General features: G+C 36.8%; 21 protein-coding genes and 1 non-coding gene across 34 annotated transcripts in view; 5 read left to right on the forward strand and 17 right to left on the reverse strand.

Annotated features, from left to right (window-relative positions):
• Nucleotides 1-4,650: 4,650 nt before the first annotated feature.
• On the reverse strand, nt 4,651-5,733 carry LOC9314252 (zinc finger protein GIS). The gene has a single exon (XM_021025695.1). The coding sequence runs from the start codon at nt 5,705-5,707 to the stop codon at nt 4,949-4,951; it is 759 nt and encodes a 252-aa protein (XP_020881354.1). The 5' UTR covers nt 5,708-5,733; the 3' UTR covers nt 4,651-4,948.
• Nucleotides 5,734-15,041: 9,308 nt separating this feature from the next.
• LOC9314255 (dirigent protein 17) lies at nt 15,042-18,532 on the reverse strand. Its single transcript, XM_021024495.1, is given in 7 exon segments — nt 15,042-15,582; nt 15,691-15,743; nt 16,858-16,897; nt 17,469-17,502; nt 17,504-17,536; nt 17,627-17,976; nt 18,382-18,532. Coding segments are annotated over 6 exon segments (822 nt in total). The 5' UTR covers nt 17,963-17,976; nt 18,382-18,532; the 3' UTR covers nt 15,042-15,256.
• A 460-nt stretch (nt 18,533-18,992) lies between these two features.
• On the reverse strand, nt 18,993-20,420 carry LOC9314256 (PLASMODESMATA CALLOSE-BINDING PROTEIN 5). The gene is made up of 3 exons (XM_002878142.2): nt 19,927-20,420; nt 19,739-19,766; nt 18,993-19,438 (listed from the first exon to the last, which is right to left on the reverse strand). Exons 1-3 carry the CDS (start codon nt 20,258-20,260, stop codon nt 19,279-19,281), a joined length of 522 nt encoding a protein of 173 aa, XP_002878188.1. The 5' UTR covers nt 20,261-20,420; the 3' UTR covers nt 18,993-19,278.
• A 146-nt stretch (nt 20,421-20,566) lies between these two features.
• Nucleotides 20,567-23,634, forward strand: LOC9314257. The gene is made up of 2 exons (XM_002876410.2): nt 20,567-23,073; nt 23,451-23,634. The coding sequence occupies exon 1, from the start codon at nt 20,704-20,706 to the stop codon at nt 23,059-23,061; it is 2,358 nt and encodes a 785-aa protein (XP_002876456.1). The 5' UTR covers nt 20,567-20,703; the 3' UTR covers nt 23,062-23,073; nt 23,451-23,634.
• A 1,265-nt stretch (nt 23,635-24,899) lies between these two features.
• On the reverse strand, nt 24,900-27,430 carry LOC9312525 (basic leucine zipper 61). The gene is made up of 4 exons (XM_021024494.1): nt 26,366-27,430; nt 26,108-26,198; nt 25,873-25,999; nt 24,900-25,361 (listed from the first exon to the last, which is right to left on the reverse strand). The coding sequence occupies exons 1-4, from the start codon at nt 26,998-27,000 to the stop codon at nt 25,213-25,215; spliced, it is 1,002 nt and encodes a 333-aa protein (XP_020880153.1). The 5' UTR covers nt 27,001-27,430; the 3' UTR covers nt 24,900-25,212.
• Nucleotides 27,431-31,918: 4,488 nt separating this feature from the next.
• On the forward strand, nt 31,919-34,389 carry LOC9314258 (probable N-acetylglucosaminyl-phosphatidylinositol de-N-acetylase). Of its 4 annotated transcripts, none has more exons than XM_021024504.1 (11): nt 31,919-32,162; nt 32,349-32,507; nt 32,602-32,662; nt 32,770-32,840; nt 33,092-33,156; nt 33,256-33,300; nt 33,395-33,475; nt 33,569-33,636; nt 33,711-33,759; nt 33,840-33,994; nt 34,121-34,389. In XM_021024504.1, the coding sequence occupies exons 2-11, from the start codon at nt 32,396-32,398 to the stop codon at nt 34,188-34,190; spliced, it is 777 nt and encodes a 258-aa protein (XP_020880163.1). In that variant the 5' UTR covers nt 31,919-32,162; nt 32,349-32,395; the 3' UTR covers nt 34,191-34,389. The 4 variants fall into 4 exon arrangements, with proteins under 4 accessions (XP_020880163.1, XP_020880164.1, XP_020880162.1 ...); XM_021024505.1 differs by having other exon boundaries at nt 31,919-32,132; nt 32,394-32,507; XM_021024503.1 differs by having other exon boundaries at nt 31,920-32,162; nt 32,396-32,507.
• Nucleotides 34,317-37,070, reverse strand: LOC9312526 (phenylalanine--tRNA ligase, chloroplastic/mitochondrial). The gene is made up of 10 exons (XM_002878144.2): nt 36,700-37,070; nt 36,426-36,619; nt 36,133-36,339; nt 35,915-36,032; nt 35,674-35,750; nt 35,298-35,477; nt 35,153-35,197; nt 34,942-35,046; nt 34,682-34,795; nt 34,317-34,544 (listed from the first exon to the last, which is right to left on the reverse strand). Exons 1-10 carry the CDS (start codon nt 36,899-36,901, stop codon nt 34,494-34,496), a joined length of 1,293 nt encoding a protein of 430 aa, XP_002878190.1. The 5' UTR covers nt 36,902-37,070; the 3' UTR covers nt 34,317-34,493.
• A 528-nt stretch (nt 37,071-37,598) lies between these two features.
• Nucleotides 37,599-39,056, reverse strand: LOC9314259 (OPA3-like protein). Its single transcript, XM_002878145.2, has 4 exons — nt 38,842-39,056; nt 38,525-38,659; nt 38,194-38,280; nt 37,599-38,070 (listed from the first exon to the last, which is right to left on the reverse strand). Exons 1-4 carry the CDS (start codon nt 39,001-39,003, stop codon nt 37,867-37,869), a joined length of 588 nt encoding a protein of 195 aa, XP_002878191.1. The 5' UTR covers nt 39,004-39,056; the 3' UTR covers nt 37,599-37,866.
• On the forward strand, nt 38,995-47,094 carry LOC9312527 (myosin-16). Of its 7 annotated transcripts, none has more exons than XM_021024498.1 (26): nt 38,995-39,526; nt 39,723-39,862; nt 39,979-40,122; nt 40,239-40,384; nt 40,471-40,627; nt 40,927-40,985; nt 41,122-41,281; nt 41,354-41,503; nt 41,575-41,711; nt 41,788-41,934; nt 42,026-42,127; nt 42,444-42,501; nt 42,583-42,684; nt 43,075-43,112; nt 43,223-43,349; nt 43,439-43,606; nt 43,745-43,876; nt 43,953-44,062; nt 44,171-44,231; nt 44,386-44,563; nt 44,657-44,862; nt 44,959-45,078; nt 45,183-45,854; nt 46,046-46,185; nt 46,327-46,583; nt 46,763-47,094. In XM_021024498.1, exons 2-26 carry the CDS (start codon nt 39,737-39,739, stop codon nt 46,768-46,770), a joined length of 3,705 nt encoding a protein of 1,234 aa, XP_020880157.1. In that variant the 5' UTR covers nt 38,995-39,526; nt 39,723-39,736; the 3' UTR covers nt 46,771-47,094. The 7 variants fall into 7 exon arrangements, with proteins under 7 accessions (XP_020880157.1, XP_002876459.1, XP_020880159.1 ...); XM_002876413.2 differs by having other exon boundaries at nt 39,171-39,526; nt 46,779-47,094; XM_021024497.1 differs by having other exon boundaries at nt 39,228-39,526; nt 46,327-46,590; nt 46,779-47,094.
• Nucleotides 47,095-47,279: 185 nt separating this feature from the next.
• TRNAG-GCC lies at nt 47,280-47,350 on the forward strand. Its single transcript has one exon. It is a non-coding gene; the product is annotated as a tRNA-Gly (tRNA).
• Nucleotides 47,351-47,434: 84 nt separating this feature from the next.
• Nucleotides 47,435-48,965, reverse strand: LOC9312528 (bet1-like SNARE 1-1). The gene is made up of 5 exons (XM_021024507.1): nt 48,788-48,965; nt 48,314-48,461; nt 48,005-48,061; nt 47,857-47,916; nt 47,435-47,755 (listed from the first exon to the last, which is right to left on the reverse strand). The coding sequence occupies exons 1-5, from the start codon at nt 48,799-48,801 to the stop codon at nt 47,666-47,668; spliced, it is 369 nt and encodes a 122-aa protein (XP_020880166.1). The 5' UTR covers nt 48,802-48,965; the 3' UTR covers nt 47,435-47,665.
• Nucleotides 48,966-48,988: 23 nt separating this feature from the next.
• On the forward strand, nt 48,989-51,158 carry LOC9314261 (deoxyhypusine hydroxylase). The gene is made up of 7 exons (XM_021024502.1): nt 48,989-49,380; nt 49,612-49,745; nt 49,837-50,072; nt 50,160-50,298; nt 50,494-50,620; nt 50,710-50,828; nt 50,897-51,158. Exons 1-7 carry the CDS (start codon nt 49,011-49,013, stop codon nt 50,927-50,929), a joined length of 1,158 nt encoding a protein of 385 aa, XP_020880161.1. The 5' UTR covers nt 48,989-49,010; the 3' UTR covers nt 50,930-51,158.
• Nucleotides 51,159-52,225: 1,067 nt separating this feature from the next.
• LOC9312530 (LOB domain-containing protein 29) lies at nt 52,226-54,472 on the reverse strand. Its single transcript, XM_021026354.1, has 2 exons — nt 53,831-54,472; nt 52,226-53,690 (listed from the first exon to the last, which is right to left on the reverse strand). The coding sequence occupies exons 1-2, from the start codon at nt 54,119-54,121 to the stop codon at nt 53,325-53,327; spliced, it is 657 nt and encodes a 218-aa protein (XP_020882013.1). The 5' UTR covers nt 54,122-54,472; the 3' UTR covers nt 52,226-53,324.
• A 12,051-nt stretch (nt 54,473-66,523) lies between these two features.
• On the reverse strand, nt 66,524-68,352 carry LOC9314262 (MATH domain and coiled-coil domain-containing protein At3g58200). Its single transcript, XM_002878148.2, has 4 exons — nt 67,881-68,352; nt 67,630-67,790; nt 67,286-67,506; nt 66,524-67,187 (listed from the first exon to the last, which is right to left on the reverse strand). Exons 1-4 carry the CDS (start codon nt 67,985-67,987, stop codon nt 66,783-66,785), a joined length of 894 nt encoding a protein of 297 aa, XP_002878194.1. The 5' UTR covers nt 67,988-68,352; the 3' UTR covers nt 66,524-66,782.
• Nucleotides 68,353-68,823: 471 nt separating this feature from the next.
• On the reverse strand, nt 68,824-70,970 carry LOC9314263 (MATH domain and coiled-coil domain-containing protein At3g58210). The gene is made up of 4 exons (XM_021024922.1): nt 70,807-70,970; nt 70,543-70,706; nt 70,010-70,293; nt 68,824-69,874 (listed from the first exon to the last, which is right to left on the reverse strand). The coding sequence occupies exons 1-4, from the start codon at nt 70,911-70,913 to the stop codon at nt 69,470-69,472; spliced, it is 960 nt and encodes a 319-aa protein (XP_020880581.1). The 5' UTR covers nt 70,914-70,970; the 3' UTR covers nt 68,824-69,469.
• A 429-nt stretch (nt 70,971-71,399) lies between these two features.
• Nucleotides 71,400-73,544, reverse strand: LOC9314264 (MATH domain and coiled-coil domain-containing protein At3g58220). Of its 2 annotated transcripts, XM_021024861.1 has the most exons (5): nt 73,382-73,544; nt 73,133-73,293; nt 72,654-73,019; nt 72,205-72,419; nt 71,400-72,014 (listed from the first exon to the last, which is right to left on the reverse strand). In XM_021024861.1, exons 1-5 carry the CDS (start codon nt 73,498-73,500, stop codon nt 71,610-71,612), a joined length of 1,266 nt encoding a protein of 421 aa, XP_020880520.1. In that variant the 5' UTR covers nt 73,501-73,544; the 3' UTR covers nt 71,400-71,609. The 2 variants fall into 2 exon arrangements, with proteins under 2 accessions (XP_020880520.1, XP_020880519.1); XM_021024860.1 differs by having other exon boundaries at nt 72,205-73,019.
• A 247-nt stretch (nt 73,545-73,791) lies between these two features.
• On the reverse strand, nt 73,792-74,833 carry LOC9314265 (MATH domain and coiled-coil domain-containing protein At2g42465). The gene is made up of 2 exons (XM_002878151.2): nt 74,432-74,833; nt 73,792-74,341 (listed from the first exon to the last, which is right to left on the reverse strand). Exons 1-2 carry the CDS (start codon nt 74,486-74,488, stop codon nt 73,937-73,939), a joined length of 462 nt encoding a protein of 153 aa, XP_002878197.1. The 5' UTR covers nt 74,489-74,833; the 3' UTR covers nt 73,792-73,936.
• Nucleotides 74,834-74,939: 106 nt separating this feature from the next.
• LOC9314266 (MATH domain and coiled-coil domain-containing protein At3g58210) lies at nt 74,940-78,672 on the reverse strand. Of its 2 annotated transcripts, none has more exons than XM_021024907.1 (8): nt 78,355-78,672; nt 77,994-78,119; nt 77,718-77,912; nt 77,304-77,414; nt 76,332-76,465; nt 76,082-76,239; nt 75,674-75,972; nt 74,940-75,500 (listed from the first exon to the last, which is right to left on the reverse strand). In XM_021024907.1, exons 3-8 carry the CDS (start codon nt 77,736-77,738, stop codon nt 75,105-75,107), a joined length of 1,119 nt encoding a protein of 372 aa, XP_020880566.1. In that variant the 5' UTR covers nt 77,739-77,912; nt 77,994-78,119; nt 78,355-78,672; the 3' UTR covers nt 74,940-75,104. The 2 variants fall into 2 exon arrangements, with proteins under 2 accessions (XP_020880566.1, XP_020880565.1); XM_021024906.1 differs by having other exon boundaries at nt 77,994-78,112; nt 78,355-78,666.
• A 120-nt stretch (nt 78,673-78,792) lies between these two features.
• LOC9314268 (MATH domain and coiled-coil domain-containing protein At3g58240) lies at nt 78,793-80,595 on the reverse strand. Its single transcript, XM_002878154.2, has 4 exons — nt 80,105-80,595; nt 79,853-80,013; nt 79,474-79,763; nt 78,793-79,316 (listed from the first exon to the last, which is right to left on the reverse strand). The coding sequence occupies exons 1-4, from the start codon at nt 80,209-80,211 to the stop codon at nt 78,921-78,923; spliced, it is 954 nt and encodes a 317-aa protein (XP_002878200.1). The 5' UTR covers nt 80,212-80,595; the 3' UTR covers nt 78,793-78,920.
• Nucleotides 80,596-93,092: 12,497 nt separating this feature from the next.
• LOC9314269 (MATH domain and coiled-coil domain-containing protein At3g58250) lies at nt 93,093-94,540 on the reverse strand. Its single transcript, XM_002878155.2, has 4 exons — nt 94,410-94,540; nt 94,151-94,314; nt 93,823-94,037; nt 93,093-93,653 (listed from the first exon to the last, which is right to left on the reverse strand). The coding sequence occupies exons 1-4, from the start codon at nt 94,532-94,534 to the stop codon at nt 93,189-93,191; spliced, it is 969 nt and encodes a 322-aa protein (XP_002878201.2). The 5' UTR covers nt 94,535-94,540; the 3' UTR covers nt 93,093-93,188.
• A 9,082-nt stretch (nt 94,541-103,622) lies between these two features.
• Nucleotides 103,623-104,448, reverse strand: LOC110228564 (MATH domain and coiled-coil domain-containing protein At3g58400-like). The gene is made up of 2 exons (XM_021026248.1): nt 103,839-104,448; nt 103,623-103,670 (listed from the first exon to the last, which is right to left on the reverse strand). The coding sequence occupies exons 1-2, from the start codon at nt 104,133-104,135 to the stop codon at nt 103,623-103,625; spliced, it is 345 nt and encodes a 114-aa protein (XP_020881907.1). The 5' UTR covers nt 104,136-104,448.
• Nucleotides 104,449-105,090: 642 nt separating this feature from the next.
• The window catches only part of LOC9314271 (MATH domain and coiled-coil domain-containing protein At3g58270), a 13,043-nt gene continuing 5,934 nt past the window's right edge, over nt 105,091-112,199 (reverse strand). The window contains exons 2-6 of one of the 2 annotated variants that reach the window (XM_021024919.1): nt 106,874-106,891; nt 106,601-106,724; nt 106,352-106,509; nt 105,908-106,212; nt 105,091-105,751 (exon numbers count right to left, since the gene is read on the reverse strand). In XM_021024919.1, the coding sequence (XP_020880578.1) occupies nt 105,347-105,751; nt 105,908-106,212; nt 106,352-106,509; nt 106,601-106,707 (975 nt within the window). In that variant the 5' untranslated portion in view covers nt 106,708-106,724; nt 106,874-106,891 and the 3' untranslated portion in view covers nt 105,091-105,346. The remainder of the gene's footprint in view (nt 105,752-105,907; nt 106,213-106,351; nt 106,510-106,600; nt 106,725-106,873; nt 106,892-112,199) is intronic. The other variant, XM_002878157.2, reaches the window with a different exon arrangement.

Genomic DNA, 112,199 nt, shown 5'->3' on the forward strand with positions numbered 1-112,199 from the left:
AAAAGTTGAGTATTTTAAAACTTGGAACAAATGATCTGATAATGAATACGATATAAAGTTAACTAAAGTTGTTGTGTATTCTTGTATCTTCACCTAAGGTGTTGTAAATGAAAATTTAGAAACTGATGCTCGCCACAAATTCGAAAATTTTAAATTATACTAAAGTAGCAGAATTCTATTCATACAAACTTAACCATTTTTTTTTTGTGGCAAAAATTTAGTATAAATCCATTATACTGCAATCCATTAATTTGTAGTCTCTAGAGTTAGTCAAAAGTAAGGAAAAAAAAAAAAAAGAGTTAGTCAAAAGTATGGGTGTTAGTTTCATATAGTTTACAAAGTTTAAGGAGTTTTGTGAAATTTCCGCAAAATATCAGAGAGAAGAGACAAAGGATAGAAAACGTTATTTTGTAATAAATAGCAAGAGACAAAATTAGAAGATACGGTTCGATTTCGAAACGATCCAACTTGGTGCAATAGATGCCTTCATCATTGTTGTTGCAGAAGCCAAAGCCATTCCCTTCGATCATGAATTATGGCCTTACATTCTTGAAATTAGCTTCAAAATTCCTAAGAAAATCGTGAACCGGTATTATTTTGTGTGAACTTCCGGAGTTAGGTGGCCCAAATAGGAAAACAGAACTATTTTAATTGGGCTTTATGGGCCTACATGGGCTTTTTACTATTAAACCAGTAAGCACGACGATTTCAGAATTTGGCAAGGAACGGCGAACGGGTCAATTTGACCGGTTGAATTTTAATTCGGTCCGGGTTTGAAATTCAAGAAACTAGCCTTCTAGATTGAACCGGCCGGTTCGTGGGTTTGAAATTCATGATTGGATTTGGCTGCCGCCTCTTGGAATTTTTAATGTTTTGTGTGATGGTTTATAGCCGCTATAAGGATGTTTTGAGGTAGTTTTTTTAGGTATAGAGTTCTTGGCGCGTGATGCAAGTTATAACATTGTTGTGCTATTGGAAGGTCACATTATATTGTCTTGAAGAGAGATTATTGCCTAAGGTTTCTTTTTTAGTTTCATGTAATCATGTGTTCTCATTCAGATAGTCTTGAGTTGTTTTTGCATTCTCTGCTTGACATTCTTGGTCTCAAAGCATCTCATCTTCTTCATAAGATCCGATATTCTCATACACAATACAAGATGAGCCATTTGAGCAAGTAAAGGATGTTGCTGCAAGAAGGTAACAAAATTATTTTCGTTCGTGGAATCCCTCTGTTTTCAGAAATTATTGAGTGGAAAATGCTGAATCTAACTTTGTTGATGATAGTACAGTGGTCCTTGAAACGACCAAAACTGACCCTAGTGAGTCACTTGCAGCCACAACCAAAATTTAGCCTAAACCTCACAGGATTGTCTCGTTGTCAAGTGTTACATTATCTTCATGTGATTCATTCTTATCCACCTTTTACCTTAGGGACCTGCATCGGCAAAATGTCAAAAGTAGACATCTGTTCTTCTAGGGAACTGCCTCTTCCTTAGTTCGGAGCATGTAATTTTGGTTATCATAATTCTGCTGTTTCTCCTTTTTTGTTGACGGTGTCTTGCATTGAGTTTCTTCTTAGTTCCATCCACGTTTTCTTGTGTAAGAAACATTTACGATGGATATGATCATGCTTTAATAAGTAAAACGTCCGGAAGCTTCAGATTTATGATTATTTGTCATGGTCTGGTAAATAGTAAGGCCCTCTGATAGAGAAACTTACTTCTTTCATTGAATTTTCTACTCATGCTAGTAACAAAATTGAAGAGCCACGTTCTTTTTTCACCATCTTACTGTTAATACAAATTAAGGTCTGCCATATATACTGTAGAATTACTACACCTGTAAATTAGTCACATTAATATCACATTTTCCCACCGGATTCATTAAATTCTTGTCTCTGTTTATACAGAATGCAAAACCTTCCTTTTGATAGTGGTTTCTTGGTATTAGCTCGTAGCCTTACAAGTGTTCTTTCGTTAACTGTAGACATCTGCAATTTTTCAATTCCAAATCTTTCCCAACTAACAATCAGCTCATAGCAATACCTCTTCAAGTGCTTCATAACAATGGACCTTTTTGCTGCCTAGTAATGTCAAAGAGGCACACACCTTTTTTGAACTTAGAAAGATTAGCGTAAGTAAAGTCATGCAGTTGCCAATAATATGTACCTACATTCCTTCTGTGCAGCATAATTGCAATGATTTTCAAGATCTTGAGATCTCTTTTTCTATTTGTATAGATCAAGTTGCATCATGTGAGAACCAGATCCATATATACAATAACTCCATTGTCTCTAACACTGTGTCTTTACCCTGTCTAGGTCTTAATGCTGCAATTGTTTGATACACTATAGTTATCTTCATAGGCCAAGTTAAAATCAGTCATGGAACTAAATGAGACTCAGTAGCTACCTTTACCTATATATTCATTCAGTTTCGGCTATTATGGTTGCTAATCTCTTTAGTCTATGGTTCTGATATAACCTTTTACGAATTATGATGTAACATCACCAAAAGATGAGCACATATAAAAAGAAAGTATACAAAGCATAAAGATGTTGAAACTTAGGAATCAGAAGGAAACAGTCATATCTCAATTATCCAACCACATGGTCTTTGCTTTAACCTTTAACTTTACTACCCAAAACGGTCAGTTAGTGCTCTGAGATATGTACTGTTCGAACTATCATCCTCAGTTTTGCAACTTTTTTTTCCTAAGGGTATGGGCCACTGTTCCTCAGATTCTACCAAGTTCTTTGCATATCTTAAAAAAACAACTGAGCACAAAAGTGGCCCTCTAAGATTTAGGCAATGTCTTTACTTGTGTCTCTTTTTTATCACCTTGTACACTCATCACATGCTTCCTTCTAATTTGCAGTAACTGGTGGGTCACCTTTTAGCTGCTAGTCTGCTACTGATGTTAACTCTTTTGACAGTATTTCCTAAAACCTCCTATTATCTGACAAAAATACTCGTGTAATTCTCAACTAGTATTGTTTGTTTGTAACTGAGGAACTGTTCCGGGAGGGCAGATACGTCTTTTAATTCTCTCTGTATTTTTGTTTTGTTACTACCTACGTACTCTTGGTGACAATTGAAACATCCTTATTGCAAAATTTATGTTGAAACGTGTCCACAAAATTTATCTGGAAAACCTTATCACTTCCCTTTTGATCTACAGGCTAAAGTTGCACCATCTGTTCCCTTCCCTGTTTAACTGATGGACACTGTTCCGCTACTAAAGTCTTCAAGCTGGAAAATCGCAATGTCGCTTTCTGCTGCCTCTCAAACTTATCTATAGCTTTAGGTTGGTTTCACTGATATTGCATTGGTATTGCTAATGTTAGTTATATCTTAGCCATCATGCTACAGTGTTTAAAGACAATTATTTTGTTAGAGAAAAAGTACAAGCAAGAGTTTTTGCGATGTTGCATCTACCTGCATTTTCCCAATAGAGTGTCCAATATGTCGTTTTGGCATATCATTTTCCATTTCCTTTCATAGGAGACTTGATTAAATCAGATTAGCTTACTTCTATATAAGAAAGCATATATGTAACCATCACAAGTTGTTGCATAGTGCATTATATTGGTGGAAGTTGTGCATTAATGCTTCTGATATTCTTTGATTAAAGTCTTGCCAAATGTGGAAACTCGTATGCTCTTTTGGATCATTGGCCTAAACAAAATCCTAGCTACGTTGTTATCTATATTTATGTTTTGATTTGATAGTTTAACATAAAAAAAATAATATACATGGTTGATTAGGTACAAGGATTTTCCCATATTTTGTCGAAAACCATTTTGGGTCATTGCCATTCTCCGATATCATTACTAGTTTTGTATCTGTCCTTTTAAATGTAACAGGACCAACCCGTCATACTGAATCTCTTTGGCATCTGTTAAGTGGAGTTTACTGTATGTGAATCACAACTTTTTCAAGTCATTGATTGCGATATATATAGAGGTTAGTTGTTGATTCTTTGGATTGTCTCTAAAAGAAAAGTTAAGAAATAAACACAAAAGTAGAAAAGCTTGAGGAATTTTGCTTTGCTTTAGCTTCTAGCTTCCTTATGTTTTTTACTCGAAGTTGCAAGTTAAGAGAATAGTAACATTTAAGGACAGATGAGAAAGCTCTATCGCAAACTCTACATTTGTGTACTTATGGACCACTTCAGTCACTTTGTCGTCTCTCTCTCTACCCTTTTGTCTTGGGCCATTGTCTTCGCTTACCCACACGCACACCAATTACCAAATTATCATCATCATCATCATCGTCTAAGCTTATTATTACCCATCCTGAGTTTTATTTGTTTCCAGGACATGGCGATGAGTCCAGTGTCCATTAGATTCGTTTCAAACCCTTGTAAAAGATTTGTACTCAAGAGGTTCAATTTTTGTATTTAATTTGTATTTGTTACTTGTTAGTTTAGTACAGTAAAGATTCCAATCATTCTATGATTTTTTTCTTTGAAATTCAATCTGAGTTTTGACAAAAATAAAATAATAGTAATAATAAATAATCTCAGTCATTGTGGTTATAACTAAATGCTCAGTAGTAACTATGAAGTACTACTATGTCTAATGACTGACAATTTCACTGAACCCAAAACAGAATTGTTCGAAGCTACAATAAATGTGGATACGTAAAATGGTAAATTCCTTTCCTTCATCTAAGCACGTGTGGAAAAACAAAACAAAAAGAACGATGAACATTAAAGTATTAAACAAAATAAAATACGTGAATCTTACACATCGTGCCGTTTCTTATTCAGAAGCATAAACACGGCGTGAATTTTTTCCTTCACTAAGTTACATAACACTCAACTCAATAAGGGAAATATGTTATAAGAAGTTGAATCGTTAAAGTTACTTAACACTCAATAACTTAGAGTTTTCTCTTTCACTAAGTTACATGAACACTCCGAGTTTTAATTTGTTTTCAAATCTTTAAAGATGAAGATCGAGACTCACATGATCTTGCACGTTAGAGCTCAATCCGTACCGGTACGATGACATTCTGTTCTGAGCAGCGGAGCCACCCACTTGAGATGGTAGTTGGGTTCGAGAACCGGCCAACAACGGTAAACTCGAATTAGAAGAAGAGCCATTACTAGTCAACGCTGCGTTTGAGTTATAAACGCCTTGAACTCGAGGCGGTAGACGCCATAGCCCTAACTGACTCCCATAGCTCGGTCGTGTATAATACGCCGACAGCTGAGGACCAGAAGCATATCCTCCATAGGACCTAGCCGCTGTTAATGGACCACTGGTCCACGACGGGTAATGACGGTAACTGTAAGGGTTATTGTCAGGATGATAAAAGTAGGAGGGAACACCACGTTTGGCGAGCTGGCGTTCGCGTTTGTGAGCGTTTTGGTGTCCACCTAGGGCTTGTGAAGTAGGAAAGTTTCTAAAGCAATAATGACACTCGAATCTCCTGTTGTTGCTGATGCTATTATTGTCCTTACTGTTATCTCCGGTTTGGTCTTCTTCTTCTTCTTCTTCTTCTTTGTCTTTGGTCTGGTAGGGATCGGAGTAGTCTTCTTGACCGGTGGTACTAGAGAAACCTCCGCCGGTGAAATCTTTGCCGAAGACACGAATGGGTTTAGGGTTCTTATCTTTAGGACGGCGAATGAAAGGAAGCTGAGAGAAGGATTCGACGTTCATGAAATCTTGAGTTTCTGTTTCTCTGGCAGCCTCGTCCATAGAGAGAGAGAAATAGAGAGATAGAAACCCTGTTCTAAAAATCCCCGCCTAGCCCCGATTACTCCCCGCTTAATCGCTAGGCCCACCCTATCCGCTTCGATTAATGACTAATCCCCTAAAAAATCAGTAACCCGATTATTCTCCGCCTAATCCGATTACTTTCCGCCTAATTCTATATACCCCGATTATCTTTTAGATTGCAAGTATAAAAAAACTTTTTATTTTTGTTATTCAATCATTTGAATGGAGAGTTTGTGATGTTTTACAATAACTTGTGTTCAAATTTTAATAAAAATCATAAATTTGTAATAAAAATCATAAATTTTTACAATATTGGATTAATATATTTTAAAAATATTAAAATAACCCTAAAACTAATCCCCGATTAATCCCCGATTTTAATCCGATTTTCCGATTAATCGCTAGGCCCATGCCGAGCGCCCGACTAGCGCCTAGCGATTTTTCAAACAAGGGATAGAAATAATGAGTGATATAGAGTTATGAGGCCGACTGCTTTTTAGAGAGATAGGCAACGTTTATATAAAACTGGTTGGTTCCCATATTTTATGGCAATTCATAAATTTTCTATTTGTTGTTTGTCAGAAAGGTTGATTGATAACTTCTAATTATCAAAGCAAAAGAAAGGTTGATAGCTTATCCATGTTCTCTTAAGAGTGATGAATGAATTAATTGTATATATTCAAATGTAAAAGTCGCAATTTTACCACCCACGGTGTGAAATAAAATGTGTTAGATTGTCCGATGAAGAATATGGATCTATAATGCATGATGATCCAGGATCAACTTGGGGTGAATGTGCAATAGCCGGATGTGAAAGCTTGACTTGGACGACAAATATATTCGATAAATTTTTTTTTGGTAATCAATATATTCGATAAATCAGGGGCGGATCTACATGGTGATGGGGTGAGGCACGTGCCCCACACTACTTGTTAAAAATTATTTAATCCATTATTGTATAGTTAGTTTTTAGGGAGACTCACAAAAATGCCCATTTTTCAATATCTCTTTTCAAAAATGCCTTCTTTGGATTTTCATTTTTAAAAATACCCTTTTTATGTACAAAATGACTAAATTACCCTTCTTTTAATAAAAGATATCATAAATATATAAGGAAATATAACAAAATTATGTCCACAAAATACAAAATATTTTTTAGCGGGAAAAGTGATCCCCCAATTTTTTCCGCCAAAACACTTGTAAAAATTTGTAAAACCTTTAAAATACCTTGTAAAATTTTCCCGCCAAAAAATTTTTTTTGCGGGAAAAGTGATTCCGCAAATTTTTTGGCGTTAAATTTTTGGCGGGAAATTTTTTGGCGGGAAAAATTTACAAGGTATTTTAAAGGATTTTTACAGGGTATTTATAAGGTTTTACAATGTATTTTAAAAGGTTTTACAATGTATTTATAAAGTATTTATAAGATATTATAAAATTTTACAAGCTATTTTATAAGGTTTTACAAGTTATAAGGTTTTACAAGTTTTTTATAAGGTTTTACAAGTTATAAATACCTTATAAAACTTTATAAGTACCTTGTAAAACCTTTTAAAATACATTGTAAAACCTTACAAAACACTTGTAAATACTCCGTAAAACCTTTAAAATACCTCGTAAATTTTTCCCGCCAAAAAAATTGCGGAATCACTTTTTCCGCAAAAAAAAATTTTTGGCGGGAAAAATTTTTACGGGAAAATTTTACAAGGTTTTTACAAGTGTTTTGGCGGGAAAATTGCGGGATCACTTTTCCCGCCAAAAAATATTTTGTATTTTGTGGACCTAATTTTGTTTCAAATAAGGGTAAAATGGTCATTAAAAATTAAAAGAGGGCAAACTTAAAAATGAACTCTCAAAAAGGGTATTTTTGAAAAGGGGTATTGAAAAAGGGGCATTTTTAACAATTTCTCTAGTTCTTATAGCTTATTTGGTAGACAAGTGTTCCATGTATCATCATAGGTGAAGGGTTCGATACTCTTTTTGAACTTTTTTGCTGATTTTTTTTTCCACCGAGACACCTACATGACTATATGTTATTTTTAAAACAAAATTGAAATCTTCCTTTTATACTGTAAAGCATATTTACGTTTAAATTTAAAAGATATTGCAAAACTAGTGAATTAGTAAAACATATTATCTTTTTTATTATTTGTTCTAATATGTATAGAGCTTAAATTTGTAGAAATAAGATATGTTTCGATATAGTTTTTATCTTTAATATATGTAATTAAATATATTTAAACCCAAATAAAATTTAAATTTACTAAAGGTGGAATGCTATATTTATCTTACTTTTTCGGGTGTAAATTTAATATTGATAATAATAAGTAATTTTGTGCCCCATACAAATTTTTGTTCTGGATCCGCCCCTGCGATAAATTGCTACTGAAGTATTAGTTTTCTCCGAGAAAATACTACTCTTTTTTTTTTTTTTAAGTAATAGCACTAATAACAATATTTTGTTTTGTTTTTCTAATTTGCAAAGTGGATGGATCGCATTTTCGTAAATATGGTAGTTTGTTTTGCGTAATTTTATCTGATTATACAATACTGTCCGGAAAAAAAAATCACTAATTTACGAAAATGACACTGTGCTTTTTTTATAAATTTGGTTACCTAGGAAATATGTCCTTGAATAAAATACAATATACAGTATTAGCTTCTTTGTGTATTCATTTCCCCAACAAACAACTTTCCTTCAAAACCATTGTTCCGCCTGGTTCCTGTGTTATCTACTTTTGTTTCTTATTAATTCCCCACAAGTGCACTTAAGACTACGAATATTCAATTTCAATTACATTGAGATTTTCACTTTTTCGATTTAAAAAGAAAGCTATAGCTTTTCAACCTAATCTAGTAGACTAGTACATATTAGTTTGGTACAGTTTTCTTTTCGATACTGATCTTAAGTTTTTGATCAAATATTTTTTAGTAATATATGTTTCAGTTTGGATTTTACCTTTTCAGTTCACGTATAATCAATTTTACTTTTTATCTACAGATTTGAAAAGGTATTGGGAGAAACAATATCATGTCACGCACCCCGACCATGTATATATATAGTGTTGCTAAATTTTCAGACGGGGAATCTAACTAAACTCGGTTCTCGACTTTGAAATCGAAATATTGAGGTTGCATTGATGATCTATTCCCGTGTCTTTCCATAAAGGATTCAGATTTTGTTATGATAAATCAAATCCATAATAGTTTTAAAAGTTAATTAAATAATTTATATAATTTTGTTTTTATTTTTTAATAAATCATAAAATAAAATTATCTATCTAGCAACTTAGCAAGTTCTATTATACATGAGTTTATATAATATATTAATTTTATTTTTAATTAATACTATTAACTAAAATTACAATAATACTACATTTGAAATTGATTACTTAAAACGAAATCAGAGATTTGAAAATTTAAATATATATATTAAGATAAAATTAAAAATACATATTAAAGTTAAATTAAATTACAAATATTAAACTACATTAAAAAATATTATATTAGTGAGATATTCAATGAATCTCTCACCAATGCACATGTTCTTAGTCTTATTAAAAACACACAAAATTTGAGTATGTTAATATCCTTGTTTGAAAAAATCGGATTAAAATTGGGGATTATTTTTAGGGTTATTTTAATATTTTAAAAATATATTAATCTAATATTGTTTTCAAAATTGTAGTAAACACATAAAATATATATTTTAAGGCAAATTTTTATGATTTTTTGATTAAAAATTATGACTTGTTAAAAATTTGAACATAAATTATTGTAAAACATCACAAACTTCCAATTCAAATGTTTAAATAAAAAAAAAGTTATTTTATACTTGCAATCAAAAAATAATCGGGATATGTAAGAATAGGCGGAAAATAATCGGATTAGGCGGAGAGTAATAGGGTGACTAATTTTTTTAAGGGATTAGTCATTAATCGAGGCGGACAGAGTGGCCTAGCGATTAAGCGGAGAGTAATCGGGGTAGGCGGAGATTTTTAAAACAGGGGTTAATATTATCATAAAGTAACATTAATCCACAAATGAAACAAATTTTGTGATATCGTCGCTCTTTGAAAACTCCTGGACAACGTTTGTTCTAAAATGAAAGACACGTCTCCTCCTGTTTTAACTTATTTTTCAAGAAAAATAACTTTTTTTATAAAAAACAATATAATTTCAAAAAAATATAATATCCCGAGAATTAATGAAACGGATACAACACTTATGGAGCAGAAAATGGGTCATGGTAAATTTATGATAAGTAACTAAGAAAAAGGAAAAAACAAAAACTAGGTGCAAGTTATCAGGGAAATGGGTTCATTACGAACGTACGTGAAGGTAGGTGTGTACCACTCTCTGAACACATATTTGCTTACATGTACCCGGATGTTACTATTTATAGGTCGTAGAGAATTCTCTTTTAAGAACCAGCTTTTACTTCTTTCATCTCTCTCTCTCTTTTTTGTTAATCAGGAGAATTCCAGACCGAAGTCTAGACTAATTTCTGGAATCGATAAAAATTCGAGTTGTCTACTGTCTAGCCACTAAAAACGTATGTGAAGCACAATTTTTTTTGTGAGACAGTTGAGAGAAGTGGTCCTTACATGCTGTTCAATCAGTGTTGATGTCATCAATAAATTGAAAGTCTTTGTGTGTTGTTATCATCGTCATGTATTAAAATCATCAAACTATATACATAAAACTTCTATAAAAATTTTAAGTTTTAAACTAAACTAACTAGTTTTATCTTTTGCCAAGGAACTAGTAGTGTCTTAGGTAATCAACATGTAAATCCTAACTTTTCATTTATATGATATTTACTCATTTAGCAAAAAAAAAAAAGTTTTAAACTAATCTGAGTTAGTAATTAAGTTTCCGTGAATGATGACATAAAGAAAATAAAGCAACTTTAATTTAAAAAATATTTAATCTGCATATATAAAACAAATTTAAGTCTCGGTTTAGATATCCAATTGAACTATATAAGTTTCCGTCGGTAGTCTATATCATTAAAATACATAATAATAAAATACTGTATATAAAACAAATATAATGCGCCAATTTAGTCTACAGCGAGAGCCCAAGCATGAAGACAAGAGAAGATTGCTAGTAACTCTTAGCAAACCATATCAAAATGTATGCTAAATAAAATTTCAAGAGAACCAAAAAACACAATTTGTTTGCATAGATCTGATGGATTGTGTGATTCATGTATTAGCTGCGCGCATAGAAAGTATCTCGGTGGACTTTAGCTGATGAACAGAATCGTAAATAACAGTGTTCCTTTATATTAATGTGAGGTAGACTAAGATGAGCCATGTCGGTGAAGAGATTGAATAAGGTTTTAGTCTAGAGCTTTTAAAGGTCTAGTCACTTTTATGTACTATGGCATTATAATCAAACTGAATTATCTCTTGAAGCATTATATTAGACATTGTTTTTTTTTTTTTTTTTTAATATCTGGAAGTTCAATTTCGAAGGCCCTACATTTCCTAGAGACGGGATCCACACCAGATTAAATTCATCTCATTTGGAGAAGAAATCCCTCCCAACGCGCATCGAACCCAGTAGCTCCACCTAGGAGATTTACCATTGGGCCAACACAACATTGGTTATATTTGACATTATTACATATATCACGTACTTTTTAGTTTGTTGGGTGATCATCTAAAAGTTTTGTTTAGTTTTTCAGTTTCTAATTTTAATAAACTTTTGGCATTAAATTAATTAGTCTAGCCATTAATATAAACTTAACATTATTTAATTACATAACTGAAAACTTTTAAAGTTAATTAATTGTTTTCTCTTTTGCGACCATCATTTATCTTTCTAGATTGTTTTCTACATCCGTCGGTTTTCTATTCCATCCAAAATATCTTAACGAAAATTTAGATGGAAGAAAAAGACCATCATTTATAGATTAGGCTACTATAAATACTATAGGAATAACACATTTTCAGACAAACCGACGAAAAAAACAACAACATATAAATTTATAAATCAAACAAATCACACAAAGGGGGGCCCCGTGAATGGAGTTGAACCCCACAAGGCCTTAAAAGCCCACAAAGTCTCAGAAACCCTAACAGCAAACACTTGGTTACAAACACCTTGGCTTTGCCATTAAAGTCATAGTCATATATGCTTCAGAGATTAAATGGCTTTTGGTGAAGGGACCATTACCTCTCACTTTCTTTCTTTTTTTTTTTATAATACCTCTCACTTTCTCTGCTTCCTTTCCTCCTTTTCTTAGATGCAACTCCTCCACTTGGACCACTGCTCTTCTTTCATCCATCCATCTATCTATAATCTATTATCTATCTATACCTTTTCATACATTACTCATCTATTTAATTTCTTTCAAAATTAAATTGAAAAGACATGTGCTAATAGAGATGAAATTCTCCATGCAAAAAACTATATATGGTATCAAAATGGTATAATCCTATATATATATATATATTATGGTATACATACAAGATTAATTGTATCTCCAATATCCAAACATTTAAAACATTACTTGATCTCGTAGATCCAATCTAGTCAGAGAAGTAAATTATATGTAATGCAAGCCCGGTCTGCATGACCAGCTATCATGAACGGACCGGACTATGTTAGCTTATAACTGCAATACATTAAATCATTATTAAGTAACAGCTCTGTATTGTACGTACATGCAAGATTTTAGCTAAACATATCGTGTCCCTTTCATAGCATGTAGCCATGAAACCAAGATTACTTTATGGTGCTAAATGCTTTTTAGCAGATTAAAAACAGCAATAAAAACAAAAACAAAATTATACAACAATGTAAGTGATAGGCTTGGGCATATTACCCGAACCCGAAGAACCGAACCGAACCCGACCCGAAAACCCGATCCGAATCCGAACCCGAAGTTTTAAAATACCCGAACGGGTTCTAAACTTCACAACCCAAAAATCCGAACCCGAACCCGACATGAACCCTAACCCGAACAAGTACCCGAACATACCCGAAATATAAGTACATAGTTATAATATATTAGTAATATTTATACTTGTAAAAACTTAAGTGCCTAAATTATTTGGATGTTAAGAATTTTTGGGTGTTTTGTTACTTTTGGCTAGATTCGGTTAAAAAATACTTGGGTTTTATAGATTTTTGAGTATTTTTCAATACTTTGCAAAGAGTCGAATACAAAATTTTTAATATTTTGATACTTCGGGTAAACCCGAATCCGAACCCGAAATATCCGATCCGAACCCGACCCGAACCCGAAGTTTTAAAATACCCGAACGGATCTTAGTTTTCTATACCCGAAAAACCCGAACCCGAAAAACCCGACCCGAATATCCGAACGCCCAGGCCTAGTAAGTGAAGGTAAAGAACATGAGCCCACCAATGTCTTTTCATAGTTAAACTTAAAACACTCTAGATTAATTCTACCTCTATATACAGTTATACACAATCAATGTTAATATACATAATATTATGAAGATACCATTATCGAAACTAGACGAAGATCCTAATATAACGTATACTTTCATCACAATGTTTTACAATTTTAGAAAATGATGCTTATAAAATATTAGCCTTCTTCACTTGAACAAAATCATTCTACTATCATTTTAGTGGGTTGAAAATAAATATTGTTTTTGTCTGGAAGCTAGATGAGTTTTATTTTATGAAAAACATTTTGTATGGACCACGATTTAAAAATAATTATTATAAATGGAGAGAGCAAGGGCGGAGCCACATGATATTATAGAGGGGCAGTTGCCACTGTCAATTTTTCAAAAATTAATGTTATTTTGTAACATTTTTTAATTTTGTCCCTGTTAATATATTACTTAATGCCCCCATAACTTTATTTTTTTCTATACATACGTTTCTATTCTATGTTTTATTTCTCTTTCATTAAATTTTTATTATTTTCTCTTACTCCAATCTCTCTTTTTTTTTTTTTACTTTTAAGTTTAGAACATTGTTTTATGTATTTTTGTATATCAAATCTCTGAGAATTCGGTTTATGTTTAGAAGTAAACCAAAAATGATTTGTCTTACAAATTTACAATTTATAAACATATATAATGTGTAATATAGAATTAAAAATCCAAGACAACCATGATGATCATTATAATTGGATTTAGTGTCTTGGCTTAGAAAGAGCTGAATTGGAAACCAATTTTAAGTGATTGCTTCGTATGTTATGTTGACAAAGATTTATTTGGATTTGTCACTAATGTGAAAAGTGATAAGAAGATTTCGATTTATGAGTGATCGTGGGTTACTTTCGTAAAGTATTATTTTTTGTTCGTATTTTTTATGGGATTTGTAAGAAACGATTTTTTTTAAGGTTAATATTATTGCCACGGGTAAAATTATTTCCTACATCCGCTGGAAGAGAGCATCTTTTCAATATTGCATTAACGATGTTACATGTATGTGGGGGAGCTTTCTCTAGATATTATGATGTCGTACATGTCTCCCGACCTCTTGTCAATTTCATTTGTTTTCTTTATCATTCTCTTGTTGGTTTTAAATTTTGTTAGTAATAGTAGACACTGGACATAAATTACGGTTAACTCCAGTTTTTTCATAACGTCAACGTAAAAATTATTTTAAATCGATTCGATATACTGGTCCCATTCGACGATAACCCAATTTTTTTAATGATCTAGAAATATAAAATAAACAAAAGTAAAAAAAATCTTAAAATTGAAAATAATCCTAGGAAAAAAAAAAGAAGTCCAAATTGAACAATTTGTATCCGTGACTCTTCAGAAGCGCTCCGCAAGACATTAGCGTTTCCTTAGATTTTAGTCAATGGGCTTTTTAATAGATCAGATTTAATGGGCATAAGCCCAATAAAATTAATGACAATCCATCAAATTTTATTACCACAATGCATGCTCTACTCGGCCATAGAAGGTTGATCAATAACGGTCACAAGTCACACAACTCTGAAGTCTGAGGGAGATCCGCAATTGCGTTTTCATAAATCCCAAAACTCGTTGATAAGCAATTTTTTGACGCAACATTGTACTAAAAAAGTAATTATTTTAATATATACTGCTGTCTCTTTGTAATAATTGATGTTTTAGTCTTTTAGAAAAACATTTGTTTGTCGTAATGCAAAATATGCGTAGCATTTTCTTTCTAGCTTCTACCGGTTAGCTGGAGTTAACATATTACATATATAAATGAAACAACTACCACTTATTCATATGATAAAGGTATATTAATTAGGTTTTGTTAAACAAAAAGTTTAATGTGTGGAAAACCTTAAAAGTTAAACTACATGAAACTGGTGAAGTATCATTAGTTGATATCGTTTTGAAACACAATAGATTATAACTTCACAACAATTCGCCACATAAAATACAACTTTTTACCACAGTTTCTTACAATAAAATACATCAAAATCACAATATCAATTCAACAGCAAAAAAACCATTTATTCCACTAACCATTCATTTATTTTTGTATTCAACCAAAACGTTCCTTTTGTCACGTAAAAATGGAAAAGCACTAGGGAGTCAATAATAATTAATGCCAGATATAGACATTATACTCGACCACAGCATTTCCACTGGTAGTATTGAACGTAAAAGTCTTGGCCTGCGCATATCCTCTACCAAACCTAAAAGCTCCCGTACCTCCGATGATCGGCATCTCTCTCACCTTTGACATTATCGGATTCCGGCCATACATCGACCCCGTGCTGCCCGAAAATTCACCCTTGGTGAAAACCAAGTTGAAAGCCATAAGCAGACTAAACTTATTCTGGTCGGTCGCTGCAAAAATTCCTTGGGCTCTCCCAACTTCCTCTGAGCTAATTTCAGGCCCCACCGTCAATATGTCGTCAACCACTGCAACCATACCGAAAGCGGTTGCAGAGGAGTTTGTTGTGGGACTCGTAGCGACTACGACGGAGGTTGGTTTCTTTGCGGAGACAACGTCATGTAAGTAGAAGTGTAGGTGGGTTAGCTTCTCCGGTTTATGTCCTGGATACGGTGCCTTCACTGTTGTTGAGTAAGCTACGGATTCTGTAATGGTGGCCGCAAAAAGAAGAGCTGAGAACAGAGTAAGAAGAAGGCTAGCCATTGGGAAGATGGTTGTTGCTCTACAAAGTCAACTGATTTTTCAGGCTGTGTGAAAAAAATGTGTTTTGCGTTTTTGCGGAAGTGTTTGCATAATTTATACACAAAACAGAATTATTGATTGAAGAACAACTGAATAAATAATAGATTTTTCTTCGTTAATCACAGCTAGCGAGGCGACGTGCTAACAAACGAATCTCCATTCATGTACGTGGATCATAATCTTTGGAATTATTCAAGGAATATGATAGTTTAGTGAAATATAAAAAAATTGAAAAAATTGAAAAGAATTAAGAGAGAGATAATGATTTATAAAATGAGAGGGAAAGTCAGAGACACGTTTGTTGCACATTGAAAAACAAAACGTAGTTCATCTACCAGAATTGGTTTTTATCATTTTGTGATTACCAAGCTATAAGTTATCTGATCTCTAGTGTTTAACTATTCCATGATGTCATCTAATGTACTCAAGTGATGAAATTTTATAACAATACAATAAAAATTACACCAAAATCACAATATCAATTCAACAAAAACAAAAACAAAAAAACATTTTTTCCACCAGTTTTTATTTCTTTTGGTTTTCAACAAAAAGTGATGAAAACCAATAATTAATGCCAGATATAGACATTATACTCGACAACAGCATCTCCACTGGTAATATTGAACACAAAAGTCTTGGCTTGTGCATATCCTCTTGCGAACCTGAATGCTCCCGTACCTCCGATGATTGGAAACTCTCTCAGCTTCGACAATATCGGATTCCGGCCATACATCGACGCGGTGCTGCCGGAAAATTCACCCTTGGTGAAAACCAAGTTAAAAGCCATAAGCAGACCAAAGTTATTCTGGTCGGCCGATGCATACATCCCTTGGGCTCTCCCGATCTCCTCTGAGGTTATTTCAGGCCCAATCGTCAATGGATCGTCAGCGATTGCAACCAAAGCGAAGCTGGTTGCAGAGGAGTTTGTTGCAGGACCCCTAGCAACTGGGACGGCGGTTGGTTTGTTCCCGGAGATAATGTCGTGGAAGTAGAAGTGTAGGTGGGTTAGCTTCTCCGGTTTATATCCTGGATACGGTGCCTTCACTGTTGTTGAGTAAGCTTCGGATTCTGTAATGGTGGCCGCAAAAAGAAGAGCTGAGAACAGAGGAAGAAGAAGGCTAGCCATTGGGAAGATGGTCGTTGCTCTGCGATTGCATTTTTGTGGTTGTGCTTGCATCATTTATACACAAACAGGGTTATAATTTGAGTGTATAAATAATTAATTTGCTTGACGAATCACAGCGAGGAGTCGTGCAACAAGCAACCTCTACATCTGTCTTGGAACGAGTCTATTAAGGTTTGAATTAAGTGAAAGATAATTTGTTTTTTGAATAGAATCAAGTCAGAGACATGTTGTATATAAGAAATAGAAAAAGTTGGAGACACGTATATGTCAAACTCATTTTGAAAATATGACTATTTTAAACGAAACGAAATTTATCTACTAAAATTGGTTTAGCAATTTTGATAATCGTACAAAAAAAGTTTTCATCTATAATGTATCTACTGACTACTATTCCATTATTCCACTAGTCTTCCAATACCGTATACTCAAGCGATGATATTTTCAAAAGACTATTCAAATGTTTCCAATTTGAAGGCATAAGAGTGTAACCTTTCTGTCCTGCTTCACCATATTGACTCTGCGCAATAAGCCGACCCTTTTGTGTTGGAGTTCTTGGTCTAGCGTTGTGGCGTGTATCCATAAGTTTGGGCATGTATTTGTCGATTCTTGATGATCTGCAATGAGATTGACCTCAGTGGCACAGTAACATCCAAAGGAAGAAGCACCTCTTCTAGCTCAGACCAGTCAAGATCTTCAGAATCCCCATCTTCATATTCAACTCTGTACCATCCCGATTGTTTATCGAACTTTGTCACCATACCAGAATAGTAGTGACCCAAAAAAAACTTCCGAACTTCTCTACCCACAAGCCATTCGCCGCTTCCTACAGTGCCACTTGATATTGGTTCATCTTTGGCAATCATACAATCTGTTTGCGGTTCATCAGGCACACCATTGATAACAACCGCAGGCTCCCCCGGTATCTCGAAGATCCCCGGAGGAAGAGACGGTGCTTCTTGCTTAATGCTCCCAGTGTTCTCCATTTTTGAGCTATCTTCTGCAACAACGTGTAGAGAAAGCTTACAGAGTCAACAACAGAAGTCAAGATTCAAAAGTTCAATCACTGAATCTCTTGAACCAAGTGCATCTTTCATAGTTCGATAGATTTTAGAAACGATAAACCTGGTGATCAACCAATAAACTAACAGACACAGAACCAAAATTAAGGAAAATCATTCGCAGCAGATACGATAATCGGATCCAAAATTGAACGAAAAGAAACGATTTATATTGATATGCGATAAGATTCCCAGAATAAAATCCTAAATCTTATACGAGAATGGTGAAATTATCCTCGACATTTTCAGCATTTGGGTAGCAGAAAAAACCCTAATTCCCCGACGTCCGCAAGTCCAGTTCACACATAAACCATACATCAAAAAGAATACGAGAAAAGGCTCACCAATATCAGTCGAATATAGTCGCTCGGCGAATAGGATGGAAGAGATTTGGCAACCGTTATTCGTGTCGAGTGTACGGCGGCGACGGATGCGGGAGGTTTTCACTAGATAAAAGACAGACGCTTTGTTTGGCAACGCCAACAACTTTATTCGGGATCGACTAAATCTTTTGCCAACCAGACCCAATTTTATTTTCTTTTATTCGATTTTTGAACTTTAAATCTATATTTACGGAAAATTTAAAGCTAATAAAAAAGACAAATACAGATTTTCTATAAGAAATTGAAAATGAAATCATCTAACCAACTACTACCGTTTTTGATTTTACTACAAACTTACAATAATGAAAGAAAAGCCAAAGTTTCAAATAAAAAACTTAACTGTAATGTATATACTCTCTAACACCTTTTTATTTTATTTTTTTGATAATTACTCTCTAACACTCTTTCTCTTTTACTATATCTTCTGTATATATCCTTGATCTGAGGTTATATATTGTTTCACTAGAAAAAGCGCATAAGGAGTATCTTGGTACAGCAGCATCCATCTGCGATACGGATGACCTTGTTGAATCTCCCGCAATCGTGGTCAATCACACACCCCCTCAGGTAAATTCCTTTTAAACTACGTAGCACTCTTTCTCATTATATGTCTATTAACCAATTATGGTTGATGACATGACATCATTACATCATTATCCGTTCGTTGAGAGAAAGAAATATCACTACGAATTCCCAGAGAAGCAATCAAAACATGTTCAATCACTCACAGTGGGATGGATTATAAAAAATCAAAATGCCAGACAAAAAAAAATTAGATATTAGGCTTCTCTTCAAAGGTAAACTGGGAGAGATCAAAATAGTATCCTTCTCATCATCAATGAGCCCGTGCGTGTAAGCCTAAAGATGATGAATTATCCGTGTCATCGTCAATAAGCTGCTGAAACCGATGAAGGTCACAATCCAACTGTTGCAAATCGGTCTGCCACCACGGCTCATATCTGCTTGTCCTGCACCCGTTGAAGTGGCATCCGCTACTCGACCATTGTTGACTCCCTTACTGCAGCACATCATGAGCTTTTCAAGAGTATTGTTGAGATAAGTTATAGAGATGTGAATCCTCATCAGTGAACAAAGCAACACAGAGAATCACATAAGTATAACCAAAGGCATCCATTCATGTTCATCATGTATTGAACAATCTAAGAACCAAATCCATTCTCCATGGAAATGAAGTAACTTCCTTCTTACCAATACAAGATTAGCTCTTATTAAGGAAACTGATATTGAAAAAATTCAAATCACAAAACGATCTCTCATATCGATCTAAATTGCTCAAAGATAGTTTGAAATTGATTACCTCGAAGGGTATTTGCAAGTTCCCTGACCTGAAACACACAAAAATTGGGGGGGAAATTACTTCAACAAGATGCACAAATGTATCAAATCTGAATCTAAAAATTGAATTCAAAACAAGAGATCATCATTATAATCCTGATTCCACTACCCTAATTGATATAAGATTTGGATTTCAGAAGAAGGCTATACTGGGATTGAGTGAAGTAAGAGCAGCGTTATTGTTGAAATTGCAAGCCTCGTCCTCCTCGCCGTTCTTCAGATAATAATTGTTGAAAACAAACGACGCCATTTTCTGAACATCCGTCGGGTCGTTACAAGGTCCACCTTGCTGAATCGGACCACAATCAGCGCCGCCTTGACCACAAGCCCACTCAATCGCGGTCTGGAGCGACGAATCTTCCGCGTTGTTCTTCGCCACACACCATAACTCCACTTGCAACACTTGACCTCCGATCTGCGCAGTCGCAACCACCATTAACATCGCCGTCGTCGCAGCGAGAAGAGAGAGACGAGAGAGATACATAATTATTTCCTCAGAGAGAGAAGATCAACCAAAGTAGTGTCGCGAAGAAGGTTTCTAGGGATATTTTTTTTATAACCGCTGATTTGGAACTTGGAAGTGAGCACCAGAAAGTTACCGTTAAAGGTATCGGAGAAAATGGAAGATCTAACAGTGACGAGAGAGAATCTGAAGAGACTCGAGACTATTTTGGACTGTTTTCGTGAAAACAGAGAAATATTCGGGTGTATACTGTAATTTCTTGGATTTAAGCGCCTAATTGGGCCTCTATGTCGGCCCATTAAATAAAGGTGAATGAGTGTTTGGGGCACCGGCCAATATAAACTAAGTACTCGGATTGATGACGTGGCTCTTTGTGATTGGTTAATTTCCTTTCAGAAAGGCTTCTGGTCTCACGACCGATGAATTGACTCAGTTTAGCTTTTCCGAGGAGAAAATCATCAGCCATGGCTTCTTCTCCGCCGTCAGATCCCACCGATCGAGATGCAGAAGCTCTTTCTGGGAACCCTAGTTTAATTGAGAAACCGAGTTTAGTAGAGCAAGGAAGTATTTCATTGGAGAATGCGAATTCCGTCCCTAACAAAGCCCTAAATCTAGAATCAACACAGGACGAAGAAACACAGAATCTGCAGGATCCGGAGGAATCCGACGGTAGAGATCAGCAGTTAGAAGCTTCGATTGAGGAAAGTAGGAACGAAGAGGACGATATGGACGCGACGCAAGCCGTAAGCTCTTCTTATTACCGCCGTGGAGGTGGACCGAAGCGGAAGAAAGGGATTCAGAAGAAACGAAAGCAGCAAGAGAAGTCAAAAGAGAAGCTTGAGGTACTTTTGAAAACTTTGAAGCCCATTGCTTTCGTTCCATGTAAAACCCTAGATTTTGCTCGGCATGAGAAGCTCTTGAAGACGTTAGGTCTGTGGGATTTTGTGCATTTGGAGTTTGATCAAAATATCCGTCAGGATCTAGTAGCGAACCTTGTTGCGTATTACAATTCTGAGGGTCGATGCAGCTATGTTAATGGGGCTAGGATCAACGTCAGCCGTGCTGATTTGGCTCGAGCGTTGAAGTTGCCTAAGAAGAAAGACTTTGTTGTTACAGAGGAGGAGAGAGAACTTCTGGAAAACGATGAATCTGTTCGGTTTATTGATGAGATTCTTTCAACTTGGGTTCTACTGCAGAGAGATGATATGTGGATTATGCCTGTAGAGATTGTTGAATGGACAAGGGATATAAAGCAAAAGCATTTGGAAAAGTTAGACTGGCCTAAATTGCTCTGGTTCATGGTTGAGAAAGAACTGAAAGCGGAGCCTTTGCTTGGTGATTGTTTTTTTGCTTCTCATCTGCAGCTGTTGATCAAAACACAGAAAGAAGATTTACTAAAGGAAAAATGTAAAGCGGATGATGAGGGGGATGATGATGATGACGACGACGATGTAAAGGAGGTTGATTTTATGGTAAAATCTCCGAAAGAAGATTGTTTGGAGGTTAAGGAAGAAGATGTTGGTGCTGCAGATTCAGGAAAGGATGATGGTGCCATCGACTCGAAAGAAGACAAGTATGTGGAAGAACATATGATCGAATTGAATCTCGGGCAAGAGACTGTGTCAGAAATGGTCTCTGGGGAAGAGCGAGGTCCTGTTGAGGGACAGCCAATGGATGTTGAGGAAAATAAGAAAGAAGAGGATGAAAGGTGGGCATGGAATGAAGACACTCATGCTGGTTCTCATTTCCTTCGCCGTTGCAATCTTAGTAGTGCTAGGGAGGGGGACGAAGATAATCATATTGAAGGATCCATGGAAATGGGAGAAGATGAGCCAATTGATGATGTCGGGGAAGAGGATGAGGAAGATACAGAAAAGCATGAAGAGGGGTTTCCTTTTTTTCCAAATGGCGATTCCCTTCAGGGAGTTGGCCAAGAGAATCTCATGTTGGGGGATGCATCTCCGTTAGGTTATAACTCTGGGTTACAAATTCATGGCAATTCAATTGGTGGTGATTTCCTTGCTTCTAGGGTTGACATGCATATGACTATGGGTTCAGGTAGTTCTTCTCTGTTCGGGAATGGCAATAACAAGAGGGAGATTGAACACGAGAATCATATTTCTTATCATTCTCATAACCCCGGCAATAAGAGGTTGAGGACCGCAGAACCTTCTTGGGATGAAAAACCACCCCCAGTTGACATGTGTTTGGATCAGATGGTGTACTGGGTTGAAAAAACTAGATTATCAAATGCTGAAAAAGACCGAGAGCGTGAACAATCTGTTATGAACCAGCAGTATCTGATGAACGAACTTCAAAGCAAGGCAGCAATGATTCAGGAATTGGAAAGAACCAAGTTTGAGGAGCAACAGAGAAAAGATATGATGATCTATAAGCTTGAAAGTGAGCTTCGTATGATGACAAGTGTAGTAGAGGGTTATAGGAAGGCTTTGAAAGAAACACAAAAGGCATCAAGAGAGCACAGAAAACGTTGCCCTTTGCGTGATGAGAAACCGGTCTACAAGGATGTCAAAGGTTCTGGAGGTTTAGTCCTGTGCACTACTGAAATTGAAAAGCTGAGATTGAAGCAAGAAGAGGAAGATAGAATGACACGAACTCTAGTAGAAAGACAGATTGAGGACTTTGAAAGTCAGTGGCTTAATAAATTTGGAGAACACATGGAGACAGTAGAATTGCTAAACGAGAGATTCATCGAGAATGAAAATGAAGTGAAGATATTGAGAGAAACACTTTCGGAAAGCAAGAATCATGAGACATCTGAAGTTGCTGCTGCTATAGAAGAAACTACAGAAGAAACTTGAGATGCTCTAAAGGTACTTCACTCTCCTTTATTGAAAATTACAGCATAACTTTACCCTGGTTCGTTGAATTGGGGACTAGAACGTTTTATTCGCTCCCTACATTCATTATAGAGGAATCTTGAATCTACTCTTTACGTGTTCAAAAATCAATATTATGGTGATGTCCGAGTACATCATATGAGTAGTGAGAGTGAGGTACACAAGCGAGAAAATCGATTTTAATAGATGAGTAGACATTTTGTAATGACTCGGAATGTTTCAACTAATAAGATTCTAATACTTGGTAATCTTATAATTTCCCCGCTACGGCTTATTAGTTTTGTTTTCTTTTTGTTTCATTACTATATTGCTGATTTGTCTCGATTTTTTTTTGTCCCTGTGGCTTGTAGGTTTCTGCAGATCGGTGAAGCTTATGAAGCTCATTTGAACAAGCATCAATTTAGCATCCTCATTTTGTATGATAGACAATGATGATCGAATCAAATCTCTTCTTTTTATCTCTTTCTAGGAAATGTAACCAACGGTTGTGATGTGATCAATGCCAAGTCTTAATTAGCACTAAACATTTAATCATCTCTGAGATTCGTTAACATACTCTGATGAACAGCTCCAAACTCAGTTAATCTAGACTTATAACGATTGTGACGAATGGTCGAGTGTACCATTTTTTGGAAGGAAAATATAAGAATAAATAATGAGGAGAAAATTGAAGGAAAAGGTAAATTTATTTTCTTTATAGTATTACAGTATACTTGGTATAAAAATTGTATATCAATGAGAGGAGTGAAATGGTATTGGCACTGACATAAGTTATAAAACACTGAAACTGACAACATCTCGCTTTCCTACATATCCCAACAGGTCCAACACAAGACCACTAACCTCTGGTCTTTTAAAAACTTTATCCTCTTCAAATTTTCTTTTTATAATCCTCTTAAATTTTCTTAAAACTTCCTACTTTGTAGCTTTCCTTGTAACTTTATTCTTTCCTTCATATTAACTTTGACTGTCTCATTCAACTTTGAAAACAAATTAAAAGATAAACTGTCTTGATTAAACATTATTTACACTTTGTTAAGAAAATTAAAATAAAAAAAGAAAAGAAGAGGAAACAAAGCCAATCATGTAGCAACGAGACCGTAGTGGTCCAGGCCAAGGAACATAGCACGTGAACTTACTTACAGCTTAGCCTTCAGATGTCTCCACGTTCTCCCTTTTCTTTCCCTTTTTTCACCCCACATTTTCATATTTTGACCCACTTTGACCCTAATTTCTCATAAAGGTTTTTGATTCATATAAATTTAAACTCATTAATCCTTTTTCTTTTGTCTGTAATTCCACCATTTATGATATTCGCGATGTGTTTGTATTAATTGTGTATATATGGATATATCATCTAGATTCTGTATGACATCATCTACATGTTCAGGCCCTACGTAAGGAAATGGCTACATTGGCTACTAATATGACATCTTACATTTTCACTTGTTTTTTTAAAAAATTTTTGAAAGAAACCTGATTGAACATATTACGAAATCCTTTTAACAAAAAATATATTAATAAATCATTATAACTAATTGGCTTTTTCTTAGTAATTTCGTACGAGTTTTTAAGGAATGAGCGAGAAATCGCTTTCAGTCACTTCAAAAATTAATCTTGAAACTATATGTGTTAATTCATTGTTCACAAATATTTGTTCTTTTTGTCACTAGAAACAAGTATAAATTATTGTTATACTTTCTTATTATATTAGATGAATGGCAAACATCAAAATTTGAACCATGTGAAAAGAAGGAATCTTTAACTATTCGATTACCCTAAATATGACAATAATATGATGGAAAATAAAAACATTCGAGAAAAATATCAATTAGTACACAATGCTTAGACACTCCAACAAAAAATTGAATAAACAACAAATCAGCTAAGTTCTTTTTACATATCATTCCAACTTTTCCCCCTCCCACTCGAAGAAAAAAACAAAAAATCAGATACATCAAAAGCAAATTCATCACAACTTAAAAAAATGTGATTAGATCAAATAAATAAAAAGGGTTTCTTCTTTGATAAATTAATTTCCTGACACAAAGAGGTTTTATAGTCAAGAATCTTTTCGCCATGAAGAAATAAGATCTTAATGAACGAACAGCTTTAGACATTGAGGAGCTGCTCCTTCTCAACAGACGGTTTGATATCGGCCGGAGATTGATCGGAGACATTATTCTCCATTTTCTTGAGGCTTTGTTGATGATATACTTGTCGAAGTCTCTCTATTTCTCTCTTCAATGCTTCTTGATGAGCTGAAAATATTAAATTTACAATAATTAGTGTTGTCAATAAGTACTCACATGTTTCATGTATATACTTATCTCATATGTTCACACATGGACAGTTGTTCTAACTTATTAATCATACTAAACTCTTTATTGATCTTGTGATTCATGATCACTAGCTAGCTATATCCATATAATAAAATAATTAGCTATAGATGTATATCCTTAATAAAACTATTCAAGCAGACAATATATATTTCATGTAAATTTTGTAATTATATGAATCATGAAGCATCATGCATTGCCGCAAGTACTTCCTTGTATAGTTTATATTCCTAAAGAAAACTTATTGGCCGAGCCTATATATTGTCAGTGATTATGAAATTCATGAAGTGAAAAACTATGACAATAATAGTATAAAAAAAAAGAAGAAGAAAAAAATTCTATAATTTGATAATATCACTGACAAAAATATTCAGAAGAATTTAATAGAATTATGGAAAAAATGAAGTAAAAAAAGTTCAAAATAGAAAATTACCGTCTTTGAAAATCTTATCTTGGGCCAAAGCTGCGATTCGTTGCTTGATAGCACTATTGTCGACGTTGAGAAGCAATCGCTGATGATCCAAAAACGCAACTCTTGGCGATAACACTGACACTTCAGTCTTTATTCCACAATTTAAAAATGATTTGTTGATTCAGTATTTAATTTTTGATCAAAAAAGATTATTATACATTAACAAATATATAACTTTAATTTGTGTGTAAATTACCTGCAATGAAGTAACGCTCCGTTCAAGCTCTGATATGTACTGCAGTTTCCTGACCCTTGATCTCTGTGCTGATTGCCTATTTGCTAAAATTCTGTAGAAAATTTCAGCAAAAACAGAAATTAGATTTTATCGATGTGACACTAATTTAACTATTTAAAAAAAAACGGTATATACGAATTATCAGATATTATAAACTGTACGTGCATGCATGACCTTCCTTGGGGTTTTTGGAAATAGTAAATTAAAAGATTGGATTACCTTTTTACCCTTTTGGGATCGTGAATCCGGTTACCGGAGCTTCCACCGGAGTTTTGATTCGCTGACGGACCATCCTGTGGCTCCGTCTTGCACTGGCTTTGGACCTCATCCGGTTCGTTGTAATTGTTACCGGCGGCGTTGTTTTGATTGGCTACGTTATTTTCCATGTGATGATCTTGATCGGACGGTGGTTGTTCTTTGTTATTTTCGTCGTCGCTAAGGCTATTGTGATCGGACGGCGTGGAGGTGTTGGAGGAAGAACGCGTGGGACCCACATTGCCGTTGATGTTGTTGCCGTGATGATGGTGATGATGATGATGATGATTGTTGTTGTGTACGTCGTCGTTGAACATGGACATGAATTGCTCATCGTCAAACCTATCGAAGTGGTGGTTTCCAACGCCAGAGGAAGGTGGTTCAAGAAAAGCAATGGAGTCGCTTATTGAACGACGGTGAGTCCCACGGCGAGTCGCCGAGAAGTCGAGAAACTCATCCATCCATGAAGGGTTTTGTTGTTGAGGTCCGGCGGTTGCTGCGGCCGCGGCCGTTGCGGCGATGGAAGGGAGTTTCTGGGAGGAGAAGTCAGGCCAATTTGGCGTCGTCATGGTTGGGATTTTCGGAGGGAGTTGTGCCATTAATAAGATTTAATGGCACACTAGATTTTTTTTAAAAAAAAGGCAGATGAAAAACAAAGGAAATGATCAAGATTTGAAAGAAACAAAAAGATTCAAGTGAGGATCAAGAGAAATTAAAAATTTTAGATGATCAAAATCCTAAAACAGAGGAAGAACCATTAGAGAGAAAGAGAGAGAGAGAATGGGATGAGAAACAAACCAGAGTAACTAAAATGGCTATGTATAACAAAGAGTAGTTATACAAAACAGAAGTAAGAGATAGAGAGAGGGATGAATGAGATAAGATAATTTTTATAATAGAAAAAGCTAAATAAATTATATAATGGATTCGATCTCAAAGGGTTTATATCTCTGAGTGGGGTCACATGGGGGGCGAGAGAGATCGGACAGCTATGAAACAGCTGTTTCGGAAGAAAAATAAAAACAAGCTTTGAGGTCTCTCTTACGAGCAAATGGAGAATCAGGCAGCACGTGCTCTTAGTGAACCTCTTCTCCCTTAATTTTGTTTTGCTAAACTAATATTATTAGAGAGACTTTTTCTTTTTAAAACAGTGTATGATACTATTATTTTATTTATCCTTTGGAAACATTCTTATGTTTCTCTCTTCCACATGCTCCCGCTTTTCTCTCTTCCTTTCTCCGCCGTTTGATCATTTCATCCGCCTTGTTTTCTGGCCGTCCGACGAGTTGACACTTGGCCTAATGCTACCGGATGCTCCCTCTCATTTGCTCTCTTTCAATATATGGAAATCATATGAATTTTCTATGTGAACGCTATGTATACCACTAATCGATTCATGAAACACTTGTAAGTCTAGTTTCTAACTTTTAAAGATTTAACCTATATAAGTTTTGTCGAAACATTCGACTTGTTATGGAGGTGAGCAAATGTTTGGTTATAAAATGTTTTCATTTGAGTCGTTGTCTAGTAAACACAACTTTTATTGTTGTTTAACTAGTTTAACGCAGAATTATACATGTAAATGGAAAGATCATCATACGTAATGGACATTAATGAGTAGATAGCATAAGAGTGGCCACTTTATCAAATGACAAAGAAGAATAGTCCAATACAATTAATACACTTCTCTTTCTGTCCTTCACATGTACAATTTAGTTATAGAGAAGCCTGTCTATATGTACACATATATAAGCTCTCCCTCTATATATACTATAAACAATCAAATAGCAAGAAAATCAATTATCAGTTGTAATATATACATAGGAATTTATGACAGTGCAATGCTAATATAAGGGAAAAAGCATTTTAAAATGCAATGGAAAGAGAAGAATGAATGTAGTGGGAGGCTGAGAGTAGTGGAAGAGTGGAGAGAGATAGAGAGAAATGAGCTGTTAATTAGAAAGAAAAGGAGAAGTGAAGAAGGAACCATGTTCATGTGTCAGAACATGTGCTTTGTTTTTATTTTTTTGTATAAATATTTTGTGACTTGTGAGACCTTTCCCTCTCTATTTTTTTTTTCTCTGTCCCCAAACCAAAGCTTCATGTAGGCCAATCCATTTGATTCATTTGTTTTTAAAACAGAAGATCATTTATTGGATTAAATTCACTTTGTATATTGATAAAAAAAAGTTATGATAAATAGAGAAATCTAACAAATACAAACTTTTCGAAAATAGATTGTTAATGGGATGACAAAATAAAAAACTATGTAAGAAAAGCTTGGTTCGATTAAAAATATTTTGCTATTATATATGTTTTAGATTAATATATAAGTAGTTAAAACAAAATTGTATGCATCTTTTAGAACAATTTTAACGTTGTGATATTATTTCATATAAGTTTAATGTTCCAACTGTCTATTGTTTCACTATTCATATGAAATATACAATTCATTTTAATACAATTTTTACTCCAAACAATCCAAACATCAATGGTGGTCCTCTAGCAAAGTACTCTAAGAATATTCTCTTTAATTTTCTACATAAGACCAATCTTCGAAATTTCTACAACAAGCCCGGCAAAAAACAAATAAAAAACTAGAAGGTTAAGGAATTCAACGAGAATTTATGGAAACTGAAATAACAGTTTAATGAAAGTATTGGACGAAGAAGGCAGCTTTGGTACAACGAAAATAAAACTTCGGAAATGAAAATAAATATAGTTATCAACTGTAGTGGCAAAATGTAGTCATATAACCGTATGATTTGCTAAGGAGAGATAATTTAGTGTGGTATCAAATAATTCAGCTCAAAAGGTAAAAATGGAAAATACATAAAAAGAAAAGTTAAATGTGGGTTAACTGTAGGCCTGTCAATAATGACCCGAGCCCGCGGGGCGGATGCGGGTCAAGAAATACTAACCCGAAAATTAGCGGGTTTCGCGGGGCGGAATCGTATCAAAAAACAAAAAACCGTCTATTTTGAAGTGTATACCTGAATTCAAGTTCACTTGAAGAGGAATCGTATCAAAAAACAAAAACCGTGTATGACTCGGTTAAAGTTTACATATTAAAAAGAAGGAATTTTTAGATATACAAAAATACTGCAGAAAGTACACTAAAAGAAATCATCTAGTAGGAGTAGTAATGTTTGATATACCAAAAACAAAAAGGAGTGTTAATAATGGTTGCAAATTAGTCATTATATAAAATTGAAAGTGGTTGCCTATGAATACAAACATGTTCATGCAAGTGTGCTTCCATGTGCTTCTCCTCTCATTCTCAATCCACCCAATTCTGCTTCACATGTGCATATGTATGTATATGCATACTGTGGTCCGTACGTAACGTTTTTTTTTCTAAATATTATTATTGTTTATAATTTACAAATACTTATTTTTTTAACATTCTTATTTTTGCTTTTTATGATAACATAAATTAATTTACAGTAAAATAAGAAAATACTTTGACAAAGAAATATGAGACAATTGAGAAAAAATTATAAAGTAAAAAGATTAAAAAAAAAAATGTCAAGACTAAGAAAGTTAACCATTTTGTGTGGATTTTAGGGCGAGAAATCAAGTCCTAGGGTTGATGTTAACTAAGAATTAGGGTTTATGTTTTATTTTTGAAATCTTAATTTGAGTTTGATTTCCTGCAAGGTTTATGAAGAAATATAGATACTTTATGGTTTATAATTTACTCTTACTAATTTATTCACAAAACCTAAACTATTTTCGTACGTATTTTCATAATTTTCTCAACTATTAAGACTAGGAAGATCATATGTTTTTAAAGTGAGTTATTATTATTTTTACATTCACTCAGGCTTATTTCCAAGTATTATGGAGAAATGAAAAATGCATTTAGCTTAGTAAAACTAATATCTTGAGACCAGCAAAATGATTGAGCATTGGGAATCGGAATATCTGACAAGACCAATCAAATGTGACAGATTATCAGAGGATAACTAGTAATTAATTTAGGCTTAAGGCTTCATGACACCAGATTGTGAAGAAGCTAACTTGGGTGTTAATTAGTTGAAGAGTAATTAAATTACAAAACCAATTTCAGTATCTCATTTTTAGACTATCTGCTGAAGCCAAAATACATTTTAGCAAATCTTTCATCTAAAATGATACTAGAAACATATGATCAGAAGCAAACCAAACAACAAAATAATGGTAAAATTCTACTTTATAAAAATGTGGAAATCATTTCCAGCCCGTAAAATTGGAAAACAAAAAACATACAGAATCTTCCGTAACGATTCGTACATGTTTTCACTGTCATATAAGGTCACAAATCACAAGACTGCATCTGTTCCGATCCAAATTTCTATTTAATTACTACCAAATCACAATTTTTATAATGTAGTCATTATATATATGGATCACACGTTTATTTTAGAATAAATCTGCGATTTATACGTCTGACATCGACAATATACATGGTAAAAACAACAAATTTATTTATTAGTACTGTTTTGCTATAGATCGTACCATTTGTTTTCGTGATAACAACACATATAAATTTATTTAATTCCTAACTGATAATTTATTTATACGGAACTTACGCGTCCATAGGCATATGAAATAAATAAAAAAAGAGAAGAAAAGCATCGAATTTTAATATAGTTCAACTTGTGACTAATCATTATGCATGTTACTGTGTTTTGGTGAATTGGAAAAAGCTTGATTTGTAAGAATAATAATAAAAGGCAGTTTGTATATGATAAATATAAATGAATAAAAAACAAGGTTACAATACTTTTGTAATACCTTAACTTCATTTTTAATGATATTTACAAGTTTAGCCAAAAAAAAAATATAACTGAATATAAATAAGGTGGGATCATAAGTAACGTGAATGCAGTTTGATATGTCGGGAATTTTTTTTTATACTTTATGGTCCTAATTATATTTATATTTAAATTAATAAGGTAAAAGTATCGTTTTAGGCTTTTACTCGTGAACTCATCATTTTCTTACAATAGTTTCATTTTTATTTTTTTAGGGGTTAAATTAAATACTAGTAGTTTTATTTGTTGGGTAATCTCAACATTTTTCTTTACTTTTCCTCCCAATATCAACGTTAAATGCTTTTTTTTTTTTTTTCTTTTTGATAAACCCTATCGGCTATCCGGTCGGCTACGGTAGGAATGCACCGAAATGTTAACGGTTAGGCCTTACGGACTACCACTCTGACTATCCTGAGTTTGGAATGCCTTCCGACTAAGTGGTAGGGTATAGTCAGACCGTCTGCATTTCTGGCTATCAGGTAAATCAATTTGGTCAATGCCCAACTGATAGACTTTCCAAACAAATGTGTTTTTGTTTCCAGAGATAATTAAATTATGAGTAGATGTATCGTTGATTACTATTGTTTTCATGAAACTCGAAAAAATATATTTAATTGTGACGACTATTTACTTAAGAAACCCTAAATAGACCTAACCTTTTGTTTTTTCTTGATCTCTTTTGAATTATACTATTTTACTACTATTTGTTGGTGATATCTTAGAGTTTTTTTGTTATGTGTATAAGGGTGGCAAAGTCGTAAATACGATAGTCTTTCTTCGACGAAGATCCAACCCGGTAATTTGGGCCGTAACTGGGCCCTATGAAACCCAAATAATTCCATAAGAAAAATTCTCCGTCGGATTACAGCGATCGGTTACTTCCTCATTCTCGCCGGCGATCAGCCTCCAACGCCGCCTCGTCGCCGTCATCAAGCTCTTCTTACCTTCTAAACCCAGCTTTGGTAGATTCTCTTCTTTGGTTTTGTTGTTTCAGTCTCTGATTTTCCTTAGCTTGATCCTTCCGAATGTGAGAATGTTTCTGTTATGATTATCAATGTGGACTCATGAATCTGGAATTGGGGAAAACAAGACTTTCCTTTCGAATGTGATGATCTTGATTTCTTACAGAGGAAACTTCATTTCTGCAGAATATGCTGAAAATTTTGTATTGATTCAACATCATTTATGGTGTCAGATGGCTTGGCTTGTGGTTTCTCTTTCACTGATTGCTATATGGGTGGCTTCTTTCTGCAAAATTTTCTTCCGAGCAACATCTACCTCCAGTGCTGCTGCTATTTTTGATGATGGCAAGTAGCCGGAAGATGGTTAATAGCTTCTTTCTTTCAAATGCTCATCATTTTTTTTCTTCAGAATTTGATATCTTATTGTACTTGAGTTCAGGTAAAACCCTTCAGAAGAAAAATGTTATGTTCGTTATCGCACATCCCGATGATGAGTCAATGTAAGATATCTCTCTGGCTGTTTGTTGGAATGAATGAAATGGCAAAGATTAGTATTTTTCTTCTTCTTATGTTATGCTGAGAGATTAGTCGTGGACATTCTTGACAGGTTCTTTTCTCCAACAATAAATTACTTAGCTTCCAATGCCTGCAATCTTCACATATTATGCTTCTCCACCGGTAATATGCCTTATCATACTCTTTCTAGGTTGGTGTTTTACTTTCGTTTTCAAAGTTGTGGAATTGGTAAAAGGATTTATCTAATTTTCCAGAAAGCTTGTTAGAGCAACTTAATCTCTAATTTATCTCAACAGTTACGCTGATGTGGGATCGAGGAATTTCTAGTTTTATTGAAGACAAGAGATTGATGTCTACTAAAGTTGCAGATTAGGTTCTTTTTCCACAGTAAAGATGAATTTGTTTTGTTTCAGGTAACGCTGATGGTATGGGAAGCATTAGGAAAGATGAGCTGCATCGAGCATGTGCGGTTCTGAAGGTAATCCTATTTGATATAGAAGGGATCTGTGATAATGTTTCTTGTCATTGCAATGAAGAACATGTTTTTGCTAATATATATATCGAACACATGATGCAGATTCCGCGTCAACAATTAAAGATTCTGGACCATCCTAATTTGCAGGTTTAGTTCTATTATAAATCTCCCCAGTACATGTGTATCTTTATATTCACCATCTCATTTGAGGTCACTGAGTATACTATTTACTCTCTTGCAGGATGGTTTTGGGCAATTATGGAGCCACGATTTGCTAAAAGAGATCATCCAAGAAGAAGTCACTAATCACGATATCCACACAGTATGACTTGGCTCCTACCGCGTAGTTAAAGACAATCATCAGGATATCACTCAGAAATATTTCTGCATCTAATTCTCTATGTGGTGTTTTCAGATAATAACATTCGATAACTATGGTGTTTCGGGTCACTGCAATCACCAAGATGTGCATCGTGGAGTATTGTACGTCAGACTTCTTTCAATCCCTTAGTCAAAAAAACGCAAAATCATTCCTCATCCCTTTGTTGTACATGCAGAAAGTTCTTGCAGACTAATTCAGGAAGAAATATCAAAGCTTGGGAACTCGTAAGTCTTACTTTTTTTTTTTTTCTCGGAACGATTGTATAATTGATTCAGCTAAAAGAATACAAGGTTTTGTACATCAGGTAAGCCTTAATATCTTTCGCAAGTACTTTGGACCTGTCGACATTTGGCTGTCAATTTTATCCGCCAAACAACATCCGAGTAAGGTAATCATCATAAACGAGCAGCCTTGGAAAAGCTTCAAAGCAATGGCACAACATTTAAGCCAGTGGGTTTGGTACGTCTCCTTCACCAAATATGATTTATGTTCTTACCTTTGACCATGATGAATGTGAACAATGATAAGAACTGAATCATTAATCTCTGTTTTTTTGTTTTTTTTTTTTTTTTTGCGATTGTGTAGGTTTCGGAAGCTTTTTGTTTCGTTTTCGAGCTATACATATGCGAATACACTTAATAGAATCAACGCTTGAGTCAAACGAGCTCTTGTGGAGGCAAAGCTGAAACGAGTTTGAAGAAAAGCTGTAGCTTGTAATGTTGGATCATTTTGTTTAAAAATACTTTGCTACAAACTATTCAGATGTAAAAAGCTACAAAAATCTGCGAAGTCCACAGAACTTAATTTTCTTTCCATTAGAATAACAAAAAACAATGTACACATATTTTATTTGAGGGTAATGCAATTCTGCCAGAAATAAATAAATTTTATGTAGGAATTACAATGTCAAACCAGAAAGGTCCATCATTGTCTGCAACAACTCTACTTTTCAAAATTCTCACCTTAATTCGACATTTAGCTTCTTCTGCACCTCATCACGCACTTTACTCTACATTTTGATAAGTCACCATTTCAACACATTTAAACTAACAACATATATCAACCCATGCTATCTTTGATTTTTGCTACAAAAGGTTTTTGAATTTCTTACTTGTTAATGATGAAAGGTAAAGCAAAAATGATTACCTGCAGATCATTGACCTCCTCGTCCGTAAGAGACCGCTCCATGGAACGGAACACGATTCTGTAACAATGACTCGTCATCCCTTTCTTATTGGTGAATTGGTCAATTAACTTCAGCTGTGAATGCGATAATAAAGGCTATAAACAAAGGCACTCTGAAGAACGTGATGATACTCATACAAGTAAAGTAAAGCTGAAAAGGAAATTCGATTCCTGTAAAAAGTAGCATTCTCTCCCAACCAATCAAAGGATAAGGTATGTACCTCTTCAACAAGATCCCCAGCAATTCCTCTGACTACTTCACAAAAGTTGTTCTCTGTGAATGAATCACTTATCCAGAAACTGATGTCCTTGTAACAAGGAGGATACTGCAAAACAAGATTTTGTTTGCCATCGTTAAAACTTACAAGATAAATAGGTCTTGAACTAAAATTCATTAGTCTACGAGACATGAAGATGGAAAGAAAAGTTTACCTTCGAATATGGCTTGAATTTCACTCCAAGCTCTCCTTTTCCAAACTGCATGTAACATCAAATACATTAATGTGAGAAAAGAACTAAAAAATTTAGACGTTAATCTCATCATCCTAGTTTTTAAAGTTGTCACCTAAGTAATCACCTGGGACGTGAATCGCTCATCAGATGTCCAGAAAAATCTTATATCAGGGATGTCAAACAAAACCATAGCAAGTCTCTCAAGTCCAAGTCCGAAGGCCCACGCAACATTATTTTCTAATCCACTTTGCTTCAAAATTACTTGCTCGGTCACCCCACAGCCCAAAACCTCCAACCAGTCTTCCTGAACCGATAACCAGATAATGCTTGTGTTAAACGAGAAACTGAAGTTTGTGTTAGATGCTATAATTTCTAGCCAATGACAACAATATGTTTTCGGGAAAAGGAGAGCATACCAAAATAGAAGTATGTCTCTTTAAAGCAAAGCAAGCATAGCTATGCAATATATCAGAGAGGAAAATGAAAGACTAGTAGACTACCTTAAAATATATCTCAAGCTCAAAAGATGGATTGGTAAATGGGAAATATGTATCAACCCATCTCATCTCCACAGAACCTGGCAGCCAAAAAGAGAAGTTCATATTAATTTATTTCATGTATATATCCCAACCTTCTTCTGAAGTTAATGAAATATCTATCCTAAACAACTCTTAATAAACCATGTTCCAAGTAATTTACACTTGCTGAAGAATTTAGATTGTTTAATGGATCTCAATGTACCAAATAAGTGGCGTGCCAATCCCTCAAGACATTTCTTTAAATCCTCAGCAGCATACAAAGTGGAATCCTTGCCAGACTCGTTCCAGTCCTCAGGAGAGAAAACACAAAAACCTTCCATCTGTAATATAGATAAAAACACATCAAACATCGAGTATAACAAAGACATGATGTCGAGCAAAACAGTCAAAAAACACACAGGGACCTCAAGAATCGAACACCTGATGGAAAACCGGATAATGAGTAGAATCGATAGAATCTCTACGGTAAACATCCCCGGTAACAAGAAAACGACTATGACCTTTCCTCAACAGCTCAGCTTGGTGAGCACTTGTGTGGCACCTCAAAACAGTTTGCGAGTCTACATAGTACGTGTCATTAAGGCTTCTGCTTACATGATCAGCAGGGACTAGCACATCATCAAAGTTCTGGTAACAAAAAAAAAAAACAAATAATAATTACATTACCAAGTGATACTTCCAGAAAGATACAAACTTGAGTAATGAAAACTTACTTGCTTTGTGGTAACAATTGGAGAAAGGTCATCGAACTTCTCAAACTTTTTTGAGTAATTGGAATCAAAGTAATTGTAGATAGCATTTTTTAAGATCCCAATGGGATGCTTATCTCTTCGGTGTAGCTGCATTCCTAGTTTAGAGAAAATCGAGTCTGGTACATTGTTTGTTGGATCATCATCTCTCACCAAATCTGCATATTCATGAACACAGCATTAGAGTATTAAAAAGTGTCAAATGAAATCACTTTAAAAATCAAATCTAAGAACGAACCATTTCTAGAGATTGTGACGCCACCAATATCAACAGCAGAGACGATTGGGTACCGACGCTTTTTCATTTTGGGGAGAGGTGGAGAATAAACGGCGGAGGAAGAAAACGAAGAAGCGAATGAAAATCGTTTGAAGCCATTGCTTGAGAGAAGAACGACGGAGGCTCGACTGAAGATAGTGGACTGAACTGAGAAAATGGTCATGGCGTCTTGAACGTAACCAAATCCTGAGAGTTTGACAGAAATTAACGGCAAACACCGTCGACGAAGAGCGGAGGCCGATGAAGAAAATTGCGGCGCCGATTGGCGGCTGTGGCGAGAAGAAGAGAAATCTCCGATTACGAGGAGAGATGACGTGTCGTAAGTAGCAGTAGGGTTGGAATTTTTGATGGATTGAATTCAACGATTTTACTATTATACCCCTTCCCTAAACTGCGTTTGGAAAATTGCATGTTGAGCCCTTTATGTTTTCCTAAATTAGGTATTGCACCTTGATGTTTTTTGAAATAATTTTATTTTTATATACACATCTCAAAATAACTTTCTATATCGTTTTGTTTTTCTGATTTTGTTGAAATCCCAAATCTTAACAACAATGGAACAGAAAATTCACAATCTTTCAGTGTGGATAACAAATAAAGAAAAATCATATAAGTAGTGAGTGCTACAAAAGTCAAAGAGCATTTGCGTATAGAAGTTAATATGGGGTCCATTGTCATTATAATTCACAGTACATATATTTTTGTACTACAAATATTCAAAAGTAACATAAAAATCTCTCTCGATCATTATTATCTCTTTTAGATTATCTAATTTATTTACGTACATTATTATTTGATACAATTAGAAAATAGTTTGAATAGTATTCTCACTCTGTTGTTTTTATTGTAATTTGTAACTATATATGTATTGGGTTTTATTAAGTCTTACAGGCTAAAATAAGAAAGATTGACATGAAGTTATTGATAAAGTCAAAATCAGGAACTCTTTCAATGTAAGAAAGAATTTGGAATTATGGTTTATGAGAGAATGGTCCAAGTCTAAACGAACACAATATCTCTTCTCTTCTGCAGTTAACCTATCTGGTTATATAGAAACTATCTACAAGTCAAGCTAAAAGGCTTTCCAAAGAAACAGACCATCTTTGAGGCTTTTATTTTTTAGCTTTGCTACTGTACTTTCTCAGCAGCAGCACTCTGACAACACATGTAGTTGAAGAGCCAAGCTAATCCTGTTGGCTTAGAGACCTCTGCATTAAGCGGCTTAGAAAGCTCTTTATTAACCGGCTTAGAAAGCTCTTCATGAAGCAGGCAGCATCTTTGTTTCATCTCTTCGATTTCGTTCTCCATCTTCTCATGTTTACGTCTGAATTCCTGGTAAGCAAATATAAGCACAGAGAAAGAGAGACCGTTCAAGAGTTTGTAAGCAAGATATGTGGAAAATCCCAAAGAGATGCAATTAGAGACATAGTTATATGTGTGAATAGAAGAGCTCACAGCTAGTTCTTGTTGTCGTTTCTCTTCTTTTTTCGCTTCTCCTCTGGCATTTCTCTGCACCTCATAGACAAGAGCAGCTCCTGCAACCTTAAGGACGAAAAGAAGAAGAAGAAAAACGAGTTTGTATATTTCAGAACCAATTGAATTGATGAAAACAAGTTTAATCAAGACGAGCAAGTGATCTTATTGATGCAATAACTTCAATTGCAGGGATCTTGCAGATGCAGAACAACTTCATTGAAACAGAACTAGAAGATCTATGACTATAAAAATGTCTCCTTTGAGTCCTTAAGCAATCAAAATCTTATAAAAGACATGAGATTTAAGATACCGTGAAGGCGAAGAGTTCCCCAAGAAGATCTGCAGCGGCTTGAACAGCTCTCTCTTCGTTCAAAGGGCGAATAACTGCATCAGTTACACGACCAGAAGCACGTCTTTGTAACTTAGTCGTAAATCTGTGATTCGCCTGTCCAAGAACCACAAAGTATATATATCAATTTCAAAGCTTTCATAAACCCTTGATTCTTCTTCCTAAATCAGAAACTTATGCAATCAGATACCACAAGATTACTCCTTTTCGATCGATGATCATAACAAAATTGTCTATTTGCAGGAGAATCAAACCCAAAGGAGTTGTTTTTTTTATACCTGTGCAATGTTGATGATGAATTGACGGAATTTGGGATTAACACCAGCTTCTTTCTTAAGGCGATTAGCGATAGGTTTGCAGATAGTGCGTAGAGCTAGGGTTCCTAGCTTCAGAAGCGGTAGGACCATGGTCTGCTGCACCAGAGACTTGGGCTGGCTCATGAGAGAAGAAGAAGAACAAGGTTTTAGCTGGGTTTTTAGGCTTTTAGCCTTTATGACCCAATCAGACCTTGCCCGGCAAGGAAATTTTGCATTTTTTTTTATATAAATTTCTGGAAGAGTTATAAATTTTCAGATTCGGTTTTTTTTTTTGGCGGGTCGGGTCGGGTTAAAGTCCGGGTCTTTAAGGTGATGATGATACTAGTGTTTTTGCTCCTTGAGCTAAAAATGGGAGGGAAAGAGAGAGACAATGGCGTCCACAGGAATGGCGAAATTGAAGGGGAGTTTCTGCGTCACTCTCTGCAGAAATCGATCACACGCCATGAGAAACAAAATTCATTTCTCACTTTTGCGTTTGAACCCAGAAGAGGAAGAGGAACCGATCACGTCCATGAAATTCGAGCCTCGCCGGTTTTGGTGTTATACGAATATCGAAATCACCGTCTTCTCAGAAGATCTTATAGCTCCGTCGATTGGAGTTGCTGAAGTTTTACGCGTCGATTGATTGAGGGAGCTACAGCTACAGGTGTTTGTCTTTTCGCCTACTTCGATTCTTTTGTCATTAAGGAGAAATTTGGCTCATGGATTTTTTTGCTTTTGTCAATAATGCGAGAATGGTCTTAGAGAAACAACAATTTTATAACCTTTTATAGTCTTGGATTCCACAGTTTGATTATATTTTACTATCTGCTGAAATCTTGTGGTGTTTGCTGAAATGCTAGGAAGATTTCGAGAAATGGCTGAAAACATAATGGTGGATTCTCATGTTTGGGTGGAAGACCCAGAAAGAGCATGGATTGATGGGGTTGTACTTAATATAAAGGGAGACGAAGCAGAGATTAAAACCAATGATGGCAGAGAGGTAGAGACTTTTTTTTCCTCCAGTTATATAATGCTTTTGTAGCTCATATTGCTCCCTGTTTGAGGGTGCTGTTTTGCTTTCCATACTTCTGATTTACATTTCCTTTTACTGGTCAGGTTATTGCTAACTTATCAAAACTCTATCCAAAAGACACTGAAGCTCCTTCAGAGGGAGTAGAGGACATGACTAGATTATCTTATCTGCATGAGCCTGCAGTTCTTGACAACTTGGCAACCAGATATGAGCTCAATGAAATTTATGTAAGAATATTTCTTCTCTGGTTGTAAACCAAATATTTTCATCTTGGTCATTGGTAAAAACCATTAGTTAATGCAGAGATAGGCGAGTCTGTTATAATATTTTGACATCATGACAGACTTATACAGGAAACATTCTTATTGCCGTCAATCCCTTTCAAGGACTCCCCCATCTCTATGATGCTGAGGTTATGGAGAAGTATAAGGAAGCCTATTTCAAAGAGCTGAATCCTCATGTTTTTGCAATTGGTGGCATCGCATATAGGTGATTATTTGTTCATTTTTATTGTTGTTATCTATAAAAGTGGCAGAAGTGGGTTTAATTAATTAGTTTGACAAAATTTGCAACAGGGAAATGATTAATGAGGGCAGGAACAAATGTATATTGGTCAGTGGTGAAAGTGGGTCTGGAAAGACAGAAACAACTAAGATGCTCATGCGTTACCTAGCATACTTTGGTGGACATAGTGCAGTTGAAGGAAGGACAGTTGAAAACCAAGTTTTAGAAGTAAGTTGTGATGATCTAATAAATTTAAAATTTCAGAGTTTCCTACACTCGAGGGGTCAGATTGTAACCTTGCCGCCTAAATTAAAGAAATTTCATGGCTATGACGATGACTTTCTATCCCTTTAATCTTCTCCGGAAACAAGATGTTTTTGTTTGTTAAGCTTTTCTTAAGTATACAATCTGGGGATATACCCCTGCCTGGACATCCTTAGATCGGAGCTTGTTCATTATATGATACACTTGTCCCTCTTGTTTTGGTTTTGGGTCTAATTCTTTATGCCAATTGGGTTATGTTACAGTCAAATCCAGTTCTTGAGGCATTTGGTAATGCGAAGACAGTTAAGAACAACAATTCCAGGTAAACTTAGCTCTTTTATTATCGAGTGCTTCCGTTTCTCCTTCCTTCGCTTTGCTCGTCCTCCTGTCTCTTTTACCTGCTGTTAAATAGATTTATCACTGCTAATAATAAATATTAATGCTTTTACTTGTTACAGTCGTTTTGGAAAATTTGTGGAGATTCAGTTTGATGACGTGGGCCGAATATCAGGGGCAGCCATCAGAACTTACCTTTTGGAGAGGTCACGTGTTTGCCAAGTTTCAGATCCTGAACGTAACTATCACTGCTTTTATCTCCTGTGTGCTGCTCCTCCTGAGGTAGGTTTTCTTAGTTGTTCCCATCTTTTATTGGATGAATATTGAAGTGATAGATGATATAAAAATTTGCAGGATGTTGAGAGGTTTAAGTTGGGGGATCCTAAGTCATTTCGCTATCTTAACCAATCTAGCTGCTACGAACTTGATGGTGTAAATGATGCAGAGGAGTATCTTGCAACTAGAAGGGCTATGGATGTAGTTGGAATAAGTGAAAAAGAACAGGTTTGCAATTTGCCTGTTACCTGTTGATTGCTAATAGAACAGACTTATCTTCCTTTTTTCTGTCTCTTCAGGATGCAATTTTCAGAGTTGTGGCTTCCATCCTCCATCTTGGAAATATTGAATTTTCGAAGGGAGAAGATGCTGATTCATCATCAGTAAAAGATGAACAGTCAATGTTTCATCTCCAAATGACATCAGAACTACTCATGTAATATACGGCTCTTCTACTTTTCGAACTAAATGCTGATTCTTGTACTGCATGTAATCACAACTTGTTATTTTAGGTGTGATCCCCATTCCTTAGAAGATGCTTTGTGTAAGCGTATGATGGTCACCCCAGAAGAAGTTATCAAGAGAAGTCTTGATCCTCTTGGTGCTGCCGTTAGCAGGGATGGTTTAGCAAAGACAATATACTCTAGACTCTTTGATTGGTAAATTTTCTATTTTAATGTTCAAATATCTTTTGTCCATATGACACTGTGGGTGACATCTGCTAAGTCAGTACTCATTACTATTTTCCAGGTTGGTGAACAAAATAAATATCTCTATTGGGCAAGATTCTCACTCTAGGCGCTTGATCGGAGTCCTTGACATCTATGGTTTTGAGAGCTTTAAAACCAACAGGTGATGGCCGTGAGCATGCCTGGCTCACTCTACAAGCACATGCTTGGGTTGATATCTTAAGTGTCAAAACACACCAAGTGTCATATCGTCTAATATATGAATTTTCAATTAGTCTTTTCCCTTGACTTTAGTATGAAGAGTTCATTGAATAGAAACCTTTACTCTGGGCTTATATGATAATCATATTATTAGCTAAAATTGTGATCTTAGGAAATGATGTCTTTTGTAAGTTTCCATGACTAAAGAGATATCTATAATATCACCTACTTGACCTCTACTCCAGTTGTTCACTGACTTCTTAAAACTATCCTTGCAGTTTTGAGCAATTCTGTATTAATTACACGAATGAAAAGTTGCAACAGCATTTCAATCAGGTATGAGGTCAGTCATAGGTTATGGCTGCTGATTTGGCTCAAGAGTCTGTTAATTAATCTGAACTTATTAAAATTGTACAGCATGTATTCAAAATGGAACAAGGTGAATATCAGAAAGAAGAAATAGATTGGAGCTATGTGGAGTTTGTTGATAATCAAGATGTCGTGGATCTGATTGAAAAGGTTTGTTTTATCCAGTATCTGTTTCCTTCCCTGTATAGACACGGATTCATGGCTTAATATTTGCGACCAATTTGGGTAATTCAAACACTGGACAGTAGAAATCCTCTTTAGAGAGCATTCTGCCATCATCTATATACATTATCCTACAGGCTACAGCTCAACCTATTATGCATTTGTAGCTTAAATCCATGTTGGATATTTTTCCTAAAAATTGTAAGAACATTCTGAAAGGTTCATGAAAGCATGTAAGAGTTCTATTTGTTTTCAATATGCTCCAATGTCTTAGCTCACTATGCATTGTTCTGACTTGAAAACACATGCAGTATCGTTATTTCCATTGCTTCATGCTACGTTTTTTTTCCCTGAAAATATGATTTCAATCTTTTGCAGAAACCGGGTGGAATTATTGCTCTGCTGGACGAAGCATGGTATAATAAAATCTTCTCCACTTGCAGCTGTACTTAAGTGTTTTCTTACACAGTAACTATTTTCTCCAAGTACCATTATTATGTGTTATAAACATTTATTCTCTCTGCAGCATGCTACCAAAATCAACTCCTGAAACATTTTCTGAGAAGCTGTATCACACATTCAAGGATCATAAGCGCTTCATGAAACCAAAATTGACTCGATCAGATTTTACATTAGTTCATTATGCAGGGGATGTAAGTTGCATTTCACACTCTGTTGCTTCAAGAATTAAAAGTATAGAGTTATGATTTTTAAGGTCTCTTTCCCATACCATTCTTTTCAGGTTCAATACCAGTCCGATCAATTTTTAGACAAAAACAAAGACTATGTTGTTGCCGAGCATCAGGATTTGTTAAATGCTTCCAAATGTTCTTTTGTGTCAGGCCTCTTTCCTCCTCTTCCTAAAGAGTGTAGCAAATCCAAGTTTTCTTCAATTGGCGCTCGTTTCAAGGTGACTTACCTGCAAATCCATTAAGACTTTTAACTAATAGATAAGACTGGATTATTGGACCACACATAAGATATTGTTGAAATTTTGATGCCACATTCATCATCTGTACGGACTGATATGTTCAAGTAAATGGTGCAGCTACAATTGCAACAGCTGATGGAGACACTGAACTCTACGGAACCCCACTACATCAGATGTGTTAAGCCAAACAATTTGTTGCAACCAACAGTGTTTGACAATGCCAATGTCTTGCATCAGTTACGCTCTGGGGTCAGTTTTTCTGCTGAATAATTCATATTAACATCTTTGATGTCTTGAGGTGTTATATGATATTTGTCTTATGCAGGGTGTTCTTGAGGCCATCAGAGTGAAATGCGCTGGATATCCAACAAATAGAACTTTCATTGAATTTTTAAATCGATTTCTCATTCTTGCACCGGAAATTCTGAAAGGAGAGTATGTATCAGTTCTACCCGTTAAGCTTGGACCTTTCTTCCACTCTTGTCTGCTTTATTGCTCCTTGAGTCTGTTTATCGCAGTTTTCTTACCTTACACTGTAATCAGGTACGAAGCAGATGTTGCATGCAAATGGATTTTGGAGAAAAAAGGGCTTACAGGTTACCAGGTAAGGTTCCTAGGAAGTTCACTAAATGTAAAAGGAATCCCAATTTTGCTCGAGTTGAATACGTGTAGAATTTTCAGTATTCTATGAAATTTGAGTTTCTCAGATAGCATAACTCCCCTAGGTGCGTGTTGATCATATAAAATCTAATTTGCAGATTGGAAAAAGTAAGGTTTTCCTGAGAGCTGGTCAGATGGCTGAGTTAGATGCACACAGAACAAGGGTGCTCGGCGAATCAGCGAGGATGATTCAGGGGCAAGTTAGAACTCGTCTGACAAGAGAACGATTTGTTCTCATGCGGAGGGCTTCAGTTAATATACAAGCTAATTGGAGAGGTGAGGGCCTTAGATTTTTATTTTGGCGTTATGGTTTCATTGATATGCAGAGGAAATTAGGAATGTTGATAAAGTCTATTTTTCATATTTTAGGAAATATTGCACGAAAGATATCTAAGGAAATGAGAAGGGAGGAAGCTGCCATCAAAATCCAGAAAAACTTACGTAGACAGATTGCAAAGAAAGATTACGGGAAGACCAAATCTTCCGCACTCACCTTGCAAAGTGGAGTCCGCACAATAGCTGCACGTCATGAATTCCGTTATAAATTAACGACTAGGGCAGCAACTGTGATTCAGGTCCTTTTCTCATTACCCTTTCGTACTTAACAAATTCTCATAGAATCATTCTATCTCAAGAACTATAAATGACATTCAACTCTAATCAACTTGCAGGCGTATTGGCGTGGTTACAGTGCTATATCTGACTACAAGAAACTGAAAAGAGTTTCTCTTCTTTGTAAAAGTAATCTCAGAGGAAGAATTGCCAGAAAACAGTTGGGACACTCAAAGCAGGTATTGCAAACCAATCCCTGCACGTTTTTTTTTAGTATCAAGTGTTTTAAATTATTCAAAGAAAAAAGTATTTGGTTTTGATTGATATAAAATCATGTGTATAGGCTGACAGAAAAGAAGAGACAGAAAATGAAAGAAAGGTGGAACTTTTTAATAGAGCAGAAGAGGCAGTTGATATGTCCTTTGTACTGCATTCAGAGCAAAGTGATGATGCAGAGAGTGGACATGGACAAAAGGCAAAACTTTCTATCGAATCAGAAGATGGACTTGATAAGTCCTTTGTATTGCATTCAGAACAAAGTGATGATGAAGAGATGGGACATGAAAGAAAGACAAAACTTTCCATCGAATCAGAAGATGGAATTGAGAAGTCCTTTGTAATGCATTCAGATCAAAGTGATGATGAAGAGATAGGGCATGAAAGAAAGACCAAACATTGCATCCAAGCAGAAGATGGAATTGAGAAGTCCTATGTAATGCATTCAGATCAAAGTGATGATGAAGAGATAGGGCATGAAAGAAAGACAAAACATTCCATCCAAGCAGATAATGGAATTGAGAAGTCCTTTGTAGTGCATTCAGATCAAAGTGAAGATGAAGAGATAGGACATGAAAGAAAGACCAAACATTCCATCCAAGTAGAAGATGGAATTCAGAAGTCCTTTGTTACCGATTCAGAGAAGCCTTACAACACGTTTTCTGTTGTTAGCCAAATAACGGATCCTATTCGTGATACAGAAATTGAATCCCTCACTGCAGAAGTTGAGATGCTGAAGGTAATGTTTCTATATCCACCAACATTGTGAACAGATTTTAGAAACAGCATGCTAATTATCTTCGGATTTTCAAGCTGTTCACCTGATTTATTTACCTGATACACAACGCTATATCCTGAACAAAATATATTGCGGCTATCATCTTGATCAAATGCATGGAGGATAAATTGAATATTTGTGGTACTCTTCAGGCCTTATTGCAAGTTGAGAAACAAAGAGCTGACATTTCCGAAAGAAAATGTGCTGAAGCCCGAGAGCTTGGGGAGAGAAGACGTAAAAGATTAGAAGAAACAGAAAGAAGAGTTTACCAGTTACAAGACTCTTTGAACAGGTATTATTGATTCGTAATTATAACAACCATAGATTATCTTAGATTTATCTTCCTTCCTACAATTTTGACTCCTTAGTTAAAAAAATTAATTAATAAATCTCGTACATTTACTGATGATAAGTCTTGTTTAGTGTATTCCAGGTTGTTATATTCTATGTCGGACCAATTCTCACAACTGAAGTCCATCTTGAGATCTCCTTCTATGTCAGCCTCAACAATGGCCTCAGCACCAGTTGTGCGTGATGATCTTGCTGACAGCTCTGAGAACTCTGAAGCTTCGTCAAGTGATTCCGATTTCACTTTTCCTGCTCCATCTCCTTCTTCAGACAATTTTTCGACTTTTAACCCGAATCAGCTGCAAGTCATTGTTCAGGATCTATCGACCACAGAAGCCAAAGGTCAGTGGTAATAGCACTAAAATCCCATGAAAGATTGCAATTCATTTGTGTTTTTCTTTTTTGGACTTTTTTATTATTCATTTCCTTTTTGTTACACCAGTCTCTAAATCCACCTTAATAGAAACATTTTACACATGGTATACATTGTTAATGGAATCATCCTTCTTCTCATCTTGTAGAACAATAATATTGCAGGAACTGAGAGCTACGACAGTGATAAGGAAGGGGGTTTCGAAGATTACTTTTGATGATGAAGCACCGACTTGATCTCTTCACAAGATATTTGGAGTTATGATAATCTCTTTACTCCATTGTTGTGCCACAGGGCAAATGTTATAGTGTTTACACTTAGTTCAAACTACAATTTGTATTTTTCTCAGGAATAGATGCTGCAATAACTATGTAGGGTCATTAAGATATGTCAAGTTCCATGTTGTTAATGCATAAACAAGCCATGTTTGTTACTTCACTAATACAATTGTTGCTCAATTTCAGAATTACTAATTTGCTTTGTTTTGTCCGCATCATTGCGAGGTATGAGTTTTGAATTCTTCCTGCAGTTTTAGTCCCATGAATGAGAATATTGTTAGACTGTGTTACGATATCCCCAAGAAGAGTTTGTATATTAGTTTAGGTCCATGAACGAGATAATACAGTATCTAGTATCTTTCTCTTGTACGGAGTATCGTTAAACAAGCACCAGTGGTCTAGTGGTAGAATAGTACCCTGCCACGGTACAGACCCGGGTTCGATTCCCGGCTGGTGCATCAAAGTATATTCAATATGCTATTATTTTGTAGGTCCTTTAGATTGCTTTTATCCTGGTTGCTCAAAAATCTGAACCGTCGCTATTTATCCATAAAGGAAGTAAAACGCTCTATAAAATCCAACATATGAAACTTCTTATAAGTTTTATGAAATTTGTGTCCTCATCCCAAGCACTGGATCATACTATATAACACTGGAGGCATATATTCATTACACAGATTGAGGATAATTAGATCGTAGGAGCCAACAGAGAGAGACTGGGAATATCATGAGATCATGGATGGATGTTCAGGAATACTCCGGGTTTGCCAATTTTACCGAGTAAGATAGTATATGACTAGGAATAAACCAACGAACGATGCCACGAGCGTCAGCATTCTTCGACTTGACTTTGTCTCAAATACCTTCAAGGATTCGATTAAACATATCAAAGACACATACACACCAACAAAACAAAAAAACATATCAAAGACACTTTGCAGAACGTATTTCTACTCAGACTTACCGTTTTAAACCGGTCCATGGTTCCTGAGAGAAATCCCCTTGATGAATCCATATCATTGCCCTACATAAAAACCTTGCAAAATGTTCAGTAACAATAGCGTCTGTGTGCAAATAACAAGATATAAGTATCACAAAATTCTGGGAAATACCATTCTGTCAAGCATGCGGTTATGAGTATCGACCTCTTCGTTTATATCGCCAGATAGCTGTTTCATGAAAAAAGAAACAAATAAGAATCTGGTTCAAACCTAGTTGTGCAAAAAGAGGCCAACTACAATAAGAATGTTGAACCAAGACATGTGAAACTATGTCACGGTTTCAAAACTAAAACTATAGGGAGTAAGTAGTATTTAAAATGCATTGCAAGTGTATGTTCCTACTACGTTTATGGCTTTATTCCAATTCCTAATGTCATTTTAAGAGTTTGAACATGACAGAAGAATCAGAGGCAGGCTTACTCGTTTTAAGAGAATGACTCTATCTTGCAATCCTTCCAAGGCACGCTCATTCTCATGTTCATTGATTTCATGAGAGTAAGAAGGAGCAGCTCTAATTCCTCCCTCTTCGATGGCATCAAAGAGAGAACTTCTACCACCACGCGGCTCCCTGAAATCAAAATTAGACCTCAGCAACGAAACAGTACCATCTTCCATGATTCAATTCAGCCATTTTCAGATCCAGAGTATGAAGTTTACAAGCTAAATCTAAACTAGATGAATTTGGAACTGATCTAAATCTATCAGAATACAGAGCAACAGTCATATATATCCACTGCTTCTTCAGATCTTCCCGATGAAACCTAATCTACAAATTAAAGAGCTCATGAAAAACACATCTAATCATCAGATTTCGCCAGATCTTGACCTCCAAATTCTAAACAAAGGGTGTGCTGGAGAAACTAGCGATTTTGAATTCATTCAAGGAGAGCTAACCTTCTAGGATTCATCGATCAATCGAATAACGATTTAAACCTCCAACGCTTTTCGATTTCGCTTCAAGATGTTTTCCAGAATTCACCACCTGGGTCTATGGTTTCAACAACGAACGCAAATTGAGCAAGGAAACGGTTGATTTGTCGAAAGAGAAGCTCTGTGTTTATCGTTCTTAAGCGAATCAACAACACGTGTATACGCTAAGTAATGGATAATAGAAACTATGGGGTCAAATTACAAATTAATAACATGTTATGGACCAAAATGTAAATTTCGTTATTTGCGGAATAGGTCCCGCGTTTTTCCCTCTTTTTCACGAATCGGATTCTCTCCTCTTTTGGATACAAAAAAACCTAGTCGTCGGCTCTTTTACTCCGTCGTCCTCGTATCGGAACCCCAGATTTTTTCAAAAGCCGACGAAGCTGATTTAGTGAACATGGAATCTAATGAATCAGTTTCATCGACGGTTAACTTGGAGAAGTTTCTCTGCGAGAGATTGGTGGACCAGTCGCAACCGATCTCGGAGCGATTTAGAGCTCTCTTCTCTCTTCGCAACTTGAAAGGCCCAGGACCTCGCAACGCTCTAATCCTCGGTTTGTTTTATCACTGCTGCTCAAAATCTTATCTTTCTTATATGAATTCTACTTGTACCCGAAAAAAAAATTGTTACTTTGGGAAAGATGTTAGCGCTTGATGAATCTGGAAACTTCAGGTTTCTTTAGAGCAAGAGCGTGTTTATTTAGTTTTAGTAGGGAATATTTCTATCTATTGATCATGGCGCTGGCATTAACTTCTGGTTTATCTATTTTTTCCTTGTCCTGCAGCATCCAGAGACTCATCTAATTTGTTAGCACATGAAGCTGCTTTTGCATTGGGTCAAATGCAAGATGCTGAAGCCATTCCTGCTCTTGAGTCCGTTCTTAATGATATGTCTTTGCATCCAATTGTACGACATGAGTTGAGTATAACTTGATCCTTGTCTCAGATTCTCTGTATCAGTATAAGCTTTTTGGTCCTTTCAAATCACTCATTTGCTGTTAATATAACAGGCAGCAGAAGCCCTTGGAGCTATTGGTTTGGCGGGTAATGTTGACATTTTAAAGAAAAGCTTGAGTTCGGATCCAGCTCAAGAGGTACGGGAAACATGTGAATTAGCTCTCAAAAGGATTGAAGAGTTGAGTAATGTTGATGCCGAGAACCAGTCATCAACCGCAGAGAAATCACCTTTCATGTCTGTTGACCCAGCAGGCCCAGCTGCTTCTTTCTCTTCTGTCCACCAACTGAGGTTCTTCCACTCTTGACCAACTCAAAAAATTCTCTAGATTATTTACCATTTGGTAACGGATTATTGATTAAGATCACCCAACTACAGGCAAATTCTTTTGGATGAAACAAAAGGCATGTATGAGAGATATGCTGCACTTTTCGCTCTAAGGAATCATGGTGGAGAGGAAGCTGTTTCTGCCATAGTTGATTCTTTGAGTGCTAATAGTGCCCTTCTACGTCACGAGGTTTGTCAAGTTTCCTTTATTTAATAACATTCAGTTTGATCATTGTTTCCTAGTGAGAATTTACGCTTCAAAGATGTTCATGAACTTGAAAGAGTCGAGTTTTGTTAAGATCTTCTACCTTGAACCTTTGCTTTATTGTTCTCCAACCTTAGACTGTATAAGTGCTGCCTTATAATTAAATGCAATTTTTCTTAGGTTGCTTATGTCTTAGGCCAATTGCAAAATAAAACTGCTTTAGCTACTCTAAGCAAAGTACTGAGAGATGTGAATGAGCACCCAATGGTTAGACATGAGGCTGCAGAAGCGCTTGGTTCTATTGCAGGTACCTTCCCTAAAATGCATAGCTTGAGACTACAACAATCTACTGTCTTTAGTCTGTACTTACTCTTCACATTGCTCGGCCCATTTCAGATGAGCAGAGCATTGCTTTGCTAGAAGAATTCTCAAGGGACCCAGAGCCAATTGTTGCACAAAGCTGTGAAGTAGCATTGAGTATGTTGGAATTTGAAAATTCCGGGAAATCGTTTGAGGTAAAAATACATTGATATCAAAACATATCAACCATTCTGTAATGACACATATCAAAACATTTTTGCAGTTCTTTTTCACGCAAGACCCGCTTGTTCACTAAGAATGCTTAAGAATCTCAACCATTCTTCATCAAACATTTACCGACAAAAGAAAGCAAACTTCAGCAGAAAGCAAACATTTTTTATAGAGAGAGAAGAAACTGCTACTTTAACAACTCATTATGTACGCTTATAAATATAACTCTCTTCATTGTGTTTAAGGTTAAGATTACATTGTCTGATGGTATGGAAGTTTTTCATTGTTGAAGAAAGAGAATCCTTTGTGTTTTACTTTCTTGTTTCTTAACCGTTTCTTTAGAATCAAACTATTATATATAAGAAGAGTAAGATATACAGAGAAAATAACACCCCAGGAATGAGAATGTTAATGATCTTTGCTCATGTCTAAAGTTTTTAACAATAAGAGGACCACACTTCAATTCAAAGTTATAGTACTGTGCTAAAGATTGAACATGTTTACCTAACTATAATTAAGAAGTTTTAAGAATCTTTATTAAAACAAAAACTGTAATAAAGAAGTGTCTTAATTATTGGTATTTATAGACATAATGTCCCCTAAACAGGATGCAACTTAACTACTTTGTTCTTTGTCACTTCTAAATGCTTTAATTATCTTTAAATCACTTCATTGGTTTTGCTTATGCTAACTTTGATAAGTCTCATCTAATCCAATTTGGAATTTCCCACCTAGAAGCTTCTCTAGTTGATTAGTCATCAAATTTCGCAACTGATTAGTGACACCAATGGAACACGACTTCTTGTCCTTTTCTCGGTTCTTGCTTTGTGTTTTCAAAAGAAGTTATAACTTATAACAAAAGGAAGAAAGGAGATTTTGACCAAAAAGAGGAAGAAGAAGAAGAAGATCACAAAAGAGTAGCGAAACGGCTGGAGTCAACGTACGCGGGCCCTTTAGTTTCTGAAGTAGAACCAAAGCCTTTGGCTTTGACCGTGTAAAAACTCACACGTGCGATCGAACTCTATTCACAGTTTTACACGCTCAGCGGCTTTAACAGTGAGACCCGCACATGTTTTTTGAGATAAAATTATTATTTTTATCTTATTTCTTATTTTAAATATTAATTACGAAATAAACTTATTTAAAAAAAAAAACTACGAAATAAGCCTCTATAATCAAATTAAATTAAATTAAATTTTGTAGTCTTTTTTACATGGGAGAAAAACTTTACACTCAAAATAACCTCTAATGTTACTGGGCCTAGAGAAGAAAAGTCCAATTGTACAGATATTATCATGATGTCCCTAATGGGCTTAATGCTTTTCTACTCTAGTCTATTCTATTCTTGGAAATTCTTTTAAATACGGTGAGTTAGCTTAAAGATATTGCCATCAAAAAAAATATTGCCATATTAGGTAGCTAGACCACATAAAAACAAAAAAAGAAACACTCACATACATATTTTAATATTTATATTGCATTTTCTTTCGTGTTTTTGTCTTGTAAATCTATACTACCGATAAAACACTTTCAAGTGATATTTTAAACCTAGTTGATATATAAAAAGATGTGGCCAAATAATAAATTGGGGGCTGTACTTTAGATTCAATTTTTTTCTGTCAAGTAGTTCAAACTAGTTGTTAAGTGGATTGTATGCTCATATGTACTGTACTACTTTTCACATAACAAAAAATATATATTAATTATTATATAGTATGTTTGGGTTTAGTGAATTATGTGATCATGTAGATGAACCCTAAATTCGATCCATATCTACAAAATCAGAAGTATGGATCTCATATATGTCCAGTAATCTTTTTAGCGTTTAAATAGAAGTAGATAAATCTACGATGGATCTCTTAAAATGTACTTACCTCTTTATGTTTGAAACATTTCAAGAACACATTTCGTTTGAAAAAAAAAAGAATCTGAACTGGCTAATGTAATTAATTAAGAGCTTGTGGTGCTTAACTAAACTTTTCCCATTTGCCCAACAGCCCAAGACTGTAAATTTTCGACCATGTAACAAAAAAAAAAAAAGAAAAAAAAATATCCAAGATCATAATTCACTTAAAAATGATCCACTCGATCTCGACTTTCTCCAATATTGAGGGAAATTCCACAACCAGGTCGGGTGTACTAGACTGTACGTACTAGCAGAATCTAAAGAATCAGCAGGACAGGCATGGTTTAGCGAGCTAGCTAGGAATTCGTGATAAAAGTTGTGACGATATGGAGAAGAAAAACTTGATTTTATCGAAATATACATTAAAAAGATCTTGAGGATGTAAATATATATCTTTATATATTTCTAGGGCATCTAGTACTTTTTATTTATGAATACAACACCGGTTCTTTGAGCTAGGCATCATCATCTAGACTAAAACCATCAAAAATCTTCAAACATTATATATAAGCTATATATATTGTATATAGATCGGATATTGATAAGAATCAACCCATGTCTTGATAGAACCATATCACGAGAAGGAGATGTAGCCAAAACTTGCTGATTGCAGCTCTTTGAGATGATCTTGATTGAAAGTGTTCAAGTGTTGTTCCAAGTCAGAGTAGATGGAGAATTCTCCGATGCCTGAGGAGGTTTCGTTGTGGTAACTACTCTCCGTGGCATCCCCGTGTTGAACCGTCCCTGAACTTCCGGTTTGGTAACCCAAATGGCTCTGATCTTGATGATAATAAATATTTTGAAGATCATGATGACAAGGAGCCTTAGTAGTGTCTCCATAGTAACTATTAGGGTTTTCTGATGTTGGTGAATCAGCAAAAATCATGCTTTGTGCTGCTTGTTGCTTTAGAATCTCAAGTTCTGCTTGTAAATTCGCAACCTATAACCCAACAAATTTAAAATTACTAATTAATTACAAAAGAATCATTGCCGAAATATATTTATAGCTAGTGAATAAATATATTTATGTAGATATATATAGTTTTGTGAAAGTATCATGATTAGGGTTTTGAAAGGTACCTGTTGCTGGAGAGCAAAGATATGAGAAACGCAGCCATAGATGGGATCTTGAAGCCTAGCTTGAGCTTCATAAGAGATTGTAATAGCGGCTTCACAGCGATCGCTAATGGGAAGATGAGAGAGCAACTTAGAAGCATTGCTAGCTCCAAAGACCTTGTGGATGGCTGCAAAGTGTGAAGCTCCTTGTTCATGACAAAAGTATGGAGCAAACACACATCCCTTTGCACATTTCCTCCTAAGGAACTTACAAGCACCACAAGGAGAGCCAGAGCTAGAGCTGGAGCTACTCATGATGATGATGGTGTTGTGACGATTCTTGATTTTAAAGGTCGAATTTAATTTTGTGATTAATTGTGTGTTTATTGCTATTGTAATTAGGTTTTGATCTAACCTTGAGTATAGCTTTAAGGAGAGATTTTATAAACATGGCAAAGGTGAAGATGAAGGTGGGTTACATATAATATTACATTTCTTAATTACATCTTGTCTGCTTAATGGTTTACACGTCTCATTATTTATTTTTATTCATTCCTTTTGCATTAGTACAATTTTGTTTTTCTTGTTAAAGAAATTGACAAATCCTTTTGGATTTTTGTATGCATAAAAACGAGTGATTTCGTTCTTTTTTTTTTTAATTAGGAGGAAAATAGCCCTTGGTTTTTTTTTAAAAAAATACCAAAAAATAGATTGCATAGTAGATTAATGGACGTGTACATCTCTACTAAACCAATTTGATTAAACCGAAAGCAAAATATAAAGAATAAAAACACTATAGACTTTGGTTTGTTTTTCTTTTTTGTCTCCACACAACTAGACCTTCTAACCTACCCGGCCCTTCCAACATTTGAGAAAATCTATTTGCTCCATAAAAATATTTGAATTGATTGGCAATGAAAATTTGGAACGTAAATATCTATATGATGTGTTTATCATATATTTATGAGATATTTTTATCATTTAAAATGACAATTTCGTGACTTCAAAATACAACAAATTATCAGTAAATTGATAGTAAAAAATTTCATCGTAAATCAGTTGTGGAAAGAAAATTACCATTCACAAATACACATATAACATAGTAGGATCACTTTCGACTTAAATCATCGAAGACCTCTAAAGACACACATTATATAATTAAAAAAGTTAGAAACCAAGTAAATGGTGACAGGCCCGGCGCATAACACAATCAAGTGAAACGATAGCTTAGGGCATCAAATTAAAGGGGGCATATATTTTAGAATTTTTTTTAGGGTCTTATATGTTAAAAAAAAATTATAAGCTTTTTTTGAGAAATAAATTTGTTAGACTTTCCTTTCACTATATTTTATGGATATTATGCCTTTAAATTAATAAAATGTTAATTAATATGTTGTTAATGAATTTTTTTTTGGAAATTTTTGTCTTAAAATAAAATAAAACCCTAAACATTTACAAATATTAAATGGGTTGGCATTACTATCCATTGAGACAGCTATGGTTGAAAAGCTCGACTACGTGAGTTTGATGAATGATTTTGCTGGTAAAAGTCTAAATAGAGCTATATTTAGAGAATATATATATTTTTTTCTTACAAACTTCTTATGAAATTAATTACTGTTTTTTTAGTTTAGTATTAGTTTTATTTGTGATGCGAAGAAAAAAAAAATTTAGAAAGGGCATGATTTCTTTTAGTTGTGTAGGGCATTTAGGTATACCGCACCGGCCCTGTGGTGATAAAATTCATGTTTTATAAGATCAAGCAAACCTTACTCATTTTTTTGGTTCTTAAAATGTTTTATAATAAATACATCAACAATATAGCAGTCTCACATTCATTTAAATTTCTTTGACAGATTAATTTATGTAAGCAAGATATACATCAACAAAAAAATTGTTCGTTTTGATCAATAAAAAAAAACAAAAGTGTTCGTCTTTCATAAAAAATAAAAACAGTTTACATGTCTGCTAGAACCCAGAGCCGTGCCAAGTGTTTTTGATGCCATAGGCAAAATAAAAAAATATATAATTCAATGTATAAAAATTGATTTTCTAACAACTATATATCACACAAAATGTAGTTCAATACTTAAGTAATAAAACTTAACCCGAATAATTTATAAATAAATTGTTGTCAACATAAATTAAATCATATATATATTAGTTGTGACTGAAATTTGAAGTCTAAAAATGTATAAAGAAATGGTTAAAACTGACTAAAAATTTATAAAGAAATAGTTAAAACAACAAGTGCGTGGACAATAAAAACCATAGAATAATAATCTTTGAATAATTGATGGGTTATGATATGACTAAAAATATGCTCTTCTAGATTTGAAGTAAAATTTAGTGGCGTAGGCGGTGGCTTCTTTTTTTATCAAACATGCACGGCTCTGCTAGAACCTCTAGTGTATCTCAGACTCTCAGCCTGTTTAATTGATTTACAAAGTATTTATTTTATCGATTAAATCGATGTAATAACCTTTTTATTGGCAATATTCTCTACTTAAATTACTGTATAAACCGTCTAGAACAGTGTATACTCCATCAGTGGTGGACCGGTAGTGGTTGGAACGCCCAATATTGTAAGGACTCAATACTTCAATTCTTCAAGAGGCTTATTGTAATGTTGAAAAGAAATAAATTTTCTCCATTACTAATAATAATTAAGGGATCCATATATTAGTGGAGAATATAGTTTTGTATGTGTGTATACATACTCTAATTGTGGACCTGCTCCTATCTAGCTACCTACATTCTTACGTATAATATTAATATATATTGGTTATTCGATCTAGATACGATCCCTTAAATTTTCTAGGGATCCATTCCCTATTAAGACCTAGGCTAGATTATAGTTATACACATGCATGCGTTAAACACTTGTGTGTATATAGTATGAACCAGCATATCTTGCATCTAAATAAATCGAATACCTAACTATGTTTTTCTATTTTCTTATTGATCTATCATTTCTTTGTCTCTTTTAATCGAGGAATCAGTTGTTATCTATCAGTTTTGTTGTTGCAAATATGATCAATTATTCTTTAACTTTACAAACCATGCTCTCGTAAGATTGATTCTTTGTCAATCCATGCATATATACATTTAAGCATTTTGAATTTCAGATAAGAGAGTGCTAAACACACTATACATGTTAAAGAAAAAAAATGCAGTACTTTAATTAGGCCTTTAACTTATATTTCTAAGATATAAAAGAAAATGTGCCGACGATAGAGAGTACAATGGACAAAACGTCTGGTATATGATATATATGAAAACTAAGGTCAGGGTTGTCGAGCAATGTTGAGAATTATAATCTTAACCTTAAAATAATATAATTAATTTGAGATTAAGTTATAAATACTTAAATAAAATTATTTAATTTGTATTACGTATAGAAACCAACATGTAGACCCTTTCTCAGGTGGCAATCCCATAAATCTCTTTGTCCTACCACTACTCTCAAGTTACTAAGAGCTTGATTGGTTCTCCCGTTAGCACCCGTCTAGCGGTTGTTAGCGGTTGGTTGCGGTTGTTAGCGGTTGGTACCAATCATAGAAACCGTTCCACACCGCTTTGAATCGTTCGAAATCGTTGGATTTCAAAAGCTCATTCCCACAAACGTTTGCGGTTGCGGTTAGTTTAAAAAATGAAAGAAACTAAAAAAAAATGAACAAATTAAAATATATATTATCAAGTTTTATATATATTCACGTTAATTCTAAAAAAAATAATAATTATCTAATTTTAATTTTCCAATATTAATAATTATTTTTGTTTTCAATATAAAATTTATTTGAATAATTATTTATGGTTTTTAATCATTAATTATGTATAAAAAATTTATACTTTTTCATAATTATAGTTTTTGGTGTTTTTATACATTTTTATAATCATATATTAAATTTCTTTTGGTAAATTCTAGTTTAACCACTATCGTATCAGCTGATCAACCAGTCATAAATCTCTCGCAAATGCACCAGTTTTCAACCGTTAAACCATTCGGTCAAAACGCTAAATAACGTTTGAAACCGCTACCGTCCGCTTCCGCAAACTTCCACAACCGCAACCGCTGCGTTTAAACCAGTCAAACCCTAAATAATTGATACCAAAAAAAAAGTTACTAAATAATACTAATATACGAGGAACAAAAATAAACCAATCATAGTGATCGAACGGTACGGTAGAAAACTCTCTTGCTAATCAAGATCAACGATTGAATCATCTCTATTGTGATTTTATCTTGGTAAGTTATACGGATTAACTAGTGGCAGAAATTTTTATTTTCTATAGAGTCAGAGATTAAAAACAGGGTTTGATTTATAGAATCACCTGGTTATAAAAAATGTTTTAGAAGAAAACGGACGTGTATATAAAAAAAATATATACAATAGTATCAATATATTTATTTAAGTTTCTAACCTTGTTAGTTGTTGCAATTGCGAATAAAAATAGTTTATATTATATGATATATATAACCAAACGTGGGTGGGGATGTGGATTAAATTAAAAAGTTGGTTAGGTCGATTAACTCTTAGAGAGTCTTTCTGCACTATGATATTCCACAATCAGATCTATTAAAACTACGTGGGCTTGTTTCTCCATACTTTATATATCTTAGAAGTATCGTCATTTTGTGAAAACTGAAAAGTATCAAATCACATAATTTATTTTGTTTACCCAGTTCACACAATTCTCATATTTTTGACTTTTCTATCCTTATTTTCCATATAGTTTTGTATATTTTATGTTTAACTACAACTAAACTAAAATAATCAAATACCATTTGCAACTAAAATAGCTAGTCAAAACCCTATTTTTTAGGCTATCATATTGAAGGTGTTAACCTTTCCATAATGAGGAGAACTTGGTACAAGGTGCAAGGTTTTTAATCATAATCTCCTACATTTGAATTTTTTTTTTTTTAAAAGAAGAAGATAAATCACAATTGTCGAAATCACGTAAAGACGCGTATAATTAAAACTTAAAAGTTAAAACTACTTCCACGCTAGATTTTAGTAAGAGCAAAATAAATATGCTTAATTAATAGTCTTTTTGCGTATACAATTATATATACGTGTAGTGACTAGCTAGTAAGGCCTCTTGGTGTAACGAAAGGACTTAATTTTGTTTTTTTCTTCGATAATTTTGTACGTAACTTTGTTTAAAATTAAGAAAACAATTAGACAGCACAAAAACCTGATTAAGTCATCTTCCATTTTAATTAAGACAGCAAATGAACTTTTGTCAGCATTATATGTGTAAGCAGACAACTTTTCATGTTCTCGCGCAACACTCCCTTTCACCTTCTCTACTCTATCTCCACCAATTGTTAACTATACGTTTTATAAAATATATTTTTTATTATCTTATTTTGATCAAGTTAATAATCATCTGCAAAATTTGTTTCTTAGTCAAATATTAATTGAGTATCTAACCAACTTGAACTCGGTCGAGTACTAATCCCTGGTGATTATTTATGGTCAAAATGGATTCATATTCGAGTCATTCACTGAATAATCGAAGGGATTAATAAGGAAAAAACTAGAATATCCTGGTGAATCCGAATACAAATTTTGAACTGTTTAGAATTGCAAGAGACTACTAGTTGAATAGTCGATATATATATTATATATAATCATTGGACAACGATTAGGTTATCTAATTAGACGGTGAATATGAGTAAGCTAGCTAGCTAGGTAATTTGACATTCTGAAATGATTAACAGATTTGGGAAAACTCTAATTTTAAAATATTGGTCTTCCAAGAATGTTAGAACTTGCCCTATATGCGTGCATGTGTGTATATATACGCAACAAATACCTCTTCTCTAAATAATCACCGAACTTTTTTCGCATATTGTAGGGTAATGCGGTAATGTATTGAACTATTGATAATGTAAATGACGGTGAATTAAAAATCATGTTTGAAATAGTTCGAAGAAAATCAGGTGCCCCATACATAGTTGTATAATTAATATGGTTTAATTAAGTGCCCAGATTTGAGGAAATTTAATGGTTTGATTTCTTAATCGTGAAAATACTATTGTTGAAAAAATAACAGGTTATGTATAGTTCTCCACCTAATACATCGTGTTGTGATTGTTTGTAAGAATTAGTTTTTTTTCCAGTGTCTTTTTAATTAAATTCTCTTTTTTTTTTTTTAATATTCAAGAACATCTTACATGTTTCTCACTTCCCTTCTCTTATTCAATATTTGGACAAGCCAATTAGAAGGATTACCATTAAAAAGACATGGTAAATAGAGAAAAAAGAACTTTGGAGTAATTTGGACGGTCAAAATATCTAATTAATTCTGTATAAGTATAAGTATAAAAGTTGTATTTCACTGAGCTAAATTTGAATTATTCTCAATGAAAAGTTTATCAAATTTTTATTACGAACCGTAACAATGAAAAAAAATAGTTATATATATGTTCGTAGCATAAAAAACAAGAGACCGTAAAGTTGATAAATATTAAGAAAACGAGTGGATCCTAAAGTTATTAAGAAAACGAGAGAAAGGCCAAACATATCGCCGCACGGGTGAACATTTCTTTATATGATTGTTGGGTCTTTAACGAGTGGATGCTACTTTGACCATCCGTCCACGTCACGCGCTTTCTCTTAAGTCTTAACTCATTCTCATTTTCACTTTATAATCATCATTATAACTCAACTATTTATGCGTTAATCAAATCATTATTGGTCTCAACTAAATCCCAGTCTATCATAGATTAGTTTTGATCCCTCACATATATAATCAGAGACTTGATGACAAAAACAGATCTTTATGCTATGTAAATTCTGAAATATAATCATCAAAGCGGGTACTCGTAACGTTTAATTAACGTTTGAAGAATTTTTAGCATTAGTTATTTCCTTAAAATTTAATATTTTCTTGATGAGATCCCTAACCATAAACAGTAAAGAACGTATACGACTAGTCATTGTTCAAATTGACGTTACTTGAGAAAATAGTTATTAATTATTCAATTTCTTACGGTGGCTTCACATTCCGTATTGAAAATTTGAAATACAACTAATGATACAACAAATAAAGTAAGAATTATGCTTAACCTCATTATGTACATAATACATAGAGCGTTCATTCGTTTGAGCTTAATATACATATGATAGGACTTGTTGGTAAGATTAGTTTTAGACTAAATCTATTTTTGTTTTGGGTATATATATAGAAATAAAATGTTGTAAAATGATGCTGACCTATCTGACTCTGACGAGGGTCAACCCGACAACATATGGCCTCACGTCGGGCCATCACACGTGTCTGGAATTTAAATGATTTATATATACTATCGAGACTTCAAATCTAAATTACGACATACCAGCAAGCTTAACACATAAATCCACACGGATTCTGTATTCATTGTATAATAATAATAGATGGGATAGGTTATATTGTACATTTATATAGTTGGCTTGGCATATAGTATGATCTCTACTACTATCTTTGTGCGTGTGGGTTCCTTTGATAACAATTATAAGACGTGGAGCTTCATGATTCTTTTTTTTAAGTAGATGATACTTTGGAAGAAAAACACAAGTGACAGTTGCAATAACAGTAATTAATTTATTTATTTTAACAAAATAACAATAATTCCATAGAAAAATGTTCTGTATTCTAAAAAAACAGTAGTTTTAGTCTAAGATTAAGTTAAAAAAACGGGTATAAATATGTACTTTGACGAAAAGGCAATAATTCAAAGTCTAAACCACAATATAAGGAGATGGTTTACTCAAATCAATTAAGTTAGTGAGACGTGACAAACAAAGTTGTCTTATAAAATATAAACTAGTACTGATAATCAATTTTGTATTTTTGTGTGCAAATAATCGGTGCAATTAATATACCTTCCAAATTATATTTAAGAGGCGTAATATACAAAATGAGAAAATATTGTTTTTCTTAAGAGACGAGTAATTTATGTGTATAAGCATGAACCATAAGGATATATATATTACCCACACAAAAAAAACACAAAATTGACATAAACTTAGTAATAGTAACAAAAAAACTATTTATACTTTGTAGGCTAATAGTTTTTTATTTATTTTTATTTTTATTTTTAAAGGGCTAGTTAATAGTTTGGCCACTGAAATTTCTTTTGTGTTTTTTTGCATTGCATTTGTTTTAGACATATGATTTTTTAAGAAAAAAAAATGTTTGCAGTTTCACTTTGCAAAAATAATTATAAAAAGGAAAATTTGGTTAAATAACCCAATTTTCTATTTCTATATGTGTTATAATCATTTTTGGACTTATGATTTTTTTTATAAAGATAATTAACACAAATACACGATCGAGAATGGACGTTTTGAAATAAACTTGATAATCTAAAATATTCGGTGGCATCAAATTTTAAATATAATTAAGGGTGTGACTGGTGAAAATTTAAGTAGAATTGAGAAGAATTATAAGGAGAAAAAAAAATACATTTTTAGAAGAATTATTTCTACTTTAGTTTTGTAGAGGAAAAGTTTTCTATACTTTTTGGCTCTTTCAGAAGAATTGAGAAGAAAACATTTTCTTCTTGATTGGTGTAAATGTAGAAGAAAACTAATTCCACTCTTTTTTTTTCTTCTATTAATGTCTTCCAATCATACTCTAAGTATCGTAGGAGAAATATATATATGTGGGTCTATAAATATACAGGCAGAAGCAAAAAGAGAAAAGAACAACAAATGAAAAACCAATCATTCGGAATTCGGAAAGGAAACAGTAAAAGATGATAATAAACACGAGGCAAAATGCGGCTAGGGAAAGACAACTTTGTAACTACTAATTATTAGAGATAAAACTAATGTACGTGGGAATATATGGTTCGTAAAAGCTTACGTCTGAGTTCCAATTTAACATGACGAATTGTCAATTAATTAGAACCAATATTCAAAACTGATAGTGATTGGTCTGAGAAACTAGAAGTATACAACTTGTAAATTTTGTGTTTTCTAGATCAGTGTTATCAGACTTTGGCTAATTTTTAGGCTAGTGAAATTTTGTTTGTCCACAAAAACAAATTTTCTGCATGTCTTTATTAGTATTTTGAAATTTACGAGATATTACTAATCCTTAATGAAACAGAAGAAATCGATACAAATAAAATTTTAGATAAAATTGATTGCTTGGCATTCACCTCCGACTTACATACATATGTTACAGATTACATATTTGAATATCAATGTTTCGGGTAGACATGGCCGGTTTTGAGCGAAGCTCAATGAAACATTGGTTTTGGCCCCAAAAGTTTCTAAAATATACAGTATAAACTTATTTGCAAATAGGTCTCAAATTTGTTTAATCTTACAATTAAAAACCAAAATTTGTTCATACATCCTACTTGGATAAAGAACAAACAAAGCTAGGGTGAAACAAATTCAACTTTATATATGTTTTTTTTCTTTGTAATTATTTTGGTTATGAACTATAAATTTAATTTGAAGAAATATTTTAAAATTATGAGATGTTAGCTGTTTTTTTTTTTTCGAAATGGTTATTATTAATTTTTCTAAAAAAAAACTAAATCAGAGTATTATTTGTTTGACTTATGTCTCTTATACATTATTTTGTGTTTTTGTTAGTTTATAATATAAGATTTTAATACGCCCAATTAAAATGATATTTCTTACATGCATAACCCGAATTTCACTTAAAACTGATCAACGAGTACATCCTACTTGGATCAACAAAACAATGCTTAAATATCATGTGAAAAATTAAAGATGACTTTTTTTTGGTTCAAAACTAATTGATAATAAGTAGATTAGTCTATAACTCTATATCTATTATATATATTATTTTATATATTTTCTAACTTACAATATACTAACATGATCATTTCCAAACATATCCCATTTAACCATATCTAAGCACATTTGTATATTTTTTAAATTGTTTATATCTCAAATATACACAACACTGGATGAATCAGATGACAATATACCAATGATATATACTAATACAAATAAATAAAGAGAAATTGTTAAAAATGCCCATTTTTCAATACCCCTTTTCAAAAATGCCCCCTTTGAGAGTCCATTTTTAAGTTTGCCTTCTTTTAATTTTTAATGACCATTTTACCCTTATTTGAAACAAAATTAGGTCCACAAAATACAAAATATTTTTTGGCGGGAAAAGTGATCCCGCAATTTTCCCGCCAAAACACTTGTAAAAACCTTTAAAAAACCTTGTAAAATTTTCCCGTAAAAATTTTTCCCGCCAAAAAATTTTCCCGCCAAAAAATTTTTTTTGCTGGAAAAGTGATTCCGCAATTTTTTTTGCGAAATTTTTTTGGCGGGAAAAATTTACAAGGTATTTTAAAGGTTTTACAGAGTATTTACAAGTGTTTTGTAAGGTTTTACAATGTATTTTAAAAGGTTTTACAAGGTACTTATAAGGTTTTATAAGGTATTTATAACTTGTAAAACCTTATAAAAAACTTGTAAAACCTTATAACTTGTAAAAACCTTATAAAATAGCTTGTAAAATCTTATAATATCTTATAAATACCTTGTAAATACGTTGTAAAACCTTTTAAAATACATTGTAAAACCTTATAAATACCTTGTAAAAAACCTTTAAAATACCTTGTAAACACGCTGTAAAACCTTTTAGAATACATCTAAAACTTTATAAATACCTTGTAAAAAACCTTTAAAATACCTTGTAAATATTTGGCGAGAAAATTTTTCCCGCAAAAAACTTAACGCCAAAAAAATTGCGGAATCACTTTTCCCGCAAAAAAAATTTTTTGGCGGGAAAATTTTTTGGCGGGAAAAAGTTTTACGGAAAAATTTTACAAGGTATTTTAAAGGTTTTACAAGTTTTTACAAGTGTTTTGGCGGGAAAAATTGCGGGATCACTTTTCCCGCCAAAAAATATTTTGTATTTTGTGGACCTAATTTTGTTATATTTCCTTATATATTTGTGATATCTTTTATTAAAAGAAGGGTAATTTAGTCATTTTGTACATAAAAAGAGGTATTTTTAAAAATGGACAGCCAAATGGGGCATTTTTGAAAAGGGGTATTAAAAAAGAGGCATTTATGTGAGTCTTTTATAAATAAACTACAAATGTGATCAGTCAAATACTGTACTATTGGATATTTTTGGGTGGGAAAAAAGAAGATAACATAAATAAATATATGTGAGTATGTGACTATTAATTAAGCCCGACAAATAGGAGAATTGTGGCTAGAAAAGAAAAAGTATAATAAATATATTACGAAGACACACTTAATAATGTCTGATAAAAGAAAACGACTTTATGTTATGTGATGCACACAAGTTGGAGATTTTTCTTAAGAAATAGATTGATATGGGACATAATGCATAACAGTTAGTTAACACAAATCAACATGATTCATATGTTTATATTTCTTTAAAAAGAAGAACCAATATCCAAGGCAACTTATAATTATTCAATTTTTATATCGTTTTCCTTTACAGAAACTATAATGATGTTTAATTAATTAATTAATTACGATTAGATGAGTGTGGTGGTGGTGTTAGATTAGGTTTGAAAACCCTAATCTTATGATGTTCTAACAATTCATAACTCTACAAGTGTTGACTGAAAACAGTTAACCTCAAAAGAAACAGCTTAACTTCCATTGACCTTATATCTCATGGGGATGTTCCTAGAACATTGAATTTTTCAGACAGTGTAAACGGATTTTCCAAACTAATTCATGTTAGAGACTAAAGAAGTTAACAAAGATCAAAATCTTGGCGATCGAGTTCTCGCCAAATCCACATTCCATGGAAATATATCTTTACAATTTGGATCACCATTATTACCACTGTGTCACTAACCAAAAAAAAAAACAAAAAAGACTAAAAAGCACACCAAGTAAACAAGGCCAAATACAGCTTACGGAAAATTGGGTCCATATTTAGGCCCATAAGAAAGCTTCACCATCACAAAATTCTGGACTTAGTTGGGGGCCCAATAATATTTCGAATCGAAAAAACAAGTAGGGGTGATTACGTATTTTCATTAGGAAACCATAAAGAACCCTAGTTTTTATCGACCGTCATGTAACTGCGTATATATATTCCTCAAACTCAATCAAGCCTTCTCAGAACTCACATTCTCTCGCCGTCTCTGTTTCAGTACCCATTGATATCTTCTAGTTTAAGGTTGCGTTTTTATTCGCCTCGTTATTTTGTTCTTAGAATTCTCTGTTTTTGGGGAAAAGTAAAATTATCGATTTCTATTAGAATTTTATTTTTGAAGAGAAGAGAGATATGATGATGGAATTAGATTTCCCTATTGGTTTGATAGCCGATATGATGGCATCTTACGTATTAGCTCTAACTGATCTTTCTTCTTCTTCCTCAATTATACTCGAAAAAGTCTTTTTTATTCAATTGATTTTGGGTCAATAGAGAGAGATATAGAAAGAGAAGAGAATGAAGTGATGATTGAACATTGTTTCCCTATTGGTTTGATCGCCGACATGATGGCATCTTACGTATTAGCTCTAGCTGATCATTCTCTTCCCTTTCTCTCTGTTATTTGAATCGAGTTATGATTACACATAAAATCTCTGTTTAGTATCGGATTCTTCTTCCAAGAACTATACTGGATAAAGACGACCATAAGAAAAGTCTTAAATCGTCTGAACATAAGTGGATGGCTACATAATCAAACCTTTTAAGCACTGGAAAATTGACTCAGTTTGCAAGCTATTAGTGAAAATTGAAAGGTTAAAAGAAATATCACTAGAACATTAATGTACTAATGTTGATTTGGTGACCTAGAAATAGAGTACTACATATCTCAGTCTCAAAAATTCTGACGAGCAACGAAGGCTAATAAAAAAATCATCAGCTTCTTAACATTTACTACCAAAAAATTTGGTTCTATACAAAATGTGGGAACTTCCAATTTCAAAGGGAAGTCTTTAATTTTGAAACCTAGACAGCAAACGCATAGTACCAGAAGTCTTCAAAGAACATCATCCAACGTTAGAGGAGAACCTCTGGTGACCAACAACTTTGTCTTCTCTGTCTCCATAAGAGCTTCTATATCTGAGCACTTCTTAAAAAGCTTCAATTCTTCCTCTAATTCTTGCATACGACTTTCACCAATTTGTTCGTCCTTCTTCTTTACCTTAATTTCCTCCAGCTTCTTCTCCAACCAATCAACCTTAAAGCCCGAAAATTTCAGGTATTGTAATGCATTGTCACCTCCCACAAGATCATCACTGCAGAGCTCTTCCAGTGACTTGCACAGTGTCTCGATTAGGCTGAGGAGGACATACATGCATGCGGTTCTCAAATGTTGCTTCTTTGCCTGGAATACTGATGCAATTTCTGGGTATCTTTCAAAAACAGGGCTAACAAATTCCACCTGCAAATGAAAACAATAAAATTAAACCCATAAGTATACATATCCAGAAAGCAAATGATAACGTTTCAAAAAGTTTGCATCTTTATTAACTTATTTACCTGGGAAGGAAGAACATGAAACCCATTGACATCAATGATTTCTTCCTTTACTGATGAAGTTTCCTTAAGCAAATCTTTCGATTCCACAAAAGCCTCTAGCTTTACCTTTTTCAGAGGTTGTGTTGCCTCTTCAGATTCCTCTAATTTTCCAATAACTTCAACAACATCAACCTCCACAACAATTTTGACCTCATCATTCACCAGAAACCCCATTTGTGTTTCTGTAACATCACGAAACATACAAACTCAAAAAAAAAAACAGAATCTTTGTAATCATAAAAACCGAAACATTGGTTTGTCAACATTTAGGAACAATCTTATAAAAAATATCATAAAGTTGTTACCTTTCAGTATGGAAAGTTCTTCCGAGAGTTGATTAACAACATTTAGGCGCAATCTTGTGTGTCGTTTCCAGCCACAAGGCAAAGTTTTGAAATCAGCAACCACCAGAAACAGAGAGAAACATCTATCATCCCTGACTCCTTTGGGATAGGCCATAAGACGCCTGCAAGCAACCAAAAAGTCATTGAATATATTGAGATGTGTTCATTCATATCAACCTACATAACATCAAAGAACAAGTTATCTTTCTTACCATTTGCAAGAACCGACCACAAATATGTCAGAAAAGACTCTCTCGGATCCCAGAGATGAGAACTTTTTAATCACCCATCTGAACTTGTTATCAGCTTCTTCCCCCATTCTAAGACTACTTTGCAATTGAACAGTCAGCACATTGAGATGGCGTGGAACCCTAGAACCCAAGTGGCACACAAATATAGTAAGCAAACACAAGTGTGGAAAGCACAGTGCCACCAAGACTAAACCAGATGCATAATAAAGCTTGTACAGGGGCTAAAGTAATACTACAGTTTACGGGAAATTCGGGCTATTTGTCGGCCCATAGTAAAGCTTCACGGTCACAAATTTGTGGACTTAGTTGGGCCTATTTATCTCCCCATGGTAATTCTAAATCAAAAGAAACAATCGGGGTCGTGTTTACGTAACAACCTTTTAACTTTTTTTTGGGAGTTTTAAACTCTCACCTTTTAATCTCCACAATTAATTAACTCAACTTAAACTCAAATAATGGTTATATTAAAACATAAATAAACATAAACAATTTGATTTTGATTTTTCTCTTACAATTTTTTCTAAATTGAATTTTCTTAAATCATGATATAAAATATTAATCAATGAAGTTTTCTTTGGTTGTGTTACAAAAATTCATCAACGTAAAATTAAACCAATTTTATTACAAACTTATGAATAATATATAAATACTTATACTAAACCGAATATGAAGTTATGTTAATAAGATTTTATTTGGTTCATTCCAACAAATTTACTAACGTGAAACTAAATCTAAATTTTATAATACTACGAAAAGTACATAAATTTCCACATCAAAATAGTTTCATCAAACATAATAAACTAAATAAGCATTTATTAACAGCTAATATTTCAATTTTTATATATAAGTTAAAATATATTAAAAAGATACTTTAAATTACATTTAATTAATCATTATTTAACTACATTTTATCCAAATTTGAACCAAATCCAACTGAATCTGAATTTTAATTATAATTTCGCACATTATGTGTGCTGCTTTGATTAGTTATATAAAATACCTAGCGAGTCCTATTTATGACCAACAAAGGTTACTTACAGAGAAAGCAAAGAGGAAAATTTATCATTTCTCATTGATGATTAAGATTTATTTATGCACATTGAAGTTGATAACACGTACGAATATGAAGAGGACGTGAAACCCACACAATTATGGTTTTTATATGAGCTCACATTCTCGTTTTTCTGGCTTGTGTGTGTTCGTTTCATTGCTGCTTTTATTCCAAAATCCTTTGCTTTAGTGACGAAAAAATATTCACTAATGAGGTTTGAAGAGAATTAAAAAGTTATCCTAATGGAAACTGGTTTTCCCTATTGATTTGATAGCTGAAAATGAAGGCATCAACCTTTGTACAGTATTAGCCATTCCTCTCCAAGGTACAAAACTATATTTTCAGATTTAGTATTATCCATAAACCAATTACAAAAAAGAAAAAAAAAGGAAGACACATAAAGTCTCTCTAGCTTCCTAAGTTTTAAGAGGAAGCCAATTTCGAAACATAGACTGAAACGAACACACAAACAAACAAACATCAGAACATGCCAAAGTCATTAAATAACATCATCCAATGTTAGAGAAGCTCTAGCGGCCAACAGCTTTGCCTTCTCTTTCTCCAACATAGCTTCCATGTTTAAGCACTTCTGCTTATAGTCCTTCAATCCCTCCTCTAGTTCCTGAATCCGAGTCACACCAGTTTGTTCTTCCTCCTTCTTTTTCTTCACTTCCTCTAGCTTTTTCTCCAACCAATCCACTTTAAAGCCCGAAACTTTCACGTATGTCAGTGCATTGTTTGCTTCCACAAGATCTTCATTGGATAGCTTCTGAGGCGGTTGGCACAATGTCTCTATCAAGCTGAGCAAGAAAGTCATGCATGCTTTCCTCAGATGTGGGTTCTTTGGACGGAACTCTTTTGCAATGTCTGGATGTTTTGCAAAAATACACTTCACAAAAGCCACCTGAAAGTGAGTTTAAAAAGGATGAATAAGGTATATATATATATATATATACAAACCAAGAAACTGAAAATATTGATAACTCTCACTGAGGTTGAAATTTCTACAAAGTTTTCATCTTTCTCAAAGTTTTCTTACCTGGGAAGGAAGGACTTGAAAACCATTGACGTCCATGAGTTCACTAACCGGTGGGGTCTCCACATGATCATAATCTACCTTTATCTTTTTCATAGGTTGGGTTTCCTCTTCAGATTCCCCGGATACATCTAGTTTGCCAATAACTTCAATAACATCGACCTCAGCAACAATCTTGAGTTCATCGTTCACAAGAAACCCACCATCCTTGGCATGAAGTTTACTAAGGGGAAGCATTCCTGACAAACCCCAACCTGGAGTCTTTTGATCAAACCACTTGCTTGCTTCTGTAAAATCACAAAAACAGAATTCATCTAATTAATATGTACATTTAACTATGAACCTGTATATTCAAAACTTGGCAGAAAACTTGAAAAAAAAAGCACAAACACCCTTGAGTAACATACAATTAATTCCAAGTCCAAAAACAAGCCTCACAAGACATCAATACAACAAGACCTAAGAACTAAAGATTCCTTAACTGATTTATCTGACTAATTAATTATGTTGAAATAAGGGTAAGAAGATATAATTACCGGTTCGTTTGGAGATTTTATCAGAATGTTGATTAACAGTAGTTAAGCGATAACGTGCATGTCTACCCCATCCATGTGGCAATGATTTATGATCAGCCACTTCCAGAAACAGCGAGAAATGATCATCAGACTTATTTAATCCCTCGGGATAGGCAAGAAGATGCCTGCATTAGAAAAATAAAAACACGAACCATCATCCAAAACGAAAGAGAAAATCCAAATTGTATCAAAAAAACATTAGAAGACAAAGTTTATCATGTTTACCACTTGCAGCCACCAACAACGAATTGATTAGAAAGAATGGCACTAGATTGCGAAGACGAGAAGTTTTGAATCACCCATGTGAACTTGTTATCAACGAGATTGCCCATTGAAAGCTCAAACTAGTAGAGAGCGTGAAACCCTAGAACCTGAGTGGCACTAACAACCACACATCCAAATTTGTAAATCAAACCCCGCCTCTCCATATATGGATTTCACTTTCTGCACTTCGGCCCAATTGACAAGTTTTGGCCCATTATCCGCTTATGGCTATGCTCGAGGAGATTAACGACCATATAAACTTGAGTGCACTGTGACTTGGAAACAGAGTGCGTATCTTAGCTTTAACTAACTATTGACATGAAAATGTATCTACAAGCTAGGAAATAATCAAACAACCTCAATGACTCAATGACAGCTACTTAAAGTCTTGATGAGATCTGTCCTGAAACAAACAGAAACATTTAAGTCACCAAATCCCAGATTGTGTGAATTGCAGTTTCATAGCTTATTATGCTGTCAAGATTGCTGAAGCTCAATACTTAATATTGACAGCTTATTATACACATATTCAGTTCTCTGCCGGTGATGATCTGTTTCATAGACTTGATGAGCCAAAAGGCATTGATTTTTCGTTACTACAAGCATGCTTTAATTACATTATCCTACCGAGTCATCATTACAAAATGTGGAAACTTGATTCCGACAAGGGTCACTCTACCTTCCTAAGTTATAAGAGGACTCTAATTAGGAGATCTGGAGACTCAAACGAACAGACAAGAACACACCAAGTAGTACCCAAGTCATCAGACAAAATCATCCAATGTTAGAGGAGCTCTAGCTGCCAACACTTTTGTCTTCTCCTTCTCCAGTACAGCTTTCATGTCTGACCACTTACACATAATGTTCAACATTTCCTCCTCTAACTCTTGAATCCGAGTCTCACCAGTATGCCCTACCACCTTCTTTTCTTTTACTTCCTCCAGCTTCTTCTCCAACCAATCCACCTTAAAGCCCGCATCTTTCACATATGTTAGAGCATTGTCTGCTTCCACCATATCTTCATTTGAGAGCTCCTGAGGTGACTGACACAGTGTCTCGATTAGGCTGAGGAGGACATTCATGCATGCTGTCCTAAGATGTTGGTTCTTTGCATGGAATCCTACTGCAATGTCTGGGTATTTTTCAAAAATACGGCTCACAAATTTCTCCTGCAATTGAAAAGGATGCGTAAAGTAAAACCCATATGTATACATATCCAGAAACACAAGGGTGGGGTTGACTTTTAAACTCACGAAAAGGTAAATTTTTCTCTATATTTAGAAGTGTTACACCTCTTGTCCTAAAATCAACAAGAGGCAAATGATAACAATGTGTCAAGAGTTTGAAATTTCCACTTACCTGTGAAGGAAGAACTTGAAACCCATTGACATCCATGGTTTCCTTCAGTTGTTGAGTCTTGTTGACTGAATCATTAGACTTCACACCATCATCATTTCGCTTAATCTTCTTAAGAGGCCTGCTTCCCTCTTCAGAATCCTTTTCAGATTCCTCTCCACAATCATTTTCAGAATCCTTTTTAGATTCCTCTTCAGATTCATATTCATATCCCCCTTCAGATTCATGTTGAGTCTTGTTGACTGAATCATTAGACTCCACACGATCATCATTTCGCTTAATCTTTTTAAGAGGACTGCTTCCCTCTTCAGAACCCTTTTCAGATTCCTCTCCACAATCTTTTTCAGAATCCTTTTTAGATTCCTCTTCAGATTCATATACATATCTCCCTTTATATCCCTCTTCAGAATCCTTTTTAGATTCCTCTTCAGATTCATATTCATATCCCCATTTAGATCCCTCTACAGATTTCTTTTTAGATTCCTCTTCAGATTCATATTCATATCCCCCATTATATCCCTCTACAGATTCCTTTTTAGATTCCTCTTCAGATTCATATTCATATCCCCATTTAGATCCCTCTACAGATTTCTTTTTAGATTCCTCTTCAGATTCATATTCATATCCCCCTTTAGATCCCTCTTCAGAAATCTCTATTGCAGCTACTTTGCCAATAACTCTATAAACGTCTATCTGGACTACAATTGTGACTTCTCCATTTACCAAAAACCCTTCTTCACCACAAAGTTTAGAATGTGGAATCATGGTTTTATAACCCCAGGCAGGAGTCTTCTTATCAAACCAAAAATTTTTTCTATCTGAAATTTTACGAAACAAACAACACTAGTCAAGCATCACACAATAATAAACAGAAATACAGAATCATAAAGATCTTAACTTTTTTTGTCCAGTTTAGTATAAAAACACTCACATTTCTGTTGGGAGGGCTTATACAAATGGTGATTTACAACTTCCATGCGCAATTCTGTGTGTATACTCCATCCAGAAGGCAAATGTTTAGAATCAGCAACTTCCACATACAAAGACATATACTTTTTAATCCTATCTCCGTCGGGATAGGCCATAAGACGCCTGCAAGCAAAGCAACGGATACGTGTCACATAAAACCCTAGCAAATATTCGACGGAAACATAAGAAAGAAAAACAAGTGGTTTCTTACCATTTGCAGCCACCGAGAACAAATTCGTCAGAATAAATCATCTCAGATCGCAAAGAGGAGAAATCCTTGATCACCCAAGTGAACTTGTTCTTATCAAATGGACTCCGTATTATCCCCATTGAAGACTCCGTCGAAAAACCCTAGAATTTAGAACCAGAGTGAGTGAGAGTGGCACCCATATTTACCAAATCAAACCACGCTTCTCTTTCTGGTCTTCATTTATGGGCTTCAGCCCAATTCACCATTTCGGCCCAATTCACCCAATGCCGGTTTCGTTACCGGGAACCTAATTTTTTCCATCCTTTGTTGAAACATTTTTATAAATTAATTGGATGAATAAAATTTATATTTCCTTTTGCGATTGGCATCCTTTAATTCTGAATGAAGAAACTCTTAATCGGAGAAGAACATACCAAGAAAACTTTTGAAATTAAAGTAACAAAGATCCTGGTCTTTTATTCAATCATTCTTGTAATTAGATAACGCCACATATGCTTAAGTACGTAAGAAGAAACTTAAGAACGTTAGGTCTCATGACTGATGATGACTTTTCATTCAAACAACATCCTCAAAACCAAGTCGAGCACTGTCGGAAACAGCTTCGTTCTCTTCATTCTTCAGTTCGGTTTCAAGCTCCCACAAAACCCGCCTCTGTTCCATGATCAATCCATCGAGTTCTCTCATTCGAGCCCCACGAGCTTCCATTTTCTTCTTCTTCACGCAAAGCTCTTCCAGCTTATTCTTCAGCCAATCCAACTTGAAACCTACCTCTACCAGTTCCAAAAGCTGGCTCTCTGCATTTCTTAGTTCCTCCTCTGTTAGCTCCTGAGGAGCTAAGCAAATTATGTCAATGAGGTCGAGGAGGTTGTTCATGTAAGCATTCTTCACCATTTGGTTCTTTGGACGAATATTCGTTGCGGTTTCTGGGTATTTTTCAAAGATTCTCCTCACACAATCCACCTGAGAACAAGATTAATGTAAAAAGTAAAAACTAGAACCAAACTTAGTATGATGAGATTAGAGTTAAAAATGAGGTATTGTTTTGATTACCTCTGAATAGAAAACTCGAAAGCCATAGACCTCCACGGTTCCATCACCATTCCACATTGTTACGATCAAAGTTTCTTGTGATACAGAGAAGCTGTGTTTTTACAGATTTGTCAAAGGGAGTTTTGTGTGTTTGAGGAGTTGCTTTTTGTAACTGATATATAAATGAAGAAGATGCATGAATCTCAAATAAGCGTGAGCTAATTGTAACCTAAATAAAAACTGTCATAATTAATAACATTTGTATATTAATAGCGTCACACGTCAAGCTACTCGTTTGGGCAAAGACTATATACTCTGTTCATACACCCAAAGACATTTACTTTTGATCAAGAAACAAAGAAATGATGGCATCTTACGCATTAGCTCTTCTATCTGATCATTCTCTTCACTCCCCACTTTTTTATCACACAAAGTATCTTGTTTGGGAAAAGACTCCATACTCTGTTCAGACACCCAAAGACATTTACTTTTTCATCAAGAAACACACAGTGCAATAAAGAAGATTAGACTGTCATCAACCACGAAATCCTTTCTTAAGTGTAGTTACAAAAATGTGGAAATTAAACCTTGACTGGCATATAATCCTAAGTCAAAGCAGAGGACTCTTCTTAAACGAACAGAGACCAGAGCAACAAAAAACAGAACCAAACCACGTCCCTAGGACCATAAGTCATCAAACAACATCAATGAAAAAAAGATCAGGAGCTGTTGCCTCCAAAATCTCCGCCTTCTCTTTATTCAGCTGAGCTTTTAGGTCTTTGCACTTGTGCTCCAAGTCATGCAGCTGTTTCTCTATTTCACACACCCGGGCACATTTCTTCATTCTTTCTTTTACTTCTTCATGTTGTTTCTCCAACCAATCCAACTTAAACCCTACATGTGTCATGTATGCCAGAGCAGCTTCTGCATCAGACAGATCATCCTTGGAGTGTTCCTCAGGTCCTTTGAAGAGCATCTTGATTACGCTTATGAGGACATTCATGTATGATGTTCTCAGATCTTGGTTCTTTGTACGGCATTCTGATGCAGTCTCTGGGTGTTTTTCAAAGATACGCCTCGCAAAACCCACCTTTGAGAAAAAGAAGGTGTGATTAAAAGCAATAGGACACAAGCCTCATTTCAATCAGACGTAATTTGCCAAAAAGAGAAAACAACATAGTTTCACAGCTGATGTTAAAGTGTATTGAGCTTGGAATTTCTTAAAAGTTATGCCAAGTTTGCATCTTTCTTAAGTATTCTTACCTGTGAAGGAAGAACTTGAAACCCATTGACATCCACCAAATCTCCTGGAATCTCCTTAAGCAGATCACTAGACACCGCACCATCATCATTCTGCTTTATCTTTTTCACAGGTTGGGTTTCCTCTTCAGATTCCCCGGGTACATCTAGTTTGCCAATAACTTCAAGAACATCGACCTCAGCAACAATCTTGAGTTCATCGTTCACAAGAAACCCACCATCCTTGTCATGAAGTGTGGTAAGGGGAATCATGGATTTAAAACCCCAGTCTGGTACCTTGTGGTCTAACCAATGTTGTGTTACTGAGAATTAAAGATAGAACTGTAGTCAAAACAAGCATTACACAACATAGTATTACGGAGCAGCACAAGTCCCACGACTAAAAGAGAAAAAAGCTATCGAAAGAATCACCTTTCGCTAGTGAGAATTTCTCACAAAATTGTTTTACTAGAGTTATCGTAAATTCTACGTTTCTTCGCCATCCAGAAGGCAAGGATTTAAAATCAGCAACTTCAAGATACAGAGATAAACATTTGACTTTATCTCCCTTGGGAAAGGCTAAAAGACGCCTGCAAGCAAAAACCACATAGAACAATATATGGATGTGACATTAAATCCTAAATTGCGCGAAAACGATTAGAAAACAAGTTTATTTTCTTACCATTTGCAGCCGCTGATCACAAATTTGTCTGAATAGATTTTCTCAGATTGCAAAGTGGAAAAATTCTTAATCACCCAAGTAAACTTCTTATTATCAACTCGATTCCCCATTAATGAAGACTCCATGCAATCAAACTACCAAAACATGTATAGAACTTAGGCCCTATAACCTGAGCAATCGAACAACAATCTCGAGGAACAAAACAAAATTAAATAGAGAGATTTACAAATTCCTTATGGAATCGCAGTGTAAAACTCTCACCGTACATCAAGATTTTTAAAAAGTTATAACGAACACGGTCCAGGGAAAAAATTAAAGACTAGAAAAATCAATGGTTAAGGATTTACCAAGAATTACTATGGGACTGATTTCGAGTAACGCACACGAGGTATGCGAATCGCTAAGACCATCTCCAATGGTGAGAGCCATCCAATGGGCTCTCACCATTTTTTAAGTATAAATTTTTTGAATTTGTTAGATGAGAGCTTATGTTTTTTTTAAAAGATTTTTCATAGTCCAATGGTAGTCTCTTTTAGTAGGGTTCTCTCAAAAAAATATATTATTATAAAATTATTTTATTTCATAAAACTCAATTAAAAAAAGAGACTATGATTAATAAGGAATTTGGTAATGAAATGTACATATGAATAAGAATGTTCTAAAAGGTTTAAAGTACCCATTACATGATTTGAAGTCTTCAACAAAACTGAGTTTCAGAGTAGTAATGTGGAAATAATAACCGGGAGAAATGTTTTAGTGTGGTTTCATATATATCTTGCTTCTCACTTTGAAAATTTGTATGTAAGTGTTATTGAAACACTTGATCAAATTTATGTGTTTTTGAAAGAACTTATTTTTTTTTTGTTAAAAACAAAATCCGATGCTAAAAACATTTTCCTCCATCTAGCAATGAGAATTTTAGAAGAATTGTCTAACATGAGAGGCTGAGACCATATATTCACAATTCCTTACCATGTGAAAGCAAGTAAATAAAGAGGAATGAGATAGGAGAGAATAGAAATGCAGTAGACATCTTGACCAAACATAAAGGCAGCCCCAAGAAAGAGTTCTAGCTGGATTGTCCTGTTTCATGTTAATTATCACTTTTCAATTCGAATGAAGAAGAAACAGATGGAACAACAACAAAACAAGCTTGTAATGTAACACAAATTAAGTAAAGTGCTCTTAAAACAAACCTTGAAACAGAATGAAAACTATCAAACTATACTCCATCATCAATCGTAATAAACAAAATGGTATGCCTTTCTCATAATATGCATTAGCAACACTTGTTCTAAGCAATGCCTCAGAATTACTCAAATGTCAAGCAGATTCATAACTAAATAACAATCAGCACAACCAAATTTCCCCTAAAAGTATCATTACCTTTCCAAGAAAAAAGTACATAGAACTCGCCAGAAGCACAAGGAAGAAACCAATCCCCCTACGACGGGCATAACCAGTTGCTCTGCCTCCGTTGATAATCACATGATGAATGTCAATGGCTTCTCTAGTTGACTTACTTTCACTGATACAGCCACACAAATACCCACCCGAATGGATTATCCCCTGAAGCTCTCTCTATTAGCCATCAAAAGTGATATAAGTCAGATACAAAACACCCTAAAGAAAACTATCAAAACACAAAGATTCAGACTTTACCACATGTGGTGTCGAAATATACTTCACTGGAGCTCCTTCAAGTATACCAGTTTCCAATAGATTCTTCACGTTAGATGGATAGCTCAAATCCAAGATCCCTTAATCAACCTAGAATGTCCCTGAATTCTTTTCCAAATCACCATATTAAAATCACAAAGAATCTCAAATTCCACAACATTTTGCAAATTCTAGTTCAATAGCTACGAGAATCAAAGAGCAATCGAGAATAAAAGTCCAAAACCCAGACAGACAAAATAAAAGGAAAACAATCGGACAATGAAAACCGAGAGACAATCGAATGTAAGAACAAACAAAAACAGTTCTATGAATCAAGACGAACGATAAGATTAGAAGAACAAACCTTGCAAAATATGGAATCCATGAATCTCAGAGCCGATAAGCCTACCGGAATCAACGTCGGCCATCTCCGTTTCAGGTAAGTCCGATGATCCTCAAAGTCTCAGTTTCTCCATCGCCATCTCGCCTAAAGAAAGAGAGAGATAGTCGGGACAAAAACGAAAGAAAAGAAATACTGAAAAAGACAACGACACGTAGGCGTCTCTCTTCAGCTCCAAAATCTCTCTTAAGAGAATCGTTTCTCTTAATATTAAAGCTTTTTGATTTTTTTTTTCACAATAATTCAGAGAAACTGTCATGAGAGCTCTATTTTTCTTCCATTGGAGATGCTCTAAGGGAGCTAGGGTTTTTCAGTTGATAGGCGTTTCTGGAACCACTCCTACAGTTCTAATTAAATAATCGTTTTTAATAGTCAAATTTATTTTTACTTTTTGATTAACAATTGTGCATTTTAAAAAAATTAATACTCGTGTTTTTTCTCGGTTAAACAGAGACTCTTATTAACGACCAGAGACTAGAACATAAAGAAAAAGACAGAACCAAACATCAAGTCCCTAAGAACACGAGTCATCAAATAACATCACTGAAAGATAGATCAGGAGCTGAAGCATTCTTAATCTCTAACATCTCCTTTTCCAGCAGTATACTTACGTTTGTGTGCTTATTCATCAAGTCATGCAGCTCTTGCTGCATTTCAGTCACCCGTTCACATTTCTTCTTGATTTCTTTTACTTCATCAAGTTTCTTCTCCAACCAATCCAACTTAAACCCTACATTTTTCATGTATGCCAGAGCACCTTCTGCATCAGACAGATCATGTGTGGAGTGTTCCTGAGCCCCTTTGTAGAGCATCTTGATTAGGCTAAAGATGACATTTATGTATGATGCTCTCAGTTCTTGGTTCTTTGTACAGCATTCTAATGCAGTCTCCGGGTGTTTCTCAAAGATGCGATTCACAATACCCAACTGCGAGTAAAAAAAAAGATGAATAAAGTATATAGTGAGTTGACTTTTAAAGTAGAGATTTTATTTCATTTTCTGTATTTAGAAGTGTTTATAACTTGAACCATAAGTAATCTCCAGAAGAAGAATGCCAAGTCTACATATTTTCATTGTTTCTTACCTGTGAAGGAAGAACTTGAAACCCCTTGACATTCACCAAACCTGCCTTGTCATCATCATTGGGCTCTTTGTTTATGAAAAATGTCGTTGCCATCCCATTCAAATATTGCATTTCCATGTCATAGTCCTTTGATCCTTGTAATTTATGATCAGTTTCACGAACATCTATCTGAGCAACAATTTCGACTTCTCCATCCACAAGAAACCCACGTTTTTTGTCCGTAAGTTCACTAAAGTGAATCACGGATAAACCCTTGCTTCGTTCCTTCTTAGTAAACAAGTGTTTTAGTCCTGTCAAAAGTCACGCGAAACATAAAACTTTCTTGAAAATAAGCATTTTCTAATAGAATCTTGCAGCGCAAGTAGTAACCACTAATCACCTATCTGGCTTGAGAGTTTCTTCGAGAAATAATTTACGACAGTAAAAGAAAACTTCACGACGCTTCTCCATCCAGAAGGCAAGAATTCACAATCAACAAGTTCCAGATCCAGACAAAAGCATTGATGACCATCTCGTTTCTTGGGATAGGCCAAAATATGCCTGCAAGCAAAAACCATACAAATTAAACAATGGATATCCTCGCAAACCTATATTGAAATAAAACATTAGATAACTTTTGTTGTCTTTTTACCATTTGTAGCCACCAATCAAGAATTGATCTGAATAAATGGGCTTGGAGCTCACAGAGCAAAAATTCTTAATCACCCAAGTGAACTTGTTATCGACTGGATTCCCCATTAATGAAGACTCCTTGCAATCAAACTACCTGAACATGAAGATGAGAAATGAAACCCTAGTATTCGAAAATCGAACCACAATAAAAGTAAGATAGAGTAGAGTTCACTCCAAGTCTCTACAAGTTCGAGCAACACTCTTAACATTAACAAGTTACAGTGTACTCACGAACAAGGTCTAGAAAATCAAAGACTAGAATGATCAATGTTTAAGGACTTACCTCAAGGAATGCGAGTCGTTAAGAGCTCCCAGGGTTAAACTGTTGGTACTTAAAAATCTACATTTGCACCGAATCCTCCTAAAAACAGGGTCAAAGCAAATTGGTTCTATTAATCCGGATACATTAACCAACCTCTCTATAGGTTTGATTTAGCAAATTAGTTGTTAATTTATGTACAGTTTAATCACCCGATTTTAAACAATCGAATTATTTTTAAAATGTTTGATTTTTTCAATTAATTGTTTAATTTATCGTTCATTGTTGCACAGATGAGTATGTGTATCAGTGTTCAAGAAAGCGCTAAGCGCTAAGCGGGCGGTGACCTGTGGATGTCGGATTCACACACTCAAGTATTTTGTTAAGTGGGAAAGATAATTCTTGAGGGACAAAAATGAATGCGTAAAAACTTGTAAATTGATACGAAAATTGCTATAGTATTTCTTTCTTTTGAGAGAAGATCCCCTTTACATGGCCATTGGCCTCTATATTTATACATAGATAAGCGACATTAAAATGGATAATTAAGTACAATTATTCCTTCTTAAATATGTCCGTTTTGATTCTTCGGCTTTAATGCTCAACGTTCGAATTTGAGTTGACTCTGATCTTCATGGGCCTCGCCTCTTTTGGCCCAAGTGTCCTTGAACCGACCTACCCGCGTCTTCTACACCGAACTCACATCTCAGTACAGTCACTTCGGACTCTCGAAGTGGTGACAACCACTTCGACCGTCCCCTCGGTTCATGGGCCCAATGGGCTTCATCTTTTATGGGCCACCCGCTTGACTACGTGGCAATCTTTGGTTGGTCTCGTACTTCTGGTGCGGGATCCGACACCAACAATTAGCCCCCCAAGTTCTTCGAAGTGCTATTCCAATTCGGAGGACTTTAAATGCTCAAGTGGCCAAAGATTGCGCTCGAGAATCTTTCTGATTTCCCGCCGAAAATCTCATCACTCCTTTAATTTCGGCACTAGCCATTTTTAACCGAGTGACATCTGTCATCATTATGACCGCATATTGATTAATTACTATTAAAACGGGAAAAACCTTCCCACTTCCCACACGACTCCCGAGGCGGTTTCATCATTATCTTGAGGTAACTTCTTTTCACCATTACTCTCTTCTTTTACTTTTGTACTTTAATCAAAACCTCTCTCTTCTTTCCTTCACCAAAACCCTTCTTCGCCGGATCTTGAATTTTTCTTTCTTACCAATGACTTCTGATTCCGATAGACCCGAGTCTCCGTCTTTTGACGAGAGGCGTTCTAGTAACGACGAGTGCACCCGCCCCGGTGACATTGCCGGTCCGCACTATAGGTCCACTTGTACTCTTCAATCCCTCGAGCGATTGAGAGAGCTTTGCCGGATCTCGCCGGAAATTATGGCGGAAGCACAAATAGCTTCCCCCACAGAATCTCCAGAGAACCATCGCGATGGTTACTTCTGTGTGTATGAGATTTATTTCAAAGGTTGCGGGCTGACCTTTCCTCTTCCCGAAGCCCTAATTTTATACCTAGCGGCCCTTGAAATCGCTCTTCCTCAATTAACCCCCAATCTTCTTCGTACTATTCTCGGCATTATAACAATCGCGGCGGAGGCCGGTTACGTTATCGGAGTTGCCGAATTAAATGAGCTTCTAAGCGTGAGAAGCTCGTCGAAGAAAACGGGGTATTTCTCAGCATATCCTAACGCCAACAGGAACATCATTTCGCATCTTCCAAACAAGGATGAAAATTGGCATCATCCTTGGTTCTTGATTAAGAAAACTCCCGCTTCGATTGGAAATCTTGCAGATTTCCTCCCTTCGAAGTGGTCGGCGAAACCTGGTAGAGATTAGGTCGCCCGTATCTTTCCCAGTTGTTTCTTTATCTTTATTAACTAACATCGTTGTTTCATTTCGCAGCTTTCATCGCTTCCAATCTCCCATCTGAAGAGTTCATCGAATTCTTCAAAATAATTCTTGAAGGGGAAACCCTTTGGAATTCCTTCACTCTCGAACGATTCATAGAGGCTAACCACAGACTCAGGATGAGTCCGCCTGGTCATCTTCACCAAATTCCTCCCCCTCCCTCAACTCAGGGAATGTCATCTCGGGCCCTTGCGGCCAAGCGTAAGTTGCTTTCCAAGCCGATGGCTGAGGCTTGCGAGGAGAAGAAAAAGTTTCTCGCGACATCTATAGACAAGAAGGACTATAGTAGGACCTTGCTGGTCGATGATGGCAGTACTGAGGGAGCTCGATCTGTCGCTTCCTTCAGATTAACTCCTCGTCGTGATCGTCGCGACTCACGTTCTCCTCGGAGGGATCGATCTCCTCGCCGTGATTCACCTCGTCCTTCCCGAGATGATTTTAGTAACGAGCCAATTAAGAACTTGGTTCGCCGAAAGAGAGACAAGTCCTCTCGTAGTGATCTTTCCCCGCAGAGGGAAAAGTCAAGGGCCCGGACTGACCGCTCACCTCGGTCATCCCCTCCTTCTGAACCAATGGGTCCTCCACGACCGGTTGACATGTCTTCCTCTTCCCAGCCTGATAGTGGAAAGACCGCCCGGAGCACGTCTCCGAAAAAAGGAGATTCTGAATCTCGAGATGCTCCCTCGAGGCTGAAGCCTGCTCTTGTACCTCAAGTCAAATCGCTTTCAGGTTTGGTGATTTACACACACTTTAAACTTTTGTCTTTATTAAAATTCCAATTTTTGCAATTCTTCCTTCTTAGCAGCTATGGAGACAGAAGGCAGCGTCTTCCGATGCTTCAAGACCCGTTCTGGTTCGATCTTGCCAGATTTCAACAAATGGCGCCCTGCGATTCGTGAACGTTATTTGCTTCACGCGCATCACTCATCTCGGGTTAGTCCCGCTTTCTTTTATGTATATTTTTTATTGTATTGCCTTTCTGCGAACTGACTCATCATCCCGGGTTTATGTATAACGCCAGGCTCAAAGCGAATTTAACGACATGATCGAACATTACGAAGGGTTGGTCATTGGCCGGGAGAAGGAGATTGACATGTTGACGAAGAAACTCTCCGCCCTTGAGGCCGAACTCAGTTCTTCTGCCGGCTCCAAGCATGATCTGGAGGACAAAGTCGACAATTTAGCATCCGAGCTTGCGCAGATAAAGGGGGAGCTGCAGGGTCAGTACGACCAGAACTTCAAACTCCAGGAAGAGTTTTCTGGTATTCAAGGTAGGCTTCAAGAGTCCGAATCAAACGCTGATTCCCTGAACAACCAACTCATCGAGCTCAACGCGAAGTACAAGGCGATCGCCAAATTGCGTGACTCCGAGTTGGCGAGGTCGGCATCAAAAGCCAGAAAAGAGGTCAAGGGACGCGGGATGGAGTTGATCCAAGGGGCCATCCGATTCATGCAGACTGAGAAGGCTAGGTCTGACCTGGAATCTGACATCAAGGAGCACGAGAGCAACCTGATCCTGCTGGATCAAATCCATGACGCAGATTTCTCCGAGGATCAAGAGAGAACCGAACTATCGGCTAATCTTTCTGAAAAGCGAAGTCGCTTGGCAGCTCTTCCTACTTCGACCTTCAACCCTCAGGACTTCGAGGAATTCTTCACCGAATCGCCTCCTATAAGCGAATCAGGTCTAGACTGGGCAGGTAATGCTTGGCTCCTGACGTTTATTACCTTTCCTTTTCTTGCACCTTTGATTGACTGGAATTATTATTCCTAGGCTCAAGTGGGGCGGAGGACGTTGTCCCGCCCGTAGTTCCTATGGTGTCGGAGGTCACTCCGGAGGTTGGTTGTACCGTGGAGGGCGGTCAGGAAGCTTCATCTGATCAAGCAGCTGCCAAGGACGTGAATGAAGCTTCGACTGTTGAGCCGGACTCCGAGGTGGCTGCTGCTCCGTAGTGGCTGTGTCCACTTTAAATTGGGGATTGTCCCTTTATTTTTAAGACTTAATTTCACACTTATTTTTGCCTAAGGAGGCTTTATTATTATTTTCTTTTGAACAAGATATTTGCCTGAGGAGGCTTTTAAACCTTTCTAGGTTGTGACCCAAGGGGGTTTGGTTAAAATTAAATGCGGGTTTGCAAAGTCCGCTTTTAACCTTTTGTGGCCTTGTGGCAATGCTTTTCGAGATTTTTAGGCTGATCAGACCTTTCTCTTTAGAATGCGAGAGCTGAGCTCGGCTTAAAGCGAGTTCCCCACTTCGGGTTTAGTCAACTCGGTAAACTTGTCAGGCTTGGGCCTTAGAAACTTTTGCAGTTAATGCGACGGTTGCTTTTTCGCTTCTTAAAGAGCACGGCTCGTCTTTTAATGTAATAATTGCCTTTTCTCGATTTTCCAAAAATGGTTTAAACCACTTGGGCACGCTACCATTAATGAATTTATGTTTCCAAGACAAACCCTAAATCATTATAAATAAAAGCTTACCTACCTCTAGGCTTTATTAAACATGACTATAGAATCTCACTTGAGAAATATTTTAAGGATGGAAAACGAAGAAGTAGCCCCCATCGCTCCCGGCAGCCCACTTTTCTTGTCCGGCGACGGATTTGAACCGGCTGGCGTTCTCTTTCCTCACGCCGTATTTCACTTCCCTTCAAAGGAGAAGAAAGAGGCTTGCGACTTCATCGACAAGGTAAATATTTAAAGTTCTTGACTTAAAAACTTTTTGCTTCATATTATTCACTTTTTTTTGTTAGGTCGCCGACAAGCACCGTCGCTTATGTGAAGAGAGGCAGCGGCTGGGCCTCAAAAGGCAAACGCTCGAGGCTCGCATCGCCCGGGTGGAAAGGAAGATACGAGCCCTGGAGAGCGATCCCTTTCAATGGGAGTGGCGGAACTTTGACTCCGTTGCTGAGATCCCGAAGATGCTTCGGATGTATCTCCGCGCTAGAGGAGTCCCGGGCCCCGTGAACGCCCCCGTCTTCGCCGTTCCATCCGACGATGAAGAGGAAGAGGACTTGGAGGAGGAGGCCAGCGACTGCCGGAAACACCTTCGGGATCGTTCCGAAGTGGATGCCAAAAACAAGGCGTCCACTTCGAAGACTAAACCGGCGATGAAGGAGCCTGTTCCTGAGCCTCTCCCATAAATGTTCTCCAATTTCTTCACTTCTCTCTCTTTTTTTTTTTTAAAAAACAAAAACTCGTAATGGGCTTCGGCCCTTTTTATTTATGGAAATATTTGCTACTTTCCTTCTTTTCCAAATATTCTTCGAGATGCGTCTTTTAATGCAGGATCCGTTCGAGGGCATAAATCTCTCCGCGAATCATTCCATTCCTTGGATGAAATCCGCAGCTTGCTAAGGATATGGGGTTCCTATAAATTATAGGTTTGATTTTCCTTTACTTCTCATCCTTCTTTTCATTTTAGCAGGTATGGAGTTCAATCTTCGCTGTTCAGAATCTATGCCCGACTTCTCCAGAATCGGAATGATGGATGAAGATGTCTCAAATGAGCTAAACAGGCAGCCTCCTCCACTTCGCGGCTTCTCGAGATCTCAGATCCGAGCCCCGTGTGCTTTGATCAGGAATCTCCCAATCAGAGACCAAGGAACAGTGACGGCGTTCATAGAAGCACTTGAACTTCAACACCGGAAACTTACGTCGGAAAAGAGGAGATTCCGGAAGAGGATTAACCGGATGCAACGCAGGCTTACTACGGTGTCAAGAAATCTTCACATTCTTGAATCTCACCCCGGAGAGTGGATTGAGCTTGGAATCTCTGACTTTGCTCGAATTCCGGACTGCATGATGTCAATCCTCGATCTTGCTGGTCAAGGAATTGAAGTGTTCTGCTCGTCAACGAGGATTTCGTAGTTCGAAATGTACGATGAGGGACACTTCGCCCTTTTTTTTTTTTGAATAAACGCTTTATTTCCAATCTCTTGTATGTTCGCATAGCCGAACCTTCTTCCTTTAATAAAGAAATAAAACAAAAAATTTTATTAATAGCTGAACTCGTTTTCGAGCTGCCTACGTACCCATTTCGGGATCAAGCCAAATCGTAGTTCATGTACATAAACAATGCATGTAGCTTTTAAACATAAAACTTCTTTAAGTTGATCACATTCCAAGGTCGCTTGACTGGATTGTCTTCTAGGTCTTTTAACCTATAAACACCGTTCCGAACCACTTCGGTAATAATGTAAGGTCCTTCCCAATTAATACCGAGTTTACCGGCGCCTTCTTCTTTTCTGTTGTCAAAGACACGCCTTAATACATAATCTCCCACGAAGAACGGCCTACTTTTAACCTTAGAATTGTAATACCGGGTTGCTGCCTGTTGGTATCCAGTGAATCGTTAAGCATCGCTGAATTTTCTTCCTCATTTAACGGTGCTTCTGTTCGACGAAGTCCGGGCACGTTGAGTTCAGCTGGTACTACCGCTTCCATGCCATAAACCAAAGAGAATGGAGTTTCTCCTGTAGGTCGCCTAGGGGTTGTACGATAAGCCCACAGGACGGGTTGGAGTTCTTCATACCATCCTCCCTTTAGATGACTTAAGCGTTTCTTGAGATTGCTTAATATCGTCTTGTTCGCGGCTTCGGCTTGACCGTTTCCTTGCGGATATCTTGGAGTAGAATAACTAACTTTAATTCCCCAGTCCGCACAAAAGGCATCAAACTCGTGTGAAATGAATTGCGGTCCATTATCAGTGACTATTTCGTACGGAACTCCATGTCGACATATAATGTTTTTCCAAATAAAAGTCTTCACCGCCGAATCCTTGATACCAACATACGCCTCAGCTTCAATCCATTTCGAAAAGTAGTCCGTGAGGACTAAAAGGTACTGTACACCTCGAGTTGATTTGTGCAATGGTCCAATGATGTCCATCGACCACCTCATAAACGGGTATGGGGCGGAAATGGAGGAGAATAACTCCGACGGTTGATGGATTAATGGCGCATGGAGTTGGCAGCGCTTGCATCTTTGGGCGAACTTAACACAATCTGTGATCATAGTGGGCCAAAAGTACCCCATTTTTTTAACTTTAAAAGCCATAGCTCTTCCTGATGAATGACTTCCACATAATCCCTCATGCACTTCGCTCATGACGATTTCGACTTCGGGCCCAAAAATGCATAATAGGTAAGGGTCACTAACACCTCGCCTATATAACGCATCTTTTGATAGGCAAAATTTCGCGCTAACGACTTTCATTTTCCTGGCCTGCCATTTATTCTTTGGGAGCTCGCCTGTCGTGATGTAGTGCTTTATTGGCTCCCTCCAGTCAGCCCCCCAGTCTTTAGCCGGAATTTGGTCAACTTTGCGAAATATCCGCGGCTCTGGTTCGGGATGTTCGTTTGGTTCAAGAATATTTTCCTCGAGTAATGGCTCGGTTTCTATCATCGTTTCTGGAATCATTTCTTCAGCTAAGACAACGGGTTCCTTGTTAGACGTATTTGATCCTTTTGACTTCCTGCGTTTGTTGGGTGGCGGTTCGATCTCTGGTTCGCCACGGTCGCGTGCCGCTGCTCGAGACCTTGTAACGACGAGGGTTTCCTTGCTGTCTTGAATGCTTCGCTCCGAGATGCACTCTACTGGAATAACTCTCTTTAACTCAGGATCTGATGTTGACGCCAATGCGGCAAGTGCATCTGCAGTTGTATTCTCTCCGCGAGGTATGCGGATTAACTCGAATTTCGAGAAATTTTTAGATAGATCCTTCACCACTTCGAGGTAAGCTTCCATTCTTGAATCTTTGGCTTCATAGTCTCCATTAAATTGGTTAGCTACTAATTGCGAATCGCAATAAGCCAATATTTCCTTAGCTCCAACTCCTTGTGCTAGTCGAAGTCCGGCAATAAGGGCTTCGTATTCTGCCTCGTTGTTGGAGGCATTGAATAACAATCGGAATGATTGTTCTAGAATTTCTGATGTCGGAGATTCCAACCTAATTCCCACTCCGGATCCTTGCTTTGTTGAAGACCCATCTACGTGTAATTTCCAAGTTTGGTTCTCCGGTTGATCTATCGTTCCAGGTATTGGTAGTTCGGTCAGGAAGTCTGCTAAGACCTGAGCTTTCATACTGATCCGGCTTTTAAACTCTATGTCGTACTCGCTTAATTCCACCGCCCATTTCGCCAAACGTCCGGATTGACTTGGACTATGAAGTATTGTTCTGAGTGGTTGGTTAGTTAATACTTCAACCGGATGGGACTGAAAATATGGACGCAACTTCCGAGCCGAAGTTACCACCGCGAGTGCAAGTTTTTCCATCATTGTGTATCTGGTTTCCGGATCCGTCATTGACTTGCTCACATAGTAAATTGGTTTCTGCTCCCCACGGTCTTCCCGAACCAAGACTCCACTAACCGCGTGGTTTGAAACTGAAACGTACAAGTAGAGTTTTTCATCCACTTCCGGTTTGGACAGTATAGGTGGAGTGGTTAAGTATGCCTTAAGCTGCCCAAAAGCTTCTTCACACTTCTCATCCCAAAGGAATCCTTTGTTCCCTTTTAGAATTTGGTAGAAAGGCAACGACTTATCTGTAGATCTCGAGATAAAACGATTCAAGGCCGCAATTCGCCCAGTCAACCGTTGTACTTCTTTGAAGTTTTTCGGAGATGGCATGTTTAGAAAGGCGTTAATTTGATTTGGATTGGCTTCAATCCCTCTTTCTGTCACGATATAACCAAGGAATTCTCCGGAAGGGACTCCAAATGTGCACTTCGCCGGGTTCAGCTTCATTTGATATTTATTGAGAATATCAAAACATTCCTCCAAATGCTTAACATGATCTTCTTTCTTCAACGATTTGACCAACATATCATCTATGTAGACTTCCATAGTCTTCCCGAGGTGATTGTGAAACATTTTGTTCACCAACCGTTGGTAAGTCGCTCCTGCATTTTTCAAACCAAAAGGCATTACCTTGTAACAGTAGATACCTCTATCTGTGATAAATGACGTCTTTTCTTGATCGTCGGGGTTCATCATTATCTGATTATAACCCGAGAAGGCGTCCATGAACGTTAACAGCTCATTTCCAGCGGTGGACTCTACAAGTCGATCTATATGCGGGAGCGGGAAACTATCTTTGGGACATGCTTTATTTAGGTCTGTAAAGTCGATACAAACCCTATCTTTCCCATTCTTTTTCTTGACAACGACAGTGTTTGCTACCCACTCCGGATATTGCACTTCTCTTATGGACCCTATCTTCAAGAGTTTATCCACTTCGTCGTTTACTATTTTTGCCCGCTCGACTCCAAGCTTTCTTCTTTTTTGTTTCACCGGTTTGAAGCTTGGATCTACGTTTAGTTCATGACAAATTATACTCGGATTTATGCCCGGCATGTCCGCTGCTGACCATGCAAATGATGCTTTGTTTTTCCTTAAGAGTTCGATCAAAGCTTCTTTTATTTGGCCAGTCAAAGTTGCTCCAATTCTAATTTTCCGGTCCGGCTTGTCTTCTTCCAATACTACTTCAACTACTACATCCTCTTTCTTCTGCCCACTAGGAAATTTGGTTTTTAGTCCTTCTTTTGCGGGCTTCGTTAATTGCTATTGAATCTTCATACGTTGGCTAGCTAAGTAACAAGTCCGTGAAGCTTCTTGATCTCCCCGAATTGTTTCCACCCCATTTGATGTTGGAAATTTGATACATTGATGGTATGTAGAGGGGACTGCTTTCATTCGATAAATCCAGGGAGTCCCGAGGATGATGTTGTAAGCAGCGGGTTTATCGAAGACAACGAAGTCCACGATCTTCGATACCTTCTTGGCAAGGACCGGTAGCTTGATTGTTCCGAGAGACATGGCTGACTCGCTCGTGAATGCCACTAACGGAGATGGGGGTCCTACTATGTCTCCTCGGCTGATTCCCATTTTTTCTAGAGTACTTAAAAAGATTAAATCGACCAAACTGCCTGTATCTATAAGGATCCTCGATACTTCGAAGTTGGCGACATCAAGGGTAATGACTAGAGCATCATCATGAGGCCTTTCGAGGTACCGCGTTTCTTCTTCATCGAATGATATTGATGCACCTTGAAAATCGACTTCTTCGCTTAAGCTTGCTTTGAGTAAGACATTTCGTCTATGCTTTTTGATTGAACTTATTGAATCTCCGCAAAATCTGGATCCTCCTAGAATCACATTGATCTTACCCTTAGAACTCCTTGGTTCTTCCTCGTTGGATAACCTTGGTCTTTTGGAATCTTGATCTTTGGAGTTTTCCTTTGCTTCGTGGTATTCCTTCACAAAATCTTTTATATCGAATTTAGAAAGATCACCACTAGTCCAAAGCTCTGCGAGGTGCTTTTTAAGAATGCTGCAATCCTTGGTTAAATGTCCGGTTACTTTATGAATGTCGCAATACAGACTTTCATCACGGACCCAAGTGTTTGATCTTCCTTTCCCTTGGAATTGCTTCCCGACGGAATTGTTGAAGGGTTGCGACCCAAACTTCCTTGGTCCTTTGCTCTCTCTAGGCTCGAACTTCTTGGTAGGGACGGTGACTGCCGGCTTTTCTTGTTTATTTCGTTTGGCAAAACTTTCTTTTTCGTCTTCTACCTCCATCCAATTGTTTGCACGGAAGAGTGCATCCTAAATTGTATCTGGTTTATGAAGTATTAAGTCTTCTTTAAACCTTGAATCATGTCGCAATCCTTTTCGTAGGGCAGATAAAGCTGATTGCTGCGAGATTCTTGGGAGTTTTGATAGCACCCCTTTGAATTTGGTGATGAAAACTCGAAGTGACTCATTAGATCCTTGCGTTAAGTTCCAAAGATCGGCATCCGAAACGCTTTTATCCATAAGGATAGAATATTGCTTTAAGAACACGGCTGACAGTTCGTCGAAATTGCTGATCGAACCCGGCTCTAATTGGGTGAACCACATTAGAGCTTGGCCACATAGATTCTCCGAAAACAGCTTGCAATAGCCTGCGTCCTCATCAGCTTCATCCAACTCGACTCTTCCTGCAGCGATCAGAAAGGCTGCAAGATAGCTTTTTGGATCCTCCAATCCGCTGTAAGGGTCCAACTTGAGCTTCCGGGAATCTTTGATCCTCAAACTTGCAATTCGCGGGATAAAAGGAGTTCGCCTTGCTTCTTCAATGACTCGATTGATGTCTGGCTCCGAACTTGTAGCCTGATGAAATTTTGATTTCATTTCTTTTAATTCCTGGCTAACCTTCCTCATGGTCTCGAACTGGTCGAGGTTCTCCTGCTCGTACTGAGCTGCAAGTTGTTCTTCATCCCCAAGCTGCGTCTCTTCTTCCGACGTCTGAGCTACATTATTAGTAGTACCGGGAGTTGTTTGTCCGCTGGTTTCATTTCGTGCAGCGGAACTTGGCGAGTTGAATATCCCTCTTCGGGTTCCCACCGGGTTTCCTGCACTTAAAGAGCGAACACGAGTTTGTATATTATTGACGTTTTGACTAAGAGATACCTGGGATGTTTGCAACGTATCGACGGCCTTCTCCACATCCGAAAATTTTTGTGATATGTCCGACATGGTTTGCTGCATAGCTTTGAGGGTTTCGGCCAATGATGTCTCAACGGCGTCTCCTCCGGACATTGTCGCTTATCTCGGGAATGTAGAAAAGAAGAAATCTGACCACTCAAGAATCCTGATATGCCCCACGGTGGGCGCCAAAATGTGGATGTCGGATTCACACACTCAAGTATTTTGTTAAGTGGGAAAGATAATTCTTGAGGGACAAAAATGAATGAGTAAAAACTTGTAAATTGATACGAAAATTGCTATAGTATTTCTTTCTTTTGAGAGAAGATCCCCTTTACATGGCCATTGGCCTCTATATTTATACATAGATAAGCGACATTAAAATGGATAATTAAGTACAATTATTCCTTCTTAAATATGTCCGTTTTGATTCTTCGGCTTTAATGCTCAACGTTCGAATTTGAGTTGACTCTGATCTTCATGGGCCTCGCCTCTTTTGGCCCAAGTGTCCTTGAACCGACCTACCCGCGTCTTCTACACCGAACTCACATCTCAGTGCAGTCACTTCGGACTCTCGAAGTGGTGACAACCACTTCGACCGTCCCCTCGGTTCATGGGCCCAATGGGCTTCATCTTTTATGGGCCACCCGCTTGACTACGTGGCAATCTTTGGTTGGTCTCGTACTTCTGGTGCGGGATCCGACACCAACATGACCCAGTGCCTAGCGCCTAGAACGTCTAATCGGGGCCTAAACGATTTTTTAGGCGGTTTAGACGTTTATAAAATAAAACATTATCAATATGATATTATATATAAAAGTTATATAAAATATCTATATAAAACTAAAAATTATGAAATTATAACTAAAAATTAGATAAAATATTTATTTATATTTATATTAAACAATATATGAATATTTATAACTATATATATAAATAAAACTCTAATTGAAATTGAAAAAAATACATTAAACAAGATCTGTGTAATTTTAGGCGGTCAAGGCGGTTATCTAGGCGTCGCATGAGAGCCTAGCGCCTAGTCGGGGCCTAGGCGACCGCCTAGACCGCTTTTTAGAACACTGTGTGTATACATATGACCTAGTCATGTTTCAACAATGAGATAGTCCAATATATTTTTACACAAGAATCCCTAATAAATCTAGTTGTCTTGTAGAAAAAGAGAAGTTGAGAATTCACTGTCATTGGTGCACAATAAAACGATAAATTAAAGACACCTTGAGAATTCTTAACCACAGAAAAAACTTCTATATAAATGTGCGAACATGAAGTCTCTTAAATTATCTTCTTAACTTTAGAAGGGATAGCAAGAGAGCAGGCCAAACAAGCCTAGCACTAGCAGAACCTAAATCTACTTGCATAAGAACTCAAAAAAAGTCATCAAAAACACCATCATCAGAAGACGAGAGTGGAGCTATGGCAGCCAAAACCTCTGCCTTTTGCTCCAACAACTGACCTTCGAGGTCTGAACACTTCCGCTTCACTTTCTCCAGATGAGCTTCGAGCCCTGAACACTTCAGCTTCAAATCCTTCAACTCTTCCTCAATTTCTTTTCTCCGAGTCTCACCAGCTTCCTCTTTCTCTTTCTTTTCTGACACTTGATCAAGATTCTTCTTCAACCAATCCAACTTAAATCCATAATCAGTCAGGGATTCTAGTGCAACATATGCATCGTCCAGATCAGCCTTGGAGATTTCTTTAGGTGACCGGCGCACAGTCTCAATCAGGCTGAGTAAGACATTCATGTACCCTGTCTTCAGATATTGGTTCTTTATACGGAATTTTGTTGCAATGTCTGGGTGTATTTCAAACAAACTCTTCACATATTTCACCTGTGATGAGTGAAATAAAATGGACGTAAGAAGTAAAACCAGATCAGAGCGAAATCTTGGGAGACTAAGAAATAGACCAAAAACAATGTCTTAAGCTTGTATATAAATCTAGAAACTGAAGTTAAGTGAGTGATTCTTATGGTTTTGTGTTTAAAACTATCTTTCTTACTTGGGAAGGTAGAACATGAAACCCGTTGACATCCAACATGCTTTCTGACACATTTAATAGGCCAATAACTAGTACTTCAAGAACCTCTATTTCAACAACTATTTTGAGGTCGCCGTTCACAAGAAATCCGCTATCTTTGGCCTTGAGTCCATTAAGAGGAAACATGTCTGTGAAGCCCCAATCTGGTACTTTCTCACAAAACCAGTGTATTGTTTCTAAACCAAAAAAAAAAAAAAAAAACATATCTCATCTCATTTCATAGAATGAGAATCTCGCAGCAGCCAAACTCCCAAAATATTCATATTATGGATAGCATGAAAATACTCACCTCTACGTTGAGAGCATTTTCCTGGAATATGATTTACTATGGTGAAGAAAAATTGTGCGTGTCTTCTCCATCCACAAGGCAATGATTCAGACTCAGCAACTTCAAGATATAGAGACAAATGATCAGATTTAATACTATTTCCCTTGGGAAAGGCCAGAAGACGCCTGTAAACAAAAAAGCATATAATACAATCAGCAAAACGAAGGATTATTAATTATCTTATCACTTAACCTAAATTGGACGAAAAAAATTAAATTACCATCTGCAGCCGTCAATCACGAACTGATCAGAATATATTTTCTCAGATTGCAAAGAGGAGAAATTCTTAATCACCCAACTGAACTTCTTCTTATCAGCTTGATCATTCCCCATTGATCCTCTCATGTTGAATCCTACACACCCGAATTTGTAAATCGAAAAATCAAATAACAATCTCGACTAACCAAACCAAAATAAAGATTAAGAATAACATTGTCAGCTAAATAATAAGAAGGGTTAGGGATTTACCACACAGATAAATAATTGAGCCCTCAACAAGTATTAGATCTGATAGTTATATCCTTTTTTCCCGAAGACTTGCACTGGTGTTAAAGAAACCCTAGTAAATTTCTGTTTGCTTAAAATTCCAAAACAAAAAGTGCAAGAAGACCAGTACTTAAGTCTTCCTAAAGTATAAATTATATAGAAAGACGATCAATGTTTAAGGATTTACCACGAGGAATGCGGGTCGTTAAGGGCTCCTAGGGTTTTACCGTTGGTCTATATATATATATTTTACACCGAATCCACCTTAAAAAAGGAGTCAAGGAAATTGGTTCTATTAATCCGGAAAAATTTAATCCAATTGTTAATAGGTTTGTTTAAGCTATTAATTTTTTTTATCTATCCTTTACTGAATAATCGTTTTAACAAGATTTACTTATTTTTAATTAATTGTTTAATTTCTGTTGAATATATGTAAATGTTTTTCTCGTTCATTGATGTACATTTCGATTTTTAACGATGATTCCAAAAGATAATATGTCAGGATATTTACACAACAAAAACTAATATTTCGATTTCTAATTGCCATGTAGAAAAAGAGAAGGTTAAAATTAGCTGTCAGTGTTGAATAAAAGGATATAAAAATTAAAAATAAAAACGTAAAGAATCTGAGTCACTGATGATTTTCATTTTAAACAATATCACTGCAATCAAGTGGAGCACTGTATTTCCCTTGGGAAAAGCCAGAAGACGCCTGCAAGCAAAAACCAAAGAAAACAATCAGCAAAACAAAGGAGAATATCCCGTAAACCTAAACCTAAAAAGGACGAATATATCACAAGACAAGTTCGTCTTTGTACCACTTGCAGCCATCAACCACGAATTCGTCAGAATAGATATACTCGGATTGCAAAGATTCAAAATTCTTAATCACCCAAGTGAACCTCTTACCAACTTGCTGCTCCATTGATCTTGATGATGATTCCTACTCGTACTAAACAAAAACAACCTCGAGAAACGAAACAAAAATAAAGATTAAGATTGTACTTTGGAATAACCTTGTGAGCAAATTCTTTTCCTACAAGTTACCACACCGTAGAAAATTTTCTTTCCTCCTTTGTTAAATTCTCTTTTGCGTTCGTACCAAGTAACCTAGCTATTTTCAACATATAAATCTTTTCAATTTATTTCTCTCTATTGCACAAAAGATTGGAGAAGTCAGATCACAAAAATCAATCATGAAAAGATGCACACTAGCAAAACGTCCTAAATGATAACCAAGAAGCAAGATCAACACTTGTTTGGCCACAACTCTTCGTGTTCTTGCACCAAGAGCTTATCGAAAACGGAGATGAGGATGAAGCAAACTTATCAAAATAGAAAAAATTAAAAATTAAAAAAAAAAACACCAATTGAAAACCTGATATCAAAAGTCCATAGAGAAATAGAAGAGATCCAACAATGTGTTGCATCATTGACGAGATTTATATTGACACGATCAGCATCATGATGGCGGTGCACATTATCAACTGGCAAATCCACTTTAGGTCATCATCGTTATTAAACAAAGAGAAAGGAGCTCTGGCGGACAAAACACCTGTCTTCTCCTTCCTTCTTCTTTTGAAACAACTCATCAAGTTTATTCTCCAACCAATCCAGCTTAAATCCTACATTTTTTATGTAGGCCAGAGTAGTTTTCGCATCACGGCATCAGACAGATCATCCTCGGAGATTTCCTTAGGTGACTGGTGCAGAGTCTCGTTCAAGCAGAGTAGGACATTCATGTACGCTGTCTTCAAAGATTGGTTCTTTATACTGAACTTTGATGCAATGTCTGGGTGTCTCTCAAACAAACGGTTCACAGATTCAACCTGCGAAGTATGATTTAAAGATCGAATATCAAACTTTACAGACTTGCAAACCATATATAGTGCAGTGTGTAAAAGTAATCAAGTTTTCATCTTTCATAAGTTTCTTAATTACCTGTGAAGGAAGAACTTGAAACCCTTTGATATCCATGCTTTCAGACTTCTCTGGTGCATCTAATGAGCCAACAACTTCAAGAACATCTACCGCAACAGCAACCATGACTTCGTCGTTCACCAGGAATCCACCATGTTTGTCAGAAACATCTTTAAGGTTTAGCATTGGTGGAAAACCCCATCCAGGAGCGTTCTGATCAAACCACTGTTGTGTTTCTAACAAAACCACAAAACAGATTTCACCTCATAAGTTGAATAAACCAGTGCATTGAACATCATGTTCACAACTTGACAGGAAAAAACATAAACCACCCAAACTCTAGAGTCCAAACAATTGCATTGCACAACATACAATTTGAATATTAAAGTATCAAACTTTATTTACATGCAGCTGGAGGAAATAATAACCTTGCAGTTGGGAGAATTCTTCTGAAATTTGATTTACTATAGTTAGGGAAAATTTTGCATGCCTTTTCCATCCAGAAGGCAAAGACTCACAACAATCAGGAACGTCCAGATACACAGACAAAGACAAGTAACCATCAACATTGTTAACTTCTGGATAGGCAATTAGACGCCTACAAGCCAAAAAAGAAAAGAATCAGCAAGAACATCAACTTCACATAAATAGAAGAAAACAGATTCTCTTCTTCTTACCATTTGCAGCCACCAACAACGAAAATTTCAGAACGAACTTCCTGACCTTGCAGAGTGGAGACATTCTTAATCACCCAAGTGAACGTGTTATTAACTTGCTTCCTTATTGATCTAGATGAAGAGTCTTGGCAATCAAGCTACCAGAACATATATGAACCTCAAATTAGTAAGTCAAACAATCTCGAGCTACGAAACCAAAACAGAGTTAACGATTCTACTGTCAAAATCAAGCCTTTAAAAGTTCCAACAATACACGAAACAATGGTTAGGTGTTTAGAGTACAAATGTGCAGATTTAGCCTAAACGCATCCAACTCTGAAGGCGAATGGCTTTTGCTCCTCCTAGGGTTTTTTTCTTTGCACAGCTTCTTCTAAACAACACAAGGCCAGAGTCTTATTAATCCACGTATTAATAAGTTTGGTTTAGCTATTAATTGTTTTTTTTTTTGGTTGGATAATTGTTTGTTCTTTATTTAATAACTGGTCTAATAATTAATCGATTAATAACTAAATTATCTGAAATTTTTTTTTTTTTAATGTTTTCTACAATATGTTCAATCCCTGCCTAATATAGACCTCGTTTGCACACTCGCACACCTCTTCATACGTATAATCACCATGAACAGACCACAATAAGTTACTCTCTGTTTTTTTTCAACATTGATAAGATCAATGCTTCACGCAACAAAACTTCAGAAACAAGGAAGAAAAGGAATCGAAGGAAGTTTTGGTCATCACCTCCTTTTCAAACCAAACACAAACTAGCAGAACAAAAAAGAGGACTCTAACTTTGAAACCAAAGCACAAACGAACAGACCTAAACACCAAGCAAAACTCAAACTCCAAGTCAACTTAAAAATTCAAGTGATCAAACGAGAAAGGAGCTCTTGCAGCCAACAACTCTGCCTTCTCCTTATCTATCTCAGCTTCTTGCTTTAAGAACTCCTGCTTCAAGGGCTTAATCGATTCCTCCATTTCTTGCAGCCGAGTCAAACAAGCTTCCTCTTTCTCTTTCTTTTCCTTTACTTCCTCCAATTTCTTCTCCAACCAGTCCATATTAAACCCTGCATCTGTCATGTATGTCAGTGCAATGTCTACATCAGAGAGATCATCATTGGAGAGTTCTTGAGGAGATTGGCATAGCTTATGGGTTATGCAACTTATGCTGAGAAGGACATTCATGTACCCTGTCCTCAAATGCGGGTTCTTCGAACGGAACTCTAATGCAATGTTGTAAAGAACCCGACTCGATAGTGCTTAGCACTAGCCCAAGACCGTAATACCCGAGAAACTCGATATAATCAAGATAAGAAACCCTCTAAGTATGATAGAAAATTTGGAAGAACAATTAGAGACTACTTGAAAGACTTTTGGAGAGACTTAGAGAACTTTTAAAGAGTGTTCTTTTATTTGAACTTTCTTTTTATTCACTTGTTCAACTTCATTACAAATGAGGGGGGTGAGGAGGTATTTATAGCCTCCAAGGTTAGCTTACAAAGTCTCTAGATTATTCTACCATCATCTCTATAACTCTACTAAAATATCTAGATTTTATCTTACAAACTTCTAGATTATTCTACATAATTTTCTAAATATCTATCTAATAGAATTCTCTAGAACATTTAAGGAGGTGATGATTTTTCTATGATGCTCTAGAGAAATCTAGAACTTAGGCTTAACTTTGGGTTTTATCCAATATAGAATATTGAATTATAAACCCATAATTAAGCTTAAACCAAAATCAAGTTTAACTTCAATACTCCCCCTTAAACTTGATTTTGTCAACCATCCCGAGCTTCAAGCGAAGTAACTCGAATTGGCCTTTTGGTAATGACTTGGTGAAGATGTCTGCAACGTTGTCCTCACTTCGAACTTCCAAGGCTTCAATTGTTCCATCAAGAACCTTCTCCCTTATGAAGTGATGTTCTAACTCAATATGTTTTGTCCTTGCATGAAACACCGGATTGTTAGCTAACTTGATAGCACTTTGATTATCTCCGTAGATAGCCACCGGTTTATTTATGGGCTCGAACAAATCTTCAAACAGTCTTCGAAGCCATATACACTCTTGAGCAGCGAGTGTGGAAGCTTTATACTCCGCTTCAGTGGTAGATAGCGATACCGTTGGTTGTTTCTTGCTACACCACGAAATGCTTGTGTCTCCACATAAGAACACATAGCCCGAAGTTGATTTTCGGTCATCTAGATCTCCACCAAAGTCAGCATCTGTAAAACCATGAAGAGAAATCTTTGCATTGTACTTGTACACCAAGCCCATGTCAAGAGTTGTCTTGACATACTTCAAGATCTTCTTTGCCGCTTCTAAGTGTGGTTTCCTTGGTGCTTGCATAAACCGACTTATAAGACCTACTGCGAAGGCAATATCAGGTCTTGTAATGGTTAAGTATAGAAGACTTCCCACAAGAGCACGATAAGGTCGAGGATCAGGTAACAATGAACCTTCATCACGTTTGAGCTTGATGTTCACATCCATCGGAGTAGTGCGCGTCTTTCCTTCGTGCACCCCGAACTTCTCAACAATCCTTCTTGCATAACCTTGTTGACCAACGAATATTCCATCCTTTACTCTTTCAACCTCTAGGCCAAGAAAGTTATTCAGCTCACCCAACTTCTTCATCTCGAACCTTATCGACATATCTTCTTGTAAGCGAGCAATTTCTGCATCATCATTCCCAGTAATTATCATATCATCCACGTAAAGAAGAACTACTACGTGGACTCCTCCTTTCTTCTTGAAGAATAGACTCGGGTCAGAATTTGATGCCTCATAGCCGCAAAATTGAAGGAACTGAGCAACCTTTCCATACCAAGCTCGTGGAGCTTGTTTTAATCCGTACAAGGCCTTTTTCAGCTTGCACACATGATCAGGATGCTCTCGTGATTTGAAACCAGGTGGTTGCTCCATGAAGATACTTTTATCAAGCTCACCATATAGAAAGGCATTCTTCACATCAAGTTGCCATAACTTCCAACCAAAACATGCTGCTAAGGATAAAAGTGAGCGTACCGTAGTCATCTTCGCCACTGGACTGAATGTCTCATCATAATCTTCTCCATACTTTTGAGAGAATCCCCGAGCAACCAACCTTGCTTTAAATCTATCAATGCTCCCATCTGCTTTTCGCTTAATTCGATACACCCATTTGCAAGAAACGGGCTCAACATCCTTGGGTTTTGGAACCAGATCCCAAGTTTCATTTTTCTTGAGAGCACTCATCTCCTCCTTCATTGCAGCTTCCCATTCTTGGACTCCTTTAGCTTCATCATAAGAAGATGGCTCATCATCATCTAACGGAGCTGCGAAGAAGCATGAATAAGTAGTGATGAATTCTTCATCTCTATATCTTGCAGGCTTGACAATGTTTCTTTTCGGCCGTTGATTGACCATCGAACCATGATCTTGTTCCTCTTCTTCTTGGTTAGTGCTCCCCCTTTGACCTTGAATTTTATTTCCAGGACTTCCACTCTCACATGGTACTTGGAGAATTGATTCATCGATCTTGGAGGAACTCGCACCATCTTTTTCAACCAAGACTTGAGGTGGCCCGTAGTATGAAGAAACTTCATCAAAGACAACATCACGAGACACAACATACTTGTGTGTCTCAGGATCCATACACCTCCAACCCTTCCTTTGTTCATCATAGCCGACAAATATGCATTTCTTCGCCTTTGCCTCCAACTTAGTTCTTTGTGAATCAAACACATGGACGTAGCAGACTGATCCAAATATTCTGAGATGTTTCACCGTTGGCTTCTTCCCATGAACCATCTCATAAGGAGACTTCATATTGTTTGGACTAAGTGGCATCCGGTTGATGACATAGGTTGCACATCTCATTCCCTCCGCCCATAACTCCTTAGGCAAATCTTTGCCATGGAGCCAACTTCTACACGTCTCACTTAGATGTCTGATCTTCCTCTCTGCTACTCCATTTTGTTGAGGTGTATGCGGACATGTAAATTCTCTCTTGATACCATTATCTCTACAAAAAGAGAGAAACTCCTTAGACATGAACTCCCCTCCATTATCCGTCCTTAAGGTCTTGATCTTCTGACCTAACTCCCCTTCCACGGTAACCTTGAATTCTAGAAACTTGGAGAATACTTCAGATTTTTCCTTCACAAAGTATACCCAAGTGTACCGTGAGAAGTCATCAACGAACAACAACATGTAGCGATACCCGGAATATGAGGGTGTTCTTGTCGGACCCATCAAGTCACTATGGACCCTTTCCAACGGAACACTGCACCTTGAAGTGGAATAGTCAAATGGAAGTCTATGAGACTTTCCATATTGACATCCTTCACAAAGTGTGCCTTCATCTTGGATCTTCAACTTTGGGAGCCCGTTAACCAAGTCTTTATTTACCATAACCTTGAGCTTAGTCATATTTATATGACCAAGCCTAGCATGCCATATAAAAGCATTATCGTTGGTACTCATCTTCTCCACATAAGAGTTTGACGCCGATAAAACGTACAGATCTTTAACTCGTGCTCCAGTGTGAACCACATCCGCCTTTAACTCTTGAATATTCTTTAAGAATTTAACATCTCTTGGGCCAAATAAGACATAGTTACCTGAGTCCACCGCATTTACCACGGAGAGAAGATTCTTTTTTACTCCAGGAACATGGTAAACGTTCTTAAGAGTGATTGGGCTTCCATCATCTCCTTTGATGACCACCGTTCCTTCCTTCTCAACGTGATGGATTGAATTATCCGCGGTAATGATTGCTTCTTTTCCTTCATGGCGTTGAAGACTAGAAAATAATTTCTCGTCTCCAGTGATATGATGGCTACAACCAGAATCTACGATCCAATTATTTTCCACTTTCTTAGGTGTAGATGTACTTGAAGATGCAGCCTCCACCGTAAAACATTTTCCCCATTCTTCGTCTTCATTATGACCTTTTGATTCCGCCATGTTTGTTTCCTTAAGCTTGACTCGGCAATCCTTTTTAAAATGCCCAAGTTTTCCACACCGATAGCACTTGAATTTTTTCTTATCTCCCTTAGAAGATCCTTCATGTCCATCATTATTTCTTGGACCACCGTCATTAGATTTGGCTTTGAAGTTGTGTTGCCTCCTAGCTACAAAGGCGCTCCCCGAGTCATCATGAATTTTGACTCCCGCCATTTGTACTGCTAGTGATTCTTGCGAAGCGAGCAAATTTTCAAACTCTTCCAAGGAAGGTTGTGTAGCCCATCCTTGAACCGAAGTCACAAACGGTGTATACTCGGGTCGTAGACCTCGAATAATAAACCGCTTCAACCGAGCATCCGAGATTGATTCCTCCGGATTAAGACTATTTATCTCAGAGCAAAGGTTCTTTACCTTGATGAAAAACTCCGAGATTGAAGACTCCCCCTGCTTCGCATTTGCCAACTCGTTTTCTAACAATTGTAGACGAGCTTCATTCTTCTTGTTGAACAGTCGATCTAACGCTTGCCAAATTGAACTAGCGGATGTGCACCTTGAGACATGCTCAAATACTCCTGAGGATATTGACCTCTTTAAAGCAAACTCCGCCTTGGCATTTTTACGTGTCCACTCCTTTGTCGCTTCCGCGGTTGCAGCATCTCCGGTAGGTGGTGAAGTATTACTTCCGCCGACGACATCCCATAAGTCCTCACTAACCAAGTATGACTCCATACATGACTTCCATAACCGGTAGTTAGATTGGTTTAAGATCTCCATTCCCAATCCAACAACACGACCCATAGATTCCATACTTAGAGTAGATCCGAGTTCTCCTATAATCCCGATCTTGAAGAGCACAATATTAGAATGGCTCTGATACCATGTAAAGAACCCGACTCGATAGTGCTTAGCACTAGCCCAAGACCGTAATACCCGAGAAACTCGATATAATCAAGATAAGAAACCCTCTAAGTATGATAGAAAATTTGGAAGAACAATTAGAGACTACTTGAAAGACTTTTGGAGAGACTTAGAGAACTTTTAAAGAGTGTTCTTTTATTTGAACTTTCTTTTTATTCACTTGTTCAACTTCATTACAAATGAGGGGGGTGAGGAGGTATTTATAGCCTCCAAGGTTAGCTTACAAAGTCTCTAGATTATTCTACCATCATCTCTATAACTCTACTAAAATATCTAGATTTTATCTTACAAACTTCTAGATTATTCTACATAATTTTCTAAATATCTATCTAATAGAATTCTCTAGAACATTTAAGGAGGTGATGATTTTTCTATGATGCTCTAGAGAAATCTAGAACTTAGGCTTAACTTTGGGTTTTATCCAATATAGAATATTGAATTATAAACCCATAATTAAGCTTAAACCAAAATCAAGTTTAACTTCAATAAATGTCTGGATGTTTTTCAAAAATACGGCTCACATATTCCACCTGGATGTAGAAAAGAAAATAAATAAAGTATAGATGTATTACTTTCAATATCTCTGTACTTTTAGAAGTGTTTCTACTAAGAAGTCAGAAAACAAAATTTCTTTCCCAAAATCAGCGAGTGATATATATATATATATACATCATTTTTTTCTTCTCCAAGTTTCTGACCTGTGAAGGAAGAACTTGAACTCCATTGACTGACAAGGTTTCCGCATCATTGAGCTTTTTCCTTTTCAGAGGACTTTTTGCTACATCTGAATTGCCAATAACTTCAACAACTTTAACATCGGCAACAATCTTTAATTCTCCGTTCACCAAAAACCCACTATTTAGGGCCTTAAGAGCGGTAAGAGGAAACATTGCTGGGAGACCCCAGTAGATACAGCTCGAATCAAGCCGGTGTTGTACTTCTGTAAAGTCACGAAACATATAACTGATCAAACACAGTTTTCTTGCCCAATACATAACTAGAATCACGTAGCAGCCAAAAGTCCCACGAACATGTATGAATCATAAAATTTTAACTAGAAATGCATTTACTTATTAAGCGTGCATAGAAATATAAACCTCGCATGTATGAGACTTTAGGCAGAATTTGATTTACGATAGTAAACCAAACTTGTACGTGTCTGCTCCATCCACAAGGTAATGATTCATAATCAGAAACCTTTAGATACAAAGAAAAATTATTAGGGCTGTTATTTCCCTTGGGATAAGCCAGAAGACGCCGGCAAGCAAAAAACCAAAGAAAACAATCAGAAAAAACATAGGAGAATATCCCGTAAACCTAAACGTACGTAAAACTAAAAATGGCCTTAAAATATTAGAAGACAAGTTCGTCTTCGTACCATTTGCAGCCACCAACCACGAACTGATCAGAATGTAGATAATCAGATTCCAATGAATCGAAGTTCTTAATCACCCAAGTGAATTTCTCATCAACTTGCAATTGTTTCGTCATTGATCTTGATGATGAGTCCTGGCAATCGAATTACCAGATGTTAAGAGAACGTGCAACCCTAGAACCAAAGTTGGAGTTGTATATACCCAAATCTATAAATCGAAACAATCAAACAACAACAATCTCGAGAAATATCAACTAGGAATCAAAGCCTTGAAAATTTCCAATACCTCACAAAAGAATCGCGTCGCGTCGAAAATCTAAATGTTAACACTTAACGGTGACTTGTCTAGGTCTCGTCCTTATATATTTTGATACTTTAACTCCAACGATTTGGTAATGGTAATTACATATATTTAGATATGCGTATATTCGATTAGATTTAACTTATTTAGAAATACTGAAACTCCATACGTGTACGTTTGGCGATTCCTCAGGAGTCAGGGCAGATGAATCAAGAAGATTTTGAACCAAAGTTCTTGAGTTTTGTTAATCCTTCACAGTAATAATATATCGGGGTTTGTAGCCACAACTTGGTATATCAACTATACGCAAAAGAAACACACCTAAACGAAACAACCAAAATCTGACTAGTAGTAGTCTAGAACCACAATACTTACTTATAAGAAAGACAATGGATCGGATTAAAGAAACCTAACGAGTCAAGAACCACAAAATGCGGAAACATCCAACCTAAGCCACTTATCTTCCAGAGTTTCAAGACGACTAAAAACACCGAACAGGACTATAAGAAGGAATCTGAATACTGAAGCCATTAAACAACATCATCGAACGAGAAAGGAGCTCTGGCCACAGACACATTTGCTTTCTCCTTCTCCAGCTCAGCTTCCAGGTTTGAGCACTTCAGCTTCAATTCCTTCAACTCTTCCTCTATTTCTTGCACCCGAGTCTCACCAGCTTCCTCGTTCTCCTTCTTTTCTGATACTTCTTCGAGTTTCTCTTCCAACCAATTCAGATTCAACCCTGCGTCTGTCAAGTATGCAAGAGCAGCGTCTGCGTCTGCCAGATCATCCTTGGAAAGTTCCTGAGTCGACTGGCACAGCGTCTCAATTAGGCTGAGGAGGACATTCATGTAAGCTGACCTCAGATGCTGATTCCTTGGACGGAACTCTGACGCAATGTCGGGGTGTCTTTCAAATATAAAGCTCACAGTTTCCACCTGAAAGTGATAAGTAGATGAATTAAGTAGAAAAAATTTACAAGTGTGCTCCTACTACTTTAGAAACAATTCACAAAACAGAGAAGCATAAATAGAAGACATGTCTATAGAGATTAGAATTTTTAAGAAACAATTACACAATTCTTGATTTCATACCTGTGAAGGAAGAACTCGAAAGCCGTTGACATCTATGCTTTCTTTTACTGATGAAGCTTCCTTGAGTGAATCATTAGAAGACTCTGCACCATCATTTTCCTCTACATTTCTTAGAACTTTGGTTGTCTCTTCACATTCCGCTGGTACGTCTAATTTTCCAATAACTTCAAGAACAGATACCTCGGCAACAATCTTGAGCTCTCCGTTAACCAGGAATCCACCATCTTTATCATGAAGTTTGTTAAGGGGAAACATTGATGTAAAACCCCAGTCGCAAGCAGTGGCATCAAACCATTGTTGTGTTGCTGTACAACAACGAAATAAATTCCATTTAGTCATTGACTTCACCTCAAATAAAGCCATGAATGAACTTTGTCACTAGTCTTAAACCAACCCAACTAAAACAACATATAAGAATTTTGAGACAAGAACTGTTGCAATCACCTTTGGTTAGAGAGAGTTCTTCAGAGTGTTGATTCACTACACTTAAGTGAAAATCTGCGTGTCTTCTCCATCCATCAGGTAAAAATTGACTACCAGGAACGTCCAGATACAGTGACAAATGCTTAACACCATTTCCTTTAGGAAAGGCCAGAAGACGCCTTCAAGAAAATTTAGTCAATCCTCAATTTCACGAAGAAAAAAAAAAGAACTAAAAGGATGAAATCATTAGAGAACAAGTTCACTTCTTACCATTTGCAGCCGTCGACGACAAATTCATCAGAGTAAATTTTTGTGGATTGCTGAGAGCAGAAATTCTTAATCAACCAAGTGAACTTCTTATCAACTTCTTTCCCCATTGTTCTCTGCGATCAAGCTACCAGAACACGAAAAGAATTAAAACCCTAGGATTAGTTTTTAATTAAAAATCGAACAATCACGCAACAATTTCGAGCAACAAAACCCTAAAAGAGACTCTAACACTTTGTACGACAACACTCTTAAACATCAATTTTAACAGCTTACCAGAATCGACGTAACGAACTGTTGGGGTCGGATTTCATCCCATAGCACCGAGCCGAACTTCGAACGCCTCAGGGAACTTCTGAAGACACCTCGGTGGAAACTGTCATTCGCCTCGGGACAAACTGCCATTCACCTCGGGTCGGACTGTCATTCACCTCGGGTCAGATTGCCACTCGCCTCGGGTCATCGCATCGATCACCTCGGGGAACACCCATAGTCTGCTCGGGATCTGTCAGCAGGCTTGTGAACCCGAGCCGGCTCCCCTCAAGTGACCGAGCCGGTTCACTTCGTGAAACCGAGCCGTTTTGTGTCGAGACCCCCCGAGCTGGATCTTTCTGTGAACCCGAGCCGCCTTCCCTCGGGAGCCTAGGTCACGCCTCTCTTGTCCCCGAGCCGGTTGCACAAGTTCTCCGAGGCGAAGTCTTCGTCATCGCCCGAAGCAAAGACTTAGTAAATATTCTCCTCTAAAGTTATCATTTCCAAGCAAGTTATCATTTCCGAAAAAGAAGGATCATTTCCGATAAACTCGGAAATGATAAGGAAGAATCGCGAAGGATCAACTCAAATCAGGAAATTTTCCGGAAAACTCCGAAGAATAAGGAAATTGTCCTAATCCGCGATATTCTGGCCGACTTCAAGATAAATGGAAATCTTCCGAGAATATCGCTGGAGAGGCGGTTTATCATCCCTATATAAAGAGACTCAAGGCTCAAGCAAAAGGGGAGGCAAGATCGCTCTAGAAATTACATTACGCAAAGCTCTCACAGCACAAACACTTTTTCTTTTATGATCAAACTCTTGTACGATCAAAATCGTCTTTTCATTAATAATATCAAGAACACCATCTTTGGTATCAATCGTTTCTGTTGTTCTTTGAGGATTCTCGCAAATCGTATCCCTAAAATAAAACCCTAGACAAATCTCGATTGTGTTAGTTTCGACTTCCACAGTTTGGCGCCGTCTGTGGGGATACTTTAGAATTCTCTTACCCTGAGACGCAGAACTCGATTACTGAAAAGGACGATGAGCGAAGACAGTCGTCAGACACCACCAGCTGGAGGAGGAATTCCGAACCCTCCGAACCCTCAGAATCCTCAAGCCGCCGATCCGACGATCCTAGCGACTCTAGCCGAACTGAAAGATCTGATGGTTAAATTCCAGAAGAAAACTGACGACCAAGAGAAAGCCAACCAAACCTTGGCGCAGCGAGTCGACGAAATCGCGACACGCGGGCAACAAAAAACCACACGTTTCCAAACTCGGCCACCACGAGCTCGGAGGGACTTGCCTGGCATCAACCCAACGAGACTCACGTTCGCGACACCAACCGGCAACACCAGAGTCGCAACCCGAGCCGACCCTGTCAGGCGCGAAAACCAGGATAATCCCACCGAGCCGGACGCAGTGGACTTGACGGACGAGCCAGATGATCTGCAAGATGAACGTACCCGAGCCAGAGCTAACTCCGCCGAGCGAACAGATCTCACTGATGATGAAGAAACTGAGGAAAACATAAGGTGGGCCGAAGAATCCAAAAGAGAAGACGAGCTAAGCAAGATCCGAGCCTCCCTAGCCAAGGCGGAAGCCGATATGAAGCTCGTCAAAACCTAGATACATAGCGTCTCATCCTCCGCGCCGAACATCGACCGAATTTTGGAAGAATCTCGGAATACGCCTTTCACCAAAAGAATTTCTGAGACGACGATGTCCAACCTGGGAAAGTTCAGAATCGACTCCTACAACGGATCAACTGACCCGAAGTGCCACATTAAATCGTTCGTGATATCTGTGGCTCGAGCCAGGTTCAAGCCCGGAGAAAAGGATGCGGGTCTGTGCTTACTGTTCGTGGAACATCTCAAAGGACCCGCATTAGAGTGGTTTTCGAGATTGGAACGAAACTCGATTGATAGTTTCGACGAGCTGTCGACATTGTTCCTCAAACAATACTCCGTGCTCATCGACCCCGGAACTTCCGACGCGGATCTATGGTCCTTGTCTCAACAGCCCACCGAGCCGCTAAGGGACTTCCTCAAGACCTTCAAATCGACGCTAGCCAAAGTCGAAGGAATTACAGATGTAGCAGCTCTCTCGGCTTTGAAGAAAGCTCTCTGGTACAAGTCAGAATTCAGGAAAGAGTTGAATCTGTCTAAACCAACGACAATTCGCGATGCGCTGCATCGAGCCTCGGATTTCGTCGCCCACGAAGAAGAAATGGCACTACTAGCAAAGAGGCACGAACCAACAAAACAGGCGCCCCGAGCCGAGAAAACCGAGAAAGCCCAAGTGACGCCTCCGGTCCAGAAAAAGGCACGTGAAAGCAGTACGTATACGCACCACGAAGGGCGCAATTTCTCGGGATACCATAGCTACCAGATTGACACGCCCCGAGGCCGTGGCCGCGGTAGAGGCCGAGGCCGTGGGCGAGGAAGAGAGTCCTTCACCTGGACAAGGGATCAACCACCAAGCAATGATCAAGAATATTGCGAACACCACAAAATTTTTGGCCATCATACCTCGAGATGTCGAAGCCTCGGAGCCAAGTTAGCGACCAAATTCCTAGCTGGAGAACTCGGAACAAACGTTACTCTTAAGGACCTCGAGCCAGAACCAGAGCCCGAGCAGACTAACCCGGGAAGAGATCCCGAACCAAGGAACCAGGAATCACAGAAAAGAACCCGAGGGACGGAAGACGAAGACCGAGATGGTACGCGACAGAAGGTTCTTACCATAATGGGTGGATCACCATACTGTTCCGACACCGTAGCGGCAATCAAAGCTTATCAGCGCCGAGCCGAGACGCCAAGCAACTGGACGAGACGCTTCGATCGACCTAACGACGTGATCACGTTCGAAGAAAGCGAGACAAATGGGCTCGACATGCCGCATAACGATCCAATCGTCGTCACGTTAGCAATAGGAGACCACGATATTTACCGAGTATTAATTGACACCGGCAGCACCATTGACGTGATCTTTCGCGAAACGCTCCAACGAATGAACATCGACATGTCACAGGTGATTCCGACTCCGAGACCTGTCCTCGGATTTTCGGGGGAAACTTTGATGACGCTTGGGACCATCCAACTACCAGTCCGAGCCGGCGGGGTAACAAAGATAGTCAACTGCTTAGTCACCGATCGACCTACAATCTACAACGCCATAATGGGAACCCCGTGGTTAAATCTAATGCGAGCTGTCGCATCAACCTATCATATGTGTGTCAAGTTCCCGACCCCTAACGGCGTGAAAACGATTTGGGGCAGTCAGAAAAATTCTCGGATGTGTTTCATGGCAGCACACAAACTACGAAACCTTGTCACTGAAATAAAGGCTGAAACGGATCACAAGAAATCGAAACTTGGCCGGAGTGAAGAGAAGGCTATATCTAAACAGTTATAGCAATTACAGATCGAGGAGGCGCGCGAGGAGAAGAAGCCTACCTCGGATCTCGCAATCTCCATTAGCCTCGACGACGAACGGCCTGAACGATGTGTGGAAATTGGCAGCGACTTAACCAAAGAGCTCAAGACCGAGCTCATCTCTTTCCTCAAGGAGAACATCGGCACCTTCGCCTGGTCGGCTGAGGATCTACCTGGGGTAAGCATCGACGTAATCTGCCACGAGCTGAATGTTAACCCGTCTTTCAAGCCCATCAAGCAGAAGCGAAGAAAATTGGGTCGGGATCGCGCAGATGCAGTGAACGCTGAAGTAGAAAAGCTCCTAAAGATCGGCTCGATCTCTAAAGCAAGATATCCGGACTGGTTAGCGAATCCTGTCGTGGTTAAAAAGAAGAACGGCAAGTGGAGAGTTTGCGTTGATTTCACCGATCTAAACAAAGCTTGCCCTAAAGACAGTTTTCCGCTCCCACATATCGATCGTTTAGTAGAGGCTACCGCGGGAAATAAGTTGCTATCATTCATGGATGCTTTTGCAGGATACAATCAGATTCTCATGCATCCCGACGATCGCGAGAAGACAGCATTCATCACAGACCGAGGTATCTATTGTTACAAAGTCATGCCCTTCGGACTCAAGAACGCCGGCGCGACGTATCAGCGGCTCGTCAACAGGATGTTCTCCGAACAGCTCGGGAAGACGATGGAAGTTTATATCGACGACATGTTAGTCAAATCCCTTGAAGAAAGCGATCACATAGCCCATCTACGCGACTGTTTCCGTCAGCTCAACAAGCACAACATGAAGCATCTCGTAACTCACCGAGGCATCGAGGCGACTGTTTCCGTCAGACTTCGCGGTAAAGTCTGGAGAATTTTTGGAATATCTCGTAACTCACCGAGGCATCGAGGCAAACCCGAAGCAGATCGATGCTCTACTAAACATGCCCTCACCGCAGAACAAGCGCGAAGTCCAACGTCTCACCGGGAGAGTCGCAGCCTTGAACCGATTCATCTCGCGATCCACTGACAAATGCCTAGCTTTCTACGATACTCTGCGCGGGAACAAGAAATTCGAATGGACCAACCGCTGCGAAGAAGCTTTCCAGGAACTGAAGAAGTATTTGGCTAATCCACCGGTGTTAGCGAAACCAGTCCCGGGCGAGCCGTTATTCCTATACATCGCAGTCTCTGACACGGCTATAAGCGGAGTCATAGTCAGGGAAGACAGAGGGGAGCAGAAGCCGATTTTTTACGTCTCGCAAACTTTCTCCGACGCGGAAACACGCTACCCGCAAACTGAAAAGCTCGCCCTCGCCGTAGTAATGGCAGCTCGGAAGCTACGGCCATATTTCCAGTCTCACTCGATTATCGTCATGGCGCCCGTATCGCTCCGAACCATCTTGCATAGTCCAAGCCAATCGGGACGCTTAGCCAAGTGGGCAGTAGAATACAGAAACAAAACATGCGCAAAATCTCAAGTCCTGGCCGATTTTATCATCGAGCTGCCAACGGAGAACGTCCGAGAAGAGTCACCCAACGCTGTTTGGATCCTCCACGTCGACGGCTCATCCTCAAAACAAGGTTCTGGCGTCGGAATCCGCCTCGCATCACCAGAGGGTGAAATCCTTGAACAGTCCTTCCGGCTAAATTTCGACGCGACCAACAACGTGGCAGAGTACGAAGCATTGATAGCAGGACTTAAGCTGGCTCGGGGACTTAAGATCAACAAGCTACGAGCCTTTTGCGACTCCCAGCTCGTGGCTAATCAATTCAATGGAGAATATGCAGCTCGAGACAAACGAATGGAAGCGTATCTTGCTCTCACGCAAGACTTGGCAAAACAGTTCGGAGAGTTCGAGTTAACCAGAATTCCACGAGGTGAGAACACATCAGCCGATGCCTTAAGCGGTCTAGCTTCAACCTCCGAC

This window comes from Arabidopsis lyrata (genome assembly GCF_000004255.2).
Source record: "Arabidopsis lyrata subsp. lyrata unplaced genomic scaffold ARALYscaffold_5, whole genome shotgun sequence".
Classification (NCBI taxonomy): Eukaryota; Viridiplantae; Streptophyta; class Magnoliopsida; order Brassicales; family Brassicaceae; genus Arabidopsis; species Arabidopsis lyrata.

Coding starts and splice junctions, on each gene's coding strand:
- LOC9314252 (XM_021025695.1), bottom strand. CDS start 5,707: ATGGACGAGGCTGCCAGAGAAACAGAAACTCAAGATTTCATGAACGTC.
- LOC9314256 (XM_002878142.2), bottom strand. CDS start 20,260: ATGTATCTCTCTCGTCTCTCTCTTCTCGCTGCGACGACGGCGATGTTA. Junction 19,767..19,926: donor TCTTACTTCACTCAATCCCA/GTATAGCCTTCT, acceptor TGTGTGTTTCAG/GTCAGGGAACTTGCAAATAC. Junction 19,439..19,738: donor ACTTGCAAATACCCTTCGAG/GTAATCAATTTC, acceptor GATGTGCTGCAG/TAAGGGAGTCAACAATGGTC.
- LOC9314257 (XM_002876410.2), top strand. CDS start 20,704: ATGGCTTCTTCTCCGCCGTCAGATCCCACCGATCGAGATGCAGAAGCT.
- LOC9312525 (XM_021024494.1), bottom strand. CDS start 27,000: ATGGCACAACTCCCTCCGAAAATCCCAACCATGACGACGCCAAATTGG. Junction 26,199..26,365: donor GATCCCAAAAGGGTAAAAAG/GTAATCCAATCT, acceptor AATTTTCTACAG/AATTTTAGCAAATAGGCAAT. Junction 25,362..25,872: donor AGATAAGATTTTCAAAGACG/GTAATTTTCTAT, acceptor TAATATTTTCAG/CTCATCAAGAAGCATTGAAG.
- LOC9314258 (XM_021024504.1), top strand. CDS start 32,396: ATGGCTTGGCTTGTGGTTTCTCTTTCACTGATTGCTATATGGGTGGCT. Junction 32,508..32,601: donor TGCTGCTATTTTTGATGATG/GCAAGTAGCCGG, acceptor ACTTGAGTTCAG/GTAAAACCCTTCAGAAGAAA. Junction 32,663..32,769: donor CATCCCGATGATGAGTCAAT/GTAAGATATCTC, acceptor CATTCTTGACAG/GTTCTTTTCTCCAACAATAA.
- LOC9312526 (XM_002878144.2), bottom strand. CDS start 36,901: ATGACCATTTTCTCAGTTCAGTCCACTATCTTCAGTCGAGCCTCCGTC. Junction 36,340..36,425: donor CAATTGTTACCACAAAGCAA/GTAAGTTTTCAT, acceptor TTTTGTTACCAG/AACTTTGATGATGTGCTAGT. Junction 35,198..35,297: donor ATGAGCGATTCACGTCCCAG/GTGATTACTTAG, acceptor TGTTACATGCAG/TTTGGAAAAGGAGAGCTTGG.
- LOC9314259 (XM_002878145.2), bottom strand. CDS start 39,003: ATGAGCCAGCCCAAGTCTCTGGTGCAGCAGACCATGGTCCTACCGCTT. Junction 38,281..38,524: donor GGGAACTCTTCGCCTTCACG/GTATCTTAAATC, acceptor TTCGTCCTTAAG/GTTGCAGGAGCTGCTCTTGT. Junction 38,071..38,193: donor AACGACAACAAGAACTAGCT/GTGAGCTCTTCT, acceptor TTTGCTTACCAG/GAATTCAGACGTAAACATGA.
- LOC9312527 (XM_002876413.2), top strand. CDS start 39,737: ATGGCTGAAAACATAATGGTGGATTCTCATGTTTGGGTGGAAGACCCA. Junction 42,128..42,443: donor GAGAGCTTTAAAACCAACAG/GTGATGGCCGTG, acceptor CTATCCTTGCAG/TTTTGAGCAATTCTGTATTA. Junction 46,584..46,778: donor ATCGACCACAGAAGCCAAAG/GTCAGTGGTAAT, acceptor ATAATATTGCAG/GAACTGAGAGCTACGACAGT.
- LOC9312528 (XM_021024507.1), bottom strand. Junction 48,062..48,313: donor GAGTCATTCTCTTAAAACGA/GTAAGCCTGCCT, acceptor TTCATGAAACAG/CTATCTGGCGATATAAACGA. Junction 47,756..47,856: donor CCATGGACCGGTTTAAAACG/GTAAGTCTGAGT, acceptor GAATCCTTGAAG/GTATTTGAGACAAAGTCAAG.
- LOC9314261 (XM_021024502.1), top strand. CDS start 49,011: ATGGGGTCAAATTACAAATTAATAACATGTTATGGACCAAAATGTAAA. Junction 50,073..50,159: donor TCTTCTGTCCACCAACTGAG/GTTCTTCCACTC, acceptor ACCCAACTACAG/GCAAATTCTTTTGGATGAAA. Junction 50,621..50,709: donor AGCGCTTGGTTCTATTGCAG/GTACCTTCCCTA, acceptor GGCCCATTTCAG/ATGAGCAGAGCATTGCTTTG.
- LOC9312530 (XM_021026354.1), bottom strand. CDS start 54,121: ATGAGTAGCTCCAGCTCTAGCTCTGGCTCTCCTTGTGGTGCTTGTAAG. Junction 53,691..53,830: donor TCTTTGCTCTCCAGCAACAG/GTACCTTTCAAA, acceptor GTTGGGTTATAG/GTTGCGAATTTACAAGCAGA.
- LOC9314262 (XM_002878148.2), bottom strand. CDS start 67,987: ATGGGGGAAGAAGCTGATAACAAGTTCAGATGGGTGATTAAAAAGTTC. Junction 67,507..67,629: donor AGAACTTTCCATACTGAAAG/GTAACAACTTTA, acceptor GTGATGTTACAG/AAACACAAATGGGGTTTCTG. Junction 67,188..67,285: donor TTCATGTTCTTCCTTCCCAG/GTAAATAAGTTA, acceptor TTTCATTTGCAG/GTGGAATTTGTTAGCCCTGT.
- LOC9314263 (XM_021024922.1), bottom strand. CDS start 70,913: ATGGGCAATCTCGTTGATAACAAGTTCACATGGGTGATTCAAAACTTC. Junction 70,707..70,806: donor GTTGTTGGTGGCTGCAAGTG/GTAAACATGATA, acceptor TTTCTAATGCAG/GCATCTTCTTGCCTATCCCG. Junction 70,294..70,542: donor TAAAATCTCCAAACGAACCG/GTAATTATATCT, acceptor GTGATTTTACAG/AAGCAAGCAAGTGGTTTGAT.
- LOC9314264 (XM_021024860.1), bottom strand. CDS start 73,500: ATGGGGATAATACGGAGTCCATTTGATAAGAACAAGTTCACTTGGGTG. Junction 73,294..73,381: donor GTTCTCGGTGGCTGCAAATG/GTAAGAAACCAC, acceptor CTTTGCTTGCAG/GCGTCTTATGGCCTATCCCG. Junction 73,020..73,132: donor TAAGCCCTCCCAACAGAAAT/GTGAGTGTTTTT, acceptor GTAAAATTTCAG/ATAGAAAAAATTTTTGGTTT.
- LOC9314265 (XM_002878151.2), bottom strand. CDS start 74,488: ATGTGGAATGGTGATGGAACCGTGGAGGTCTATGGCTTTCGAGTTTTC. Junction 74,342..74,431: donor TTCGAGTTTTCTATTCAGAG/GTAATCAAAACA, acceptor TCTTGTTCTCAG/GTGGATTGTGTGAGGAGAAT.
- LOC9314266 (XM_021024907.1), bottom strand. CDS start 77,738: ATGTACTTTTTTCTTGGAAAG. Junction 77,415..77,717: donor TGTACTTTTTTCTTGGAAAG/GTAATGATACTT, acceptor AACATGAAACAG/GACAATCCAGCTAGAACTCT. Junction 75,973..76,081: donor GAAATTCTCACTAGCGAAAG/GTGATTCTTTCG, acceptor TTTAATTCTCAG/TAACACAACATTGGTTAGAC.
- LOC9314268 (XM_002878154.2), bottom strand. CDS start 80,211: ATGGGGAATCCAGTCGATAACAAGTTCACTTGGGTGATTAAGAATTTT. Junction 80,014..80,104: donor TTGATTGGTGGCTACAAATG/GTAAAAAGACAA, acceptor TTTTGCTTGCAG/GCATATTTTGGCCTATCCCA. Junction 79,764..79,852: donor GAAACTCTCAAGCCAGATAG/GTGATTAGTGGT, acceptor GACTTTTGACAG/GACTAAAACACTTGTTTACT.
- LOC9314269 (XM_002878155.2), bottom strand. CDS start 94,534: ATGAGAGGATCAATGGGGAATGATCAAGCTGATAAGAAGAAGTTCAGT. Junction 94,315..94,409: donor GTGATTGACGGCTGCAGATG/GTAATTTAATTT, acceptor TTTTGTTTACAG/GCGTCTTCTGGCCTTTCCCA. Junction 93,654..93,822: donor TTCATGTTCTACCTTCCCAA/GTAAGAAAGATA, acceptor CACTCATCACAG/GTGAAATATGTGAAGAGTTT.
- LOC110228564 (XM_021026248.1), bottom strand. CDS start 104,135: ATGTATTGGGCAAGAAAACTGTGTTTGATCAGTTATATGTTTCGTGAC. Junction 103,671..103,838: donor TTCAAGTTCTTCCTTCACAG/GTCAGAAACTTG, acceptor TTCTACATCCAG/GTGGAATATGTGAGCCGTAT.